The following is a 129,279-nucleotide window of genomic DNA, read 5'->3' as shown; positions in this document are numbered from 1 at the left end:
GATAAAGGTTCAAGCGTTACGATACATGCTTTGTGTTGTTGACACCTTCCAGACATTGCATCCACATTAGTACGAAAAGGAATCTGCTCAATTTTGGTTACGCAATAAATCACACAATTCTAAGGGCTGCAGATTTAACTAAATACATAGGTGTTACAGTTACAAATAACTGAAATCGAAACAACCACATAGGTAACGTGCAAACTAAAGACTGTGATTTATTGGTAACACTTAGAAAATGCAGTAAGTATACTCAAGATACTGCTTACATTATGCTTGTCTACCTTCTTCTGGAGTATCGCTGTGCAGCGTGAGATCTGCATCAGATAGGAGTGACAGTGGGTATTCAAATCGTTCAGAGAAAGGCACCTCATTTTGTGTCAATACGAAATATGGGAGTGTGCCATGGATATGATATGCGAATTGGAATGGCAATCATTAAAACAAAAGCTTTCTTGTTGCGGAAGGATCTTCTCATGAAATTCCAATCACCAACTTTCTGTTCAGTGTGTGAAAATATTTTGTTGGCACCCACCTACATAGGGAGAAATAATAATCATGAAACAGAGCTCACATGGAAAGGTTAAAGTGTTCGTTTCTCCAGTGCATTGTTCAAGAGTGGAATGGTAGAGAAATAGCTTGAAGGTTTGATGAACCCTGCCAGTCACTTAATTTGGAGTTGCTAAGTAATGATGTAGATGAATAATTTGAAATAACTCAACACTGCATACAGATTCTACAATGTGCTGCTGTGTGGTAAAAATCACTTTCAGAATAGTCCTATTAATAACTCACCTTATGAGTGAAAAGGCATACCAATTAGGTTCATTTCTGTGGAAACCTCCATCCATGCAGTTCTTTGATGGTCACAGCAGTGATAGTTTCCATCATTTTCGTCCCATAATGGTCTGCACTCATAAATTAAACTAAAAGTTTTTCAATGTCCATTCTAAATTCCAGCATAATGAGATTTGATTGCCAGTTGCATGTATACACACACAGATGTACTACTGATTTGCTTGCAGTGTGTTGCTTCCACTATTATGCTCACGTTGGCACTGTTGACGCAATGCTATGCAACTCAGTGGCATCAGACGACTTTGCTTCCAATTTGCACCCTAATTACCTGATCATCACTCACAAGTAAATCTGCCCAAAGGATATATTTAGATTTTAATCAGCTCTTAATATGTTGTAGTGCAGAACAAAATAAGACACAGATGTCTTTTTATATGCGCCTATGTGGTCCTTAAGTGGGTGAAACATCCCCTTGAAAAAAAATAAGTTTAATATTTCTGAATGAATACTGTTGAAATGGGAACAGATATAAAAAATTAACTTAAAATAAAAGTTCCTTGGTTTTAATGTGTTTTGCAACAGTGGTCCCAGATATCTTTTTCTTTCTTTTTTAATCCCATCCCCCCTACACAATTTTTTTTTTCTACTTTTGACTAATAGCTAAATATATAGCATTGTTAATACCATGTCCAATCATACATGATGAAGTAGAAAGTCTTTCCCAGATAAATATATTCTAAATGTATATTCTGCATATATTCTTTTATTTTTGTGGAATATAAAATATTTGTGTTTTCTTTTTACATTTGGTGTTTTTTTTTTGTTTTTGTTTTTAATATGTTGTAATTGTTCAGATTTCATTATATTAATTTGAAATTGATTGTAGGTTATTGTTGGAACATTATTGTAAATGTGAACAATAATAAGGTAGTGTAGAATTGCTCGGGTCAAAAAATACTGAATGCACTTTGATATTGTGCACCAAGTACATTGGAAAGTTGCAAACTTGTGACAGTTGTCACAAACACAATGACAGTTTTTAAACCAAAAACGAACAGGTGTGTCACATTTATGTGATTTCTGTTCAGTGTAACCACTCTTGTACCATGCATACTTTAAAAGGTTGACGTATCTGGCAGAAGAAAATTGATTGTGAATGATAGACTGAATTTTTATAACATCACTTCTTAAATGCAATTTAACATAGTAATTATATAATATAATTACACACCAAAAGTGTTTCCATGGCCAATATGTATACACATCTAACGGTTGAATCATGTTGGTCGTTCCAGCGGGAATCATTAAAATATTCACCTCTACATTATGTTTATCAATGGCGTTAAATATTTTTTTCATTTTGCCTGTTCCACCAATCTAAACACGACAGATTTTTCATTCGTATTAGGTATATAAACCTGTTCAGACCATTTCCTTATGAGCTTCAATGTCAGTTTACCAAACGTATAGATGAACACAAGGATATTGTCTATTTTGTATAAATCTTTTTCAAATTTTGGTCTGAACTCTCCATTTTCTTTCAAAACTGTGAGCAAGGAGCGCATTAAATTTCTGCTTGCACATATAATGGGCTATATTCCTAAGCTTTTGCACTCGATTCTTCTTTATTTGCTATTTGTGCTTGAACGGTGAATTTATTGATTTTCCTTGAAACAACTCTATCTTACTTTAAAATTATGAATCTGTTTTAAGAAAGCCTTGAACAAATGATGTGATAAATTAGAATCATCCCTTACTTGTAAAGCCCACCTCGTTACTTCCAGATCAAGTATCGGTAGTAATTTGCCCAGGGCAATTTGAAATTTCTTTAATACGTACTTGGAAATTTCTAATAAATTTCATTTCTTGCTCCGCTTTCAGCAATTAGTGCTACCATTTATATAGATCTTCTTTCTTTGACTAAATTTGGTGTTAACAATGCTATATGTTTTGCTATTAGTCAAATGTCAAAATGAGAAACAAAATAGTGTGTGTGTGTGTGTGTGTGTGTGTGTGTGTGTGTGTGTGTGTGTGTGTGTGTTGGGGGAGGGGGGGGGGGGGATGAGATTTTGAAAAGAATGACTTTTTCAACAGATCTAGGAGTACTGTTGTAAAGCACTTTATTAACCAAAGAACTTTTATTTGAAGTTTTCTTTTATATATTTACTGTTTCAATAGTATTCATTCAATCAGAGATATAAAAGTCATTTTTTTTTTTCAAGGGGTTGTGTCACCCCCTTAACAGCTGTATGGGCACATACATCTGGTCTACACTACAACATATTAATAGCCAGTCAAACAGCTAAGTGTGTTCCTTACGTTGGTCTACATGTTAGTCAATGATATATTGTAATTAATTATAATTATAAATTTGGAGACAATTTTATTTCTGTTGATTTTCTAATTTGTTAGGTGGCAACTTTCATGTAAGTAAATTTTAGTCAATGAAGTAGATGATGTCATAAAAAAACATCATTATGTGAACAAACGTTGTTATAAAAGTTGGTAGTCACTTCTCAAAATTTGCTAGTTAGTTACTTTTCCTGAATTTTTTTTAACTATTTCCAACTCTCATTGCTGTTTAAAAAAAGCTTTCTTTCTTTTCTTATGGATCATTAAGATGTCATGATTAAATGCACCATGATGGAATATACTCCTACAGTGTAACTAAACTGATGTGAGGGTAGTCCCATCAGCTGTTACTATATCAGAAGCAACACGGGCCTGGAGACATAAAGAGCTACAGCAGAACCTCGCTTAATGAGCACCTCCCACAATGTGCAATTCGAATAATGAGCAAAACAAATTGTAAAAAATTACTTGCTTAGCAAGCAATGTTGCGCATAATGAGTGGCAATGATTTAATGTGACGTCACCAGCCATTCGTGCTCAGAGGGGGAAACATTCAACAATATGGACACTTTTCAATGTCGGCATTGGCATTTTAACAATGTCTATAGTATGTACTGCAGTCTGGGTTTAGCACTCTTTCTGCTACCATCTTAGTGCAGCTTGTGATTGCACATTTTTCTTAACTCATATACACATAGTGTTTTTGTGTGTGCAACTTTTAATAACCTTCACAGATATCTCCCTGAAGATAAAGCCTCAAGAAGAAGACCATAAGAGAAAGAAAATGTCTTAGAAATGAAACATCAAATTATTGAAAAATATGAACTTGGTGTGACCATTGCTGATTTAGCAAGCACATATAATTGATCTACATCAACTATTTGCAATGTCCTCAAGAACAAGGACAAGATTAAGGGCATAGATCCTTCAAAGGGAGTGACAAGAATATCTAAACAATGGTTGCATATTCTGGATGATGACTAAAGGTTGCTCCTTACATGGATAAATGAAAAGCATTTGCAAGGTGACATTAGTAATGAGCACATCATTTGTGAGAAGGCGAGAATGATTTTTGCCAACCTCATGAAGATGACATCAGGATCATAAGCGGCTGAAGAATTGTGTAAGGGAAGCCGTGAGTGGTTTGAGAAGTTTAAGAGGAGAACTGGCATCCACAATGTTGTAAGGCATGGTGAAACAGCCAGCTCCTACACAAAGACAGTAGAGAACTTCATCAGCAGCTTCACGATGCTCATTCTGAGGGTTATCTGCCGCAGCAGCTTTTTAATTGCAATGAGACCGTCTATTCTGGAAAAAGATGCCAAAGAGCACCTTTATCACAGCAGAGGAGAATGCATTGCAATGAAAGACCATCTCACACTGCTATTCGGTGCCAGTGAAAGTGGAGATTTGAAAATTAAACTGTTACTTGTTTGCCATTCAGAAACTCCACAGGCTTTCAAGAAATGTAAGGTCCAGAAGAGCAGGTTAAATGTGATATGGAGGTCCAACAACAAGGCTTGGATGACACATGATCTTTTTTGCGATTAGATCAATGAAGTGTTTGGTCCCTCGGTGAAAAAATATTTGCCCAAGATGAATCTGCTATTCCATGTCTAGCTTGTTATGGACAATGATCCTGGCCATTCTTCAGGCCTACAAGGCCTCCTCCCCAAATTTCAATTCATCAAGATCCAATTTCTGCTTCCCAACACCCCTTTTACCCCAGCTGATGGGCCAGTAGATTATTTCTAACTTTAAAGAAGCTCTACACTACAGCACTCTTCAAGCATTGCTTTGAGTTGGCTAAAGCTACCAACCTCACTCTCAGAGAGTTTTAGGAATAACACTTCAACATTGTTGCCTGCGTCAGATGACTGAAACGGTGTGAGAAGGGGTTACCAAGAGAACTCTCGCTGCTGCTTGGAAGAAACCTTTCACTGGAGTGTATTGTTGAATATGACTGAGGCATTTGAGACAGTACCTGTTGTGCCTGTAGTCGACGAGATTGTGTCTTTGGCCAAGAGCACGGGACTAGAGACGGATAACAATGATATCGATGAGCTTGTGGAATATCACAGCCAAGAAATGACTACCGAAGAGCTTATGGATTTGCTGTGTATTCCACTGCAAGAAGTTGGGCAGAGGAATTTAGAGGAGGAAGAGGAGGAGGAGGTGGAAGCGGTACAGCAAAGCAGCAATCTTCTGGCACAATAATAGAAGTTTTGAAAGCATGGGAATTGGTTGCGCTGTTCATTGAAAATCACCACCCCAATAAAGCTAGGCGCACTACAAATTTATTTGACGATAATGCTGTGTCTCATTTTTGCCAAGTGTTGAAGTATCGGCAGAAACAAATGGATATAGATAACTTCCTAGTAAAAACGAATTATGTATCGTGACTAATAAAATACATAATACTGTATGTATAATTTTCTTTGAATAAATGGCATGAGTAAGATAAAACTTTTAGTACTTTTTTCTGCATGGAATGCATTCTTGTATTTTAAATTTATTTATATGGGTTAAATTGTTTCACTTAACAAGTATTTTGTACTATGAGTGCGAGTCTGGAACGAATTATGCTCGATATGCAAGGACCCACTGTACTACTCACCCAACCATCCCCTCCCCCCACCACCACCACCTCATTCAACCACAGCCTTCCTACTCTGACCAGTAAAAGTGAGCATAATCTCCAATCTGCGGAACTATAACAGGAATACAAAACTGATGCTTTACTTATATTCCATTGAAATTAATAATATTGTTCTGTTTTGTTTACTGTACCGCATTTAGATGTGTACATGATTTTGCAGAAATCATTATTTGGATTTCTGAAACATTCAGTCTGTAGTTATAAAGATTTCATTACTAACTTAGAGATTATATAAAAATACATTAAGGACGCAGAACATTTCATTGAGAAGCTGAAGGAACTGAAACTTGCACCAAACGACATACTGGTCAGCTTTGATGTTGTTTCGTTATTTACGAAAGTGCCACTCAGTGACGCTCTGGAGCACATCGGTTCCATGTTCCCGCAAGACATCAAAAAGCTCTTCCATGCATGTCTCACCACGAGCTATTTCACGTGGAATGGTGATTTCTACGAACAGCTGGAAGGCGTCGCCATGGGTAGTCCTCTCAGTCCAGTGGTGGCCAACTTCTTCATGGAACAATTCGAAGCACAGGCACTGGACTCGGCTGAAACTTGCACCAAACGACATACTGGTCAGCTTTGATGTTGTTTCGTTATTTACGAAAGTGCCACTCAGTGACGCTCTGGAGCACATCGGTTCCATGTTCCCGCAAGACATCAACAAGCTCTTCCACGCATGTCTCACCAGGAGCTATTTCACGTGGAATGGTGATTTCTATGAACAGCTGGAAGGCGTCGCCATGGGTAGTCCTCTCAGTCCAGTGGTGGCCAACTTCTTCATGGAACAATTCGAAGCACAGGCACTGGACTCGGCGACTTGCAAACCTAAGGTGTGGTACAGGGGCGTCGATGATACTTTCGTGGTGTGCAGCCATGGTGAAGAACAGCTCGGTGACTTCCTAAGGCACTTGAACAGCCTCCATGCCAACATAACATTTACCATGGAAGTAGAAAAAGACAAGAAACTGCTATTTCTAGATGTGCTGGTCACAAGGGACGGCGAAAATCTGGGACACAGCGTGTATCGAAAACCGACACACACGGACCGATACCTGCACAAACTGTCAAACCACCACCCGAGCCAGAAAAGAGGCATGATTAGTACGCTCATAACGAGAGCAGGACGAATATGTGAGTCGCAACACCTCAAACGAGAAATGCAACACCTGGAAACTGTTCTGAGGAGCAATGGGTACTCCACAAATTACATTAGAAGTGTAACAGAGCCAAACACTCGGCGAAGTAAGGAACCAGAAGAAGAAATGTCGGGTACGGCCTTTCTGCCATACATTCCCAGAATGACGGACAGAATCGGCCGTATATTGCGCAAACATGGCGTAAAGACGATTTTCAAACCGACAAGGAAGATCAAAGAGTGTCTTAGATCGGCGAAGGAGAAAAGAGACCCACTTGCAATGTCGGGAATATACCGTATACCTTGCACATGCGGAAAAGTTTATGTCGGAATGACTGGACGATCCATTAACACCAGGATCAAAGAGCATAAGCGTCATTGCAGGTTGGGGCAGGTGGAGAAATCGGCCGTGGCAGAGCACGCACTGAATGAGACCGACCACGTAATAAAATTCGCCGACACGGAAGTTCTGGCTGTAGAGAAGCACTATCACACGCACTTGTTTAGAGAAACTGTAGAAATACAAAAACACGCAAACAGTTTCAACAAGAAAGAGGAAAGCCTTAAGGTAAACGGATCCTGGCTTCCTGTGCTGCAGCGAACGACCGTCGCAAGTAGCAAGAGGAGAACCGCGCCGGAAATGACCGCGGAGAAGCCCTCGGACGTTGGCGCGCCAGGTACATATAGTCTGCGGCTGCGAGCTCGGCTCCAGTTCACCACCAGCAATGGAGGGTGAAGCTTTGACAATGCCAGCCACTCGTGCTGGCGAAACGTCAGAAAAATCATTAGATGAACGTCGGTCAAAGAACCCGAGACAGAAGCCAATAGGCAGTTTGTCAACAAGTGGCCACGAAAGCCTTAACAATTTTGTACTTTTATAATTCCTTCAAATCAACTTCAATAACATAAAATAAATATTCCAACAAACAGTATTTTCTAGTGTTATATATTTGTACATTTTATGGCACTTGTACAAACATAAGAACTGCAAACACGACTGTGATTAGTTAACACTTGTTTCACCTTATTTTAGAATCGATTATGCTTTTGTAACATGATCAAATAAATTTATCCAACAAAAAATTACAAATAATTTCATTACTACACAGTAATAGCTGTAAACAATTTAATATTTCACTTATTCATTATTTTTCTGAACTAATTTATTTTTCAAAATCACCATCAAAATAACACTTTTCAGCTTCAGTTTAAAAATCTGTATTCACAAGGGCTTATAATGATAAAACAATATTTTCTTAAAGAAGTTTAAAAGCCAGTGTCAATCACTCACAGCTCAAATACGGATATTTGTGTGTGTGTGTGTGTGTGTGGGGGGGGGGGCTGAGTGCTGTATGTTGTTCTTTTTTGGTGGAGAGGGAGAGGAATTCTAATGCGGATGTTGTTCTTTTTTGGAGGTGGAGATGTATTCTTCGATGCAGCAGCCAATTGTGGAAACTGTGGACACCTTCAGCTACACTCAAATTTTAGTACTTCCCATTTGTGTTCCCAGTCGCGCAGCACAAGGGAACAGTTGTTATGGAATTTTTGTGCCTTTTACCTTCTGATGGTTCAATGACAACATTTGGGGTGAGGATGACGTTTTACCTTTTACACCAGATGATGGTACTTCAAGCGTTCCAAAACCGGTCATGTACATAATAAAAGATTGTGGATCAAGCAACTGTCCTACAGTTTCTTCACTTTTCAAAATTAGAACAAAGGAAACAGTAATAAAACCACTCTCTCCCAGTGGGTATCAAAAGTAATTTATTCCAAAGTCTTTTTGAATAAGAATATGTTAAAATTTCTCTGGATTATGCAAAGGGCACTGGACCATTATTAATGGCCGGCCGGGGTGGCCGAGCAGTTCTAGGCGCTACAGTCTGGAACCGCGCGACCGCTACGGTCGCAGGTTCAAATCCTGCCTCGGGGCATGGATGTGTGTGATGTCCTTAGGTTAGTTAGGTTTAAGTAGTTCTAAGTTCTAGGGGACTGATGACCACAGCAGTTAAGTCCCATAGTGCTCAGATCCATTTGAACCATTACCAATGTCTTAAACTCAAGGTATTCAGATGTCAGTTTCAAAATACTGATGTATTCTTATGGCAGTGACAACCTGAAGGCAATAATAGCTACCACTGGCTGGGTTACATGCTGTCACTTATAAGATGTACTCAAAGTGTGCCAGAATACAAAAATGATCAAAATATTTTTAAAAATGAGTATCAATCTACTTTGTATGTGCATCATTAGTATTGCATAGTCCAACTGTAAAATTACGTTGTTCATGTCTATTTTTGAAAATTAATACTGAAAGGGTATTGAAGCTGTGTGTTGAGGAACAGAAACCAGCACATATTTTAATTTCTTTTCCTGTTCATAAAAAACGTGGAAGCAAATGGAACTCCGCGTAATATAGATAAATGCAATACGTAAACACCACAAAGACTATCACAAAATTTTTCTTACTTGATTCACATCTTTAAGATCCAGCAGAGGAACTCAATAAGAAGATAGACAGACGGAGTTCAAGGAACTCAAAACAAACATGCTCCTTGAAACATCTGTGTGAAAAACACTCTTCATGACGACAAAAAAATACTTATACTAACAGCTATCGCCCAAAAACACACACACACACACACACACACTCACACACTCACACACACAGAGAGAGAGAGAGAGAGAGAGACTACACAACTAAAGTTTGCCGCTTCCCCCAAAAATTCTTGTTATTTGTCTTTCATAGTAATGTTTGTTGTATTACATGAATCAAGATTGGGCTACATTTATTATGAAAGACATCTAATTACCTCTTTATCCCACACCTGTTTTACTCTTCAAGCTACCAACAACAATTAAGTTGACAAGGTATCTGAATATTAGTCGCAACTTTCAAGCACTACTGTTGGCCAGACCAGTGTTCAAATCTTTGGGGAATATGATGTTACATGTGCATCTAAAGGGGAAGATGTAATTTCAAGTGCAAGTTCAGTACAATGTCGGGATAGTTCCTCATGTTCGGCCTATGATAACATGTAATACACTTAGCAAATTGGGTTTTTCACAACCAAACAGTTTACCATCTGCGCCACTCTATGTAACAGTCTCAATGAAATTAATTCCAAATCCATTTAATATTGCCTTTCACTAATCAATTGGATAACTTCACATTAATGTTTTGTCAAATTTAAATCACAATTCACTTATCACAGAAATTCTTGAAAGGGTATTGGAGTGAAATGAATATTATAAGCCCTGTTTTCCATTTTATCAATTAGTTACATACTGCAGTCTCTTAAGCCAATTTAGCAACTATTTTCAAAATTGCATAACAATAAAAAATATTGATACTTCATCATTACGTATTTTCCTTTGAATGACCATCTACCTTACACTTTCTCCTCCCCGATTTCTTTCTCCTTCGAAAGCAATTTCAAACACTTCCATATTATAGACATTTGACCAACATTCTATTTTGATTAAACAATATCATGTGTATTCAACAATTTTCAGCAAACTACTTACATGAGGTTGTCCAGAAATGCAAAAATGATTTTACAGAACACTAATGTGTAAACACTGAGTTTCAGGAACATTTGTAATAAATATAGGAGTGCCAGATTGTGTACTAAGAGAATGATGGTACATGTCTTTCCTGCAGTTTTCAGTATGCTTACATTTATCTGTTTTAAATGCATACTATTTTAGTAAAACACTGAAAAATTCTATGGGAGAATTCTTCAAGTCAGAATAAAAAACTAATATTCATACACAATAACTTCAAGTATTCTTTCAACTTACACATTAAAATAAGTAGGAGCAAAACAAATAAAGTGTGCACAGAAACTATAACATCCTCTATGAAGACATACACATAAATGTTCCACCACTAAGGTATAAAGTATCACCCACAACTCCACTTCACAATGGAAACAGAAAAAAACAATGCACTAAATTTCTTGGATCTTACAATCACAAGAAACAACCACCAGCATGAATTCTCCATCTACAGAAAACCTACATCCACAAGTACTGTTATGCACAGTTCATCCAACCACCCGACAGTGCATAAATATGCCAGATTTATACAAATGCTCCACAGGATAAACAGAACACCTCTTAAACCAGAAAACTACGCAGAGGAACTAAATCTAATCAAACAAATTGCTGTTGAAAATGGCTACAAAACAGACATCATAAAGAAATTCAACAACAAGGTAAAAATGAAACATAAAAATAGCGGCAGCCACTCAAGAGCACAATCAAAGGACCTGAAAACCCAGAGGCAGTACACACAGGCAACACATACACCACACCAGGAAAAAGAGACAGATGGTACACACTAAAATACAATTAAAAAATTGGATACATCTTGAAAAACCAAGGAGTCCCAATAACAATCAGAACAAACAACGCAGTTCAGAAAAGGCTATGACCAGACAAAAAAACCTCACACAAATTCAGCAACGCTGGAAATATATCAACACGCACGCAACTCCTTTCAGGCCCAATACATAGGACAAATAAGAAAAATTTCTAGGTACACACAGCACATGAGAGCTCTAAAAGAGTGACAGCACACATTCAACTGTCGCAGAACACCTTATGAACAAAAACGATAAACCCCTCTAATATTGAAAACGATCAATACATTCTGAAACACAACAGTCTACACCAACAACTAACAAACAGAAGAAAATTACTACATACAAAAGCCTATAGTGAAAGGGAAAAATGTAATAAATGAAAATACACTTTGCAACAATACGCTCTTTACCACTCTGAGAGAACTGGCCAAGGACGCAGAACAGAAAGCACGCACACCCGAAAGAACCCCTTCCCCATCGCACACAGAGATAAATGAGGAAGATAAGTTGTAGCTGCTGCTACAGTCTTCAAAGTCTTCTCGCAACATGCGATACACCTCTCATAACGCGCGCGGAACAAGATGGCATAATGTTCTTGATCATAAACAAAGTGTGAAAGTTTTGTTTTTCTGTGTATAGAATAAATAACAGATCAATACACACCAAAACTGTATTCCACAACACTACCACAACCCCAAGTGTATAATGCTGACATACTAAGTTCACTTTTTAGTATTTTTTTACTAACAGCTGCTCATACAGTTGCAGATGACATGATGTATGCTGAGAAAAAACAGAAACAGAAAAAAGCACATGCCATAACATGCAATAAATAAGGCAGTATGAAAATATCCATAGAAAACTATATTTCAAAAAATGAACAGTAAAAATGTAATAATGTGTTTGTATAACTATGCTATTTTCTGCCTGTTTTAGAGTAAAAGAACCCAAAAAATGGTGGTGATATTTTCTGCCAAAACTAGTTTGGGAAATAAATACGTAAATAAATAACAATGTGTTTTGCATCAAGGCAGATTCATAATTCTGATATTGTAGTTTTTCTACGCAAACATGGAACTGATGGAAGATTTCCAAGATATAGTTATAAAGTATCATACCAAATTAAAATAAATGAATAAAAAAACTTGCTCTTAAAAACAGAAACTCATTTAAAACCAAAAAATAAGAACCAACCTACTACTGTTTCATCTTGGTGTTTAGGAAACAATATCCAAAAGGATACTATTCATACCGTTGGAGGCTGCATAAAACACACACAAAATTAATTACTGGCCTAACATTTTCAAAAAAAAGTAAAGGAAAAGGAAACCACAGTAATGACCTTGCTGCAGCAAAGCATATACCTTACACATTTCATGTGCATGTACATTCACGTGTGCAAGTGTGGGACATTAATGTAGAACATGACAGTGTAAACCACTGTGTGAAGAGCTACACAACTTTGTCCACACAATATTTGGTACATCACAATTATCAATCATAGTCAGAACACCACTTCTGAAATAAAGTGACTCTTGTGTTTACATACACATCACAACCTCTGACTGAACTTGTCTAATCACTGGAATACAAACTGTTCTACGATACATAATTTAATGTATGGAAATTTTTGATATTTGGCTTTAGTAATTTAGACATTTCATGTAATCAGTGCTTGCAACAAATAAATAAATAAATAAATGGCATTGTTTCCCCATTCCTTTGTTCACAATGGAGCTGAATGTAACTGTTACCACAAATTGGTTAATTGTGACCGTTGCACAACTGGAACAATTGTATGTACATTACTGTGCAAACATGAGAATTTGCAATAAAATGTAAAACTAAAATTAACTTTTTAAAATGTAATTTAATTTGCAAATTAGCACCAAGTTACAGTGAAGACAAGTCTCTCTCCAGCCACAATAAAATACAACACTTGCTCTATCTATGAACACACTAGTTACTCAAATGCATATGTCGTACATTCAATACACTTACAAAACTGCTTCATACAGCAAATTATTTGATACATTTTCTGCCACAAACATGTTTTTTACTGTAATTGGAGTTACTCACATATGAGTACACTTTACAATAATGTTTACCTTTTGTGTTTTGATTCCTCTGTAGTGAGAACATTAAGCTCTCTTCCAACTTCCATGAAATTGGCTTTTATGGTATCGACAGAGAAAATGAAAACCTATACCCTCAAGCCAATGACAATTTATTGTTTTAAATTCAAAAATTAAACTCTTCCAAAATATATACATAGTTGGCCTCTTGTTCAGTCATCTGTATTTACAAATTTACATGTATTATCTATGTACAGTGATATCTTAAAGGTACAGCTCTGCTCACATAATAGTTATGACAGTTTCACTTGGAAAAATAATAATAATCTTTACACACATTTCTGCCGCCACAACAATACAAAATGTTGCATTGTGGTCCAAATGTCCTTTAAACTGGCACGCAGAGAGAGAGAGAGAGAGAGAGAGAGAGAGAGAGAGAGACCCTCACAACTCAAAAATATAAGTTTTACATTTACAAAAGCTGACAAGACATTTATTATATCTATAATTATCACTACCAGGAAGTGTCATAACTGTATTAACTCTAAAAGCCACATAAAGTCTATGACATCACTTACTGTATTTTAATTTCATATTTGCATACAATATATCTTATTAACACAGCCAACAGTTTGTTCACAAAATTCACATTCCCCCAACCAAGAAAAGTTTAATGATTTGCTGTAAACTTTGCTTGAGAGCTATGCTTTACAATTATCAGTAACATTATAATAAACATATCACGTTAGGCCATTAATATGTAGTCTGCATTGCAAGAAACATTTACTGACCTAATAAAACTTTTTTAGCGTCAGGCCTTTGTGTTGTGCAGGTTTCAATTTACTCCCTGTCTATAAAATAATGTGTTCGTTTAATATGAAATACGCTTTCATGACACTAACATTGTACTTTGAGAACGAAGTTTCTCATATCTTTCTTGTATAAAATATTCTTAGTATTCTAGCTGCGTCAAATTAAAATTGAGGCAACAGGAGTATCAAGCATATTTCATACAACACAGCACTTGTTTCCTAAAGCTACCTCCTCAGCTTAAACCCATTTTCTATGTACAATCACATCATTTTATTACAGCACAATTACAACAGGTCAGTAAACCAGTCATTGTAACACAAGATTTTCAAAGCCTCATGGTCACTTCACCAAAAAGTTCAGAAGTGAGGGCAGGAAACAAATAAAAACAATAATAACATCTGTACTGCACAGGTTTCTAAGAAGAGCGACAGTAAATTACGAGGCAACTTTGGACTTATAATTTGCAGTCAACAGAATCACTTGAAAACAAATGACAATTATGTAAAAATATCATAAAATACTAATAAAAAATACAGAATGTTACCGTTGTCATTGGTCAAGTTTCCACCACCACACCACAAAACGTAAAAAAGAAATAAAGCAACTACAAAGTAAAAATTCACAAGTTATGATTTCTCTGGAAATGACAGAATGTGTTGTAGTACATGAGTACTACAGCATGTAAAGATATAAAGATAATATCCATAATGAGAAGAAGGTAACAATTTTGTATCAAGAAAAACACACGAATAATGTGGGAAAAAGAATTAAAACATTCAATAACGTATAGCATATTTTAAACAAGAAAATAATATGATACCTGTACTGTGCAACATTTTATAATTATGGCAGTGTAATTTCTCTGTTACAAGACTGTATTAGTTCTTAAAGCTTCTGAAATTTCAGAACAAACTGTTACATTATTATTATTTTCCATTGTACTGAAGCAAATAAGGTGGCAACTAAATGTGTCCTGTGAAGAATTGTTAATCAGACCGATTACTGTAAGAGGCTCTCTGATGTAGCAGTATAGCTTTTGACACGTGAAAACCAGAATGGTGGATAACGGCTTCCTTGCACACTGAACGAAGTAGTTGTTTCATTGCCATTACGAAACCTCGTGAATATGGAATAGCATTCCCACACAAGCTGCACGTGAACCTTCTCTTTGTAGTTCTTTATCTGCAATTTCTATCACAGAGAAAGGAAAACAGTGTTAATATCACATTATATGAGAAAAAAATAACAAGTAGCAAAAAGTGAACTGGTTAGATCATTCATTATAACAAGCTTGGTAATCCTAATTAGAAAATTGTTAATAGCAAATCATGCCAGAGAACAATATTGTTGCATGTTATGTGGTTGTGGTAGTAATAAATTGCAAGATTCTCTTGCCTGTACAGTCATGAAAGCATCTCTAAGTATCATCTAAATCAGTGGCGTCCAACCTTCTGGCTTACTTGGTCTACACTGGAAGACGACGAGTATTTTTGGGCCACACATCTACATCTATGTGGATACTGCATAAGCTGCTGTATGATGCATGGTGGAGGGTACCCTGCGCCACTACTTGTCATTTCCCCCCTGTTCCACTCGCAAATAGAGTGAGGAAAAAAAATGACTATCTGTATGTCTCAATATGAGCCATAATTTCTCAATCTAATATTTGTGGTCCTTACATCTGTTGTATGTTGGCAGCAGTAGAATCATTCGTTCACATTTCAAATTTTCTCAATAGTGTTTCTCGAAAACAACTACGCCTTCCCTTCAGGGATTCCGATTTGAGTTCCTGAAGTATCTCTGTAACACTTATGCACTATTTGAAACCACCGGTAACAAATCTAGCTGCTGGACTCTGAACTGCTTCGTTATCTCACTTCAATCCGAACTGGTACAGATGCCAAACACTCCAGCAGTACTCAAGAATAGATCAAACCAGTGTCCTGTATGCGATCTCTTTTACAAGCGAACCACTGTTTCCTAAAATTCTCCCAATAAACTGAAGTTGTCCATTTGCCTTCCTTAGCACAGTTTTCACATGCTCGTTTCACCTCATATCGCTCTGCAATGTTATGCCCAGATATTTAAATGACAGACCGTGTCATGCATATTGTAACCAAACATTACAGGTTTGTTCTTCCAACTGATCTCCATTAACTTGCATTTTTACACATTTGTCTAAGTCATCTTTTATCTCCCTACAGTAACTCAACTTCAACACCTTACCATACACCTCGGCATCATCAGCAATAACTGCAGATTGCTCCTCACCCTGTCCACCAAATCATTTACATATATAGAAAACAACAGTGATCTAATCACACTTCCCTGGGGCACTCTTGACGATACCCTTTTCTCTTATGAACACTCACCATTGAGGACAGCATACTGTGTTCTATTATTTAAGAAGTCTTTGAGCCACTCACATATCTGCAAACTTATTCCACATGCTCATACTTTTGTTAACAACCTGCAATGGGGCACAGTGTCAAACGCTTTCCGGAGACCTAGAAATATGGAATCTGTCTGTTGCCATCCATCCATAATTCTCAGTAGATCATGTGAGAAAAGGGGAAGCTGAGTTTTGCACGAGCAAAGCTTTCTAAAACCACGTTGAATTGTGGACATAAGCTTCTTAATCTCAAGAAAGTTAATTATATTCAAGCTGAGAATATGTTCAAGCATTCTGCAGTGAACATAAGTTAGGGATATTGGTCTGTAATTTCACGGGTCCATTCTTTTACCTTATACTGGAGTCACTTGCACTTTTTTCCTGTTGCTTGGGACTTTGTGCTGGGCGAAAGATTCATGATAAATACACACATAATCTACTTAACACTACCATGCTGAGAAAAAGGAGGGTGAGAGAGGGGACTGGAGGGAGGGGGGAGAGAGGGGAGTGGGGGGAGGGGGAGGGAGGGACAAAGGGAGGGAGAAGGGTGGGGAAGGGGGAGTGTGAGGGCAGAGGGGCAGGGGGAAGGGCGGAGAGGGGGACAGATTGAAAACATTCATTTTATCATAACTTTGATAGAAGTTCAATTCTTGGATCGCACTGTTACTTACTGTTGGCCTCAAGAGGCCTGCGGGTTTAATATCCATGTTCTAAAATCTAAATCTTCAACAGGACCAGATGTGAACTGGGTTCCTTCTGAGAAACACACTGCCATTAATACCCAATTCCTACTTCAAGCCCTCCCCTCTTTCATCCTGTTTCACATGCCCCTAAATCTCTCATCATTCCTAATTGTGAAATTCTTATTTAACATCTTGATTACCCATCATGGTTCTGAATTTTCTTTAGTTTCTCTTTTTTCTTACTATATTATGAATTATTCATGCCTCACTTTCTTCATTATTCCTTTTCCTATAACCAAGTTGTTCTTGCCCTTACTCACTCTATAAAACTCCAAAGGGAAATCTCTCACGTATAATATTTATGATACTCTGAATAATGGAACAAGTAAAGATAATAACTCTTCATGTAGCTGGGGCTGTACACGTGCACATATGAGTACTTTGTTAATTTTGAAGAAGGATTCAACTGAAAGCTCAGTGATGTTCTTAGTCTTTTTTATGTGACTATCAACAACTGAACACCTCAGATATATGGTATATTGTACGTTTACTACTTCCATCATTTATATTCCATCTAGAATATCCATTACCATCCTTTTATGATAATTTGGTTAGGCAACAGTTCAATTGCCTTAACCCAAATTCCACTCAGTATTTTGAGAGGCTTATGTAGGGAGAAAATGTTAATTTTGTAAAGGATAAGTTATATGTTAGGTTTTTCATTCATGCAACGCATGTGTTTTTCATCTAAGCATCAGTATGATGATGGTCATTGGAGAAAACTATTTTTGAGATTTATAACTCATTTTCAAGGAAATGAAAATTATGACAGTTTGGTCAGAAGAGAGTAGCATGTACACATAACATGAACATATAAACAAAAGTGAGCCAAAAATCATGTCGGAACTGTTGGTACCCCATTATTGGCAGATCCTGAGCATGGGTGGCAGTTGTTTTCTGTATAACTACTTTTATCAGCACACATAGCCCATTCACTGAATAAATACCTCACTATTCTTAAAACTGTTCCTACCACTTCATTTTACAATTTTTGATTTATTTTTGTTATTGCAAAGAGACTATTCATTGCATATTATCTTACTATTCCAAAAACTGTTCACACACTCACAGTTTTCATTTTAATCCTTCTCCAATTTTTTATCCCCTACAAGTTTCTGTTCATTATTTTTTATTTAAGGTATTTCTAGAATCAAATAGAAAAATCAGTACTGATATAATCCATAACATGTGAAGATGTGTTTGGTGTCACATGTCATCCAAAGATTAATGAAAATAGTCTGAAGACACTAACTTTGAAATGGACTCCAATATTACACCAAAATTTTAAAAGTAGCTGCCTTAGTCATAATGGAATGTGGAGAAACTGCTAAGCAAACCTAAGTTATGAAAGCAAGACAAAAGGTTTTTCAGTCGGTCACAGTCATAGCATTGATAATACCAGTGAAATTTTGGCACAACCACATAAGTTAATCATGAACACAATCTGCACAATCATTTTATTTCAGCAATTTTGTTGACTAATCATGTTTCATTCCATTTCAATTGATAAGCTGGGGTACGACACCATCATACAATTCTTGGTTTTGATCAGTGGAAAGTCATTCACAGTTGATACAGGTTTATAAAGAATCTCACCCTTCAGTTTCAACAGTTAAGAAATGGGTGGCTGAATTCAAACAAGGCAGTACTTATAAATTATAGAGTGCAGCAATCAGTCTTTTATTATTATTATTATTATTATTATTACGCAAATCCAGCTTTTGGCTAGAGGCTAGCCATTCTCAATGCACTATTTTCTATTCTCGACACATGTAAGTCCCTGTTGTTCAGGCATTATTCACATTCTTTGAATACTTGTGTATTAAACAATGGAAAATCTAGGATGGAATGTAACAATATTAGAGAAGGAAAGTTGAGTATTCATAGAAATGTGACTGATGCCCGAACAACAGGGACTTACATGCATCGATAATAGAAAATAAGTGCATTGAGAATGGCTAGCCACTAGCCGAAACATGGATTTGCGTAATAAAATCTAAAAAAGGATGACTGATTGCTGCACTCTATAAGTTATAAGCCACACAACAGTCACTGAGTGCACCCACTTTCTGAATGGAAGGTAACCTGAAGGCAGTACTTATCTCAGAGGTGATCGAAGTAGAACACAAAAATTGCAACCATAAATGAAAGCACCAAAAGAATCTGCATAGTGTGGTATTGAATGATCTGCGAATAAAAGTGTGTGACATAGCTGACACCACAGGCAGCTTAGGAGAAAGGAATATGACATTTTTTTATACCCAGATATAATAAAAATGCAATCATCTATCTTCATGTAAATGCAGCTTCTAACACCAGTGAAGGTAACAAAACAGGGATCTGAAGTATGATTTATTGCAATAGCCATTCTATCCATCAGGGTCTGGCACCTTCTAACTTCCAACTGATACCATTTACAAAGAAATTTTGAGCCTTAACAGATCTTCCAAAATCACATTTCATTAATAGAATTCATGCAGAAAAAAAGATAGGAGAAAGTTCATTAAGTAACACGAAAACTACAGAGAGAGGTAGTCATCAAACAAGATTTTATGACTGGCTGACTACCATGGTGAAGGGTTACAGGACTGGGGGACTTTGCCTTTGGGTGTGTAGGCAGATGGAAGTTGTAGGAGCCACAGGGTGTGAAGCATATTACAAAAATGTGCTTTCTGTTGAGAGTTTAATTTACCCTGATAGGCTCCTATGACATTCCAGTGCTACCAAACTTTAGATGAGAAACTTTGAAGTCACTGGTAGCACTATAAAGAAAAGAGGTGGTAGTGTAAACATTCTGGACTCAGGACAATACTGAGCATGTTCATGAAGCTTTAAGAAGTTTGATCCATCACATTGCTGCTCTGTCAATGGATTTGCTTGGACTCACATTTCCCGGTCATCTCATGAGCAGAAATGATGATATTCCAAAGCCTCCCCATTCAGCAAATTTATTGCCTTCAAAAGTTTTGCTTTTGGGTTATCTCAACTCCAAAGTTTTCCAGGAAAACCATCACAGAAATAGTGATTATTTGAAGGGAAGCATTTTCCAAGAAATAAACAACATTCCACTGGCAATTCTGTTAGTGGTTTTACCCTCGAACTCCGACCATGTGTGGGGGAACCAAGTATGTCATCCAAGTGATACCATATTTAAAACTTTCAAAGTAAGCTATACTGATGTCCAAAATTAAAGCAACAAACTACTATTTCCCTGTCCTATGTCTACTTCATGATATAACCATAGAAATTGTCAACATATGTCCGTACGATCGTGTTCTTCACGGAAGATGGCATTTTGGTCAACGAAAAACTACGCCAACGATGATGTCAGTGCACCTATCGAACAGAGTAGTGTTTGCCGGATAGCCCACATCTACAATTGCTATGTACACAGTCACAGAAAGTGCAGTATGGCACAGAGATGACGCCTACCAGACTCTCTGCAGTGGAAGGTCAAAGGAAGAATGGAAGCAGGGCAGTCACAAACTCACATGACCCACTTAACATGAATCGTTCTGTTGTTTCTCGCATGCGGCACCAGTTTATAGAGACTGAAACTGTATCATGAAGACCAGGGCAGGGCCAACCACGTGTGACACTAGAACGAGGGAGGACTGTTATTTGGCTGTAAGGGCATGTGGTACTGCCCTAGTACTGGGCAGCAACTGGCATCTGACCTTGCAGCATCTACTGGACATGTTGTATCGAGACAAAAAGTGTAGAGAAGGCTTTGACAGAGTGGTCTTTATTGGTGGTGACCTACTATAGGTGTGCCTGTCTGGAAAGTTGTTCTTGACGGATTCACATCTGAAGGGAATGTGGAACATGATTTCAAGACCCAAACATTGTGGAAAGAGACTGATATTGAGGAATCGGAAAGGTTTAACTACTATCAGTTATCGTGACGAGGTCTTTGGCCCTCATGTACAGTTGTCGCGAGGTGCTATGCGCCCAGACTTCAAAATGATGGACGATAATGCTCGACCTAATAGAGCACGAGTGGCTGATGTTTTCTTGGAAACAGAAGATACTGCATGGATGCATGGCATGGCCTGCCCACTCTCCTGATTTGAATCCCACAGAGCGCGTCTGGGCTGCACTAGGGAGACAGGTTGCATCACTTCAGGATCCACCAACCACTCTCCAAGACTTGCGAGCAGCTCCATGGGAAGAATGGGTGTTACTACCTCAACATGACACTGATGACATTATTCACAGCATGCTCTGTCATAGTCAGGCCTTTATTGCCGCCAGAGGTGGTCACACCCCACTGTGAGCACATTAACCAGTTGTCGGGTGCAAATCTGTTAAGTTGGAAAAAATGAAGAACATTTTCCTCTACTGTTATGAATGTTGCAGTTGTTTATGATCCATATTCTTTACATTGTTTCTACTTTGCTATCACCTGTTTACAATGTTTTGTCACAAAATAAACACAACCTTGCAAAATTTCGGTTTGATGCTTTAATTTTGGACACCAGTGTATTTCCACCCATGTACACTGGAGCCACTTCAAAAATAATATATATATTTTTTTAATTCTCAGTCTGTATGAATTTTTTTAAATCTTCCCGTTTGAATGCCTTGCCCTGTACTGTAAAAGGTAAGTGACTGTTCAACCTAAATAATAAAAGTTTTTTACTGCCTAGTCAAGAACATTTCACCTTGCCCTCATACACATATTTATTGCAAAACTAACCAAGTGGAAAGTCTGTTCTCCAGGATCATACAACTGTTCTCCACGTCGTCCCTTTGTGCGTAATTGTCGCTGAGATTGCTGCTGTTGTCGTTGAAGCACCACAGTTACACAACTGCCCGAAAGACAATAATACCCACTCAGCACCTGTCAGAAAACATGAAAGTTCCGTTACAATATTGCACTGTGTAACAAAAAAAAATAAATAAATAAATAAATAAACTTATGAGGAGATAAAATAACTTTCATAGCTACATGCAAATAACGTGTACACAATACAGAAATTATAAAGCAATCACTTATGCTCACAACATGTGAATGGCTATTAACCAACACAATACATGGTGTGAGGCAGAAACAACTGATACCTGTAATACATGTTACCATCTTTTGTTTGGTTTACCAGCAATCCTGATGCATAATGACTTTGTATCCTTTTGTGTACAGTACGAACTGGCCTCTGATGTTATCATTATACCTACTGTGTGAGAGAAGTACATCGATTGAGAATTCACAGCAAAAGCAATAACTACGATCTAACTGTGCAAGCGTCACGTAAGCTACCGATTCTTAACAGAAGCTACATATCGCCCCAAGACCTTTTGCATAACTGCAATCTAGCATATGCTTCCCAAGCTACAACTTCCATTCATTATTCCATACAATGCTTTAATTGGTGAAACAAAGGAGTTTAATTAATGTCACTGCCAAGTGTTTTATATGTGATACTGAACTCAAATTAAGAGAATTCTCTTCTTAAGTACATTACTTTAAATTTACACATTTTAAGGGAATAGCTGGCAGACACAGCATCAAAGGCTAAGGTTCCACATACCAGCATAAAATAAATGGTGACATCACAAAACAAGAGCACAGGATTCTCTCTCTCCCTCTCCCTGTCCCCCCCCCCCCCTCTCTCTCTCTCTCTCTCTCTCTCTCTCTCGTAAAAAAGGTCACATAAATATGCAAGTGGTGCTTGCAGCTTGACTGAAGCAATTTTATGTAATATGTGTATATTACACACAAGATGAAGGAATGAGCAGGTAGCAAATAACTTCAAATAAAAACTGTATCATTTATCTCAAGCCAAATGAACAATGAAGCAGATGGCAAATAACGGTGAAGATAAACTGTAATGTTGATATAAAACAAAAAAGTTTATGTTGCCAAAAAAAAAGTTAAGTGTGCTGTCCTCCTCCTTGTGGCTATATACATATGCAAAACAATGTACCATTGTTGTAAACCACAATGAGCAACTTATCTTTTGTGGAGAAATTAATGATTTTTTGGAAGATCTTCCTGGAAGAAGAGCAGACACAACAGAGAGCAAAATTACACATGTATTCAAACACGTTTCTCACTATTACGGAAAAGGTGTGAATTTTTTACTGGTGTTCTGTAAAAGAACTTGAAAAGGTATTCAGCTCTGGATCAAATGGGTCCTGAGAAAACACTTTTACATGCAAACATACATATACAGGGTGTTACAAAAAGGTACGGCCAAACTTTCAGGAAACATTCCTCACACACAAAGAAAGAAAAAATGTTATGTGGACATGTGTCCGGAAATGCTTACTTTCCATGTTAGAGCTCATTTTATTACTTCTCTTCAAATCACATTAATCATGGAATGGAAACACACAGCAACAGAACGTACCAGCGTGACTTCAAACACTTTGTTACAGGAAATGTTCAAAATGTCCTCTGTTAGCGAGGATACATGCATCCACCCTCCATCGCATGGAATCCCTGATGCGCTGATGGAGCCCTGGAGAATGGCATATTGTATCACAGCCGTCCACAATACGAGCACGAAGAGTCTCTACATTTGGTACCGGGGTTGCGTAGACAAGAGCTTTCAAATGCCCCCATTAATGAAAGTCAAGAGGGTTGAGCTCAGGAGAGCATGGAGGTCATTGAATTGGTCCGCCTCTACCAATCCATCGGTCACCGAATCTGTTGTTGAGAAGTGTATGAACACTTCGACTGAAATGTGCAGGAGCTCCATCGCACATGAACCATATGTTGTGTCGTAATTGTAAAGGCATATGTTCTAGCAGCACCGGTAGAGTATCCCGTATGAAATCATGATAACGTGCTCCGTTGAGCGTAGGTGGACGAAATTAAAATGAGCTCTAACATGGAAATTAAGCATTTCTGGACACATGTCCACATAACATCTTTTCTTTATTTGGGTGTGAGGAATGTTTCCTGAAAGTTTGGCCGTACCTTTTTGTAACACCCTGTATAAAGAATGATAGAACTAACTGAAGAAGATTATAAAAGTTACTGCTGTTACCAGATGTGACAGGAACAAATACAACAACAGACTCTGGCCTAAGCAGCCAGAAACCATGGTCGTGTGTGTGTGTGTGTGTGTGTGTGTGTGTGTGTGTGCGTGCGTGGGGGGAGGGGGGGGGGGCATGCTCGCACGTGCATATGCATGGGCGTGTGCGGGCGTAGGTCTCATCTCCACTACATGGTGAATAGCAATCTATCGTTTTCATAACATGTTTGTAGTACCTCACTAGTGAATTGATATATGCACAATAACGTTTTGACGGATAAAAGGATAATCTATATCTATGTTCTGCAAACCACTCTGAAATCCATGACAGAGGATACTTCCCACTATCCACTTATTAGGCTTCTTCCCATTCCACATGTGTACGGAGCACAGGAAGAGTGGTTACTTAAAATTCTCTGCACATGCTGTAATTAGTATTATCTTGTTTTGCAGCCTCTATGGGAGATAAGAAGTTGTAGCATATTCGGAGGAGGCTGGTTTTTGAAACATCTCAAGTAGGCCTTCATGGGATAGATTGTGTTCATCTTCAAGCATCTGCCAGTTCAGAGTTTACAGAATCTTCAAGATGGACTCCAATGGTTGTTGCATGTTGTAGCATATTCGGAGGAGGCTGGTTTTTGAAACATCTCAAGTAGGCCTTCATGGGATAGATTGTGTTCATCTTCAAGCATCTGCCAGTTCAGAGTTTACAGAATCTTCAAGATAGACTCCAATGGTCTAATGAAGTACTATACGTCCTGCTCTTCTTTGTATACATTCAGTATCCCTTTATGTCCTCGTTGGGCTGGGTCCCCCACACTTGAGCAATATCGAAAAATGTGTGACATGAGTGTTTTATAAACAATCTCGTTTGTAGACTGAATGCATTTTCCCAGTATCCTACCAATTTATCGAAGTCTGCTACCTGCTTTATGAGCGACTTACCAATGTGATAAATTTTATAGCCTTACAAAGTGTAACATTCCAGTACTTGCAAGAGCTGACTCATTCCAATTTTGGATCACTGATATTGTAGTCATAGAATGCCACTTTTTAAAATGCACAATTAAACAATAAAACAAGTTACCAATCTTTACATATTTTTTTCTATCTTATCAAGATCTGACTGAATATTTTTGCTGATGTTTTGGCCATTGTCTAATGGGTGATTAATATACAACAAAAATAACAAAGGTCCCAGTGCACATCCCTGGGACAAGCCTGAAGTTACTTTTACACTTACTGATAAATCTCCAGCCAAGATAAAATGCTGCAACCGCCCAACTCAGAAATGCTAAGTCCATACACAAATTTCATTTCATGCCCCATATCATCGTACTTTCACTGACAACTGCTGCTGTATTATAGTCTGTTGGTAAACCCATAAGCATGTGAGCCTCCACTCTGCCTAACCAGCTATGCGTTAAAACAGTGTTGATGGAGTATGAAGATACCCTCGGACAGGGTCTATTTTTAGATGAATGGGCTAACGAGTTAACACTACTGGAATACAGAAGATGATTGCCCTCTTCTGAAACATTACAGAGTAAGCTACATTAATGTAGAAACAGGGTTCATACACCTGTTACAAATACAGAACAGGATGCTTGTTCATTTGAATGAATGGCTGTCTACTACCTTCTCGTAAGAGGACTGGTATATTCGATAGGTTTTGAACACAACACTGTGCTACTATACTACAGAATTTAAGGCTCATTCTTATGTTGTTTTTCTGCTAAGAGGTAGACGTTTTCTTTGACAGGATGCATTAATATGCAACAATTCTTTCTACATGAGCACGGTCCAAAACTAATTGTGAATTTGTAATTTCACCAGTTGTATTAGTGCAATTTGCACAACTTTTTTCTCATTGTGTTGGTAAGCTTGTCTGCCATATCAGATATTTTGTCTGTTTTCAGATGTCAAAAAGGTTACTGGTGTTTTGGTAATATCAGTGATTACTGTATTTATTTTGTATAATACAGGATCAGAGCATTTGTATTAAATTTTGGTATAGGAGTGCAATAGTGCATCAAATTTGTACAGATGTTAAACATTGCTTCTGGTAAGTCTACTATCATTAAAATGTGGGTTTACAACTAGTATAAGCTTATCAAAGAAGCTGAAGACACTGGCCATGACATCCTAGCATCTACCGATGAAGAGAATGACAATGAAAGGTCACGAAATCAAAGTAAAAGGAGCCATCGGTTACGTTGGCATATCAAATGGAACATACCTGAAATTATTTTGGATGTTTTGAGTTAATTTGTTCCAAACTTCTTGAATTTTGAACAAAAACAGTGCTGAATGCATTTTGCTCAGGAGTCTCTACATGCAGTCAACAATGCTATGGGACTACTGACACAGAATGTAATAGGAGACAAAACATGAGCTGATGGACATAATGTTGAAATTAAGTCTCATTCATACCAGTGAAGTATTCTGGGTTGCCAAGATCGATAAAACTTTGCCAAGTGTGGTCAAATGTGAAGCTTATGCTGAAAGTGTTCAATTTTAACGGTACAGTGCACCATGAGTTCTTACCACAAGCAAATTCATCAATAAGGAGTTCTGTTTACAAGTTAAGCACCGTTTGCCGGAAGCAACGCAAAAAAAGTCCAGATTTGTGGTGGAACAATTAATGGTTTCTGTACCATAATAATACACCTGCTCACACTTTGTTGCTTGTCTGTGAATTTTTTGTCCAAAACAATTCTTTAATGATGTCCTAGCATCCTAGTTAGTCCCTGTAATTTTATGTTCCCCAAAATAAATGATGATGTTAAAAGGCTGTCATTTATAAGCATTCATGAGATTAAAAATGCACTGCTGAGAGGGTTAAACGCTACTCCAAAGACAGGAGATCCAGAGGTAAACTGGAAAAAGCCCTGGCATAAGTGTATAATATATAATGACATATATTTTGATGAAAATAACATTGATGTAGACTAACAAATAACCCCAGTATTGGCTCCAATATTCACTACTGTACTCTAAGATTGTTCATGATGCTATCAACACCAAGACCTAGCCAACATTTTCTAAAAGAAATGTTGTTGTCCATCCAAGTTTCACGACTATACGACGACTTTCTCTTTTGCTTTTTTATGTGCTTACTTGTATGAAGTATTTGCATCACCAGTAAATTGCATCAGTTCTCTCTACCAGAATCTTTCTTGCAGATCTACTCCAGATAAATCCCATTTCATCCAGTGTCTTGCATAAAACATCTTTCTGCCAAGGAAAATGAATCTTTCTTTTTTTTTTCCTTCCTTTTTTTTTTTTTTTTTTTTACAGATAAAAGTAATTAGCATAATGCAATTCTTAGTACCCTTTCTTGGTAATTCCAGTAAACGGTGTGATTTATTTGTGTGTTCTTTCTGGTGTGTTTCTTTATGGCAAGGCTAGTTTTTGTAAAATTTTCATCCCTTAGACTGGGACTGGCAATATTATCTGCATCTACATAAATATGCTGGAAGACACTATATGGTGCATGGCGGAGTATATGTTGTACCACTACTAGTCTTTTCCTTTCCAGTTCTCGTTGCAAATAGAGTGAGGGACAAATGACTGTCTGTATGTCCGTTTGAGGCCTAATTTCTCTTAGCTCGATCTTCGTGGTCCTTACATGATTTGTATGTCGGCAGCAGTAGAATACATCTGCAGTCAGCTTCAAATGCCAGCTCTATTTACTCAACAGTTTTCCTTGTATAGAACGTCACCTTCCCTCTAGCGTTTCCCTTTTGAGCTCTCGAAGCATCTTCACAATACTTGCATGTTGTTCGCACCTACCAGTAACAAATCTAGCTGTCTGCCTCTGAATTGCTTCAACATCTTCTGTCTATCCAACCTGGTGCGGAACCAAACATTCAAGCTGTACTCAAGAATGGGTCTCACTAGTGTCCTATTTGTGGTCTCCTGTTCAGATAAATCACACTTTCCTACATTCTCCCAAAAAACAAAAGTTGACCACTCACCTTCCCTCTAAAATCCTTACAAGTACATTCCATTTCATATCTCTTTGCAACATTACAACTAGGGGTCATTCCATATCAAGTCATCCAGGCCATGACACCCATTATCTAGTTGTGAACCGAGATTTTGTGTACTGCTTTTGAATCTAATATCATGAACTTCCGCCAATTTTTATTGCTTTATATACATTCTGTTGGTAGCAATTGCTGAAAGTTTGATGCAATGCGTTACTTCAAAGCAAACTGTACAAATTTGAAAATTGGCTGCAGTTTTCAAGCAAAAAATGGTACTACTAACCAAAAGACATTAACAACATAAGTACACATAACAATATCCAAATTGAACAAATATTGCGATATATGAATCAAAATTACACATTATAAAATATAGGGCAGCCTGTACATTACATGACATATGGACACTTTCTTACCAATTAACTCAATGTAAAAATAAATAGCATTTTTTTAATAATATTTAAGCATTTTGTCAAAAGCCAATATTGTCAACAGTGCACAAAATGCTGGTGCTGCAATCTGCATTCAAGTTGATTAGGAACTACACATGTGACGAGACGCATTGATGCTTAGATAATATTTTTTTGTATGAGAAGCACTTTTCTTCCACCAACTTTGAGGACTCTTTGCTCAGAGAATAAGTACGACCTGTTGCTGTGGTGATATCAACTTCACACAGAATATGAGATAAAGAAACATCACAAACATCATTATCAGGCCAACAGAAGAAAGAGGATGGTCGATGAGAATGCATAAACCTTCCCAAATACCAAGATGAGTCATATCGACATGCAACACAGTAGTTGGGCTGCATAGTGCATTCTGGCATTAGTGTCGGAAGTGCAGCTGAGAAATCATGCATGATACTAAAATCTGTATCACAGCTCCGCTTTTTTGCTTCAATCTTGGCGGGTGATATTGGTGCGGTACAATGTGATGCATAGATTGTATTCCATGAATTGTTTTTGCATTTGTAAAGTGCTAAGAAAAATAATGTCTGACTTGTACCATTTCATCTTTTGAAGCAAAGAGAACTGAAATGCCTTGCAGGTTCTCACGACGGAATTCAAATACCTGTGAAAAAAGCCATGTAGCCACATGGTTTGGGGGCCATGTTAAACTGTAGACCCCCCTATTGCTGACTGGGTAAGCCAGTTCAGAGGTCAGAGGAAAGCAAAGACATACCACCTATAATAGAACCACACCACATAAAGCATCATGGTGTTCCAACTAACCTGCAGCTTTATTTTATCCTTATCCTCATTCCTGGTCTCATTCTCCAAGGTCATCTTAACTGAGTCCTACTGAGCATGTTGGGCTGATGTTGCATATATATGAACTACTTCTAATCAACCTCTATAAGCTGGGGATAATGGTTGAGTGCTGATAGATCACAATGACTTCCCATCTCTTTCAACGTCCAGTGAAGTACATGTCATGATGCACCTCCATGCTCATCTTGACAAAAGAGGGTGCCGTATGGTACTGAGCAGCCATCTCTAATTCAAAAGCTTAAAATAGTATACACCAACAGCAACAGTAGCCAAAATGTAGTATAATCCCACTTTTACGCTCCTGGAATTAACATTTTCCGGCCGTTTAAGGCATTTTTTATTGGTCCCGTCAAATTTTCTATGCCCACAATGTTAATCTGCACTTGATTTGTAATTTTCCTGCGATTTACGCATTATGAAAAAATGTTTGTGGAGAAAAACTGACGCTGGTACGATGCTGGCCATCCAGTAGTGTTTACAAACATTACGTGGTTAAGTTTCTTGACACCAGGGAATTCTACTCAGTAGATTTGAACCAGTAAACATGTAAACGTTGGAACAATTCATGCTGTATCTCCTGCCGTTGCCAAGCTCTACGTGCCGTTGTGGTTGATGGGAGTAACTAGGTTCATTCGAATGAAGATATCATGACCAATCACAACCACTTCCAAACTGTCTCTATTGTGCAAACACAGTTTCATTATTGTTGTGATCACCGTGACGCCTTTGTTGAACACTATTTAGCATATGGCCACTTGGAGCGCTAGCTGACACCGTCATTCACTTTGTGTTGCTCAAATGTTTTTAGTTTAAACACAGCGCTGGTTACAAATTTTATTCGTGCTGAGCAAAACGTGTTTTGAGAATTTATGTTCATTGTCAAGTGCAATATTTACACATGTATTTTTTGTGATGTTACACAAACAAACGATGTGAGTGATTGTGTGTGTGTGTGTGGGGGGGGGGGGGGGGGGGGGATTCTACATAACTGATGAGGCACAGTACCTGATAACCTCAAAAAGATGACTACAGTGCAAGAGATGCAGAATAACACATATCCAAACACCATACAAAATACTTATTTACATATTAGCACTTGACAACGAGAAAAAATTCTCAAAGCGCATCATGCTGAGCATGAAAAAATTCATAACTAGTTCAGTATTTCATTATATAAATAATGAATGACAGTTGCAGGCTTTCAAAAACATTGATTATGACATATGAAATTGAGTCAAATGTTCGTACTTCCCAGACAGTTATCAGTTCCAGTTACTTCAATTATTAGATAATAAACCTTCATTAGATAATAAAGAAGTTCCTGACAAGTCTTTTGATGCCTGTTATGTACATATATCCTACATACAGTGCAAGGGGGTATCCTATATTAAATTTTTACAGCTTAAAATATTATTTCCCACATTTTACATTTTCCCGTGTTTTAAACTTTTAAGTCCCTTGAAAAGTGTAAAAGCGGGGTTTCACTTTAGTTAAATAAAGTAATTAGGTTTCCAAGTACAAAATAAGACAACTGCTTTCGTTCACAGGGTTGAAAATCAAATACTGTTCAATGATCACTTTCAAAAAAACATCAGGACAATGTATACTACCAGAAAGTTTGTTTACAAATCATTATCATTATGATCGAAGTGTAATATGAACTACATATAAAACCAAATTTTCATTAGATTTACCCATGCAAATACAGGGTGTACACGGACAAGGAAAAAAAAATCCCGGATTTTTCTCGGATTTCGCAGTTACAAATACGCTTTCTCCCGAGTGAAAACACAACTTTTTCCATGTTAAGTGACAGTATATTTTTCCTCGTAACTGCAAAACTTATCAATCCTTTGAACGGTTATAGTTTTATACATGGGCGTAGAATTTCCCGGCACTTTAGAAAACGAAACTCAGGGGGAAAAAAAACACCTTTTGGAAATATCTTTGATGTGCAGCAACATTACACTGGGTATTTTTGAATTATGAAAGTATACATTGGAATTCCACCAAACACCGCATGTTACTTTCCGAATCACTGAAATCGAGATTGCGATGCACTTTTGTAATCGTCATAGCTCATGTCACATGATCTCGCCAGCCTATGACAGCAGATATTCAGAGCATTGGACCACCCAAAAGCAACATCACTGTTAAATAACACGAACACACAAACTGGGAAAGTTAATAGTTTAAATTAATATACATAGTGTTGCTACAAGAAAAGCAAAGTTTTCACATATGATATTGGTCTCCAAGGTTAATAAAGCTAAGCTTTCGCACATAACTTTGATCTTTTTTGTGTGTGTTACACTTTGAGATATATCACACAAATGTGCCAGTAAAATTTTTAATAATGACAGAAATGTCTGATCTTCAGGGTTCGAAATTCTTCTAAATGGCTCATCATCCAAAAGTTGATTTTGAGAGGCAAACACTCTGTCATTTAAGAAATTCATGGTACATTCTCGCACGTAGTTCAAATTACGTAAAAGGATATTTACTTTCAAAGGAAAGCTTTTCAAACCACCATTCGCAATATTTTCCCATGCCCTGTCAGAAATAGGTTCGTTTCAGCAGCTGCCAGAAAGCCCAGATAACAGGTGACACCGCACTTGCGCAGCTACCATGACATAGGGAGCCTGTATGTACATACATGTAAAACATTGAAAGATCATACATCATGTCATAAAAGAAACAAGACATCAGACGATAACAAAGAGCATTGGAATTTCGTGAATGTCCAGATTCCCAATGAAGTAGACCTCAACCTGATATTAAGCTTTTCAGTGTGGTTTTTGGGATATAAATTTTCTTGGAGCACCAGTACTGTATTATATCATGTTTGGTTCTTTAATATGGCATAATGCCATACATGCTAGAAGATGAAAACATGCACCTGAAATGCAGTGAACAGCTGAAACCAGCCAGTACTGTGGAAGTAAACATTTTGTTTCAAATACATTGACTGCCTCTGTGGAAAAGCTTAATAAAAGTCAAATTTCTTTAGCAAACAGACTAAAATAACTTCATTGTTCTGCAAGGCAATTAATGCTTGACGGTCAGAAAGGTGGAAATAAAATAAAATCTGAAACTAATAACATATTTTAGCCTTCCGTAATTATGTGAATGTATTTTAATTCACTTGATAGGTCCTGGCCACATATATCCATTTTGTTTTCATTTGACATGAGAGTAAACGAAGGGGAACCAGCAAAATCACTAAATGTAAACACGGGTCATGTGGAGACTACCCACCATAACTCTGCACATCAGCCCCAGATCTATGATATTTGCTAACCGGTTCAATACTAAAAAAAAAATCGAACTTTCAAAAATATGTTCATCTTGTAGTGCACACCTTTCTGAAAAGTCTGAAACGTAAAATATATGTGTTCGAGGAAATTTAAGACATGTTACTTGGTCTTAAATGTGCCAAAGTGCAGTGCCATGCCTCTTCACACAGCATTCTTCGGCCGGTTTGACAGCCTGCCCCCCCCCCCCCCCCCTTAAAAAATGCGCAGTTAATAGCGGATGGGATTATTTATAATCAGGAGAACAAAAACTTTTCAGAAAATTTGCACTATTTATAGCCTATTAGTTAATAACTTGCTGTTTTGTGTGACATAAAATTAAATATAGGATACATAAAACCAATAAAGACAAGAGACAAGCAAGAAAGTACACATTTCTTCAATCCTTAGCTTCTAGCATTTTTTCTCTCTAACCTTGCTATAGCTTTACATGGCGTGCTTTCCTTTCTGCAAAAGAATCTATTACCTCATCAAAGTTCATCAAACATTTTGCTACATGAAAAACTGAAATGTCATTATCTAATACTGAAAAAGCTGTTAATACAAATAATACCCAAGACTGGTGTGATTTCTCGATCTGATTACGTCTATTTTGTCACTGTCTGCTAGATAAAATAAAATAGGCCTTTCTAATACTGCAGCAATTTTGTAACACACATCAAATAAACGAGACTGTTTTGGCACAAATGGTCATTTTTATAACACGACAGAATATAATTCATGAAGTACCAATATCAAATGCCTATTAGGCCTACTACAAGCAAAAAGCTTTATGTTAGGAAATAGTTTCTCATTTCATTCATACGCACCAGTTTCTCAAGCACGAGATCGAAAAATAGTATTACAAAATTTTTATATAAATTTGGAATCGTCTAATTCTTCAATAATTTGTGTGACATCCCTGTTTCTTCTCCTTCGTCGTTCTAACAAACAATCTTGTCATCACCAATTCTGTAGCTATTCCTGCCACTGTCAAAATTTGTTCACCAATTAACTCCACTGAATCACAGGTTTAGTTGCCCCGCGATTATTTTCCGGTTAGGCGTTGTTACATGTTCGTACAACATGTTTTCCGTATTACTTCCAGAATAGAACTCAAAAGTGGCTGCTAGCCAGGGACTGTTCAACTGGTCCTTACTAGTGTAGCAATCTGGCCAAAAATTTTCTGTCAAAATTTCATTTTCTTGGATACACCAAGAAGATAATACGTAATCTTCTCACCTGTTATTCCTGTTAGTCATTTATTTCTATTCTGGTAGTCTGAATCTATGGATTTCGCTAGTAATTATAACAATGCTGATCATTCGCAAAGCCAATCAACCACATAATCAGACAGCGATTGGCATTCATCCGTTCGGCTTTACTCCGCTCAGCTCGTATAGCCCAGTCCCCTTTTGTCTGCAAAATGTTTATTTCTAGATGTGACGAGGATTCTCCTGATAGAGACATCACGTGCACTATGCACACATTCAAAAATCAACTTATGATTCATTCATAAATCAACTTAAAATGTGTTCAAAAACCAACAGGGATGTGTTTCAAAATCATATGAATAATCTATATCTAACAACAAATATGATGTGACTTACCAAACAAAAGCGCTGGCACGTCGATAGACACACAAACAAACACAAACATACACACAAAATTCAAGCTTTCGCAACAAACTGTTGCCTCATCAGGAAAGAGGGAAGGAGAGGGAAAGACGAAAGGATGTGGGTTTTAAGGGAGAGGGTAAGGAGTCATTCCAATCCCGGGAGCGGAAAGACTTACCTTAGGGGGAAAAAAGGACGGGTATACACTTTCACACACACACATATCCATCCACACATATACAGACACAAGCAGACATATTTAAAGACAAAGAGTTTGGGCAGAGATGTCAGTCGAGGCAGAAGTGCAGAGGCAAAGATGTTGTTGAATGACAGGTGAGGTATGAGTGGCGGCAACTTGAAATTAGCGGAGATTGAGGCCTGGTGGATAACGGGAAGAGAGGATATATTGAAGAGCAAGTTCCCATCTCCGGAGTTCGGATAGGTTGGCGTTGGTGGGAAGTATCCAGATAACCCGGACGGTGTAACACAGCGCCAAGATGTGCTGGCCGTGCACCAAGGCATGTTTAGCCACAGGGTGATCCTCATTACCAACAAACACTGTCTGCCTGTGTCCATTCATGCGAATGGACAGTTTGTTGCTGGTCATTCCCACATAGAATGCATCACAGTGTAGGCAGGTCAGTTGGTAGATCACGTGGGTGCTTTCACACGTGGCTCTGCCTTTGATCGTGTACACCTTCCGGGTTACAGGACTGGAGTAGGTGGTGGTTGGAGGGTGCATGGGACAGGTTTTACACCGGGGGCGGTTACAAGGGTAGGAGCCAGAGGGTAGGGAAGGTGGTTTGGGGATTTCATAGGGATGAACTAAGAGGTTACGAAGGTTAGGTGGATGGCGGAAAGACACTCTTGGTGGAGTGGGGAGGATTTCATGAAGGATGGATCTCATTTCAGGGCAGGATTTGAGGAAGTCGTATCCCTGCTGGAGAGCCACATTCAGAATCTGATCCAGTCCCGGAAAGTATCCTGTCACAAGTGGGGCACTTTTGTGGTTCTTCTGTGGGAGGTTCTGGGTTTGAGAGGATGAGGAAGTGGCTCTGGTTATTTGCTTCTGTACCAGGTCGGGAGGGTAGTTGCAGGATGCGAAAGCTGTTGTCAGGTTGTTGGTGTAATGCTTCAGGGATTCCAGACTGGAGCAGATTCGTTTGCCACGAAGACCTAGACTGTAGGGAAGGGACCGTTTGATGTGGAATGGGTGGCAGCTGTCGTAATGGAGGTACTGTTGCTTGTTGGTGGGTTTGATGTGGACGGCCGTGTGAAGCTGGCCATTGGACAGGTGGAGGTCAACATCAAGGAAAGTGGCATGGGATTTGGAGTAGGACCAGGTGAATCTGATGGAACCAAAGGAGTTGAGGTTGGAGATGAAATTCTGGAGTTCTTCTTCACTGTGAGTCCAGATCATGAAGATGTCATCAATAAATCTGTACCAAACTTTGGGTTGGCAGGCTTGGGTAACCAAGAAGGCTTCCTCTAAGCGACCCATGAATAGGTTGGCGTATGAGGGGGCCATCCTGGTACCCATGGCTGTTCCCTTTAATTGTTGGTATGTCTGGCCTTCAAAAGTGAAGAAGTTGTGGGTCAGGATGAAGCTGGCTAAGGTAATGAGGAAAGAGGTTTTAGGTAGGGTGGCAGGTGATCGGCGTGAAAGGAAGTGCTCCATCGCAGCGAGGCCCTGGACGTGCGGGATATTTGTGTACAAGGAAGTGGCATCAATGGTTACAAGGATGGTTTCCGGGGGTAACGGATTGGGTAAGGATTCCAGGCGTTCGAGGAAGTGGTTGGTGTCTTTGATGAAGGATGGGAGACTGCATGTAATGGGTTGAAGGTGTTGATCTACGTAGGCGGAGATACGTTCAGTGGGGGCTTGGTAACCAGCTACAATGGGGCGGCCGGGATGATTGGGTTTGTGAATTTTAGGAAGAAGGTAGAAGGTAGGGGTGCGGGGTGTCTGTGGGGTCAGGAGGTTGATGGAGTCAGGTGAAAGGTTTTGTAGGGGGCCTAAGGTTCTGAGGATTCCTTGAAGCTCTGCCTGGACATCAGGAATGGGATTACCTTGGCAAACTTTGTATGTGGTGTTGTCTGAAAGCTGACGCAGTCCCTCAGCCACATACTCCTGTCGATCAAGTACCACGGTCGTGGAACCCTTGTCCGCCGGAAGGATGACGATGGACCGGTCAGCCTTCAGATCACGGATAGCCTGGGCTTCAGCAGTGGTGATGTTGGGAGTAGGATTAAGGTTTTTTAAGAAGGATTGAGAGGCAAGGTTGGAAGTCAGAAATTCCTGGAAGGTTTGGAGAGGGTGATTTTGAGGAAGAGGAGGTGGGTCCCGCTGCGACGGAGGACGGAACTGTTCCAGGCAGGGTTCAATTTGGATAGTGTCTTGGGGAGTTGGATCATTAGGAGTAGGATTAGGATCATTTTTCTTCGTGGCAAAGTGATACTTCCAGCAGAGAGTACGAGTGTAGGACAGTAAATCTTTGACGAGGGCTGTTTGGTTGAATCTGGGAGTGGGGCTGAAGGTGAGGCCTTTTGATAGGACAGAGGTTTCGGATTGGGAGAGAGGTTTGGAGGAAAGGTTAACTACCGAATTAGGGTGTTGTGGTTCCAGATTGTGTTGATTGGAATTTTGAGGTTTTGGAGGGAGTGGAGCTGGAAGTGGGAGGTTGAGTAGATGGGAGAGACTGGGTTTGTGTGCAATGAGAGGAGGTTGAGGTTTGCTGGAAAGGTTGTGAAGGGTGAGTGAGTTGCCTTTCCGGAGGTGGGAAACCAGGAGATTGGATAGTTTTTTGAGGTGAAGGGTGGCATGTTGTTCTAATTTGCGGTTGGCCTGTAGGAGGATGCTCTGAACAGCCGGTGTGGAAGTGGGAGAGGAAAGATTGAGGACTTTTATTAAGGATAGGATTTGACGGGTGTGTTCATTGGCTGAGTTGATGTGTAGGTGAAGGATTAGGTGGGTGAGGGCAATGGATTGTTCAGTTTGGAACTGGTATAGGGACTGATGGAAAGAAGGGTTGCAGCCAGAGATGGGAACTTTAAGTGTGATGCCTTTGGGGGTAATGCCAAATGTCAGACAAGCCTCAGAAAATAAAATATGCGAGCGTAATCTGGCTAGGGTGAAGGCATGTTTGCGGAGGGAATGTAAATAAAACTTAATGGGGTCGTTGTGGGGGTGTTGTGAGGGTGCCATGGTATTAGAAGGTGGAAAGTGTAAGAGATGAAAATGAAAATAACTGGAGAAAGTAACTGGAGATCTGTTGTGGAAAAAAGGCGAAAAAGTGTTGGTTAAAGTTGGGCTATGTTGATCCTGTGGTGAACTTGGGTTGGTAGAGAACGATGTGCACATAGGTTAGGTGGTTGTGTTGTCGCCAAAACTCGTTAAAGGATGGAGAGATTCGGGAAAATTTCGAAAAAACGGCATGTAAATGTGTTAAAAAGAGTGGTTTTGTGGTGGCAGATTATGAAAATGAGGCTAACAATAGTCTGGCAAAGAAATAATGACGTTAAAACCTATGGGAAGCGGCTAAAAATTATCAGTGATGTGGGAAGAACGGAAATGGAAATAAAGCGAAAGTTATCAGAACTAGACGAAAAGGTTGTTTAATAGCTTTAATAGCTTTAATAGGGCCTCGCTGCGATGGAGCACTTCCTTTCACGCCGATCACCTGCCACCCTACCTAAAACCTCTTTCCTCATTACCTTAGCCAGCTTCATCCTGACCCACAACTTCTTCACTTTTGAAGGCCAGACATACAAACAATTAAAGGGAACAGCCATGGGTACCAGGATGGCCCCTCATACGCCAACCTATTCATGGGTCGCTTAGAGGAAGCCTTCTTGGTTACCCAAGCCTGCCAACCCAAAGTTTGGTACAGATTTATTGATGACATCTTCATGATCTGGACTCACAGTGAAGAAGAACTCCAGAATTTCATCTCCAACCTCAACTCCTTTGGTTCCATCAGATTCACCTGGTCCTACTCCAAATCTCATGCCACTTTCCTTGATGTTGACCTCCACCTGTCCAATGGCCAGCTTCACACGGCCGTCCACATCAAACCCACCAACAAGCAACAGTACCTCCATTACGACAGCTGCCACCCATTCCACATCAAACGGTCCCTTCCCTACAGTCTAGGTCTTCGTGGCAAACGAATCTGCTCCAGTCTGGAATCCCTGAAGCATTACACCAACAACCTGACAACAGCTTTCGCATCCCGCAACTACCCTCCCGACCTGGTACAGAAGCAAATAACCAGAGCCACTTCCTCATCCTCTCAAACCCAGAACCTCCCACAGAAGAACCACAAAAGTGCCCCACTTGTGACAGGATACTTTCCGGGACTGGATCAGATTCTGAATGTGGCTCTCCAGCAGGGATACGACTTCCTCAAATCCTGCCCTGAAATGAGATCCATCCTTCATGAAATCCTCCCCACTCCACCAAGAGTGTCTTTCCGCCATCCACCTAACCTTCGTAACCTCTTAGTTCATCCCTATGAAACCCCAAACCACCTTCCCTACCCTCTGGCTCCTACCCTTGTAACCGCCCCCGGTGTAAAACCTGTCCCATGCACCCTCCAACCACCACCTACTCCAGTCCTGTAACCCGGAAGGTGTACACGATCAAAGGCAGAGCCACATGTGAAAGCACCCACGTGATCTACCAACTGACCTGCCTACACTGTGATGCATTCTATGTGGGAATGACCAGCAACAAACTGTCCATTCGCATGAATGGACACAGGCAGACAGTGTTTGTTGGTAATGAGGATCACCCTGTGGCTAAACATGCCTTGGTGCACGGCCAGCACATCTTGGCGCAGTGTTACACCGTCCGGGTTATCTGGATACTTCCCACCAACGCCAACCTATCCGAACTCCGGAGATGGGAACTTGCTCTTCAATATATCCTCTTTTCCCGTTATCCACCAGGCCTCAATCTCCGCTAATTTCAAGTTGCTGTCACTCATACCTCACCTGTCATTCAACAACATCTTTGCCTCTGCACTTCTGCCTCGACTGACATCTCTGCCCAAACTCTTTGTCTTTAAATATGTCTGCTTGTGTCTGTATATGTGTGGATGGATATGTGTGTGTGTGCGAGTGTATACCCGTCCTTTTTTCCCCCTAAGGTAAGTCTTTCCGCTCCCGGGATTGGAATGACTCCTTGCCCTCTCCCTTAAAACCCACATCCTTTCGTCTTTCCCTCTCCTTCCCTCTTTCCTGATGAGGCAACAGTTTGTTGCGAAAGCTTGAATTTTGTGTGTATGTTTGTGTTTGTTTGTGTGTCTATCGACGTGCCAGCGCTTTCGTTTGGTAAGTCACATCATCTTTGTTTTTAGATATATTTTTCCCACGTGGAATTTTTCCGTCTATTAATTCATATGAATAATCGATAGACCAAAGTGTGCTGGATGCTAGGCTCTTTGTGAAACAAGGTTTTTTTTTTTCCTCAAGAATGTGAATTTAGTGCCCCGTTTTCCCGGTAGCATCTAGCTGCTTGCTGCGACTGCTTTCACAGCCAACAGCCACATTCCTGTAGCCAGAAGCAGGAGAATCTACTACTCAAACGAGACTCAACTGCACATGCGCATGAACCCGCTCGTAACTGCTAAAATGAATCTAATGTAAACATTTGTGATTTCATGTTCATCAGACACCCTTTGCTGTTGGCAGCCGCTTGCATGAGCACTGTGTGTCGTTGTTGTATATGGCGCATTTCCTTTGCAATTTATGTTATTTTCATTTTTTTCTCTTGTTTATGATTTATTGTTGCAGTATTATTCTGCAGTAGCGAGATACAATAATATCCTTTGTTAGAGTATTGGTTCTTACCAGTCAAAATTACAAAAATTTAACAGAAAATTAAAACAATGTCAAATTCCCGGAATTCTAAAAAATTCCCGGAATTCTAAAAAATTCCCAGGCTTTTCCCCATTTTCTCCCGGATCTCCCAGTTGTCCCGGGTCGTATACACCCTGAAATAGTATTTGTTTCCAAAGCCAATGATAGTACTTTGAGCTTTGTAAGCACTGTAGAAACAGAAAAAAGAATGAGATAAAAGCAGTGTCACCAAAAATAGACCAATGATATCCAGGCAGATCAAATGAAGTATTTTTAAAACAAAAAAACAAAAAATAAAAAAAGATACATTAATCAATTTGTAAGTTTTCACATAGATAGTATTCCAGCAGAGCAGAAAATAACTTCCTCGAATGTCAACACGAAATTCATTTACCAGAATGATTTACAATATCTTAATGTCCACCTTACTTCTTTTCAATCACTGTGTCTTATCACAGTTGACAAAGATATTTAAGGGACAAACATAAATATAGCACAAAAAGCTTTTCTCTTTTGCTCTATATGCTCACATCAAGCAAAAATTACTGGTTCTAGTACTGCTAGAATCCTTTCTGTGATGTGTCACAAATTCTTCATTAAGTTTCAACTTATTTTCACTGTTTCTAAACATACTCTCATATGAATTCCTATCTATCTTTTAAAGAATTTAATTTGCAATGTGATCCAATGTAGTTTCTAGATCATATGTTTACATCCTTCGTCTAACTTCATTTCCAATTGTGGCCTAAAATACTCACTTGTGGGTGTCGCGGTGTGCGGTAGGTCAGCTGGCCAACACAGCCAGGAGGCTCATCAGCTGTTGTCAACATTAGGACAGTCCCTCCTGGGAAGAACCTGGCAGCCAAAGATGCAGAATTTAAACATATTATTCAACACATGAATAAAACCGTACTTACAAAACTTGAATATGTGAATGCAAGTCGTCAGATGTGGCTATACCTTTGTAACATATTTAAATGTTTCACATAAAAATGCTGAATTTTTTATTATTACTGTAACATGGTATTAACAGCTTTGTGGACAGTATCTGAGTTCAATATGTAGACTGACATAATGTTACTATTTAAGGAAAGTAATCATAACAATAGAGAATGTTTCAATAAATTTCCATGGTATGATTCTGGAATCCAAAAAGTTAAGCTGTACATCTGTACAATTACTTTCTATCATCTCCATATGAATTTGTTAAGTACGCTTACCTGAGGTATCTGAAGTAGGCAACAAGATGGACGGGACTGTAAAACTGATCCTGAAAACTATTTTCACCGTATCTAATGTACGATGTCTTGCTAATATAGCACCCATGGAAATTGAGGCGTGGTCGCTTTATGTACATTTCACGCCAAGATTGGTATGGATCAAAGTCTGCACAAGTGATGCCCCACACTCTACAAAAAGAAACATCAGTGAGTGTCCCAATTGTACACTACTGACAAACTTCTACCAGTTAAACATGATTTTCACATAAATATTCCTTCCAAACCTTCTTGTAACTCTTGTGTTAATTTTACAACTGCCTACCCAGGCCACCACAAAATTTGTTTTTGCATCATTCATTGTTTCTGAAGAAAATTATTGCTTAGATATAATGACCAATTACAGATCTATCATGGGTCAGCATGTAGGCATACACACTTCTCTTCAGAAGTGCACAGAACTTTTGTTCATATACTTTTGTTCAGCTTGTGGTGCCCAAGCTGAGTGAAATTCGAGCAGGGACTATCTCAGAATGATTTTTCACTCTGCAGCAGCGTGTGCACTGACTGAAACTATCTCGGAGAATAATACTGTTTGTCAGACTGGGATCTGAGACCTCTGCTAGTGTTGGCAAATGCTCTACTGACAAGCTATCCAAGCATGACACACAACCACCCCTCACAGCTTTATTTCCCCCAGTACCTCCTCTTATACCTCCCACACTTCACAGAAGTTCTCCTGCATACCTCGTGGAACTAACACTCCTGGAAGAAAGGACAGTGTGAGAAATGGCTTAGCCATAGCCTGCAGGATAATTTCCAGAATGAATTTTGCAGGGTGAAAATTCACTAAACACACACACACAAAAGATGGCCACTGCTGTGACAGCAGTGAAGTGAGACAAGTGAGGGGCGATGTCAGATGGATTGAACAAGGGGCAGGGAAGTGGAGGGATAGCCGAGTAGGAGTGGGGGAAGATACTTTATAGTGTTGCGAGTGAGAATATGCAGGGGCATGGTGGTGACAGGAATGGCCTGCCACGTACAGCATTGGGAGATATGTTTGGGGGTCTGGGTGGTGGAGGGGGAGCAGAGAAGTGGAAATGACTATGCAAGTCCACTGTCGGGACAAAGTTCTTATAAGGCTGCAGTGGGAGCATGAAACAGCACGACAGGGAGTAACAAAGGTAGAGACACATGGGGTTATAGGAACGAAGGGTATTTGGCAGGGAGAGTTCCCACCTGTGCAGTTCAAAAAGGCTGTTTTGGTAGGAAGAATCCAGATGCTACAAGCTGTGAAGCAGTCACTAAAGTCAAGCACGCTGTGTTGTGTGGTAACTACATGATCCAGCTGTCTCTTGGGCACAGTTGGGAGGTGGCCATTTATGGGGACAGACAGCTTGTTAATGATCATGCCCACATAGAATACAGCACAGTGATTGCAGCTAAGCTGCTAAACTACATGGCTGCTTTTTCACACATGGTCTTGATTTTGACGGGGTTCGAAATGATGGTAACAGACAGTATTAGGTGGCAGAGGGAGGATGTGTGGGAGAGATATTGTATCTAGGCCTTTAGAGTGATATGGGCGATAGGAGAAGAGGTTAGGAGCAGGTGTGGAACACAGATGGGCAAGGATACGGTGAAACCAGGGTTTCAGCTACCTCTCTCCATGCCCTGAAATAAGAAATATCCTTTCTGTCATTCCCCCAGTGGTATTCTGCTGTCCACTTAACCTACACAATATCCTTGTCTGTCATTATTCCACTCCTGCTCTTAAAGCCATGCCCCATGGCTCAAATCCCTGTAAGACACTTTGAAGCAAGATCTATCCAATACTTCCTCCTACTATCACCTACTCCAGTCCTGTCACAGACATTTCCTACCCATCAAAATCAGGGCTGCCCTTGTGCAAGTTGTGAATGTACAAATCTCTCTCTCTCTCTCTCTCTCTCTCTCTCTCTCTCTGTGTGTGTGTGTGTGTGTGTGTGTGTGTGTGTGTGTACGTGTGTGTGAGCGCGTGCGCGCGTGTGCAGACCCACATGCATGTTTCTAAACCTATAGAAAGACTATGTCCAACAGCCTAGCCTATTTTAAATGTGCCTCTCCTTCAAACATTACCTGTTCTGTGTGGTAAGTAGCAATCTATCCTAATTCATATTGTCTATGAATAAATAGGGTTTCTAAATTATGTTCTTACTGTTTCTGAATCTCTCAGTCACCTGTTGTGTGCTCAATACGCTGATGATATATGAATGATCTTTGCAGAAATCATCTTCATCTTTACCCAAGAGAAGTTTTTCAGTTCTTCTGATTTGCCTTGTTATTATGGCAATGGTGTAGTGCTATGTTTAGTACTCTTTCCCCAGAGCTGCTTGAGTCTATTCCATTCCCTTTGTAAAACACCTACACAACCTTTCTTTAGCATCCATTTTTAGGCACACAACCTTTCTTTAGCATCCATTTTTAGGCACTATCTTTTGCTTCCAGTATGAAATGTTAGCAGTTTCAGCCGTGTATCTCCATGCAGTGAAACCCTACTTCTAAACTTTTCAAGGGACTAAAAAGTGGTGTAAAATACACAAAAATGTAAAATGTGGAAAATAATTTTTTAATTCGTAAAAGTTATGTATAGCAACCACCATGCATTTATGTATAGAATCCCCCTTGCATTTTCATACTTATGGGTTGGGTTATTTGGGGAAGGAGACCAGACAGCGAGGTCATCGGTCTCATTGGATTAGGGAAGGATGGGGAAGGAAGTCGGCCGTGCCCTTTCATTTGAACCATCCCGGCATTTGCCTGGAGTGATTTAGGGAAATCACGGAAAACCTAAATCAGGATGGCCGGACGCGGGATTGAACCGTCGTCCTCCCGAATGCGAGTCCATTTCATATTTATGTACGAAATATGTATGCAACAGGCATCAAAACACTATTAGGGGCTTGTTCATTATCCAAAAAAGGGTATCAAAATTCCATACTGTATTTAGCTGCCGACGTAACTAGAAATGGTGACTGACTTGGAAGTGGAAACCTTCGACATAATTCTGTTCATCAAAACTGATGTTTTTGGAAATCCAGAAATTGTGAGATTCATTATTTAAATAATGAAACACTGCACCAGTTACATATTTTTTCATCCTTAGTGCAATGCTTTTCAAAAATTTAATCTCGCTACTGAGCACAAATATTTACAGAAGTATTGTGCAATATCCACATATGACATGCTGTCCTGCATCTCTTGCACTCTAGTTGTCTTTTTTGAGTTTATGAAGTACTGTGCCTCCTCAATTATGCAGACCCCCCCCCCCCCCCACACACACACACACACAAACCATACTCACATTGTCTTTGTGTGAAACATCACAGAAAACATTTACGTAAATATTTGCACTTGACAACAAGAATAAAGTCTTGAAAACATATACTGCATGAAAAAATACATAACCGGTGCAGCATTTCATTAAATAAACCAAAAACATTTGAGCGACACAAGTAGTGCAAAGGTGTCAATCAACGCCATAAATTACAAAATAACAAAAATTGTGAAACGTGCGTTCCAGGTGTCATGATGATCGCAACAATCACAAAGGTGCACATGTGCAGCAGAGACAGTTTGAAAACTATCTGGATTGGTCATTATTCAAATGAATCTAGTTTCTCCCACCAGACACCATGACTAATAGAGCTTGGCTGTGGAAGCAGATAAAGGACCAATTTTTCCCGACTTGACCAATTCAGATCTGCTGAGTAGAGCGCCCTGGTGTCAAGCAACTTAACCGTGTAATGTCTGTAACCAGTACTTGGAGGAGAACGCCAAGCCAGCGTCATTTTATGTTAATAATGTCAGTTTTTTACCCACAAACATTGTTTCATAAAGTGTAAATTATAGGAAAATTATAAATATGTTAACAAGAGATTGGGTGTATATTAACATTGTGAAGATAAGAAATCTGATGGGAGCAATTGAAAATGTCATAAATGGCAAACAAAATATTAATTCCGGGAATGTAAAAGTGGGTTATACTGTATTTCAAAATTTCAGTTAATTTTATCTGGGCTAGTGATTTTTCTATTTTTTAAATTTTTAATCTTGCAACCATGGAATAATTTATACATTCAAACATTACTAATCTCGACATACATTCAAGCAGATGCTTCATTTAAATAAGAAAATGATGCTTTGCTGGCATCATTTCTGTCATTTTAAAAATATACATAATATTACATCTTTTGTAGAAAACTGTGTGTCACAACACTAAATCTGGCCCAAATAATCTCTGACGTCTTTACTATCAAAGTCATCCTCTACACTACTATCAAAGTCATTCTCTACACTGAATACACACACTGTTGCACGAGATGAGATACTGCAAGTAGGATGGAAAATATTTTTGCGACATGAATCTACAAGATACCTAAGAAGTCCTTAATGCACATAACCATGAACTGCCAAACAATTACGTTTCAGGCAAGAAGAAAGCTAAGCAACCTGACATTGTGTAGTTCTTAAAGAGGAGCAAAAGAAAGAGAAAAGAATTAATTACATATATAATTTTGTAATATAATATCATAAACACAAATATGATTTCATGTTTGTGTGAGATTATTGATATACATACTCTCACATACCAGGTCAATGGTGCAAGAACAGACCATCATCAAACTAGGAATTAAGTGACAAGTAGTAGACTATGTTACAAAATTGCAGAGATGTCTACTTAGTTATGAAATTTTTCTTCTTATCCAGCACTGCTAAGTGCATTGAAATCTTAGCAGATATCTCCCCTCTTTTGTTCTGCCCATACATTACTCAGCACTAGGTATCAAGACTAGTGTTAATGTGACAAAGCTCATTTCGTGTTTTTGTTATTTCAATTATGGTACAGTTCATACAAAATACCATACTTGAGAAACAGTTATTCAGTATTTTCATGCATCTGAAAAAAAAACTCTTACAATATCTGCCTAAAAAAATACATATAAAAACATTTTGTAGTAATGCACAATGCAAATGATATTCTGAAAGTTTTGAGATTATCATTTTAACTGGCATATTTAAAAACACACATCTTTACAACTGTTTGAAGTTCTGTCCCGGATGTTCTACGCACAGCTGAATCCAATCAAACCGATTGGTGAAGGCATCTCATTACACTTCTTTTGGAAAGTATTTAGGTATGAATCTTACATGCCGAAGACTGGTTTTGAATACTCAAATCAACATGACTATAGACAATTCCATATGCTTTTTAAGAATAGGAAGAAGAAACAGGGGTTGGACAAAAATATGGAAACACTGAACAAAATGCATACCTGGGACACAAATGTAGTTCCCTGCAGGTTGCACTGTTGTATTTGATCACGAACATCACCCGTGCAAGCGCCTCAATACTTTGCAACTGTCCCTCGGAGTCAGAACAGTGTTCCGTGCAGTTATGAGTGCATTATGTCACAGTCAAGTGAACTCGTATGTGGACAAATTATTGGTGATTGTATGGTGGCTGCTTCCGTAACTTATGTACTCTAAGTGTTTGGTATTTCATGAGACGGTGTACTGAAGTTTTGTACTGCACAGAGGGAATGCGGAAAACATCATCTGCGAAGTCACAATGCAGACAAAAGTGTGTGTTGAGTGATTGTGATGGATTGTCATTGAAGAGGACAACAGCAGCAAAAGCTACTGCAGAACTAAATGTTGCACTCACAAACAGTCAGTAACAAAACAACAAAATGGGGCTCCATAAACTGGTAATTGAAGGGCAAGCTGAAATTTCAAAACCACGGGACAACAAGGTGCTGAAGCCATAAATGTGGATGATGGAACAATGGAAGACTCTCATTTGGATGGATGAGTCTTTATTTCACACTATTTCCAACTTTTGGCCAAGTTTACGTCCCAAGAGTGAAACGGCAGGGATTCGGTAATGATCTAGGCAGCCTTATCACAGTATCCCATGGTTACTCTGCAATGTTGCATTATTGCCCCCGATTATGTGATGATTTTGGTTGATTAAGTCCAATCTAAAGTTACAGTTTTGCTTTTATCTACAAAAATGGTGCCACTGTAACCCACCTGTTCTAAAGAATCTGCACGCAATTCTTTTTTCCTTTCACTTTAGTGGATGGTTACCTTCCAGGAAGATAGAAATACATGATTACCACCTCATTTCAGTGTACAGCTGGTACAGCCTAAATTCTTCATTTGTAACATTAAATACTGCTCTTACCTTACACATGCAAAATTAATGTTTTTAGTATCTGATGGCCGAATTCAATGTATAAAGTTTTTTGTACAGAGGTTAATAAGTGTGATATCCAGATGTTTTAACCACAGTTCTTCATGCAGGATTTTATAAACTTTTGCTGATCCAATCCCAAAAACAGCACTCAGTTTCTTGACAGGTGCAAAGGAAATCCTCTTCAATCATAGCCCTAACTCATAACTAGTTTTTTTCAGTAGTGGATGTCACCAGAAGCCATGACAAAATTTAATTTCAAGACAGTTTCTCTCATGGTTGAACTCATTAAATCAGCTGAGGACTGTTGCAATGGAAACTGAAGAAATGCTAAAAACCTGCTACAAATTTTACAAACAGTGATTTGCAGTCAATCATATTTTAAAATCACAAAAAAAGTCATCATCCAAAAATACTCTCATTTCAACTCCATTGCTGCCTCAGTACAACAGACAAGTATAGGAAAACAAATAAAGTACTACCACACAGCAGGTCGAGCAAGAGGAATCTTACACAACTTAGTAACAACATGACTGAAGTGGCATGTGAAAATTCGTACGAAGGTCAGGAATCTGTACAAGACCAGTTAAGAAATTGTGTCATTTCATTAAGAAATTGTGTCATTTCATTTGAATTACTAACAGCAGATGCCACTGTTTACTGTCTTTCTTGGTTTTTAAACAACCAGCAGCAACAGATAAGAGTTTTAAAACTTTCAATATGACTCTGCACACTGACTTGTTTCTAAATATCGTAATGTAACTCCATCTTATTATTTTTAGTAGTCAAATATGACCTAGTCTACTCTAGTTTCTCACCTGGTACATGCTAGCCTCCAAATCTTTGGATCCCGACAACACAGGTAGAAGCCACGGCAAACACGTGAGCACATTTCCAGTGATCGAATGTCTAACTCTGAGGACACCACCCACCGCATTATATACAGCATTATCTCCAATGGCAGTGCTGATATGTGTGTTGTCTGTCAACATCAACAATCATCAGTGCTGGGATATACAACATGGGTAATAGATACAAATAAGCTCTAACATATTGAAACTTGTGATTTTAACTTTCTTTCCATGTAAACACTTTATGTACTCTAGCATATTTCTCTATAGTTTGATAGCAGTGAATGTAAAGTTTTGATCAAGCCTTTAAATTTCTAAGCCTACTGATTCTATCCCAGTGTATTTTACTTTCAGATTCGTGCTGTTGCTCCTCTAGATTAAGAGTATCATTGATTAGGAGGTTATTTAGTATGTTCTGGGTCAACCACCAATACAAGCAAAAAAATGGAAATTGATTTAGTCTGCCATAAGTGCCACTTCCAAACACTTTTTTAGTAACACATATCAGATGGCAGAATAGTTAATCTCTTGAAAAGAATTTGCAACTTCTTTAACAGAAGGCAACTTAGATTGCTTCAGATAGGCTCATCACCTACAAAGAGATGTTATGTTTAACCTTTTCAGTACTATGGAATAATGCTTTGCATCACTGGATGATGCTGTCATCCATACATACTATACTGTTGAAATTACATAAACGAACTAATTTCTGTAAGTATTAAGTGGGTTGAGGGGTTCATAAAATTTACAGGCTACGATAATAATGTAAGTAAGTTTATTGGTATACAAATAAAATGCTGTATGACTATTCCATAAGAAAAATACTTTCTGTAAATGCATTTAGCTTTGTCTGGAAAATCATTGGATTACTAGATTCACACAGATATTATTTACATTTCTAATAAGTCTTCTCTCAAATAAGATTTGTGAAAAACATAACACTTGCGCAAAGGTTGAACAGAAATAGCAAAGACTATGTTCTTTCAATTACATATCATTCAACTGCAGATTATACAATTACGTACACTTTTAAGTAAGTTATGAAGTGCAATAATTGCATAGTAATGTTCTACGTCTGTATGGACATACATACCTTCTGTGGGTACTCTGGTAAACAAATACAGTGAGTTTTGTTAAACACCTTTTGGGCTCGATCCAACACATCAACCTCATCCATTGAGTCACTAGAATCTTCTTCATTTCCATCTGTAATTATTAAATAAATATCTGGTAAAACTGAAGAATAGAATTTAAATATGCAGGTGCATTTACACACAGCAAACAGCATCACTAAAAGTGCTTTTCAAGCAATACAATATTTTTCAATATCTAATGATAATGTGTTGATGTCACAAACCATCACTGTAAACCATTAACAGATTACATAAATATGAGGTCACAAAAATCACTACAGTGCATACAGCAAGAGAGTTTGCACAATTGAAGCAGGCTTGGCACATATGCATCTCACATTGGCCACAAACCAACATGTAACATAATTTTGTTAATGTTTCTACGGCAATGTCTCAGTGTTGTCGCAGCTCTACGCAACTAGGGCTTTCAGCCAGGGCTGCGGCAGCCTTTCGCTCTTGGTGATTGAAAGCTGGCAACAATGTCCCAAGCTGTCAGAGAGCTTCTTTCAGTGAGCGGCATATAGCATAAGACTTATATGGTGACTTCAATGGTAACTTTATGAGTTTTTCTGCAAATAAGGAAGAAGAGCACCATCTTTATTCATTAAATTTACTGTCAATAAGTGATACTAGAAATGGCAATACAGATAAATGGCAACACAACAATAAACAATATGTTCCCTGAGGGCTGATTAATGAATGAGTTTAATTTGGACATTGTTTCTAAAGGATTATCAAACTATGAGACACTTTTTTACTGTTGGAATGTATCAAGAAGGAAATAATGAGTAGACAGATATCTAAGAAATTTAGTCACTAAGACGCTTGTAGTATAATTATTTATTCCACTATTTAACAACCATCATCGGTAAGAAATGCCGAACTGAGTGGAAATATAGGTATCCGTAAGGGTGGTAGGGGCATGGTGGGGGCGGGGGATGAGAGGATTGGAGACAAGGGGGGGACTTGCTCCTTATGGATTCTGCATAAACATTTTTTATTCATTACAGAATACTCTTGAATTTCCAGCATTAATTGTCTATGATGCTACTAAACTATAGATTAACACTGCCTTTCACGATGGGAAATACTGTGACTAGCTTTTTTTTCCCCCCAGTTTTCAGGCCCTTAACGAGAGATTATGCCAATTAAATGGCACGATGACAGTTGCAGCACTATTCTTCAGTCAAGATGGATATGAATTGCACCAGGAAAGTACTTAAATAGTGTACTCTGCCTTTTCTCTGTATTTTCCCCATACAGCCCTTTCCGAGCTATTGGATGGGATGGTCTAATACTCCAATGTGCAAATTCTTAGTACAACATAAACATGGTGCAAGATTCCCTCGATTCTAAACTGATATTGTTATTCCTCAGCTTAGCCGCGAGTCCGTAGAGGGTGGTATTTGTGACATACAGTATGACTGGTCAGCTTTTCCACCCGGAATTTGCGAGTGTAAGTCGGACCTTCTTGATCCGCCTTGGTGGGTCGTGTCGTCGGATTTCCTCCTACCTGTGCGTGGTGCAGCTCTCGTAAATGCTGTCCCGTGCAGATTCTTCATTGTTGCATTGGATGTCTCTGTCAGTGGAAGCTAACTATCTGAAATTGCTGGCAATCAACTTTGGGGTATCTATTTACTTAAAATTAACATTTAGAATGCCGTAATATCACTTTTGTTCCTATTAGATCAATAATGAAACACTCATGTCACAAACTACTCATATCCAAGAGCATGGCTACCATCGAACAAGACGGGAAGAGCTCTTAATGCTGGCTGCCGACTTTGGCGACCAGTCTGTATCTCTTGTTACAGTTTGTGGATTTCCGATCAAGTTTTTACTTACTAAGATGTGCATTTGTTAATGAATGGGTGTGAATTCTAACAAGGCAAAATTATGATAAATAGCTTTAAACATCCAGAGGCTGCTCCTAGTAATCATGTTATCATAAATGACTTTAATTATTAAATATAAATAAACAAAATCTGTGACTTTGGCGCCAAGATGGCAGTACTTCCCATCATGTATATTTCCCAGAGCCAGCCAGCGTGGGAAATGCTCTCTGACTCATGGCCGGCTACGGACTACAGCACTTCCTAACTATCATGAATACATCAATAAGAGACAATAATTTATTAAAATTGGTAAAAATGTCTTCATCACGTAAGATGGCCCTTACACACAGGCACCCATAGTCTGTCCCAAACTTCCTCAAAAATGCCCCATGCCATTGCTGAACAATGGAATCTCGATAGCCTGTTAAAAAAAGAAGACCTGAGATGGCTTGTAAAATTCACTTTTAGTTTTATACAGCAGAACTATTGCAGCAGACCCTTCAGAACACAGCTTACTGTACTTAACCTTGAGCACAAATGCTTGACAAAATCAAAAAGACACCCTCCCCAGAAACTGGAACCTTCTCGACTCTATGATGTGTAATACAGCATCACATGCTGTACAAACTCAGCAGTTGAGTTGGTATGGCTGCAGAATAAATTGATAAACTGTCGTTGAGATGAGTATTGACTTGGTTCAGTCCTAGGCTGTAAAAAGTTGTTGTCATGCCCACCTAGGATACAGCATAGTGGTTGCAGCTTAGCTTGTAGACCAAATGACCAAATTCACAGGTAGCCCGCCTTTGTTGGGATAAGTGACACTTGTGACCTGACTGGGCTAGCTGGTGGTGGGAGGATGTGTGGGACATGTCATGCATGTAGGTCTATTACAGGTATATGAGCCATGAGGCAAGGGGTTGGGAGCAGGGGTTGAGCAGGGATGGAGAAAGGTATTGTGTAGGTTCAGTGGGCAGCGGAATACCACTGTTGGAAGGGTGGGAAGGATAGTGGGCAGGACAGTCCTCACGTAAGGGTACGAGGACAGGTGAGTAGCAACTACCATTTTCATAATATTGTCATATAACTTCTTTATATACCTTAGTTATAATTTTATATCCTTTTATATATGTTCCACGCTGCTAGCACAACAGCTTGACACAGACATACGATTTAGTTACCGTAAATTATCAATATGTATTTACAATAATTAATGAAATATGTGCATTTTTGGACATATCATGGCATTATCCTTCTATGAAGAACACACTGATACCTGATAAACCAATACCAAGTACGTTTTTGTAATATATTTCTTATACCTCCTGTAAAGGCCAAAAATTTATTGTATCCTGAATTTTGCAAGCTTCTGAAGATGTCAAATTAATTTCTCAAAACTGGTGAAGTGAAATAAAAATATCTAAGAGCTGACGACTGAAATTTATTCTGAAGTATATACTACAGTCACTGAATATTACAGCCACGAATAAAATAATAACTGGATAACTATCAGTCATTTGAGGTACACAAAGTTTTGCGTAGTTCTCAACAGATTTAGTTATTTGAGCCAAGACAGATTTTCAAACTTATGAAATAAGTTACATAAAAAATTGCAATTTCAGAATTTTGCCCCTCTTGGAAAAATTTCTACATATGCCCATGCTTAACACAATCACACAGGTTTTAAGTACATTTTGTATAACTACATTTTACTAAGATAAATAAAGCACAATCACACCAGTAACAACCAACCAGTGTGGATAAAATGAGGCATCAGAATCTATGAGGGTAAGTCAATTATTACCCGCAAAGTAGTTATAAAATTTTATTGTAATCAAATAGGAAACTTACAAGAACATTATTTTTCGACATAGTCTCCTCGTGTTTCAACGCACTTGGTCCATCATTGTACAAGCTTCCTGATGGCCTCATAAAAGAAGGTTCTCATAAAAGAAGGTTCTTGGTTGAACTGTGAGCCAGGAATGCACCACTTCTTTCACTGCTTTGTCCGAGGAAAATCAACGGCCCCTTAATGCCCAAACAAGTGATTGTCAGAAGGGGGCAAGATCGAGACTATATGGAGGATGATCCAGTACTTCAAATTTTAGTTTCTGGAGCATTTCAGCAATGCGGGTAGCAGTATGCGAACGGGCATTATCGAGCAACAACACAACACCTTTTGACAGCAATCCTTGGCATTTGCTTCGAATTGCAGGCTTTATCCTGGCAGCAATCATCTCACTGTAATGTATACTGTTTATTGTTGTGCCACTTTCCCCATAAAGTTCCAGTGCTGGACCTTGTGCGTCCCAAAAAACCGTAAGCATCAGTTTTCCTGTGGACGGTTGGGTCTTGAACTTTTTCTTGCACGGCGAATTTGGATGTTTCCAGTCCATACTCTGCCATTTACTCTCCAGCTCGTAATGATGGATCCATGTTTCGTCAACAGTAATGATCCTGTCTAAGAAGTTGTCCCCGTCGTTACCATAGCAATCCAAATGTTTTTTGCAGATGTCCAAGCGTGTTTGTTTATGCAACTGTGTGAGCTGTTTTGGGACCCACCTTGCACAAACTTTATGAAACTTAAGTTTGTTGTGGATGTTTTCGCAGGCAGAACCGTGACTAATTTGCAGACGATGTGCACTTCGCCAATAGTTAATCATCTGCCTAAGAGAATCATTTCATGTGAGTGCTCAATGGTTTCTTCATATGTGACAGTAAACAGACATCCGGCTACTTCATCTTGCATAAGACTTGTGCGACCGTTTCGTAATCTTTCAATCCATTCATAGACACTCTGTTGTGGCAAAACACTATTTCCGTACTGTACTGAAAGTCTTTGATGAATTTCGGCCCCTGATACGCCTTCCGACCACAAAAAAATGGACCACTGAACGTTGTTCTTCTTTGGTGCAAAAAGACAACGGAGCATGGCAGCGAAAACAAAACTAAGCCAGCAGCTTCAGAATTGCAAAGATATAACAACAAATAAACAAAGCATGAGTCACAAACGAAAAATGACAGTACTACCAAAATATAACTAAATTGCGGATAATAATTGATTTACCCTCCTAGTATAAAGGACGGTATTAGTTGTGTCAATGTGTCATCTGATTTGATTAGTCCCTCATTTTGCCATGATTTTTCACACTGTATAAGAACAATATCAAGGATTTGTCCTTTTAGTAACAAAGAAAGAAAACCGAAATAAAAAAGCAGCAAAAAATAAAATTATTATACTTGTATCATCTTCCTCATCCTCTTCTTTCTGGTTCTGCATCTTCGACGAATAAAGACGAAATTCAATATCTGGCACTAACTGAACAGCTCTTCGGTAAAACCTAATAGCATCATATAATTTGCCGTCCTGTTCATACTCCATTCCTTTCAGAAAGAAGTTCTTTGCCTGAAAGAGAAGAATGGAATTTGATTTCATTTACTTGAAATAAAAAGAGTATTAACATATGCATATGAGCAATAAAATGCATATTCAACTATCAGAAAAAACTGAGCAACCGGAGTAAAAAGCAATGGTTAAAATTGTAAGTCTCAAAGCTCCCCTCATTATATTAGGAGAAAAAACTGCTGTCACTGCTGTTGTTACTGCACTGGGACACTCAATCACACTGTTTTCATCACTTAGAAGAGAAGTGACCACAAAAGATTAGAAAAAACACATGTATAGAAATGAAAGGAAACATCTTTCAGAAATCTGGGACACAGCAGGTTTGTTTACACAAGGCAAAAGTTTCAGGATATGCTTATCTGTCCATAGCATAAGCTACAAGAGATGGACTATGTATCATTGAAAGGGCTATAGTTGAAATTTTAAGAATGTCTGCTACAAGAAGAGTCAACATATTATTTCCTCCCACAAATATCCCTTGAAATAATTGCAACAAAAATAAGAGCACAAAGGTTTCTCGGGCACCATGCTCAAATAAATGGAAATGGAGGGGTAAAATAGGGATTTGAAGGGAAGTGGAGGGGAGGGGATTGCTATGACAGTGGTGTGCGCTGTGCATCCTCTGCTACATATTCTAAGGTGGGTTGTAGTGCAACTTACTGTAAGGTGTGTTATATTGCATGAGAAGACAGTAGCAATGAAATGTAATGGTAGAGACTCTAATTTTCTAATTTATTGGAAGAAAAACAGGCCAATTAAAGGAGAATGAGAAACAGGGAAGAATCTAGTTAGAGTACATTGTATAGAACAAGAAAAAATGCAGACGAGAAAAAATGAATGAAAAAGAGGCACAGGGGTCCCAATATGGAAAAGGAAAGATGGAAGCACAATCCAAATATAAAGGAGAGAAAAAGCTTATCAAATAAGAAGAAGGAGTGAAAGATTAAAGTTTATGCTTTTAGGAATTTGTTAACAGGACACAATCTATAAAAGGATACTGTTCACTGTCAGTGAAGGCCATCTGTATATCAGTTTACATCATTTACTGTTGATCAAATTCATTTTGTCTGTTTGAATGCTCCCTCCACATTTAACCTATTGTCTGCCCCCAGTAGTTGAGTGGTCAGCACGACAGAATGTCAATCCTAAGGGCCCGGGTTCAATTCCTGGCTGGGCCGGAGATTTTCTCTGCTCAGGGACTGGGTGTTGCTGCTCAGGGACTGGGTGTTGTGTTGTCCTAATCATCATCATTTCATCCCCATCGACGCGCAAGTCGCCGAAGTGGCGTCAAATCGAAAGACTTGCACCAGGCAAACGGTCTACCCGTTGGGAGACCCTAGTCACACGACATTTATTATTTAATCTGTTTCCTATAATGTTTCATCATTTCTCCAGTTACATTTTATCTTATTCTTTTGTTCATGGTTCTTTCAATTCAGCAATGTCATCTGATATGGTGTATTTTATGTTGTTTCATTCTGTGGATGTTTCTGTTGCTAAGTATCAACCAACCATCAATCAACTTCTGAAGGCTATACCTTTATTGTCACATCCATTCTCCTTTACTGAGTGCTGCCTTCCGTTGTTGTTGTAGTCTTTAGTCGAAAGACTGGTTTGATGCAGCTCTCCCAGCTACTCTATTCTGTGCAAGCCTCTTCATCTCTAAATAACTACAGCTAGCTACATCTTTCTGGATCAGATTACTTCATTCATCTCTTGGTCTCCCTCTACAATTTTTACCCCCCCCCCCCCCACACTTCCCCCCAATACTAATGTCTGAAAATGTACCCTATCAACAACCCCTTCTTTTAGTCATGTTGTGCCACAAATTTCTTGCCTCGTTAATTCTTTTCAGTACACCCTCATTAGTTATGTGATTTACTTACATAATCTTCAGCATTTTTCTGTAGCATCACATTTCAAAAACTTCTATTCTCTTCTTGTCTAAGCTGTTTATCGTCAATGTTTCATTTCCATACATGGCTACGCTCCAGACAAGTACCTTCAGAAAAGACTTCATAATACTTACATCTGTATTCAGTGTTAATAAATTTCTCTTCATCAGAAATACTTTCCTTGCCATTGTCAGTCTGCATTTTATGTCCTCTCTACTTCAGCCATCATCAGTTATTTTATGAACCTCATCTACTACTTTGAGTGTTTTGTTTCCTAATCTAATTCCCTCAGCAGAGCCTGATTTACTTTGACAACATTCCATTACCCTTGTTATGTTTTTGTTGATGTTCATTTCATATCCTCCTTCCAAGCCACTGTCCATTCCATTCAACCGCTCTTCTAAGTCCTTTGCTGTCTCCAACAGAATTGCAATGTCACTGCCAAACCTTTAAGTTTTTTTTATTTTTTTCTACCTGAACTTTAATACCTACTCCAAATTCTTCTTTGGTTTCCTTTACCGCTTACTCAATGTACATATTGAATAATATGAGATACAGTACAACACTGCATCATTTTCATTTCAATTACTGCTTCCCTTTCATGCCCCTTGACTCTTGTAAATGCTGTCTGGTTTCTGTACAAGTTGTGAATAGACTTTTCCTCTCTGTAGTTTATCCCTGCTACCTACAGACACTCAAAGAGAGTATCCCAGTCAACATTGTCAAAAGTTTTCTATAAGTCTATAAATACTATAAACATATGTTTGCCTTTCCTTAATCTATGTTCTAAGAGGAGTCATAGGGTTAGTATTGCCTCGCGTGTTCCGACATTTCTGCAGAATCCACACTGATCTTCACTGACATTGGCTTCTACCAGTTGTTTCATTATTCCGTAAACAGTTTGTGTTAGTATTTTGCAACCATGAATCATTAAACTGACAGTTTGGAAATATTCACACTTCTCAGCACCTGCTTACTTTGGAATTGGGACTAATAGATTCTTCTTGAAGTCTGAGGGTATTTAACCTACCTCACACATCCTGCACACCAAATGGAATAGTTTTGTCATGGCTGTCCCTCCCAAGGCAAGCAGCAGTTCTGACAGAATATCATCTACTCCAGGGGCCTTGTTTTGACTTAGGTCTTTCAGTGCTCTGTCAAATTCTTCTTATTGTATCGTATCTTCATCTTCATATACACCTACATCCTTTTCATTCAAGTGCAACTCCCTTGTGTAGAGCCTCTATGTACAGTATATCTCATTTTAATCTATACTGGCCGACACCTCTGGAGCAGCACAATTCCATGAAAAAAGTCTCTAGTAAAAGTCCTAAGGTTTGAAGGAGGTCATGGAGTGGTTACCTCGAAATGACCTTGAACCCTGTTTTCAAGGTCAAACCAAGGTCAAGGTCATTTTTGCAAATGGTAACCCTTATTTTTTATTCCATATTCGTATTCTATGGGAAAAAATATGCATTGTTTGTAGGGAACATTTTTTTTGAAACCCAATGGTTTGTCATCAGGGGGCACTTCATTGTAACTTTGCCAGGTTACCAGTATCTCGAGAACAAAGAGAGACTGGGAAAAATTTTCAATGAAAATCTTGTTTGATTTCTGAACTCTGTCAACTGGTGAAATTTTTGTGAACTTGAAATGGTCTTGAAATTCTTCAGTAGGGATTAGCCTGAAAGCAAATACTATCGGCATTAGCGGGACCTTATGTATACCACTTTGAGGGTGTTGAATCAGCAGTTTGTGCTGGCACAATCAGAGAAGAGAAGGGTGGAGCTTTGAGGCTAACTAATAAGCATCATTGTTGATGAATTTGAAATCATGACTGGTGGTTCAGAGAAATTTTACCTTTGGAGACTGAAAATTTCTTGGCTGTGTTCACTTAGAATGATTCTTGACTGGTGTGACTCTCAAAAATTATTCTTACGGGCTTAGGAAAAATATGTGTTAAGGGATTTAGAAAAATTCCACCTCCTTGATTTCTGATAAATTTCACCTCATGGGATTCAGAACAATTTTGTCTCGTGAGGCTCTAATGAATTCCAGCAAAGCAAAATTTTTCCAAATCCATACAAGCAAAATTATTCTCAACACAAATGTTTGGAGTCCATATGATAAAAATTTATCTGAGTAACTTTGTCTCGTATTTGACTTTCTCAGACCCGTCTTTCATTTCTGCATTGAAAAGGATGAATTACTATGGAGTATTTCCTTACTTTATTAGTTATGTCAATATCAAGATATGTAAAAGTGCTCTCTAGAAAGACACACAGCTGTTACACACCTCAGTAATATTCTGAAAGAGAGCACTTGAACACTGTATGTTTCGGCTTCACATTGAGGCGTAAAAAACAGCAAGCATGTGCAAAAAACGGGTGGCATACACTGTAATAAGTCAGTTGTCCTTCAACACGCTTGCTGGATGTTTCGCTTAAGGAAAATTCTAAGAAAACCAATAATAGTAAAAGTGATTAGTACAATTTATTTTTCGACTCTAATCTGTCCAAAATGGCTGGTTACACACCTTTAGAAATAGTGAGAATGATAAAAACTGTTAAGGGGTGTCACAATAATTATGCAGCTGCGCAAAGATTGTATGCAAAAAGCTATCACGATGCCCATCACACCACGAAGGTTACAGTTAGGTCTCTGGTAAGGCAAGCTGAAAGAGGGACCTCGAAAAGGCAGAGACGAAAGACGGGCCTGAGAGAGTTGACTGTGCTGGGAGTTCGTGCTATCACTGAAGATCCACACCTTTCGACTCATCAGATTCAGCGAATGCATGGTGTGCCTCAATCAACGGTATCTGGTGTTTTAAGAACTTTTAAGTCCTACCCGTATCATTTATATATCACCCAAGCAATTGAGCCTGGGTATCCTGAGAGATGTCCAGCATTTTGTTGATGTGCCGATACGCTAATACATTGTGATACCTTTTTCTTCGCATGCACTCTCTTTACAGACGAGGCAAATTTTGACAACATGGTAGGAGTCATCTCCGTAACGCACACTATTGGGCAGAAGCAAACCCTCGCATGCAACGAGATAACCAAACACAGATACGTTGGTCAATCAATGCCTGGATGGGCATAATTGGAGATTACGTAATTGGTGCCTTTTTTTTCCTGGCAAGATGTCGAATGGCTTGCACTATCTTCATATTCTCCAGAATCTGGTGCTTCCTTTACTAGAAAATATCCCCCTAGACACACGAGGACATCTGTGGTTTTAACGTGACAGTGCCCCTGCACATCAGGACTTGCCTGTCAGAAGGTACCTTAATGCAAGTTACCTGAATCGATGGATTGGTATTGGTAGTGCAATTCGTGAATTCCCGCCAAGATCGCCAAACTTACCACATTGGACTTCTTATGGGGAGATGGGGAGCTGTGAAGCAGAAGGTGTACTCCACTCCCCTGACGACACCACAAGATATGAGAGAAAGAATTGTGGTGGCATTCCTGGCAATTACCCATCAGACACTGAATGATGTCGACCAGTTTCCAACAGAGAGTGCAAATGTGCATTAGGTAAAATGGGCAGTTGATAATCTGATATCCTAAATTTCCAGTGAGAACCATGTTAATCAGCCCTCTCCAGGGCAAATGTTGTGCGAAGTCCACTGGGCAACCTCCATGTGGTGCACTTTGGGTTCCACTAATGCCGACAGTATTTGCTTTCAGGTTAATCCCTACTGATGAATTACAAGGCCATTTCAAGTTCACAAAAATTTCAGCAGTGGACTGAATTAAGAAACAAGATTTTCATCGAAAATTTTTCCTGATCTCACTTCGTTCTCAAGATACTGGTAACCTGGTGAAGTTACAATGAAGTGCCCCCTGGCGACAAACCATTGTTTTGAAAAAAAATTTCCCTACTAACAATGCAAATTTTTTCCCGTAGAATACAAATACAGAATTAAAAAAATAGCAGTTAAAATTTGCTAAAATGAACTTGACTTCGGTTTGACCTTGAAAACAGGGTTCAAGGTCATTTCAAGGTAACCAATCCATGACCACCTTCAAAACTTACAACTTTTACTAGAGACTTTTTTTTTTTTTTTTTTTTTTTTTTGCAGAATTGTGCTGCTCCAGGGATATTGGTCGGTATAGATTAAAATGGGACATTCTGCATACTCCTTCCACCTTTCTACTTTCCCTTCTTCGCTTAGTACCCGTCTGAGCTCTTGATATTCCTACAGTTGCTTCTCTTTTTCGCAAATGTCTCTTTAATTTTCCTGTAGTTGATAACTATCTTTCACTAGGGAAATATGCTCTAAATCCTAATATTTGTCCTCTACCCATCCCTGCTTAGCAATTTTGCACTTCCTGTCAATCTAATTTTTAGACATTTGTATTCTCTTTCACTTGCATCAATTGCTGCATTTTTCTATTTTCTCCTATAATCTATTAAATACAATAACTCCTAAGATATTGTGGCGCAGTGGTTAGACACTGGACTCGCATTCGGGAGGACGACGGTTCAATCCCGCGTCCGGCCATCCTGATTTAGGTTTTCCGTGATTTCCCTAAATCGCTCCAGGCAAATGCCGGGATGGTTCCTTTCAAAGGGCACGGCCGACTTCCTTCCCCGTCCTTCCCTAATCCGATGAGACCGATGACCTCGCTGTCTGGTCTCCTTCCCCAAACCAACCAACCAACCTAAGATATTGACAGATTTCTACTAGGCCTTGTCTTTTTGATTATCTGATACTCTGCTGCCTTCACTATTTCATCTCTCACTGGCTACACATTTGTCTTTTACTATATGCCCTTCCCCTGTTCTAGTCAACCATTGCCTAATGCTCCCTCTTAATCTCTCATTCTTCACTTAAAACTTCCGGGCTGATAGGCCGTGGTCGAAGTATAAAACTGTCTCCTGACATTTCGTCTCCGACTGCAGGAGACATCCTCGGAGGTAAAGCGGCGAACTGCGCAGTTTGCCGCTTTACCTTCGAGGATGTCTCCCGCAGTCGGAGACGAAATGTCACTTCGACCACAGCCTATCAGCCCGGAAGTTTTAAGTGAAGACAATACCTCGCCGTGAAAGTTTACATTGTAATCTCTCATTCTTTCAACTTATGCAGGTCCCACCTCCTTCATTTCCTACGTTTTCTCAATTCCTTCTGTTTTAATCTACAGTTCATAACCAATAAAGTGTGGTCAGAGGCCATATCTATTCTTAAACAAAGCGTTTGCAATGATTAAATTATGCTCTGTGCAAAGTTCTACCAGATAGCTTCTTCTTTCTTTCCTTTCCACCAGTCCATATTCACCTACTACTTTCCCTTCTCTTCCTTTTCCTGCTATCAAATTCTAGTCCCCATTACAATTAAATTTTCATCTCCCTTAACTATCTGAATAATTTCTTTTATTTCATCATACATTTCTTCAATCTCTTCATCATCTACAGGGTAGTTGGAATATAAAGCTGTACTACTGTGGTGGACATGGGCTCAGTATCTACTTGGCTACGATACTGCATTCACAATATTGTTCACAGTAGCTTACTCACATTCCTAACTCCTTTTTCCATTATTAAACACACTACTGCATTATCCCAATTTGACTTTGTATTTATAGCCACATATTCACCTTACTACAAGTCTTGTTCCTCCTGCCAAAGAACCTGACTAATTCCAATTATATCTCACTTCAACCACCCCCCTTTCCTTTTAAAATTTCCCAAGATACCTACCAAATTAAGGGATCTAACATTCCACGCTCTGATCTGTAGAACACCATTTTTTTTTTTCTCCTGATGATGACATCCTCCTCAGTAGTCCCCACCCAATGATCCAAATGGGGACTATTTTACCTCCAGAATATTTTACCCAAGAGAATCCCATCATCATTTAACCAAACAGTAGAACTACCTGCCCTTCGGAAAAATTATGGCTTACTTTCAACTGTTCAGATTACCAGCACAGCAAGGCCATTTTGCTTGTTGCCCCTGTAACTACTGAATAGGTTTTGCCCCTGTTCAAGAATCACATGTTTGTCTGGCACCTCCACAGATACACCTCCACTGGGGTTGCACCTATGGTACAGCTATCTGTACTGCTGAGACATGCAAACTGTCTCATCAATGGCAAGGTACATGGATCATGGGGGGTGGGGGCCTTGTCTTCTGTATTTCTTGATGATTTTTTACATTTTGTTACCTCCAATACATAATCATTTATGTTCTATCTTGGCTCCTGCTTGCTTTTCCTTCCCATCATTTCTCCTTTCTACATATTTGTTAAAAACTTACTGTGTCTGAATAAATATCAAAGTCTTTTTTTCCTGCTTTGAATAGTTGCTATGAAATTTCTTTGCTCACTGTTCCCCCTTCAAAACCCTTCATTAAGCCAAATCACCATCACTTCTCAGCACTTTCTGTCATAAACAGTGTCCAGATTTCATGGACATACAGGATCCCACGGAGATGAACATATTTGACACACATGTGTTTCTTTTCTATACTAACCAATTTACTGACAAATAGTTATCTTTTTCCACTGTAAGCATGTTTTGCTGTTCCAATTTTTTTCTGACTCTCTAGCAGCACATTTTCTTCAGTAATTAGTTATCAATTATTCTTTATAATTAATTATCTTTTTCCATTATAGTCTTTCAATTTTGATGTCATATGTTCTCATCTTTGATTTTAAACTACCATAATTTTTTCCTGCTACTACTACCACTACTACTACTTACTATTACTATTTATTACCTCCCCCTCTGGAGGTCATGTTTTACCTGTCACAAGCCAGGATAAAGGAAGAGTGATGGAAGCAATTACTTCCATAAAATATCCAGGAGTATGCGTATGGAGCAATCTGAAATGGAGATACCACTAAAAACTAATCAAGATTAAGGTAGGTGCCCGACTGAGATTCACTGGAAGCATCCTCAGGAAATGTACTCCATTAACAAAGGCAGTAGCTTACAAAAGACCCATTCAATCAGTATTTAAATGTTACTCATCAGTAAGGGAGGGCTGGTAGAGGAAGTACTGACGATCCAAAGAAGTTTACACAGTTTTGTTACAGGTTCGTTTAGTATGCACAAAAGCATCACAAAATAATAAACAAACTCCAGTGGCAGACACCCTAAGACAGGTGTTCTGCATCACAGTGTGATCTATTATTCCAAGAGCATTCATTCCTAGAATAAACAACAAACATATTCATTCCTCCTACATATATCTTGCAAAAAGCCCACGAAGATGAAACCAGAGAGGTTAGAGCCTACATATAGATAGAGATTTAGATGTAGACAAACAACTCATCATTTGGCTCCCGTCCTTTGACCCTTTACCCTCATACGTTTTAACCATATCAGTTTTCACTACTAACTGCAATCTGCAGTGTACACAAATCTTACACTTGGGTGTCTCCCTCAGTCTGACGCCCCAAATGGTGGCTAGTGTCACTTGGGACTTAAGCTGGTCATGCCCATATACTTGAGCAATATTCTGGGATGGGTCACACAACTGTTTTGTAAGTAATTTTCTTTGTAGACTAACTGTGTTTTCATAATAACCTACCAGTGAACCATAGTTTGCTATATGCTTTACCTATAACTGAAACTATATGATCGGTTTCATATCCCTACAGATCTACTTGTGGAAGAGCAACCACCAACTACCTGGATGGAAACAGAAAATATTCTGAAACAAATGAAAAGAGAGGAAGTGCTACCTGCAGATATAAGACTTAATAGAATACAACAGTTGCTCTGAATCCTGGAAGCAGTATAGAGAAAATAATGACTGGAATAAGGGAATTATAACACAGACATTTAAAAAAAGAAAGTAGGAAAATGTATTCCAATCACAGAAGAATAAAGAGGTTGAATGTTATCCTACAACTTCAATTTGAAGAAGATAGCATGAATTTAAGACTAACAGAGGAACTACTGACATTTTCTTCATTCAGACAAATAATGGCAAAGGATAAGACATAATGGTACTCTTATTTGCCGAGGGAAGATGACAGTGCAGTGAAATATGAAATACGGGACTGCAGTATGATGACTGTGAGATATAACCCCTCTTTTAATTGAGAACAATATTATCAGGCTTATTCTCATATAGGGTAGAGGTGTTGATAATACCAGAAATAATTAATAGCATTGAAAAAATTTTAATTAAAATTATCAATATATAATCTCCCATCAGAATAACACCCACAGCAAAGTAGCACCTCAGGAAAATCAGAGAGGGTTCAATGCGGCTACTTTTGTTTCTAAATTCTACTATATAAACCATGCGCGGCTAGTTTTAGTTCTCGTCTTGTTTTTCTGCACTCTGGATAAGTCTATGTAGCTGCGGCGGGCGATATAGCTGGCACTGCCGTGTGGTATGCTACAGAAGGGATCAGGGAATTTCTGTTAACTGCAAGACATGTGACTGTAGTTAATTTATACGGGACAGACTTTGCAGCAAAGGTCAGAGACTAAGAATATCTGAGGAATTGTGTGCATGAGAGAAAGCAGCACTCAGTATTAAACTCTATTACTTGCCAAATAACCAATAATAGGAAGTGTGGACTATACAAAGGGACATTAAATTGAATATAAGAATGGAATTGGACACAGCTTTGTGAAAGTAAAAGTGTACGAAGTTGGAATGACTGTATCGAAGTATAGTAATGGGCCATACTCCTTGCAATAATATCTTTGAACGATGAACTATAAAAATCATGGACATTTTAGCTGCCGTAATTGCTGAGAGTAATTGTAGGATCAACCCTCGTTTTCTCTATATACAAAACTCAATCATTCATGATCATTTAATAATTATTAAATGTTGTTAGTAAAAAAGTTAAAGTGATTTTCACAATAGCATGTGTATTAGGTAATGATAATCATAGGCAAGTGGCAAACTGTATCTCTGGATGACAGAAGGTTTGATTATGAAATAATATGAAGTGTAAATTGTGACTTAAAAGCTATTTAACATTTCATTTCCAACTGGAGAGAAATAATACAAAATCAGAAACAGTGCGGGCAAATGGTAAAGTTGGAAATAGGAAGTTGCAATAACAACTAACCTCCAAAGACGTTATAAACTATCTTGTCTTTGGTAACGCAGCAACGTATGAATGGTAATGGACTGTGCAAAAAGTCAACAGTAAATATTACTATAAAAACCCAAAATATAGTCGCCATTACAGTGAAGATATTTGTGGCTGCTCCATCTGATGTATAGATACAACAAAAATTTGGGCTGTACAGTACATGACAACAGCAATGTCTTACATTAGAGAAGTCGATGACAGCAGATCGAAGGAGGGCAACTACAGAAAACAACATTGAAATAGGAGATGGAAGGTCAGAGTGGTTTACAACAAAGAGAGGATGGATACACGTAACAATAAAGGGTGTGAAGGATAGGAAAAAAGATGATCTACAATTCTTTTGTATTTGCAGATGATGATGCCATTTCAGTTAGGCATCCATGAAGGAGGTGGCTGGCCCAGATCAAGAAATGCTTGAAAGTAAAGGAGAAACACAGGTTGCTGTGGACAGGGAGAAAATCTATCAAAACAGAAAAAGATGAAGACAAATCATTTGAAAACATCATACTAGGCTTGTTGGAAGAACTCCTTGGTGATGATAAAAGCTTTAAAAGTTAAGGAATGCAAGAGTTGTTGAAATGCTAACACTGAGAGTGATCGCAAGCTAGTACTAATGGCAGGCCTGTTGAAATGCTAGAAATTATACGAGAAAATAGATGAAACATCTGAATTCAGCCAAGCTGAAAAAAATAAAAACTCAGATTGCATTGGAACTATATGTGGCCACAGAAATAATGGAAGTTCAAGAGTAACTGATGGGGAAAAAACAGTGTAATGACATAAGACGTAAATCGAGCAGAGAATGTCTCCAACATCAGTCTTCCCTTCTCATCCCATACAGCAAGTCACAACTGACCCAGGGTTCCGGATGACTTTTCCGAATTCTACTGCTTTTCCTAAGCCTCACCAGTCCTTTTCCTTCACCCATCTTCCTTCTCTTTAGCCCTTCTGCCAGAGGAAAGAGCCACAGGCAAACTGTAATATCTTTTATATGTGTGTTCTCCTGCGCAGCTTGGTGAATAGATTTTTGTGTGTCCAATTACACTATATGTAGAGAAAGTACCAAGACTGAAAAGGGTAGAAAAGAAGCAGTCACAGATAACTGATGAGAAACTCAAACAAACAAGATAAAAGTATAAAAAGGTTGAAAGTGAACAGCTTCAGTGTAGTACAGTCACAAGCGACATACCTGGACACGCAGAAAAGCTAACAAAGAACGATTGGCGGAAAGATGTATGTAGATGCAAAAATTGGAACAGTATAATGTAGAGATATATGTATGTGTGTGTGTGTGTGTGTGTGGACACGGGGTGTGTGACACACACACACACACACACACACACACACACACACACACACACATATTTATTTGCAGGAGTGCAGAACAAAGAGATAAGAGATAGAAAAGAGAACTGGCCAATGGAGGCAGAAAATAAAATGAAAAGTGAGTTAATAGCTGGCCAAAAGAAATTAGACTGACTGAAAATGAGGGCATGAGGTAAGATGATGATATGAGTGACTGAACACTTACTTTTAAATCTGAAAAGACTTTACAAGAAGTCAGGCCAAAGAACCAAGGAAAAATCGAGCCAAGGAAAAATCAGGTAAGTTTGTGGATGAAATTCATGAGAGTGGGAAAGTACTACCAGATTTTGAAAACAATTTAATTATTACTTACCAAGAATGTAGTAAAATTATTTCATGATCAGTACAGTATCACATTATCAAAAGTATTCAACAAGAGTACATTATCAAAGAAAGGAAGAAACAATTTAACGCAGATAAAAAGAGGGCCAGTTTAGTTGTTTTTGGGACAAGTAATCATATTTGAGAAATAATTTTAATACTGTGATTAATAATGGGGGCACAAAGGCCCTGTGGGTGCATTTCCTGCTGCTGGAAATGTTCTAACAAAACACAGGAAATGCTATATATCGCTACCATGTCCAATGCAGATTTGATGCAATACATCTGTCCAATCTAATCGATGCTGGAAGTCGTAGGGGTGCTAACGTTGATTATGACTGTTACCTTATAGTAGTAACAATCACAAGTCGCATATCTAGTGTAAGGAAGATATGTGGATCTCATGCACAAAAACTCTTTATTGATAAGCTCAATGAGCCCAAGTCTACTCAAAGATTCTCTGACCACCACAAGGAAGACCTGGCACACTTCCCCGACAATAAGAGCATCAAGGAACTATGCAATAACCTAAAAGACACCCTTACAAAAGCTGTGACAAAGGTCCAGGAAGAGTACAATGGGCCACACAAAAAGGCTGGTTTGATGAAGATTGTACACTAGTAACAGCAATTAAAAATGAAGTCAGCAAGAGTATGCATAAGAAGGTCTGTAGAAGATTACAGAACAGCAAGAAGGGAAGAAAAGAGGCTGCACAAAAAGAAAAGGAGAGAGCATGAAAGGACGGAGCTGGAAGAAATGGAACAGCTGAAAAGGAGGAATGAAATTAGAGCTTTTTATCAGAAGTTAAATAATAACTGAAAGGATTTCCAGCCAAGGGCAAATTTATGTTGAAATACAGAGGGTTCAATATTTTGATGGACTTTCGAATGATGGTACAGCTGAGAACCAAGGAATCTTAACCTCTGTAAATACAAGGAACTCAGAAACAGAGGAACAAGTACAAACTGCTGAAAAAGAGGAAGCAGCCAGCAAGAAGGTGAACAATAGTAAGGCCCAAAGAATGGATCTAAAACACAAAGAACTCTTTAAAAATGCTGGAAATGAATTTGTCAAACAATTCAACATGCCTGCAATTAAGATTTGGATAGATGAAAGTATACCTGATGACTGGAATATAGGTGTCACATGCCCAATACATAAGAAAGGCAAGATTATGGCTAGCTCTAACTACAGGGGAATTTGCCTATTACCTGCAGTACATAAAATATTCCCCAACATCCTTTTTAATAGGCTTACACCCTACGTTGAAAACTCTGTTGGTGACTATCAATGTGGGTTGGTCAGATCTTCATGATATGGCAAATACTAGAAAAATGCAAAGAATTTGGGATTGATACCCATCACCTGTTTATAGATTTCAGATCAGCCTATGACAATAGTGACAGAAGGGAATTCCATATAGCAATGGAAGAGTCAAGACGTTCCTAATAAATTGTTGCCTTATTGAAAGCTACTATGGAAAACACCCTAGTCAAATTAAAATACAGAATATGTTATCAAGAGCTGAGAGCCCAAAAAAGGAGTAAGACAGGGAGGTGCATTACCCTGACTTCGGTTTAATACAGCCTTGGAAAAGGTGATAAGAGCTGCAGACATCAATACAGGTGCTGGCGTATGCAGATGATATTATTACAATTGCAAGAACACCAAGAGCAGTGAAAGAAGCCTTTACACGTCTCGAAAGAGCTGCTAGAAAGATGAACCTACAAATAAATGAAGGGAAACTAAGTATATGCTGAATGAACCCCCATTCATACAACTGGTTCATTTGAGTCTTATGTGTGTATTTCACTTACCCTTGATTAGAAGTAAGCCGTAAGGATAATGTCAGCTCTGAAATCCAGAAATGCTACCATGGCCTTAGAAAACATTTGAAATCTAAGTTGCTAGAAAAACTAAAGATATGATGTATAAAGTTTTAGTAAGGCTGGTGCCAACAGGTTGTGATCTTCAGTCCAAATACCGGTTTGATGCACCTCTCCATGTTACTCTATCCTGTGAGAACCTCTTCATCTCCGAATAACTACTGCAATCTACTTCTTTCTGAATCTGTTAACTGTATTCATCTCTCTGTCTCCCTCTTTGATTTTTACCCTCCAAACTTCCCTCCAACGCTAAATTAATGATCCCTTGATGTGTCAGAATGTGTCCTATCAACTGAAGCCTTCTTCCAGTAAAGTTGTGAAAAAAATTTCTTGTCTCACCAATTCTATTCAGCACTTCCTCATCAGTTATGTGATCGACCCATCTAATCTTCAGCATTCTTCTGAGCACCACATTTCAAAAGCTTGTATTCTCTTTTTGTCTAAACTGTTTATAGTCCTTGTTTCACTTCCATACATGGCTACAATCCAGACAAATACTTTCAGAAAAGACTTCCTAACACTTTAATCGATATTCGATGTTAACAGATTTCTCTTCTTTAGAAATGTTTTCCTTGCCACTGCCAGTCTGCATTTTGTGTCATCTCTACTTCAGCCAAAGTCAGTAATTTTGCTGCCCAAATAGCAAAACTTACCTAGTTCTTTAAGTATCTCATATCCTAATCTGATTCCCTTAGCATTACCTGATTTAATTTGACTACATTCCATTATACTTGTTTTGCTTTTGTAGATGTTCATCTTATATCCTCCTTCAAAACAATGTGCACTCTATTCACCTGCTCTTCCAAGTCCTTTGCTGTCTCTGACAGAATTACAAAGTCATCAGCAAACTACCTCACTGTTTTTATTTCTCGGCCCTAAACTTTATAATTCCTACTCCAAATTTTTCTTTGGTTTCCCTTACTGCTTTTTCAATGTACAGACTGAATAACATCAGGGATAGGCTGCAACCCTGTCTCACTCCCTTCTCAAACACTGCTTCCCTTTCACACCCCTCAACTCTTGTTACCGCCCTCTGGTTTTGTGTACAAGCTGCCGATAGTCTTTTGCTCCTTGATTTTACCCCTGCTACCTTCAGAATTTCAAAGAGAAAATTCCAGTAATCATTGTCAAAAGCTTTCTTCAAGTCTACAAATACTATAAACTAAGGTGACCATATTTTCTAGACTCAAATTCGGGACATTAGCATATTTCCTAGGCCCAAATCTGGGACACATTAAAAGTTTTGCAAAAAGGCTATATTTATTTATTTATTTATTTATGTATTATATGAGAAGAAGGTTTCAATTAAATGTAATAAATACAAAATATCAATTAAATTTGTTACAAAGAAAAGCACATTTACATTTTATTAATACCTTCTAAGATGAATGAGTGTGATCAGGGCAACTGTATTTATCAGTGCTGTGAATTTTCTTTATCAAGTCTGTATTTTTCAACAACATATGAAAAAACTCGACTCAAGTTTCTCATCATAATTCATTCTACTTACTAAAATTGCTTTCATGGTTTTCTACAGCCAACTGTGTTTTGTCACTTGTCCATATATTGTTCATGTGGGAAAATACCCTTTTAGTAGAAGCATTAGTGCCAGGAAGGCAGAAAAGAAACTCCACTAGCTTGAGTACATTTGAGAATGGCACATGATTCTGGCTGAAATGAGAAATCATCTCAACCCATCTTTGACCTGGAACAGTGTTGTTAGGAGCCCATTCAACGATTTTCTCAGTGGTTACAAAATGTTTGACACTGACATACTCATCACACATTGCATTTTCTGCAAAATGAACATATGGCACTGTTTCGCTAACTAGAGAAGAAGTTCTTTCAATATTATCCCATACAGGTATTTGATTCAAGCTAACCCAATTGTAGCAGTCCAAGTTCTGGAAACTTTTTTCAGTCCACTTTTTTAAGCAGGATAGAGCAGTTTCATAGAAAAATAATACAGCACCATGAAAACTCTTTACCTCTGCTGGAAGCAGACCTACCTCTGTTTCAAGAATTGTTTTAACCCTTGAGGGAAGGAACTGGTCTTCAATTTTGGAATGCAATGTAGTTTTCAACTTACTAATACAATCAGCCACTTCAAATATAGTGACTGTCTGTCCTTCAACTTTTTTAACTGCTTCATGAAATGATGAAGCCTGACTGTGAACAAAGTATAGCCATACCTCAGACAAAGTGTTTTGAAAGAAGTTTTGAAGTAACAATGGACACTTTTTTTCAGATTCAAAGTATGATTTTAGTGGTTTAGACATTTTGATGACTCGCTCAACAGCAGGCAACAGTGCTAACCATCTTATTTGAGCATAATCCAAAATGACAGATGACAAATGGTAGTATTCTAGAGACCAGCATACACTGCATTGGCGACACCAAAGTCAACGAGAGCATATATTACTGTCCGTCTGTTCGAGTTACTTTGTATTTCGTCTGCATGTTTGCCATAAAACCTCCTCTGCATCTTCCATGGCTATCAGAAAATATGCATATTTCTTCCTCCTCCTGTTCGAGTTATGGTTAGAACCGTTTCGACCGCACGAATGCTTTCGAGTGCGACATTTTCCCAGCTGTCGTGGTCTCTTGACTGCCCATTAGCTGTTCAAGCTGCGGCCAACATGTGTTTGCACAGTAGAAACAGTTTGATAACGGTTTCAACAATTTGTCGTACCCTCTTGTCAAACAGTTTCCCATCATAACTAAAACTAATAATAAAATATACCGATACAGGTGAAATGAATGTCTAATTCGAGACAAATTGGGTCATGATTGTTAATTTCGGGAAAAACAAGTGTCCCGAATTGCCTTTGAAAAAATTTGGTACAGACACACAAAAATCGGGACTATCACGGGGGGAGGGGGGGGGGGGACAGATGGTCACCTTATATAAACATCGGTTTGCCTTTCCTTAACCTATCTTCTAACATAAGTCATAGGGTCAGTATTGCCTGAAATGTTTCTATATTTCTCCAGAATTCAAACTGATCATCCCCGAGGTCTGCTCCTACCAGTTTTTCCATTCTTCTGTAAATAACTGCATTAGAATAGTGCAACTATGACTTATTAAACTAAAAGTTCAGTAATTTTCACAACTGCCACGGTAATTTTCACAACAGTCAGCAACTGCTTTCTTTGGAATTGAAATTACCACATTCTTATTGAAGCCTGAGGGTATTTCACCTGTCTCATACATCTTGTACATCAGATGGGAGAGTTTTGTCATGGCTAGCTCTCCCAAGGCTATCAGTAGTTCTGACAGAATGTCTTCTACTCCCAGGGCATTGTATAGACTTAGGTCTTTCACAGCTTTTTCGAATTCTTCTCACAGGATCATATCTCCCCTCTCATCTTCATGTATGTCCACTTCCCTTTCTGTTATATTGCTTTCAAGTTCATTTCCCTTATACTCCTTCCACCTTTCCCTTCTTTGCTTAGGACGGATTTACCATCTGAGCTCTTGACGTTCATGCAGCAGCTTCTCTTTTCCCCAAAAGGCCTCTTTAATTTTCCTGTAGGCAGTATCTATCCTTTCTCCAGCAAAATATGCTTCTAAATTCTTAAATTGTCCTCTAGCCATTCCAGCTTAGCAACTTTCCACTTCCTGCAATCTCATTTTCTGTGTGTTTGTATTCCCTTTCACCTGCTTCATTTGATCATTTGCTGCATTTTTAAATTTTCTATTTTCATCAATTAAATTCAATATATCTTGTGTTACTAAAGAACTGCTGCTAGGCCTTTTCTTTTTACCTATTTGATCCTCTACTGCCTTTACTATTTCATCTCTTCAAGCTACACGTTCATCAGCTACTGCATTCCTTTCTCCTGTTTTAGTCAACCATTGCCTGGTGCTTCCTGGGAAGCTCTCACCAACCTCTGGTTCTTTCAACTGATCCAAGGTCCCACCTTCTTATTTTCCTACATTTTTCCAATTTCTTCAGTTTTAATCTACAGTTCATAAACAACAAATTGTGGCCAGAGTCCACAACTGCCCCTGAAAATGTCTTCCAATTTAAAATCTGGTTCCTAGATCTCTGTCTAACTATTACATAATCAATCTGAAACTTCCGGTGACTCCAGATTTCTTCCATACGCTAACATACAGTGCTGAAAAATGGACATTAAAAATTTTTTATGAGAAGCAACTGGGAATATTTGAAAGAAAGATCTCGAGACAAATTATTGGGCCAGTAAAAGAACTTGATACCTGGAGGAGGAGATCCAACTATAAATTATATAATTCGTGTAATGAACCACACTTGTCATCTACACACATCACACATCAAACAAAGTTTTGCATCACTTCGGTACCGAGAGATCTGGGACCTGTACAGAAAATTGGAATAGAGATCAACATAAACATCATTTCCGCCCTTTTTATTCCTCATGAAAACCACACATTGCATGTTGTGCATCCATACAGCAAGACCTTCAGAGGTGGTGGTCCAGACTGCTGTACACACTGGTACCTTTAATACCCAGTAGCAAGTCCTCTTGCATTGATGCATGCCTATATTCATTTGCGCATATTATCCAAAAGTCCGTCAAGGCACTGTTGGTCCAGATTGACCCAGTCCTCAACGGAGATGCGGCATAGATCCCTCAGAATGGTTGGTGGGTCACGTCGTCCATAAACAGCCGATTTCAGCCTATCCTGGTGTGTTTGATAGGGTTCATGTCTGGAGACCATGCTGGCATTCTAGTCGAGTGATGTCGTTATCCTGAAGGAAGTCATTCACAAGAGGTGCATGATGGGGATGCAAATTGTCGCCCACGAAGACGAATGCCTCACCAATATGCTGCCAATATGGTTGCACTATTGGTCGGAGGATGGCATCCACGTATCGTACAGCCATTACGGCACTTTCCATGATCACCTCACCAATATGCTGCCAATATGGTTGCACTATTGGTCGGAGGATGGCATCCACGTATCGTACAGCCATTACGGCACTTTCCATGATCACCAGTGGCATACGTCAGCCCCACATAATGCCACCCCAAAATAGCGGGGAACCCCCACCTTACTGCAATCGCTGGTCAGTGTGTCTGAGGCGTTCAGCCTGACTGGGTTGCCTCCAAACATGTCTCCGACAACCGTCAGGTTGAAGACATATGCGACAGTCATCGGTGAAGAGAATGTGATGCCAATCCTGAGCGGTCCATTTGGCATGTTGTCAGACCCATCTGTACCGTGCTGCATGGTGTCATGGTTGCAGAGATGGACCCCGCCATGGACGTCAGGAATGAAGCTGCACATCATGCAGCCTATTGTGCACAGTTAGAGTCGTAACACGACATCCTGAGGCTGCACAAAAAGCTTTATTCAACACGGTGGTGTTGTTGTCAGGGTTCCTCTGAGCCAAAATCGATAGGTAGCGGTCATCCACTGCAGTAGTAGCCCTTGGGTGGCCTGAGCGAGGCATGTCATCGATAGTTCCTGTCTCTCTCTGTATCTCCTCCATGTCCGAACATCGCTTTGGTCCACTCAAAGGTGCCTGGACACTTCCCTTGTTGAGAGCCTTTCCTGGCACAAAGTAACAATGTGGACACAATTAAACCGCGGTATTGACCGTCAAGGCATGGTGGAACTACAGACAACATGAACCGTGTACCTCCTTCCTGGTGGAACGACTGGAACTGATCAGCTGTCGGACCCCCTTCGCCTAATAGGCACTGCTCATGCATGGTTGTTTACATCTTTGGGTGGGTCTAGTGACATCTCTGAACAAAGGGACTGTGTCTATGATACAAGATCCACAGTCAACGACTATCTTCAGGATTCTGGGAACCAGGGAGATGCAAAACATTTTTTGATGTGTGTACATCAAGATTAAAAGGCTGAAATGGCCAGGGCACATACTGAGAGCAAACAACAGAATGATTAAGAAGGTATTCAGTGCAGTGCCTGAAGGAATCAGGAGAGTCGTACAATCAAAGCTAAGGTGGGAGGAAGGTATCAGATAGGATATAAGGAAAATTGGAATTCAGAACTGGAGGAGTTTGACACTAAGCAGGGAAGAATGGAATAATCTTCTACAGAAGGCCAAGGCTCACAAAGGCCTGTTGTGCTAACGATGATGATAATGATTAATAATAGTGGGCAGATCTAGGAAAAATAAGGAAACGTACACTGCATTTATAGAATGGGGAAAGGCTTTCTACAATGTAGAATAGTATAAAATGTTTTCGAGTCTTAAGTAGAGTTGCGTGGAAGGATAATTCACCTTTGTACACAGCAGGGAAAGGGGGATACAACAGAGAAAGAGGGAGATTGTGGAGAGGGTGGGGATGCAGGATATCTTTGGACATTCTATTTTGAATGTTTCTCCAGTCAGCTGCCAGTTGATGATTGGAGTGTGTGTGTGTTTGAGGTTTACGGGCGCTAAACAGCGGGGTCATCAGCGCCCAAACGCATAAAAACAGGAACACATGCAGTGAAGGGACTAAGATGAACAACGAACAAGGGGAACAGCTAAAAGACACAGATCTGACGCAGTTTCAAATCCTCACATACAGAGGCAAAACAAGGGGAGAAGGAACACACTAAAAAGGAAGGGAAACAAGGAAAAGAGAACAGAAACCGAAGGGAAACAAGGAGGTATTCGTGACTGGCTGACCTCTTACCTAAAACCTGGGTGAGCCAGTCACCCAGCAGCAAATGAAAACCCTCTCCCTAAAATCCGAGGCAACAAATTGGACAGGACACAAAACCGTAAGACCTTAACTACAGTCGTTGCGTCATCTTGTAAAATAGAGGGCAAATCCGGTGGCAAGGAAACCACCGCCCTCTGGTCAGAGAATAAAAGACAGTCAAGTAAAATGTGGCGGACAGTAATCTGGACGCCACAAGCACTGCAGATTGGGGGGTCCTCCCGCCGGAGTAAAAAACCATGCGTCAAGGGACTGTGCCCGATGCGGAGGCGAGTGAGGAGAACCTCATCCCGCCTGCATGACTGGTAGGACGTACGCCATGGCCGCGTGGTGGCCTTGACCAGACGCAGCTTATTCTCACCGACTGCCAGCCACTCCTCTTCCCACTGACGCAGAACGCGAAAACGCAGGAGGGAGGTAACAGCATGGAGGGGGACGGCACATGCAACAACGTGAGGGAGGGAACACGCATCTTTGGCAGCCACATCTGCCAGTTCGTTTCCCCTAATACCCACGTGCCCCGGCACCCAGCAGAAGGAAACCTCCTTCCCCTGCCGTTGCAGGTGGAGTAGGGCATCATGGATGTTCTGGACGACCGTATCCGCTGGGTACAAGTGTTGCATGGTCTGAAGGGCACTCAGGGAGTCAGAACAGATGAGGAACTTACGACTGGGAACACATCTCATCTGCTCCAATGCCCGCAAGATCGCAAACAATTCGGCATCAAAGATGGTAAACGCTGCAGGAAGCCGTAACTTGACGACTCGATCAGGGAAAACAACAGCACAACCAACAGAGTCCCCCTGTTTAGAGCCATCCGTAAAGACTGGTACATGGTCGGGATGCTGGTTTAAAATATCATAAAATAAGGAGGTAAAAACAAACGCAGGAGTGCAGCTCCGCCGGTACTCCGACAAGTCTAAAAGGACGCTGGGCCTCTGGAGCAACCAGGGAGGCAGGCGAGTAAAACCTAGTCGTTGGGGGGGCACACGCTCCACACCAATGGACTCAAGCAAATGTTTGGCACGAATCCCAAATGGTCTCGTTGCCCTGGGACGACAGGAAAAGAGACGTTCCAGAGGCGGTCGGGCAACGGTAGGGTACGCAGGGGAGGTAGGACTGGCAAGGAATTGACACACCCGTCGCACCATGAGGAGTTTCCGCCGGATGGCGAGCGGCGGTTCCCCTGCCTCAGCACACAGGCTGGGGATGGGACTGGTACGGAAGGCACCAGTGGCCAGCCTGATACCCTCATGGTGTACTGCGTCAAGAATCTTCAGATACGAAGGCCTTGCTGACCCATACACGGTGCAACCATAGTCAAGACGCGATCGGACGAAAGCCCTATAAAACTGCAGCAGACGCGCCCGATCTGCTCCCCAGGACCGATGGCTCAGGCACTTCAAAATATTCAGTGCCTTCAGGGCCCGCACCTTGAGGTCTTTAAGGTGAGGCAACCACGACAACTTGGAATCAAAAATGAGGCCCAGGAACCGCACAGTGTCGCTAAAAGGAAGAATGGTGTCCCTCAGACGCAGTTCAGGGGAGGTAAAAAGACGTCGAGAACGATTAAAATGAACACACACACATTTGTCTGCAGAAAAGGTAAAACCCGTCTTCGCAGTCCATGCCTCCAATCGCTGTATCGTAAGCTGCAACTGCCGACTAGCAGTGACAAGACTGGAGGAAGAACAGAAAACAGCAAAATCGTCCACAAACAAGGAGCATTGGGCAGGACTCCGGATAGTGGACGTGAGACTGTTAATGGCGACGGCAAAGAGGGTGACACTTAAAACGCTTCCCTGAGGAACACCATTCTCCTGCACATACAAATCAGATAGCACATTACCAACCCTATATCGAAAGAGGCGGTGGGAAAGAAAGGACCGAATGAAGATCGGGAGACGGCCACGAAAACCCCACTCGTGGAGTTGATTGAGGATATGGCGGCGCCAAGTAGTGTCATACGCCTTATGAATGTCAAAGAAGACACCGAGACAATGCTGGTTACGTAGGAAGGCCTGCTGTATGGCCGCCTCAAGCAGGGTCAAGTTGTCTATAGTTGAACGATATCTCCGAAAGCCACACTGCGAGGGGCTAAGGAGCTGCCTGGTTTCGAGCAGCCAAACCAGGCGACGGTTGACCATGCGTTCTAACGTCTTCCCGACACAGCTCGTCAAGGCAATACTCCGATAACTACTGGGATGCGTTCGGTCCTTCCCCGGTTTCAGGAGGGGGATCAAAATCGCCTCTCTCCACGAGTCAGGGTACGTGCCAGATAACCAAATCATATTAAAAAAATTCAGGAGAATTTCCTTGGAAGGCAGTAACAAGTGCTGCAGCATGCTGTACCGGATTTGATCATGGCCAGGCGCTGTATCATGAGCCTCAGACAGCGCCGAATCCAGTTCCCACATTGTGAAGGGGCAGTTGTAGGGCTCAGAATTTGGAGACCGGAAGTCCAAGTGAGCCCTCTCGATGGCAGTGCGGTAGCGGCAGAAATCTGGATCACAGTTAATAGTGGCGGTAGATGCCGCAAAATGCATGGCCAGTGTCTGGGCAATGTCTCTCGGCGCCGTGAGAAGACTTCCCTGATGCAGCAATGCCGTGACAGGTAGTTGGCTGCGTTTCCCGGAAATCCTCCTGATGGCTTCCCATACTTTTGTAGAACTAGTGGAACGGGAGATGGAGTTCAGGAACGATTGCCATGACCGTCGTTTGCTCTCTTTAATCACTCGCCGCACCTTGGCCCTTGCCACCCGAAAGGCCGCAAGATTGTCAGCGGAGGGACGGCACTTGAAGCGGCGCAAAGCTGCACGGCGGGCTCGGATAGCTGAGCGGCACTCAGTGGTCCACCAAGGGACAGGACGCCTCTTGGGATGACCGGATGACCGTGGGATTGATAATTCAGCAGCATGGGAGATCACGGCTGTAACATGGTCTACCCATTCGTGGACGCTGGCACGGTGTTCCAAAACAGCCAGTTGGCTGAAAAGTGTCCAGTCAGCTCTGCAGAGGTGCCACCTGGGCGGCACTGGTAATACCACAGCCTCATCCAGGAGGCGAATCCAAAGGGGGAAGTGGTCACTAGAATGGAGGTCTGCAGCAACCTCCCACAGAGCAGAATCGGCGAGTGCTGGAGAGCAAAAGGAAAGGTCAATAGCTGATGACGACCCAGAAGCAGTACAGAAATGAGTGGGAGCACCAGAGTTCAGGATGCACAGTTCTTCAGACAGCATGAGGTTTTCCAGAAGGCGACCCCTGGGGCAAGTAGTCGAAGAGCCCCATAAGACATTATGAGCATTGAAGTCCCCCAGAAGAAGAAATGGGCGGGGGAGTTGGCTAATAAGGTCTGTGAGAGCCTCAGAGTCTATCGCAACCTGAGGTGGTAAATAAAGGGAACAGACTGTGAGCCTCCGACCCACAAGAAGGTCAACTGCAACTGCTTGCAAGTCTGTAACGAGAGGGAGCTCAGATGAGGGGTGCATGTCACGGACAAAAACCGCAACACCACCTTTCGCCCTTTCCCCCGTCAGATCATCTTTCCGATATACGGTATAGCCCCGTAAAGAAGGAGCATCAGTGGCCCGAAAATGTGTCTCTTGGAGACATAAGCACAAAGGGCACTCTCGTACAAGGAGTTGTAATTCGGCCACATGCGTCCTGAACCCATTCAGGTTCCACTGTAATATGGGAGCCAGTGATCAGGGTGGTTGAACTTTCACCCTGCCTCTGTGTTTTGGAGGAGAGCCCGTACTGGCCGGAGATTTATTCCTGGGGCGAGAAGATCGCCCCCGGTCGACATCAATGTCCATCAGCTCCGATGACGACCCACGGGAGATGTCAGACAGTACGATGGCCTCGTCATCGGACCGACCCTGACCAGTCTCCGCAGGTGGCAAAACCTTCACCTTCGGCGTCTTTGTCTTGGGGGGCTGAGAAGGCAGAGCCTTGGCAGCAGGTGGAGCTGTACCCGCCTTGGCAGAAGGCGCCATATGGGAAGAGGCAGGAAGTACCCCGATGTCAGCAACCACAGCCTTGTCCGACGTTGCGGGGAGAGCCGCAGGTTGCAAAACAACCGCAGCAGCACAAGTGCACTGGCAAACGCAGGTATTAGTGCTAACACTAGCAACCTCCGTTTGCGTAGCAACAGTGGCCATTTGTACCGGTTTTTTCAGAGCGGAAGCGAAAGAGGTCGTAAACACAGGAGGTTGCATGGCCTTAAAGAGCTTCTTAGCCTCACCATAGGGGATGCGCTTAGATGTTTTGATCTGCTGGATCTTACGTTCGTCTAGGTAGATGGGGCAGACCCGGCTCCAGACAGGGTGACTCCCAGAGCAATTCACGCACTTCACAGGCGATGAACAATCGGCTCCTTCATGGGCAGGCTGACCACATTTACCACAAGTGGCTATCCCATTGCACCCCAACGTAGTATGCCCAAAGCGCTGACATTTAAAACAGCGCATTGGGTTGGGGAAATATGGCCGTACTGGCAAACGTAAGAAACCCGCTTTAACATGCTCCGGGAGTCTCGGGCAATTGAACGTGAGAATAAACGAGTCGGATTTGACTAGGTCACCATCGACTCGTTTCATAATATGCTGCACATCGACAATACCTTCTTCAGCCCACTCAGATTTCAACTCGTCCTTGGGGATATCCACCAAGTCCCTACATGTCACAACACCCTTACTATAGTTCAAAGTGGAGTGGAGCTCGGTCTCGATAGCGTACTCTCCGAGACAGGTTGCTTTCCTAAGAGAAGTGACTTGACGGGAACTAGAAGTTTCAACTAACAGAGTCCCATTGCGCAGATGCTTCACAGATTTCAGTGTTCCTGCAATTCCCTCAAGACCCTTGTGGATGTAAAAGGGTGAAACTCTCTCAAAGCTACCTTCCTTCCGTTTGACAATCAAAAACACATTCTGGATATCAGCATGTGCTCTGTTACGACAGTCTGATAAATCTCTAGTAACACCAGGCGCTGGAGGACTCGCAGCACGAAGTCGCTTTTTCGATTGGGTGTGTTTTCCTACCAGTGGCCCACCCAAGCCACTGGTAGGGGGAAATGTAAAGGCCGAAGGGTCCATTGCGGTCCCACGAGCAGCTAGGGAACTAAAGGTCCGCTCAGACAGAGCCCCGCGTGCCTGAGTAAGCCGTATACAACTGGGGTGTGGCAGGTGCCCCAGAGGTTGCCCGCTTGCGACTGTTCCACCTCAACAGCCATGCATCTCATAGGCGCGGAGCACACCGGAAGATTGAGGGGTTTTTATAGAGGTTGGCCTTCCTCGCAATCCAGGCGGTCAAGCCAAGATTACCATTCCCCGCAGCACACAACATTCCACCGCCGCGCCATATGGTGGTCGCTGAAGCATGTCCGGGGGTTACGGGGACAGGAGACTGGCGGCGCTGACCAGTCCCCAGCTCAGGACCCCGGGGTCGCCAAGCCCGTACCCAGCAAATGAATGCTGAGCCCCTGGGGGCGATGATTGGAGACATGACTTCATTGTTACAGGTATTGTAGACTGTGAAAACCAGTTGATAGATGTTGGCCAATCGCAAATCGTGTATACAAATGGAGTTAATGTCCTCAGCATTAGTTAGTCCTGAAGATGGTGTACTAGAGCACCGAAACTGATAGCCATATAATAAATAACATAGTAAGGATGGCTTTACGTGTTTCATTTTATTACATAAGTGAATGGCTGAATTCCCTCAAACCTCCTATCACAAGGAGGACATACAAGAAGTAAAGTTAGGGTCATGGGACAAGAGTGGAGGTGGGTGTTTGACTCAGGCCAGCGGAGTTGAGGACACATGCACCACATGTGAATGAAATGGGAAAAACTCTTAATAACTACTACAATGGGGCATCCCCTCTGCCAAGCACTTTGTCATGGTTTGCAGAGAATGGATGTAGATTTAAATGCACTGGTTATTAGGGCTTTTTCTCATTCCATTCACATATGGAGCATGGGAAAAACTGTTTGAATGCTTCTGTGCATGCTGTAATTAATCTCACCTTATCCTCAAGACCCTTATGGGAGTGATATGTAGGGGGCTGAAGTATATTCCTGCGGTCATCATTTAAAGCTGGTTCTTGAGACTTTGTTAGTAGACTTTCTTGGGACGGTTTCCATCTATCTTCAAGAGTTTGCCAGTGCAGTTCTTTCAACATCTCAGTGACTCTCCCCCGCAGGTCAAACAAACCTGTGACCATTCATGCTGCCCTTCTCTGTATACATTCAGTATCCCCGGCCAGTCCTATTTGATACAGGTCCCACACAGTTGACCATTGTTCTAGGATGGGTCACAGAACTGATTTATGATCCTACACATGTTATTGGTCCTCCAAGTAGTTGCTGTTGTGCTGCTGGTTTCGGTGTAAGATCAAATGTATCTACATTCTTGTACACTGGTAATCTCATTCTCCGTCTGTATCTTCTGCTGCTGCTGCAGTAAGGCATGGCTGTGGGTACTGTGCGGCTGCCTCGAGTAGAATGAGCATACTGTTGCCTCACGAGCGAGACTGGGCCGCCAGCGGATGTAGCTGCTGATAAGAGCACCCCAGTAGCCAATCAGCGCACACAGGAAGGGCGTTGCCGCACCGGAAATTCTTTTTAGCAGCAGATCGCGCTAAGTTAAAACTGTAGCGCGATCCTCCCAGCCCTAGCGGCAGCCAGTGGAACTCGCTTCAAGGTTACCTGCCTTGCGTAGCATTACGTATCAAACACAGCCATGCGTGAATACCCACCCACCTCCCGAGGAGTCGGAACTCCCGCACCCTTTAGAAGATACAGATGCTTCAGTAGCTGATAATTTTTTTTGGGGGGGGAATTAAGGTTCTTTATTAAGCATGATAATATACAATAACATCTCCTTGTACATCAATTACACCTTCCAACTCTCTTCCAGGAAAATCATCCAGAGGGCACCAGAAATAATTCCAGAGTGACTCAGAGACAATGCAAGAGTGACCCAAAGAGCATCCCAGAGTCGCCCAGAGACATCCCAGAGTAACCCAGAGAACATCACAGAGTCACCCAGAGAGCATCCCAGAGTGCCCCAGGAAGCTACAACACTAAGAAGAATCGCTTCTCGGCTTTTGGCAAGATCAATGTGTGTAGATTATTATAAAATATATCTCTCATTCCCCTTCGTATAAAATATATCTCTCATTCCCGTTCTTATAAAATGTATCTCTCATTCCCCTTCTTATAAAATATATCTCTCATTCTCCTTCTGTATCTTCTGCTGCTGCTGCAGTAAGGCATGGCTGTGTGTACTGTGCAGCTGCCTCGAATAGAATGAGCATGCTGTTGCCTCACGAGCGAGACTGGGGCCCCAGCGGATGTAGCTGCTGATAAGAGCGCCCCAGTAGCCAATCAGCGCACACAGGAAGGGCGTTGCCGCACCGGAAGTTCTTTTCAGCAGCGGATCGCGCTAAGTTAAAACTGTAGCGCGATCCTCCCAGCCCTAGCGGCAGCCAGTGGAACTCGCTTCAAGGTCACCCGCCTTGCGTAGCGTTACGTATCAAACACAGCCATGCGTGAATACCCACCCACCTCCCCAGGAGTCAGAACTCCCGCACCCTTTAGAAGATACAGATGATTCAGTAGCTGATAGTTTTTTTTTTTTTTGGGATTAAGGTTCTTTATTAAGCATGAACATATACACTAACATCTCCTAATAAACCACTTATTTTGTAAACCGACTGCACTCCCACAGTAATTTACCAATAAAGCAAAGTCTGCTGCCTGCTTTAATCCATGACTGAGCCTCTGTGATCATTACACTTCATGTACCAACTAAGTGCTGCACCCAAGTGTACGAGTTTACCAATTCCAATTGTGACTCACTAGTATTATATTCATGGGATACTATTTTTTTAAATGCACAGTTTTATATTTTTGAACATTTAAGGCAAACTGCCAATCACTGCACTGCTTTGAAATCTTATCAAGGTCTGACTGAATATTTATACAGATTCATTCAGATCGTTTTTCATTTTAGATAACTGCATCATCTGCAGAAAGTCTGAGATTGCTATTAATATTGTCCACAAGATCATTAACAAACAACATGAACAGCAAGGGACCCAATATCTTCCCTATGGTACACCCGAAATTACTTCTACATCTGTCGATGTCTCTCCATCCGAGATAACATGCTGTGTCCTCCCTACCACGAAAGCCTCATTCCAGTCACATATTTCATATGGATACCCCAATATTAGCATACTTTTGATAAAAAACATTGGTGTGGTGCTGGGTCAAATGCTTTTCAGAAATTGAGAATTACAATGAAAGAAACAGAAGACATTATATTATCACTAAAAAATAAAAATTCGGTGGGTTGGGATGGGATACCTGCGAAAGTAATTAAACCAATGTACAAAATAGTAAGTCCTCCACTAGCTGAATTAATCAACAAATCATTTGAAGAAGGTTGTTTTCCAGAATCATTAAAATACGCAGAAATAAAACCACTTTTTAAGAAAGGGTCAAGAGAAGATATGGGGAATTATCGTCCTATCTCCCTCCTTCCAACACTGTCAAAATTTTCGAGAAAGTAGCTGCTATCCAAATCCAAAACTTTATTGTATCACAGGGGATTATTTTGTGCAATCAGTTTGGTTTCCAGCAAGGGAAAAATACAACAGATGCCATAAATAATTTCATAGAAAAAATTAGCACAGCTCTAGATAAAAACAGTAAAGTAGCTGGAATTTTCTGCGACCTGACAAAGGCTTTTGATTCTGTAAATCATTCCTTGCTAATCCACAAACTAGAAAAATATGGGATTAAGGGTGCAGTATTTCAATGGCTTACTTCTTACTTATCTAATAGAGAACAAAGAACAATCATCTCTTCAAATGGTGTAAACTACCATTCAGTCTGGAAAACAATAGCACAGGATGTCCCACAAGGTTTGATCCTCGGTCCAATTCTCTTTCTATTGTATGTCAACGACTTACCATTAAACATAAATTCACCATCCGTTCTGTTTGCTGATGACACATCTGTCTTGATAGAAAGCGAAGAAACAGATAGAGTCACTGGCACATTAGACAGGCTAGAGCCATGGTTCCAGTTAAATGGTCTGAAGCTTAACATATCAAAAACAAACTTGATTCAATTCAGAACCAAACAGTCAAAAGACCAGGAAATTAGTATAAATCATAAAAGTGAAGAATTAACAGACATGCATTCTGCCAAATTTCTAGGTCTACACCTCAATAAGAATTTAAACTGGAACACACATATTGAGTACCTGTGCAGCAAACTGGGTAGCTTTGCATATGCCATGCATATGTTATGCACGTCCACTCGCAAAGTAGCTTATCTAAGTTACTTTGAATCAGTGATAAGATATGGCATTATTTTCTGGGGGAGCTCCAATAATATATCTTGTATACTGAAGCTCCAGATGAAAATTATCAGAAATATGTGCACTGAACAGCAAAGAGAATCATGTCGTCCATTATTACAGAAACTAAAAATTTTGACTGTCCCCTCCCTAGCCATATACGAGCTAATGATATTTTTACACAACAAAGCGGAATTGTTCATTAAAAACCAATTTGATCATCCATACAGTACAAGGAATAAAGATAATTTTATGCTTCCTGTCCATAGATTGAAATTATATGCTCAGACCCCACAATATATGGGCATTAAAGTCTACAACAAACTTAGGGAAAGGCAAAAACATTCTAAACATGAAACTAGGGATACTAAAAAAGAAGTTACATGAAATTCTTATACACAAATGTTATTACTCATTAGAAGAGTTCATGGAAGATGAACTGATAGTTTGAGCAGAATCCAACTGCAAATTAGCATTATATTGTGGGGAAAAAAAAAATTGTCCATTATCAAGAAAGATATTTACCTACGCTGGAAAATAAGAAAATATAGATACTGCTACATAGACTAAATATAGTTTTAAAAATTAATATTAGATTCTAGTTTGTGATTTTTGACGTGTCTCCTGTACCATAATCATGTGATTTGTAAGTGTATGTTATGAGACTAATAAATCACAATTCACAATAGCTACCCGACTGCCTTGATCTATTTCTTTCAGAATGTCATGTGAGAAAAATGCGAGTTGGGTTTTTCATTTTAGATAACTGCATCATCTGCAAAAAGTCTGAGGTTACTATTAATATTGTCCACAAGATCATTAACAAACAACATGAACAGTAAGGGACCCAATCTCTTCCCTGTGGTACACCCAAAATTACTTCTACATCTGTTGATGTCTCTCCATCCGAGATAACATGCTGTGTCCTCCCTACCACAAAATCCTTGTTCCAGTCACATATATTGTATGGATACCCCAATATTATCATGCTTTTGATAAAAAATGTTGGTGTGGTGCTGAGTCAAATGCTTTTCAGAAAATGTGAAATACTGCATCTACCTCACTGCCATGATCTATGGCTTTCAGAATTTCATGTGAGAAAAATGGGAGTTGGGTTTCACATGATCTATGTTTTCAAAATCTATGGTGACTGGCAAGGACAAGGTTGTTCTGTTTGAGATACCTCATTACGTCAGAGCGCAGAATACGTTCTAAGATTCTACAATAAATTGATGTCAAGGATACTGGAAGGTAGGTTTGTGCATCACTTCTGCTCCCCTTCTTGCAGACAAATGTGACCTTTGCTTTCTTCCAATTACTGTGCACAGTTTCTTATTTGAGGGATCTATGATAGATTATAGTTAACAGAGGGGATAAGTCAGCTGTGAATTGTAGCTTTCTGCTTAGATGTGGAATATGTTGTATTTACCATCACTGGTTTAATATTTTGCATTAATTTCATTGTATATGGAGCTTGGAAGTCATATTTCTACTGTAACTTTTAGAATTTCACGATTTATTTTATATATATATATATATATATATATATATATATATATATATATATATATATATAAAAAGAAAGATGATGGGACTTACCAAACAAAAGCGCTGGCAGGTCGATAGACACACAAAAAAACACAAATATACACACAAAATTCTAGCTTTCGCAACCAACGGTTGCTTCGTCAGGAAAGAGGGAAGGAGAGGGAAAGATGAAAGGATGTGGGTTTTAAGGGAGAGGGTAAGGAGTCATTCCAATCCCGGGAGCGGAAAGACTTACCTTAGGGGGAAAAAAGGACAGGTATACACTCGCACACACACACATATCCATCCACACATACAGACACAAGCAGACATATTTAAAGACAAAGAGTTTGGGCAGAGATGTCAGTCGAGGTGGAAGAGTAGAGGCAAAGAAGTTGTTGAGAGACAGGTGAGGTATGAGTGGCGGCAACTTGAAATTAGCGGAGATTGAGGCCTGGCGGATAACGAGAAGAGAGGATATACTGAAGGGCAAGTTCCCATCTCCGGAGTTCGGATAGGTTGGTGTTGGTGGGAAGTATCCAGATAACCCGGACGGTGTAACACTGTGCCAAGATGTGCTGGCTGTGCACCAAGGCATGTTTAGCCACAGGGTGATCCTCATTACCAACAAACACTGTCTGCCTGTGTCCATTCATGCGAATAGACAGTTTGTTGCTGGTCATTCCCACATAGAATGCATCACAGTGTAGGCAGGTCAGTTGGTAAATCACGTGGGTGCTTTCACACGTGGCTCTGCCTTTGATCGTGTACACCTTCCGGGTTACAGGACTGGAGTAGGTGGTGGTGGGAGGGTGCATGGGACAGGTTTTGCACCGGGGGCGGTTACAAGGATAGGAGCCAGAGGGTAGGGAAGGTGGTTTGGGGATTTCATAGGGATGAACTAACAGGTTACGAAGGTTAGGTGGACGGCGGAAAGACACTCTTGGCGGAGTGGGGAGGATTTCATGAAGGATGGATCTCATTTCAGGGCAGGATTTGAGGAAGTCGTATCCCTGCTGGAGAGCCACATTCAGAGTCTGGTCCAGTCCCGGAAAGTATCCTGTCACAAGTGGGGCACTTTTGTGGTGGTTCTGTGGGGGATTCTGGGTTTGACAGAAGCAAATAACCAGAGCCACTTCCTCATCCCCTCAAACCCAGAATCCCCCACAGAACCACCACAAAAGTGCCCCACTTGTGACAGGATACTTTCCGGGACTGGACCAGACTCTGAATGTGGCTCTCCAGCAGGGATACGACTTCCTCAAATCCTGCCCTGAAATGAGATCCATCCTTCATGAAATCCTCCCCACTCCGCCAAGAGTGTCTTTCCGCCGTCCACCTAACCTTCGTAACCTGTTAGTTCATCCCTATGAAATCCCCAAACCACCTTCCCTACCCTCTGGCTCCTATCCTTGTAACCGCCCCCGGTGCAAAACCTGTCCCATGCACCCTCCCACCACCACCTACTCCAGTCCTGTAACCCGGAAGGTGTACACGATCAAAGGCAGAGCCACGTGTGAAAGCACCCACGTGATTTACCAACTGACCTGCCTACACTGTGATGCATTCTATGTGGGAATGACCAGCAACAAACTGTCCATTCGCATGAATGGACACAGGCAGACAGTGTTTGTTGGTAATGAGGATCACCCTGTGGCTAAACATGCCTTGGTGCACAGCCAGCACATCTTGGCACAGTGTTACACCGTCCGGGTTATCTGGATACTTCCCACCAACACCAACCTATCCGAACTCCGGAGATGGGAACTTGCCCTTCAGTATATCCTCTCTTCTCGTTATCCGCCAGGCCTCAATCTCCGCTAATTTCAAGTTGCCGCCACTCATACCTCACCTGTCTCTCAACAACTTCTTTGCCTCTACTCTTCCACCTCGACTGACATCTCTGCCCAAACTCTTTGTCTTTAAATATGTCTGCTTGTGTCTGTATGTGTGGATGGATATGTGTGTGTGTGCGAGTGTATACCTGTCCTTTTTTCCCCCTAAGGTAAGTCTTTCCGCTCCCGGGATTGGAATGACTCCTTACCCTCTCCCTTAAAACCCACATCCTTTCATCTTTCCCTCTCCTTCCCTCTTTCCTGACGAAGCAACCGTTGGTTGCGAAAGCTAGAATTTTGTGTGTATATTTGTGTTTTTTTGTGTGTCTATCGACCTGCCAGCGCTTTTGTTTGGTAAGTCCCATCATCTTTCTTTTTAGATATATTTTTTCCACGTGGAATGTTTCCCTCTGTTATATTCATATATATATATATATATATATATATATATATATATATATATATATATATATATATCCTGCTTGCTTGTTAATACAGGTATAATGATAATGGTAGCAGAACAGTATCATGAGGGCTCAGAGATTTTATCTTTTGTAAAGCAGTTAATATCCTATATTGAAATTATATGAGGGCAGCTAACACAAATATGATGTGAGTACAAGAGTGATGAGCCAAGTAATTAAGGACAACAGAAAGCTATCTTGGCTCATAATTGTGTTTCAGAACTTGCACAAAGAATTGAAACTTCCGTAATATTCATAAAAAAAAGAAAAGAAAAAAAAAGGAGTCAAGTAAGACTGACAGATGAATCGTAATTATAGTTTGTGCATCTGTAAGAAGAGATGTGAAAGAAAACTATAATTATTTATAGCTACGTTCATGCAGATGATGGTCCAGAAGATTCTAACCCTATCTCCAACTAATCAACATACAGTCAAACTCCCTAAATTGCACAATTAAATTGATTTTTTTTAGAGAGGAAGACCATTCTATGCTACTATCTTATCACAAACATATGAAATCTCAAAGGGGATGATATGATCAAAGTTTCAGTGTTGGGAAAGATGAAACCTAAAACAAAAAAGTCACCAGGATTTTAAGATGTTCCCACTCACTTTGGCCCAGCTTATATTTCTTTTGCTTAGAGTAAAATCCCAAACAATTGGTTAGATAGTGAGTTTTGAAAAGGGTGCCACAACTGAGAGTTCAGGTTTAACAATATTTGTGTTTGGCTACAAATCTCTCCAAATTTGTTTGTGCTTCTTTTGGCTGTAAGGATCCAATCAGAGTTAATAAGACGTTAGGAGAGAAACTATAATTTGACCAAGGAAAACTCTGCCTTCTTGATAGCAAAAACTAATCCATTTAAAGCATATTGATGGCATGACAGATACTATGTCCACTAGTATACTGATTTACAGATATGTGTGCTACCTGGTACTGAAGGATCAGTGCAAACACAGCTAGTACAAAATTCTGTAACACCAAACAAGGGCATCTCACAGGGAGCTTCTCTGATTTTTTTTCATACTCACTGAACTTGAAGGTCACTGCCCAAACATCAATTTCCTAAGGGAGTACTATGCACTCCTCAAAAACAATATAGAAATCTATTTTGAAGTTTCCTGAGCGTTGTTATGTAAAAAGAATTTCCAACATTTTAAAAAAGAATGTAAATACATAAAACTGCAACCAGTCACTTTTTTGAATATTTATTTATTATTCTATGAACCAGTTTTTGAACCTTTTCAGGTTCATCTTCAGTTGGTTTTCTGGAGGTTACATTACTATTTCTAGCATAATACTGGGTGCTGGCTTGTAACAGTATCGGCGGCTTTTTTTCATTAGCCAGCACCCAACATTATGCTAGAAAAAGTGATGTAACCTCCAGGAAACCAACTGAATATGAACTTGAAAAGATTCGAAAACTGGTTCATGGAATAATAAATAAATGCTCAAAAAAGTCACTGGTTCCAGTTTTCAGTATTTAGATTCAATCAACAGTCATTGTTTCTAAAATATCCATAATGCATAAGCTTAATCTTTTAACAAAGATGCAGGCAGCCTCCTAGAATTGAAGTCACAGATTTAAATCTCATTAGTAGCAACATTTTTCCTGTACTTTTCTTTGACTTGTGCATTTGTTATCAAATAGAAATTTTAATTAGCAAATGTTGAATCATAATTTTAATAACGATAACATCCTTTTAATTGTTTATCACATGAAAATGAGAGTACTTGAATAAAATTAAAATGTTTGTACAAAAATGTGAATCATCAAATAGAAAACAAAATAATTTGTTTTATTTCTGGAGACTACAGAGTGTTATTGATACATGTAATTTTTTTATTTGACAATCAGACATTCTGCATTTTACACCATACTGAAATTTATTAGAATGCTCATATTTTCACATGACTATTAATTAAAAATTAAAATTTTATTTTTTGTTTAAAAAACTATGATTCAATACTTGTTAATTAATATTTCAATTCGATAATAAATTTAGAATTCAAATGATATTTTTAAAAAGTTGCTACTAGGGAGAAAAGAACCAGCAACTTTGTGATCAAGCATCTAAAATGCTTTCAATGTCTCATTATTTTATACTAAACAGCATTAAGAAATCTTCAGTCATTCTTTTTTAATATTTTTGGGCGGTGTCTCATACTGCTTTGGGAAATTTGTGTGTGAGAGCTGACCTTCAAATCCTACAAGCACAATAAATCAAAGGGGGTCAGTCTGTAAGGCCCCTTCTCATCAAGTCTGTACAAGGCAATGCAGCTACCGTTCCTTATTTCTTCTCCTCTTTCCTTTCTTAGTTTGCTTAAGCTGACTGCAGACGCAGGTTTATTGGGCAGGGATTCAGTTAATAAACCAACCAGCTACAGGTGAAGGGTGAGAGGTACTACACAGGGTGAACACACCTTATTCTCAACACTCCCAGGATCATCTATCTCAGACTCCAGTGCTGGTGTTTGCTGCTGTAACGAAGATGGTGTCTGCTGTATGTCAGACACTCTTAACTGTGGCTGTTGCTGCTGCCTGATTTGTCCCACGACTCTCTGAGGAGACTTTTCAATTTCTCGCTGCCACTGCTCACGGAAGCTTGCCAACAGGTCTTCCATTCTCTGTAAAGAATAAGGCAACTTTAGAAAACAGCAATGTAAATAATACAGTATTAGGTATTATTCTACATATACAAGAGAACTTTAATAGAAGAAGAATGGAAAATAAAATTGAAAGTGGATTAAAAGAAGACCAATGTGGTTTTAGAAGCAGGGGCACTTGAGGAACGATTTTAGCACTGTGGGTAAGAGCACAGCTTTAAGGAAACTGATGAAAAACATACTGATTTCTCAGATTTGAAAAAGGCTCGATAATATGGAGTGGAATAACATGTTTTCCTTTCTTAAGCAGGGTGATATTAACAACAACTGAATTAGTCAGCAGTGACATAATGGAACAAGAGAGCAAATATCACGTAAGGTGAAAGGCAGGATTGCTCAATGTCACCACTGCTATTTTATTTGTGCACTGAAGAGAATTGGAGGAAAGTAAACAATCATCTCAATGTGAGAGTTGCTTGTTACATGTTGAAAATCAGCACAATATTGTTCACTGATGACAGCAGTGGTCATCAACAGTAATAATGAGCGAATGACATTGATGGCAGTATGATAGCAGTGGTTGTCAAAAGTAAACAGGAACTTAAGTCTGGTGCTTAGTGAAATGGAACATTTGCTAGCAGAAGCCTAATGCACATAATTAAAAAGAAAATGAAAGCAATGACACAGTAAATGGACATGCTGCACATCTTAAATGTTCAAAATAGAGATGCCTGGAGATCTGGACTAATTTTGCTGTCTAAGGAGTATAATAAATAAAGACAGATGAAGCAAGAATGAGGTAAGTTAGTAGCAATTATTGCAATGGTAAAAGGATTTTATACAAAGAGAAACATCTGCTAGCATCTGCCGAATTAGAAGAACATTTTAATTAAAAACAGAATCAGAAAAAGATTATTTAAAAACTATGTTTTTACTATCTGTGTATTGCAACTGATGGGAAAATTACAAAATAGGACACTAACTACATCTAGGAACATCTGTTTACAAAAGGGTAGCACTGATGCTCCAGCTCTTAGCAACCAGAGAGTTACACTAATATGTTTCACTTCTCACCCCTTCCAAGCTTGTACCTTTTTCACTCTGTTCCCACCTGAAGAAAACAAATAATGACTTATCTTCAACATCACTTTCCCAAATATTGAGTGCTTCAGCAATTTTCTGCTAGTCATTTAGCAACAAAGATAAAGATATCAACTTTGTTTTTTGAATGACACTGTGCTGTGCTATTCTTTATTGTCACAATATCAGATCTTGATGAAACAAATTCAGTAACATAGCTCTTCTGCAGAACTAACAAGAAATCATGAGGTACAAATTCATTTTTGTCTTGCTGTTAAGGCCTGTTGAATGGTGTGCTACACTGAATTTTATGGCACTCTCCAAGAAAACTTCACCTGCTTAACCAACAGGCAGGTGATGTTTATGAAACCTGTATTGTCAACACAAAAGATATGTCACCTTCTATGCATTTAAAGTCTTGACTGCAACATAATGGAACAACAACTGGCTAATTAACTGTTTCAGTTGATTAGCAACCATCTTAGATCTAAAGATGCTTACTAAATGACTGATACATCTTATCATCTTGTTGTACAATACCGTTTGTGGAAATTGCAACACCAAGAAGGAAACGCACAAACTCAATTAATGTAATACTCCTGGTTAGGTACATGACAAGGGACAACTGATTACCTTTTCAAATCGGTACATGTCCTTTGAGCCCTAAAGTACATCATGTGGCCATCATGCACTGCAATTAGAGCTGTTATACGCCGTGGCATTGAATCAATAAGGTTTTGAATATGTTCCTGAGAGATTTCCCTCCACGCAATTAGTATCCAAGCTCACAAATCTGTGACACCAGTTACTGGAGGACCGTGACACACCAGGTGCCAACCAACCATATCCTAGACATGTTCAATGGGCGACATGTTTGGCGAACGTGCAGGCCAGGGAAGCAATGGTACCCATCGCTCTTCGAAGAAGGCCTGTACATTCCTCGCAATATGTGGCCAGGCATTCTTCTGTTGAAATATGGCCTGTCGAGATGCCTGAAGCAGGGGAAGTACTTCAGGCTCCACAACCTCCGTTAGGTACCGGTTGCTGCTCAATGTGCCCGCAATACGTACGAGGTGAAATCGGTTGTTGTAACCAAAGGTGCCCCAAACCATCACACCTGATGTTTGTCCACTATGCCGCTCCACAATGCAGCCCTCCAGGTTGCACTAACCACAGTAACGCTGGACACATATGTGGCCATCACTGTAGGACACGTTGAAGAGGGACTCATCCAAAAAGATTACATGTTGCCACTCAGCACTCCAGTGATGGTGTGCACGTGCCTGTTGCAGTCAGAGGAGCTTGTAGTTTCTGGACAATGTAAGCCGACGTAATGGCATGCGTGCAACCAGTCCAACTTGCAGCAGACAGTGACGAACAGTCGATGCAGGCAAGTTCACACCTGTTGCAGTGCTCCAGCGACATGCCAACACTGTAGATGACGCTGTACGGTCCGTAATGGCCATGCAGACAAGATGACGGTCATCCCGTGCTGTGGTCATGTTCCATGGTCCAGTTCCTGCTAGTCGCTGCATACGACTTTCCTCTATACACTGCTTCCACACACGCATCACTGTCGTAGCAGCATGCCCTATGCGAGCCAAAATGTCATGATATGACAACCCCGTTTCCCGAAAACCGATCATTCTGCCCCATTCGACTCGCTCACATGCCGGTATGTCTCCCTCACATGCCAGTATGTCTCCCTTTGACGTCCATGAGGCATACTGGCACTTACTGTATTGTTTCCACCTTGTGTGACAGCTCTGCACCGACTGCACTAGGCGCAACACCAACCCTGTTGGACTGACACGAGAGGGCTCTGCTCGGCCTACGTGTACCCCACCTGGCTGCAAAATGTATCACTTATTGCTTGCACACCCATCGCCACTTCCACCAAGTGTGGCGCTATTCAGGTAATTCCTTTTCGGTGTTGGACTTTTCACAAATGGCATTATTGTGATAAAGCCATTTGATATATATGACATGATTTGATTTCAATAAGACGACAAAACAACTGTGTTCCAAGCACCCTGTTCCCCACACCAAAACTAAGTTTATTGTGCAGTATCTCTCCCTGTCATTCTAGAAAAGCCAACCAGTACCCTTAAAGGGTCGTAGGAGTCTCTTTACTAGATGCCTGTTAGTCACAATTTATTAATTAATGACCCAAATAATTTGTACCTTTTGGCCACCAGTTTCCACATTGTAAGAACAGATGTGGTGCAGTTTCATCCCCCCCAGATCAATTCCATTAAAACCTTTATTATATACATTACTGTATTTTATGGACTGTAATACACACTTTTTCCTTCGAAAAACTGCCTCGAAAATTCAAGTGTGTCTTATACTCGAAATTAATATAAAGATGTCCAGAGTTTGATTTAAAATTCCTGCAATGGGCCATTAAAAATGGCCATATATTCAATGCCGTGGGAAACCTCTCTCTATCTGGCAACATTTGATTCAACTGGTAGCAGCAGTGCACCTATGCAACGAACATGAGTTAAGGGATTCACAAGCTTGCTAACACTGTCTCCCTTCTAACCTACCATCACAAACCCAGAACACTGTCCAGCCTCTGATGCATCACTGCAGTCTATAATGCCAATGAACTTGAATTGAAAGTGATTTGTGATATCAGTAACAGCAAAATATTTGTGTCTGTAGTTAGTTTCATAATTGAAAAAATAGAAGTTTTTCATATGATGTGAGCTATAAATTGAGAGTAATACCTTATGCAGGAGAACATACAAACAGAGCAGGTGAGTGGAATTTTGGCCCTCCACCAACAGAAAAAGCATTCACAATTGACGGATAGGAGAGGAGAACTGAAAAAATGAGGAAGATTAAACGTGCAAATACAGGACTGAATGCAGAATGGCCAAAACTGGACAACGATGTCAGAAATGGATCTAAGGACACTACCAAAATGGCATTGGAATTAACACAAAAATGATTCAAGTATAAGCTCGTAAGCTAGCACTACAGTGTATTTTAAGGGTGGAATTGGTTGGTGGTACAGGTTTATGAAGTGTCATTGAAACAGCATGTGAACCAAATATCACAAGAGTAAGAAGAGAAAATACTATCTTTTCCTCACTTATCACTTTATTATTCAACATTGAATGAAAGCCAGTGTGGGACTAAGCCAAATAGTGAATATGGATGAAACTCCTCTAACATTTGATCTTCCAAGTAAAAGAACTGTTGCCATGGAAGGCGCTAAAATTGTAACTATAAAAACAAGTGGACATAAAAAATGCACTACACTGTTGTCCTTTCATGTTATGCTGATGATACTAAATTTAATCCAATGGTCATTTTCAAGTGCAAAACAATACCAAAACCTTCTGAAATACCACCACATGGTGGTGTTCACATATATGACAAGGGTTGGATGGACAAGGCTGTTATGAAGTTATGGATTAACAGAGTGTGGGAGACAAGGAAAGGTGCTTTGCTGAAGAAGAGTTCTGTTCTTGTATTACATCAGTTTAGTAGTCATTTGAAAAATTCTGTGAAAAAGAAATTGATACAGGAAAATACAGAGATTGCTGTTATTCTGGGAGGACTTACTTCACAAATTGCAACGTCTTGATATCGTGATAAATAAACTATTTAAAATGTATATGAGAGAGGAATGGAAGAAATGGATGATGGATAAAATTCAATAATCAAACAAGTGTGTCTGTGGATAAAACAGTTGTGATCTAGAGTGAGAGAAGACATTATTATTGAATCATCCAAGAAGTGTGACATAAGTAATGCTCTCTATGGCAGTGAAGACCATCTTCTATGTGAAGAGGACAACAATGATGAAGAGGAGGAGGAGGAGGAGGAGGAGGAGGAAGAGGAAGAAGAAGAAGAAGAAGAAGAAAGTTCAGATGATGATTTTCGGCAATTTTAAAGGTCAGTTCGGTTTTGTACACTAACATTATTTTTTTAGTAGGCCTGTACAGTCTAACAATAAAAATTGTAAAAATGTCATCTTTTTAAAAAAAAATTCCTTAAAAATTAGAGAGCATCTTTAAATCCGTAGTGACTTATAGTTCATAAATTATTATACAAGATTGCTGTCCCTCTCTCAACTGACAATGTCAGGTCTCAAAAGCAATTATTAGCTGGATGATTAGGAGTGACCCAACAAGGTGGCAGAAACTAAGGGAGAAACAACACCTACAGAACACTCCAGTTGATGGGAAAGGAAAAGAGGCAAATAAAGAGGCAAAAGGAACTTCGGTGTGGCAGGAAGAGTAAAGAATAAGAGGGGAGAGGAAGGAGGAAGGGAGTGAGGGACAAGAGCAGGGGGCACCTCAGAGGCGCTAGGCTCAACAGGGCACTGGCACCACCTCCGACCCATCCCATTCCCCACACTATACCATGATCATGACACAAGAGGGACACCAGAAAGAACACAAGAAAAGGGGAAACAAATTGCCACAAAAGACCGGACAAAACTTAAGGAAAAGGGGAGGGGGGGGGGGGGGCAGAGAGAACATGGCTGGTGTGCACGCAAGGCCGAAGACCTCCCAAACCAACACCAATGCTAACTGGGGGTAGGCTAAGGGGAGTGGCAACCAGAGGAGAGGGAGTGGGAACTTGCAGGGGACAGGAAGAGGAGAAGGGGGCATACACAAAGTGAAGACAGCCATTTTCCTGAGGACCCTCAGTGTAGGATAAAGTATCAAAGGACTTATTCACACCTGTATCTTTTTATACATTGGGCAAACTGGCAATTACCATATGCAGGCAGCCAAACACAGGAATTCCCCAAATGGAGTGGGCATTCACTTTCACCCCATAGTGTGTCTGCAGTACAGCAGGAAGCCATGCCCAAACTGCAAACACCAAAAACACCTCATGGGTGACGGGACGTACAGCTTCACATCACACTGATAAACTGTAACCTTGACCTTCTCTTTGAGGGTATCTCCTCAAATGCTAGAATAAAGATGCCAGTACCATCACCTCGTCGGTCCAGATTGGACACACTGGAGGATGAACCCAAACCACACTCAAAAACTGATGAGGAGTAATGGATACCAGGATGTGACCAAGATGGTAACAAGCATGGAGGGCCACAGATTTGGTGGAAGAAGTGGAATTCAAACCCCAAAGGGGGACAAAAAAAAAACACCAGGGGAACAAAACTGCATGGGACAGCAGGAATTGGAGGATAACCAGGCTGATGAAAGCAAGGACACAGAGAATGGGAAGGAGGCAGCACGGGAGCAGTAGAGAGTACAGGGAGGCACGGGGAAGGGAATGCAGCCTGGGATGGAAGAAAGGGTTGCAGCAGCTCGGAGCCCTGTGTGCGCCACGCACATATTCAGGAAAGAGCTGTGAGCCCCCTGGTGGTTGTGGGGTGAGGTCTTGCAAATAACAGATATGTCATCAGTTGTATATTGCCCTTTAGATGCGTTAACAGAAGTGCAGTAGAACCACTGCCTACACAGATCAGGTTTGTTATGAGGAATGCTTCTTTCTCATGTTCTTTTTAGTCAAATTCATGACATTTTCAAGATAACACACAAAACTTCGCGGCAAATGAGTAAAAAATCAGGACACAGCAGAATTAGCTTCAACATAGGCTTAATAAAAATTTATTTTCACATAGCACATCACTGATGAGGTTAACAGCAGTATAGCATATATACAGCTTGGATGTAAATATAAACAAAAATTTCACACATTTTGCACTGAAGAGGTGGTACAGACTTGCTGGTACTTAAGCTGTTAATTTTTGGTGGTGCAAATTTGCTCTGGACACTTGTTTTCATTAATTAAGAAGCACATACAAGAGAGGCTAACAGATGTGGTTTTTATCATTGACAGAGCTTTTACCGGTTCTAACTTGAATCTGGTTTCTCTGTCCATCCACAGAGATTTAATTATAGAAAACACCCTTTCGATACATGCATTAGAATCTCAAACAGCTAGTGAAAACCAAACAAAGCTTCTAATATGTATCAGACCAGGGCTTCCCAACCTTTTCAGCTGGCAGACCCCTTCTTCAGTCGAAAATCCATGGCGGACCCCTAGTCAGTCAAGAGCACAGTAAATTTAAATTTCAGAGTGAAATCAATGGGAGCTGAAAGCTTCTTAATGCAAGTGCCACGTTCCCAATGCCCCCCCCCCCCCCCCCCCCCACCCCACGGAAGTACCAATAGTCTTTGGCTTTGGTTTAGAGATGAATGAAAACAACTTGAAATTAATGATCCAATTTGAATTCCCACTGTATCCAGACACATACTAGTGGATTTACTCCCTTTGTTCAACACACTATAGCCTGATTAAAATTATTTGGTAATTGACATTTCACATGTTGGAGCTGCCTTCCTCCAAGAGCAATCAACGTCACATCCAAACTGTTCACTGTTGACAAGCTGCCACTTGTGGTGCGTTCACTTTCACTGTTTGGCTACTGTTGTGTAAGGAGCATGCATATTTCGTAACAGTTTTGTGTGTGTGTGTGTGTGTGTGGTTTTTCGTGAAATCTGAAGAAAAATGTTCAAATGTATGTAAAGTCTATGGGACTTAACTGCTGAGGTCATCAGTCGCTAGTCTTACACATTATTAACCCAAGTTTAACTTCCGCAAAGGACAACACACACACACACACACACACACACACACACACACACGATGGAGGACTCGAACCTCCGGTGGGAGCGGCCGCGCAATCCACGACAACATGGCACCTTAGACTGCACAGCCATTCTGCACGGCTGTGAAGAAAAGAGGCAGACCCATGATTCGGGATACAAACACATCACGAAAGAAAAGAGGCCAAGGAATTGCCTTTGAAGGACTATTGTGACATCTGTTGAGCAAGGTGTGGGAATACATTCACCCAGTTTACATGTGTTTCCAAAACCGAATTTTGTAAGCCGCTGTCCCACTTCCGCTTTTGGTTGGTCAGGTAAACACTTCAAAATCGATTCTGGAAATCTGCTTTTATAAAGCCGTTTTCCAGTTCCACAATCGATTTTCATGCCTATGTAATATATTATAAAGAAAAGAAATTAGCTTTAGAGATCATTTTAATTTTCGTAACAAAAATATCAATGTAAATAGAATTCAATTAATAATTATTTCGTAAATGATAGAAGACAGAAACAAAATTCCTACTGAGTTATAGTTTAGGTACATTCACTGAGCATCTACGAACAAAAATGCTTTTGTTCTTTACTATAGATGACTCTGTAAGAATAATAATGGAATCCTAATGTGATGGTTGAAGGTGCTTCTGCTGACACAGTTTTGAAAAGATGGGTCAAATTCTTGGCAACTGGAGACAATGTCTGGTTCTACATCTAGAGAGCTTCGGTATTTAGTTTTGTGGGCAGCATAGATCGAGAATCCAGATTCACACATGTATGTTGTGGCAAACAGAAGTAGTACACGTTTTGCCTTTTCAACAAGGGGGTAGTATTTCTTGTTATCCAAATGGATCCAAAAGTGTGAGTAACCGTCAATGTCAAAACTTGATTTCAAGGTAGGGTCTGCGGCAATTTCTATCAAGAACTCATATTCATTTGATGATAGCATGTTTGGCTTTCTGGATACAGTGAATGGGTTGACCACCCATTCGTACTTCTGCAGCTTCTCATCTTCAGCTGTTGGGAAATAATGCTCCAACAATGACATCAAGCTTCGGAGATGTTCCAGGATTTGATGAAACAAATTCTTCCCGAGTGCCAATGTTTTGTTTTTCAAAAACTCCTTGAGAAGAGGAAAACACTCGACCTCCCCCTCCTTGACACTCTCTGCCCAAAAATTGATTTTCCTCTTGAATGCTCGAACTTTGTCGATAGCAGTGACCTTTCTTTCACTTTGCCCTTGCAGTGAAATATTCATTTCGTTCATTTTGGAGAAAATATCTGACAAATAAGCAAGTACATACTGCCAATTTTCGTCATAATAAGGTCTGCTAATTTGGTGTTATGCTCCAAAAGCAAAGCTAAGACTTCCAATCTTAATCCGTACAACCGAGAGAGTGCATTCCCACGTGAGAGCCACCTCACTTCTGTGTGGAGAAGCAGGGAACGATGAAGGCTTCCCATATCTTCACACAGTATTGTGAAAAGTCTTGACTTCAACGGCCTTGATTTTATGTAGTTAATGATTTGAATGGATTCGTCTAAAACTTTCTTGAACGAAACATTTGTTTTGTAGCTAAAGCATATCTGTGGAGAGTTCTGATGCAATCCTTGACGTTTTCTCTTATTTTCGTTATTGCTCCGACTGTGGGACCCGTCATAGCTTTTGCACCATCTGTGCACATATCTATGCAATTAGACCAGAAACTTCATTAGTCCTTAAAAAAATCATCCAATAGACGGAATATTTCAGCACCTGTTGTGTTGGCAGGTAGTGGTCTGCACAATAAGAGGTCCTCCTCAAAACATCCAGAATATTCATAACGGACAAAAGCCAATAAAATCGCTAATCCTGCAACATCAGTGGATTCATCTATCTACAGAGAAAATGAAATGTGTTGGATGCGAGAAACAAGAGTGTCTTTCACATCATTTGACATGGCAACAATGCGTCTCTTGACAGTATTGTTTGATAATGGCACCGAAGATACAAGCTTTACTGCCTTGCGGTTCTAGGCACTTCAGCCTGGAACCGCGTGACCGCTACGGTCGCAGGTTCAAATCCTGCCTCGGGCATGGATGTGTGTGATGTCCTTAGGTTAGTTACGTTTAATTAGTTCTAAGTTCTAGGCGACTGATGACCTCAGAAGTTAAGTCGCATAGTGCTCAGAGCCATTTGAGCCATTTACTGCCTTTTTGTCTAGCATGCAAGGAAAAATATCATTAACACAGGGCTTTATGAGATTTTCTGCAATGGTATGAGCTTTGCCTGTTTTTGCCACTCGATAACTACCCAAGAATGAAGCTTTTAATGAATTTTCATTAATTGTTTTTGCATGAGTTTTCATGTAATGCTGAGGAGCAGCTAGTTCAGCACTCTTCCTTTTGAAAAAATCGATGTCTTTAGCCTGGAAATTCGGGTGAGTACCTTCAAAATGACGGTGCAATTTAACTGGAACCATTGCACTGTTCGGAAGGACTCGCGCACAAATTACACACTGAGCTTTACCCTCCTTTGTCTCCATAAAGCCCATTTCTAAATAGCTTTCGTTGTACTTACACTTCTTGGTTATTCCCCTTCCACAGGATATTGCAACCAATGGAGTACTTGCAGTGTTTTCACATAATAAATCTGGCTGTGAAGCTTCTTGCAATTGTTCTTCCTTAGGTCGTCCTCCCTCCTCATTCATATCAACTGGAAACTTCCCTTGTTGTGAAGGTGATGGGGAAACTGCACCCTTCTTCAATGATCCTGACTTCAGTCACCAATCCATGTTAGAAGTAATAAACTGGTCAAAAATGAACTTATGGAATAGGTAGTGCACTGACAAAGCAAGTTTAACATTTATTGATGTCTGGGGCCGCATACGTGCCAGCGAGTGCTGTGATTGGTCGACAAAGCTCACTCCGCGCATGCGTAAAAGGTTTCAGCGCATCTAGCGCCATGAGCTGGCGCACAAACGACCTCCGTATTGTTGCGAAACAGTCGATCAGAGAAGCCGCATTCTCCAGCAGTAAACTGTGTATGCGTTCTCACTCAGGAACCGCAAAGGCTGCTTGGGAATACGACCTGAAGTAAAAGTACACGTTTTTCACACGGAAAAAAAAAGTGATGAATTTGATTTTCACATTTTTATTCAATAATTTTACTCATTATTTTACACGATTTGGTGAAAGGTGGCTGTGGACCCCCTAGAAAGGGCCGGCGGACCCCTAAGAGCTCCATGGACCACACGTTGGGAAGCCCTGTTTTAGACAAACTTACTCATTGTGAAAATGAACAAAAATTTCCTGTCATCATTCACTAACACTACTAAGATTAAGTTCATGACACTATATTTTGCCTAACTATACAATTCCTGAACACTAATCCAGCTTATGGTTTGATTTAGGGCTATCCACTCCATTGGCTGAAGAGGTTCCAGAAATTGTTCACACCATTCACAAATATATCCAATGCAGGTTGTGGTGATATTGTTTAACCGATCAAGTGTAACACGCTCTTTACTTCCCAGCTCACAAAACTGCTGGTTTATGTATATGTCAAAAATCTTTCAGATTTTCCAGCTCCTTATTTGTAAGGCAACACATTTATTTTGCCTGAAACTTCAATTGTAGTTAAATTTTCTTTTCCAGTGCACTGAATACTGTTGGAGATACACTTAACAAGATTCAAAGAACTGAAGTGTGATGAAGTACAGCAGAGTTTCAAAATAGTTCTTCGCTGTGATAACACACTTCACAAGGAATGGAAGCTAGGATTTTAATGCTTGGATAGCATTAATGACTTTTTCCAACAGTTTGTAGAAGAGATAAGCACCTAGCTGTACTATGATCTTGAAGTTCCTACTATACTCCTTCAGCGAACTCACAGAATGATTTTAGTTTTTCAATATGAACAGCAAAAATATGGAGCTGTATAGTAATGGGTAAGCCATTTGTACCAGTCTGAATAGTGTTTTGTATAATATGAGCAGGGCAGTCAACACCTAAAAATGCAACTTACATGAAAACAGTTTTTCCTCTCCTTTTCTTTTCTTCATAACCAGTGTGTATGTTGCCACATGAAATTGCTATAACCTTTTTCTTAAGCTCCAACCTTTTCAATACCTCTATGACATATGAAGTCAAATGCTCTGTGCTTTCAACACCAAAGTTCACCAACTCCAACACTTTATGATCTATAATACTATCCAGATGGAAAAATCTAAAATAAACTATTAACAGTGAAATAAACTGTGCAATCATGTTTGTGATAATTGATTTGGTTTTTGTCTGCATGTATGACAACTTCCTGTTGGACAGTGATTTAATTATGACAGCTGTGCAGTCTATTGACTTGAAATGCTGGTTTTGCACCACTGTGTGACATGCAAGTGTGACTCATTGTGCCGAAAGTTGCTTATCAATATCTGAAACTATCTTTATCGATAATTAATTATCAATTTTTGATCCTTAAATTGACGGACTTCATGTGAGTTACATCACAAACTCTACACTCAATATTCTCACCATGTCCATTAAAAACCAGAATTCTACCAGTGTCCTACTATTTAGTTTGCACTTGCATTTTCTCATGATGAACACAGAAAATATTTTAAAGTTTATCAAAGCCACTGCCATACGTACTGCAAATGTTAAAGCTACTGTACAACAGCACAACACACTGAAGTTAGACCATGCGCAACTGCTTACAAGAACTCTGTACCATTGAGTTTCTCAAAGAATCATTATATTATATTGAACTTAACAATCAACACAGTTTAGTTTTTTCTTCTGGATGGAGCACAATGCCTAAATTCCGTTTTGAGATGCCGGGACATTTTGCCAAAAACTGGAACAAAAGGGAACCATAGGAATGCTGAATTCATTTACAGTGGGTTACTCATAAAACATCAACAATGTCGGATCATTAGTAATGCAGATACCATTTCAGAAAGGCTACAGTATCATGTAAAATGAAGAATTCATTGATGTGCTCTTATTTTTGGGCAAACGTCACCAAAAGGCATCAACTGCATTCAAACAGTAGGCAGAACAGTGTCAAGTATACACTGTCAGATTCATCCAACCCTCATTAATACCATAAAATCATTTCCTGAGACTGGACACTTTGCACTAAAAACTGTCAACAGCTCATGATCTAGCAGTTAGTGTTGCTGATTCTTGATCATAGGGCCCAGTGTTCGATTTCCAGCCGAGTCAGGGATTTTTTCCACTCAGGACTGGGTGCATGTAGTGTCATCATCATCATTTCATCATTTCATTACCACTGACACGTAAGTTGCCGAAGTGGCATCCAACAAAAAGACTTACACCTGCTGGCCAAACTCTCCAGAAGGGGATGCCAGTCAAACATGGCAATGCTAGTCAAATATGGCATACACACTTTTCATTTTTCACACCATAAAATATATGGTAGTGAATTTCAACAGTGTTTGGAATGCTGTCATTTGGTTCTCCAGTAAGACAATAATTTTGTAGAAAAAGTATTGTTTCTGGGTTGACATAAGTTTCCCTAAGTGAAATTCTCTGATACTTCCCTGATTTCCAGACAAGTTTTAGCATTTTTCACTAATGAATTTTGAGATCTCATGGATAAGTGAAGACATAAGTTGACAAAAAATGTAAGGACTTCTGTATTTCTCCCCCCTGTGAGCAAAAATCTTAAGTACTAACATCAATATCCTTTGTAATTAACTGTTTTTAGATGGGGAAAGCAAGCCACACGGTATATGTGTTTCATTAATAACAATGTTGTTATTTTATTTCAATAAAACAAAACACATTCGGTGACAAAAACATGCATTTCATTGGAGTCACAAGAAAGATTTATAATACCTTCAATGATTTCAAAAATAACCTCTGAAAAATGTAGGTGCCTGGAAATAAGTGTATGAGGCACAGGACAGTTGTGAAAACCAACACTATTGGTGACCACAAATAAAATGCTGATTCTACTATGTTCATTATTGTTGGATATTACCCACTGTATTATGACTATAATTTATGACTATGATTTTTCTTTTGAGAAATGTATGAGTACACTGCATACAAACCGCCAGAGACTGGCACACATTTCTTTTCCTTATCGTCCATAATTTCATATATATAAACTACTTTTGAGGTGCCAAAATGTTCTTGAATAAATAAAATGTTGCATTGTACAATGTACTTGCTAGCCTCTGGCATGCCGAGGAGCACTGCAGTCCTAAGTCCATGGATAAACCACAAAAACCTGCCACATTATGCCATCACACACAAAGAGACTTTGGATGGCTCTGAGCGCTAACAAAGAGACTTTGGACTGGGGTAGATTAGTGAGATTGGATCCGACAGGCACGCCCTGCACATTCATGAGAAGCAGTGGGCTTCAGATCAGCAGGCCCGATCCATTAGAGATACCCACGCAAATGGCCTGCGGTTTTGGCCCATCGTGGAAGTCCACTCATGTTGTTGTTCTTGTTGTTCTTGTTGTCGTCTTCAGTCCTGAGACTGGTTTGATGCAGCTCTCCATGCTACTCTATCTTGTGCAAGCTTCTTCATCTCCCAGTACCTACTGCAGCCTACATCCTTCTGAATCTGCTTAGTGTATTCATCTCTTGGTCTCCCTCTGCGATTTTTACCCTCCACGCTGCCCTCCAATACTAAATTTGTGATCCCTTGATGCCTCAGAACATGTCCTACCAACCGATCCCTTCTTCTGGTCAAGTTGTGCCACAAACTCCTCTTCTCCCCAATTCTATTCAATACCTCCTCATTAGTTATGTGATCTACCCATCTAATCTTCAGCATTCTTCTGTAGCACCACATTTCGAAAGCTTCTATTCTCTTCTTGTCCAAAATATTTATCGTCCATGTTTCACTTCCATACATGGCTACACTCCATACAAATACGTTCAGAAACGACTTCCTGACACTTAAATCTATACTCGATGTTAACAAATTTCTCTTCTTCAGAAACGCTTTTCTTGCTGTTGCCAGTCTACATTTTATATCCTCTCTACTTCGACCATCATCAGTTATTTTGCTCCCCAAATAGCAAAACTCCTTTACTGCTGTAAGTGTCTCATTTCCTAATCTAATTCCCTCAGTATCACCCCACTTAATTCGACTACATTCCATTATCCTCATTTGCTTTTGTTGATGTTCATCTTATATCCTCCTTTCAAGACACTATCCATTCCGTTCAACTGCTCTGCCAAGTCCTTTGCTGTCTCTGACAGAATTACAATGTCATCGGCGAACCTCAACGTTTTTATTTCTTCTCCATGGATTTTAATACCTACTCCGAACTTTTCTCTTGTTTCCTTTACTGCTTGCTCAATATACAGATTGAATAACATCGGGGAGAGCCTACAACCCTGTCTCACTCCCTTCCCAACCACTGCTTCCCTTTCATGTCCCTCGGCTCTTATAACTGCAATCTGGTTTCTGTACAAATTGTAAATAGCCTTTCGCTCCCTGTATTTTACTCCTGCCACCTTCAGAATTTGAAAGAGAGCATTCCAGTCAACACTGTCAAAAGCTTTCTCTAAGTCGACAGTGTTCCAACATTTATATGGAATCCAAACTGATCTTCCCTGAGGTCGGCTTCTACAAGTTTTTCCATTCGTCTGTAAAAAATTCGCGTTAGTATATTGCAGCTGTGACTTATTAAACTGATAGTTCGGTAATTTTCACATCTGTCAACACCTGCTTTCTTTCGGATTGGAATTATTATATTCTTCTTGAAGTCTGAGGGTATTTCGCCTGTGTCATACATTTTGCTCACCAGATGGTAGAGTTTTGTCAGGACTGGCTCTCCCAAAGCCATCAGTAGTTCTAATGGAATGTTGTCTACTCCTGGGGCCTTGTTTCTACTCAGGTCTTTCAGTGCTCTGTCAAACTCTTCACGCAATATCGTATCTCCCATTTCATCTTCATCTACATCCTCTTCCATTTCCATAATATTGTCCTCAAGAACATTGCCACTGTATAGACCCTTCCACCTTTCTGCTTTCCCTTCTTTGCTTAGAATTGGGTTTCCATCTGAGCTCTTGATATTCATACAAGTGGCTCTCTTTCCTCCAAAGGTCTCTTTAATTTTCCTGTAGGCAGTATCTATCTTACCCCTAGTGAGATAAGCCTCTACATCCTTACATTTGTCCTCTAGCCATCCCTGCTCGGCCATTTTGCACTCCCTTTCGATCTCATTTTTGAGACGTTTGTATTCCTTTTTGCCTGCTTCATTTAATGCATTTTTATATTTCCTCCTTTCATCAATTAAATTCAGTATTTCTTCTGTCACCCAAGGATTTCTACTTGCCCTCGTCTTTTTACCTACTTGATCCTCTGCTGCCTTCACTATTTAATCCGTCAAAGCTACCCATTCTTCTTCTACCGTATTTCTTTCCCCCATTCCTGTCAATTGTTCCCTTATGCCCTCCCTGAAATTCTGTACAACCTCTGGTTCTTTCAGTTTATCCAGGTCCCATCTCCTTAAATTCCCACCGTTTTGCAGTTTCTTCAGTTTTAATCTTCAGTTCATAACCAATAGATTGTGGTCTGAGTCCACATCTGCCCCTGGAAATGTCTTACAATTTAAAACCTGGTTCCTAAATCTCTGTCTTACCATTATATAATCTATCTGAAACCTTTTAGTATCTCCAGGGTTCTTCCATTCATGTGGGCCGCTATTCACATGTCACAGACACCATGTTGATGAAATGAGATTGCAGTGATCAAACCATGCAAGAGATAATTTGCACAAATACTCTTGAGAATCAGTACTAATGAGGATAGGTATCTGTAATAACTTCAAGTTGAAGAAATATATTTCAAGGAAGATGCAATATGTGAAAGTCCCAGATCAAGTAAACAGACTAAGACGAGTGTACACTTTAACAGTCAAATCATAACTGAGTCCAAGTCTAGCGGCCGCCGGCTGTCTGGCTGGTTAGGTGGCACTGCTGCTGTGTGGCTGGCAGTCAGCACCGCATGTAGAGGACGCGCGTAACTGGGCGGTGGCACTTTGAAAGATCGGCGAGCCACAACGCTTTTCCCACCTTTGAATTTTTTGCACAGGTCTTGATGGAGGTGGCCTGTAGATTGCTAACGTCCATAGGTGTTGTTTGACTGGCCATAAAGTCTCGAGGAGGAGGCTTCCCGTACGGATGGAAGTGTCCCTGATGATAACGGGTCGAGACGACAGGAGACGTGGGAGTCGATCTGCTGGGACCCCGTGCACCAATCTGACCGTTGCGGCAAGTCCAGTTGTTATAACAGGAGACATGGGCGATGTGTCCACATCCGTAGGAGAAGGAGGCGAGTAGAGTAGCTCCGACAGATGATAGTCATCTGGTTCCTGCATGGGCACGTCTTCTGGTGGCGTCACTTCTTGTGCTGGCACCGATATGATGGTGAGAGGACTGCATTGTGAGTAATGAGAGATTCCAGTATCCTGAGCATCAGGTAGAGCCGAAGGTGGTGTATCGGCATTCGGAACATGCGTTGCCGGCACACGAGGCCGAAGCTGGTCCGAATGACGCACTGCAACATCCGTGTCCATCTGAAGTAGCGCGCGGGGCTGTCAGCCATGTAAGAGCTCAGCCGGGCTGTGGTCGCCCATGGGGGTGAAACGGTAAGAAGCCAGATATTGGAGAAGCGCATCATCAACAGAAGAAGTCAGGAGTTTCCTCATCTGAGCCTTAAATGTGCAGACCAGTCGTTCAGCCTCACCGTTCGACTGTGGATGGAACGGAGGGGCCGTGACATGCACGACGCCGTGACAGGCACAAAAATCCACAAAATCGGAAGAGGCAAACATGCCTACCATTATCAGTAACAAAAGTAGAGGGAAGGCCTTCCAAAGAGAAAATGCGAGCTAGAGCATTGTTGGTTGCCACGGTGGTAGGCGACGTGCAATGGACAATGAAAGGAAAGTTAGAGTAGGCGTCAATAACGAGATGCCAATAAGTACCTAAAAAAGGTCCCGTGAAGTCAGCATGAATATGCTCCCAGGGCTTCTCAGGCGAAGGCCACGGTGACAAAGATGACTTCGGGGCGGCAGCCTGTGACGCACAAGGGCCGCAGAGTCGATGGCAGGCCAGTACACATGACAGCGCACCAGAGATTTTGCGCGAGAGACACCCCAGTGCCGTTGGTGAAGGAGGCGCAAGACCGAAGCACGCAAAGACACAGGTACCACAACACGCGGCAAAGCATTTTCGGTGGAAAGGAGGATAACACCATGCCTAGCCGTGAGGCAGTAACGCAAAGCGTAGTAGTTCCGCAACGGATCAGAAGTCTTAGCAGACGGACGATCTGGCCAACCATTCTGAATACAGCGTAAAACCCGGGAGAGGGTAGGGTCAGAACCCGTAGCAGCCGCCAGCCAGTCCCCGGTGATGGGGAACCCGTCCACAACCCACTGCTCAGCAACATCCAGGTGGAAACACAAAAGTTCGTCCCTATCGAATGCCAGATCAGGACCCATGGGAAGGCGAGACAGTGCATCAGCATTCGCATGTTGAGCCGTCGGCCGGAAATGAAGCTCATAATTGAAACGAGACAAGTAAAGGGCCCAACGCTGGAGACGGTGTGCAGCCTTGTCGGGAAGTGACGTTGATGGATGAAACAAGGAAAAAAGTGGTTTGTGACCCGTAACAAGATAAATTTTGGATCCATAGAGAAAAACACCAAACTTATGAAGAGCATAAATAATGGCCAAAGCTTCTTTTTCAATTTGAGAATACTTTTGTTGGGCATCCGTGAGCATTTTGGAGGCATAAGCAATGGGTTGTTCAGAACCGTCTGAAAAACGGTGCGCAAGGACTGCACCGACCCCGTACTGAGAGGCGTCCGTGGCAAGAACAAGATGTTGGCCGGGTCGATAAGTAGCCAGGCATGGGGCCTGTTTCAGCATAGTCTTCAATTTCTGGAAAGCCGCATCGCATGACATGGACCAGTGCTCAGTGCTGTCAACATATCTAGAGTAATCATGTCCGTTTTTATGCAGCAGGCGATGCAACGGCTGAGCCACCGAAGCAGCAGACGGTAAAAACTTGTGATAGTATGCTATTTTCCCTAAGAAGGCCTGCAGTTCCTTAACAGATGTAGGGCGAGGAAGGGCATTGAACGCAGCGACAGTTTGCCGAAGTGGACGAATACCCTCCCGAAAGAGTTGAAACCCCAAGTATGTGATAGATGCCTGAAAAAATTTTGATTTCTGAAGATTACACTTAAGAAGATTTTGAAGATGTTTGTCAGTGGTGGAACCAGTGACAACAATGTCGTCCAGGTAATTTATGCACCCAGGGACAGTGAGCAATAATTGTTCCAAGAATCGCTGAAAGAGAGCAGGGGCGCTGGCAACCCCGAATGGCAATCGTTGGTACTGATAGAGGCCGAAAGGTGTGTTAAGGACCAGAAACTGCCGGGAAGCAGCGTCGAGAGGAAGTTGATGATAAGCTTCTGACGGGTCAAGTTTAGAAAAATAATGGCCTCCAGCAAGTTTAGTGAACAATTCTTCAGGTCGAGGCATAGGGTAAGTGTCGATAAGGCATTGAGCATTTACAGTGGCTTTGAAATCGCCACAGAGACGAATATCACCATTTGGCTTAGAAATGACAACGACAGGAGACGACCACTCACTGGAAGTGACAGGAAGCAAGACCCCTGAAGCAGTGAGACGATCCAGCTCCCGTTTGACCTGATCACGAAGGGCCACAGGAATGGGCTGAGCCTGAAAAACTTAGGCCGAGCAGTGGGTTTGAGCACAATATGAGCTTCAAAGTCGTTTGCACGGCCTAACCCAGGAGAAAAAAGGGACAAAAATGTCATCGACAAGGAATCCAATTGAGCATAAGAAATAGCATCAGAGACGATACTAACAGAGTCATCTATGGAGAACCCAAAAACGCGAAAGGCATCGAAACCAAAAATATTATCCGTGTTACTATGGTCAACCACAAATATGGGAACAGTGCGAATGACAGATTTGTAAGATACCTCAGCATCAAATTGTCCCAAGAGAGAAATCTTCTCTTTATTGTAAGTCCGTAATTGCCTAGTGACAGGTGACAGGATTAGAGAACCCAACTGAAGATACGTCTGAGAATTGATGATAGTGGCAGCAGAACCAGTATCCACCTGAATGCGAACATCTCGACCAAGTATTTGGCAGTGAGGAATAACTTCCCTGAAAGGGAAGAAGTACAAATGACAGACAACACAGAATCAGAATCAGCATCATGTTCATGAACATCATGTATGCGGTCGGATTTGCAAACGGATGACACATGACCCCTTTTTTTTTGCATTTGTGACACAGAGCCCAATGTTGTGGACATTATTCTCGTGAATGTTTCGTAAAACACCGTGGACATGAAGGAAGTTGCCGTGGGTTTTGCTGCAGTTTCTTAGAGGTTTGTTTACGGTTAGGCTGAGGCTGTGCTTGGGAGCGTACTGTGGCCACGTTGGCCGGCGGGGACACGCCACACACTTCGTCAACATCGCACAGAGGTTGTATTTCCCCGATGTCGCCCCACACCTCTATTTGCGCTCCAGCAGCGCGAGAAATTTCAAAAGACTGAGCGATGGATAGGACTTCATCTAGAGTCGGATTTGCCAACTGAAGGGCACGTTGCCCAACTTCTTTGTCGGGCACCGATCGGATAATAGCATCCCGTACCATGGAATCGGCGTAGGATTCTTTGTGAACTTCAGTAACAAATTGACACTTTCTACTGAGGCCGTGAAGTTCAGCACCCCAAGCGCGAAATGATTGATTTGGTTGTTTTTGACAATGATAAAAGGCAACACAAGAGGCTACCACACGTGCTTGCTTTTGAAAATAGACGGACAGAAGCGAGCACATTTCAGCAAAGGACAAAGACGCAGGATCTTTCAAAGGAGCCAACTGCGATAACAACCGATACACTTGAGGTGAAATCCATGAAAGGAACAGAGGCTTACATGTTAGTTCGTCCGCGACATGAAATGCCATGAAGTGCTGTCGGAGATGTTTTTCGTAATCAGACCAGTCTTCCGCTGTCTCATCGTAAGGAGGAAAAGTAGGTAGAGACAACAACGAGAGACGCCCCGCATTTGATGCCGCGACGAAATCACGAATCGCATTTGTGAGAAGCGTTTGCTGTTCTATGAGACCTTGCAATAGTTGCTCTAAAGTAGCCATGGAAACATGTGGGTCAACGATGGAAAAGAAAAATCCCATCCTCGTTGCCAATTGTTATAACTTCAAGTTGAACAAATATATTTCAAGGAAGATGCAATATGTGAAAGTCACAGATCGAGTAAACAGAGTAAGACGTGTGTACACTTTAACAGTCAAATCATAACTGAGTCCAAGTCTAGCGGCCGCTGGCCGGCTGGCCGCTCAGATGGCGCTGCTGCTGCATGGCTGGCAGACAGCGCCGCACGTAGAGGACGCGTGTAACGGCGCGGCGGCACTTTGAAAGATCGGCGAGTCACAACAGTATCAGCTCACAGTGAAGATGATCGCTGAGCCACAGGCAGGTGTGTAGAAAAGACAAACACACTCTCACAAGTAAATTTTTGGCTACAGCCTTTGTCAGAAATCACACATTCACACAATCACTCAGACACAGCTTGTGCATATGACCGCCATCTCTGGCCGCTGTATCAATAGTCTCTTGAGAATCATCCAAACAACATGCATCCCTGCCTCTCATTGACAGCTGTTAGGCTAGTGGCAAGAAGTGGCAGCACTGACTGCAAGTTGAGGGGAGTGGTAGGAAGGGGAGAAGCAGTAAGAAGGAGGGAGTAGGGAAGCAGCACCCAGCCAGTAAGGATGCAAGACATCTCAGTAAACAAACCATTTCATCCACTGAGACAAAAATGAGACTTTTCCAGTGTCTTTATATATATTTTTCCCCTGACACGCTTGAAATTCCCTGATTTCCAGAACTTGTGGCAACCCTGTGTTTACTAATGGTGGTGGTTGTTGGGATGTTTAAGGGGGACTAAACAGCGAAGGTCATCAGTCCCCCATTCCAAAAACAGGCGAGCCGGAAATTTGCGGAGGAGGTAAAAACCAAAGGGGGGAGGAGACTCCCACCCCAGGCACTAAAAGAACACAAATGCAGCAACAAACACTACAAACAAGAAGAGTACAGATGAACACCAGACAGAAAGAAACAGAAGAAAAGAAGATGGCCGGAGACCGGTTGACCGACCACGAGAACAAAAAAAAGGGAAAGAGTCAACCATCCGACGACACACCAAAACAGCAACAAATGTTGAGAGACGCGAGGACAAAAGACACAGAAAGGGAAAGGTGCAAGACCTCCCTAAATAGAACCATAAAAAGGACCACCACGGATAAAATTTAAAACGTCATCAGCCATGGAGGTATCGTCACATAAAACCAAAGGCAAAGTGCCCGGGAGATTAAAAGATTGCCGGAGGGTGCGCAGTCGGGGACACTCCAACAAAATGTGGGCGACCGTCAGCCGGGACCCACACCGACACAGGAGGGGGGGGGGGGGGGGGGGGGGGGATCCTCCTGACGCAAAAGATGGCCGTGCGTCAGGTAGGTATGGCCGATGCGCAGCCGACACAGGATGACAGAGTCCCTGCGAGAAGCCCGCAGGGAGGAGCGCCACACATCGGTCGTCTCCTTGACAGCCCGCAGTTTATTCGGGGCTGTCATGCCATGCCACTCAGCAGACCACATCCCAAGCACCTTACGGCGCAACACCAGCCGCTGATCTCGAGCTGGGAGGCCGATCTCCAAAGCTGGGGCGTCGATCGCCCCTTTGGCCAGCCTGTCGACACGTTCGTTCCCCGGGATGCCAACGTGACCTGGCGTCCAAACAAAGACCACTGAACGACCAGAATAGAGGACACCAGAGGAGAAGAGGGATAGCAGCGGTCGATGGCCTGGAGGCTGCTCAGGGAGTCACTGCAGATGACGATGGATGTACCTGAGCAGGAACGCATATGCTCAAGAGAGCGCAATATGGCCACCAGCTCTGCAGTAAAAATACTGCAGCCAGCTGGCAAGGAGCGCTGTTCAACATGGGCAGCGTGAGCAAAAGCGTAGGCAGTGCGACCATCAACCAGGGAACCATCAGTGTAGACAGTCTCACAGCCCGAAAATGAGGCGAGGAGCGCAAGAAAACGGCGACGGAGGGCCACAGGCGGAACCGAGTCCTTGGGTCCCTGTGCCAAGTCCAGACGGACGGACGGCCGGCCGGGGCAAACACCAGGGAGGCGTAGGTGCACGGACCCGGAAGGGAGGCAGAAGAGGGAATGACCCCAGTTCCGACAGCAGGGACTGGACGCGGACAGCTATGGAAAGCCCAGACCGAGGTCGCCGTTCTGGCAGATGGAGGACCATGGCAGGGAAAAGCAGGCGAAGATTGGGATGGCCCGGCAAGCAATGCACGTGGACAGCATAGTCGGCAAGCAGTCGATGGCGGCGAATCCGCAGCGGGGGAACCCCGGCCTCCACCAGTAGACTATCCACAGGGCTCGTACGGAAAGTGCCAGTTGTGCAAGCCGAATCCCACAGTGGTGTATGGGGTCTAACATCGTCAACACTGAAGGTGATGCAGACCCATAGGCCAGGCTCCCATAATCAAGCCGGGACTGCTCAAGAGCCCTGTATAATCGCAACAGCGTGCAGCGATCTTGCACCCCAAGATGTGTGGCTCAGGCAGCGGAGGGCGTTGAGGTGCCGCCAGCATTGTTGCTTCAGCTGAGTAATATGAGGAACCCATGTGAGCCGGGCATCAAACACGAGTCCTAAGAAGCGGCAAGTGTCCACCACTTCAAGCAAGTGGCCGTCGAGGTAAAGTTCAGGATGAGGGTGGACCGTCCGACGCCTGCAGAAGTGCATAACTCGAGACTTGGCTGCAGAGAACTGAAAACCATGAGTCAGAGCCCATGATGCTGCCTTGCGAACGGCTACTTGCAGCCTGCGTTCGGCGACTCCCGTAGTCATGGAGCTAAAGGAGATGCAGAAGTCGTCGGCATACAAAGAAGAAGACACCGACGACCCCACGGCTGCAGCCAGACCATTAATGGCCACTAGAAATAAGGAGACGCTCAACACCGAGCCCTGCGGGACCCCATTCTCCTGTGTATAAGATGAACTAGAGGTGGCACCGACTTGCACCCGGAAAGAGCGGTGCAATAAAAAGGTTTGAAGAAAAGCCGGGAGCCGACCACGAAGACCCCACTCATGCAACGTAGCAACGATGTGATGCCTCCATGTGATGTCATATGCCTTCCGCAGATCAAAAAAGACAGCAACGAGATGCTGACGTCGGGCAAAAGCCGTACGGATAGCAGATTCCAGCCGCACCAAATTGTCCGCTGCAGACCGGCCCCGACGGAAGCCACCTTGGGATGGAGCAAGGAGACCGCGCGACTCAAGGACCCAACACAAACGCCGCCCCACCATACGTTCGAGCAATTTGCACAAAACGTTGGTGAGGGTAATGGGACAACAGCTGTCCACCGCCAGTGGGTTCGCACCGGGCTTCAAGATGGGGACAATAACACCCTCTCGTCATTGCGACGGGAACATGCCCTCGCTCCAAATGCGGTTAAAGATGGTGAGGATGTGTCGCTGGCAGTCCCTGGAGAGATGCTTCAGCATCTGCGCGTGGATGCAGTCCGGTCCTGGTGCTGTGTCAGGGCAATCGGCGAGGGCAGCGAGGAATTCCCTCTCGCGGAAAGGAGCATTGTATTTTTCAGAATGACGCGTGTGGAATGATAACGGCGTCTGCTCGGCTCGCTCCGTTAGAGAGCGAAAGGCGGGGGGGTAAGTGGCAGTCGCAGAGCTCTTAGCAAAGTGCACGGCAAGGTGTTCAGCAATGGCGGCAGCGTCCGTGCAGACAGCGCCGTCCAAGGAGATCCCAGGGACACCCATAGGGGTCTGGTATCCATAAATCCGCCGGATCCGGGACCACACGAGCGAGGGAGAGACACGGGAGCCCAAGGATGAGACATACCTCTCCCAGCACTCCTGCTTACGCCGTGCAATAAGACGACGGGCCAAGGCACAGCGCCTCTTAAAGGCGATGAGGGTCTCTAGAGACGGGTGCCGCTTATGACGCTGGAGGGCCCGCCTACTGTCGCGAATAGCCTCAGCAATCTCCGGCGACCACCAGGGTACAGCCTTCCTCCGAGGGAGTCCAGAAGAGCGGGCGATGGCAGCCTTGGCCGCTGAAATGATTGATGTGGTTAAGACACGGACTACCTCGTCAATGTCACCCTGTGGGGGAGACTTGATGGTTACAGGGGAAGTAAAAGCCGGCCAGTCAGCCCTGCGGAGAGCCCAGCGGGGCAGGCGCCCAGAAGAATGACACTGGGGCAGTGACAAATAGATGGGAAAATGGTCACTACCACACAGGTCAAAATGCACTCTCCAGTGGAGGGATGGGACAAGTCCGGGGCTGCAAAGAGAGAGATCGATGGCTGAGAACGAGCCATGGGCCACACTGAAATGCGTGGGAGCACCGGTATTCAAGAGGCTAAGGTCGAGCTGAGCCAACACATGCTCCACGGCCCGACCGCGGTCATCGGAGACAGTCCCACCCCGTAGAGGGTTGTGGGCATTGAAATCGCCCAGAAGCAGCAATGGTGGCGGGAGCTGAGCCAGCAGCGCAGTCAAGACATGTCGGTGGAGCTCCCCATCCAGAGGAATGTAAACAGAGCAAACAGTAATAGCTGGCGAGAGCTCAACCCTGGCAGCGACTGCCTCTAAAGGCGTCAGACGGGGTACTGGCGAGCTACAGACAGAGTGGTGAACAAAGAGGCAAACCCCACCTGACGCTCGTTGACAGGCAGCACGGTTCTTATAGTATCCCCGATAACCCCGAAGGGCGGGGGTCCGCATTGCTGGAAACCAAGTTTCCTGCAGAGCAATGCAGAGAACAGGGGAAACACTCAGAAGCATCCGGAGCTCAGGCAGGTGGCGGAAATAACCGCCGCAGTTCCACTGGAGAATGGAAGCAGGAAGGGACTGGGAGGGCGTGAATGCGACTAAGAGGCAGACGGCGCCTCAGAGCCAACTGCCGCCACCGGGGGAGAGTCAGCTGTGTCCATAGGAAAGGCCCCCGAGGGTTCCGTAAGGGCGAGATCCGCGGCAGAGGCGAGGATCTCCACCTCATCCCCAGAGCCAGGACTATGTACAGCAGGCGGTACTGAAACCGCCGGAACATCCTTCTTCTTGGACACATTCCGTTCCTTCTTCTCACGTCGGCCCTTAGGGTGAGAGGGCTGGGAGAGCTTCTCTGAAGGAGCGTCGGAGGCTGACGACGACGCAGAAGCCCTACGACCAGCAGGTGGCGGAACCTTCAGCCACTGGCTGACATCCGGCTGGGTAGGAGAAGAAATGGAGGAAGGGAGAGCCCCGAGGGACCCCTTCCGCGAGAGAGGAAACGGCAGAGGCAACGCCGGCGGAGAAGGAGGGGGAGGGATGGAGCCCCCCGGTCTTGGAGGAGATGTCACTCCCGAAGTAAGCGTGGGGGGAGCGACAGAAGAGGGTTTGCCCCCAACTGCTAAGGGGGCAGCAGAGGAAGGCTTGCCCCCAGACACGAGGGGGGCAGACAGAGATGCACGGCCCCGAGGGCCCACTGAAGGCGGCACAGATGAGGCGACAACCATCGCTCGCGTGGGCGACGATAACGTGGCTGCAGCATAAGATGTTTGAATGGAAGCAGGATACAACCTTTCATATTTCAGTTTTGCCTCTCGATAAGTAAGCCGGTCCAGGGTCTTAAATTCCATTATCTTCCGCTCCTTGTGAAGAACGGGGCAATCCGGCGAGCATGGAGAGTGGTGCTCCCCACAGTTGACACATACAGGCGGAGGCGCACATGGAGAAGCGGGAAAGCGGGATGAGAGGGGCGTCTGCAATGTAGCGCTGGATGGGCAACGGGAGGACATATGCCCAACTTCCAGCACTGGAAGCACCGCATCAGGGGAGGGACGTATGGCTTGACGTCGCAACGGTAAACCATTACCTTGACCTTCTCGGGCAAGACATCACCCTCGAAGGCCAAGATAAAGGCACCGGTGGCCACCCTGTTAGTCTTGGGTCCTCTATGTACACGACGGACAAAATGTACACCACGTCGGTCCAAGTCGGCTCTCAGCTCGTCATCGGATTGTAACAAGAGGTCACGATGGTAAATAATCCCCTGGACCATATTTAAGCTACTGTGGGGAGTGACGGTAACAGGGATGTCACCCAGCTTATCACACAAGAGCAACGCTCGTGACTGGGCTGGGGAGGACGTCTTGAGGAGGATGGACCCATTCCTCATTTTAGACAACCCCGCCACTTCCCCAAACTTATCCCCCAGGTGTTCCACAAAAAACAGAGGCTTCGTCGTAAGAAAGGAGTCACCATCAGTCCTGCTGCAGACAAGGTTTTGCGGTACATAAGGCTCCCGCTTGGCACTAGATCGGCGTCCCTCCCATGGCGCAGCCAACGAGGGGAACGACTGAGGGTCATATTGCGCAGCATCAAACTCAACTCTGCCTCGCTTAGAGATGCTGGTGGCCGTGCGACCACCAGCTTGGTGTGATTTATTGCGCTTCATTGCACCACATCCGCCCAGATGCCACCTACTCCGAACAAGGGCTCTCCCCAAGGGCGCCACCCAGCCAAAGCAACGGGTACCTGGCCAATATCCCATTGCCCGGAGTCCCCGTGCCCCAGACAAGATGGGCACATACTCCTTGGCATGCATGGGGAGGAAACAGCTCTGGCATCTGTAGTGCGATCCCTGCGTGGTCAGGGGGCTACCACCAAGAGGGTACATGACGACCCCACCACAACGGACTGGCTACCGTGCTGGATTTTAGGTGTTGAAAGGGTCCACAGTTGTCGTGGGTGCTAAGAAGAGGATTGCGCACAAGACGAGAAGGAGACAACCCAGAAGATGTTGGGTGTAATCCCCCCCACACGACAATAGGTAACATGCAATATGGTGGTGCATGATGGACCAATAGAAAAACACCACGTAAGGCGTCCTTCCCCAAATGGCACGCACTAACAACAGAAATTTGGAAAAAAGGAGGTCAAACCCAAGAGGGGACCATCACAGAAGGCCGAAACGTTTGAGACTCCTTTTAGTCGCCTCTTACGACAGGCAGGAATACCGCGGGCCTATTCTTACCCCCGAACCCGCAGGGGGGGGGGGGGGTTTACTAATGACATCACATTATAAATAAAGGGCGAGTAAATTTCAGAAATGTGCACTACTTATCAACAGTAGAGTGCAGTGTGCCATAATCAGATAGCACGTGATCTGCCCTTATTTATTGATGATATGTTACATGGGCAAAAGTACACATATCTTCTGATAAACACTTTACTCTTCTTACTAGAAAATGTGCCCTTGAAAACTTGCTGAATGACGTGGCTCAACAAGATGAATGTCCTGCCTACAGTTCTTTGTTAATAAGAGATACATTAAACTGCCTATTCCCAAACTGGTGGGTAGGAAGGGTAGTCCTATTCAGAGGTGTCCAGCATGATCATCTGACTCATGCCCTCAGACTTTTTACTTTGGGGTCATGTAAAGCAACAAGAGGGCCCAATGACTGTAGAGGACGTGAGATAATGAATGAGTGCTGCTTGTGACATGATTACTCTAGATATGTTGACAGCACTGAGCTCATCAGTGATGCAGTGTGTACATGAGTAATGCCATGCAAATGGCTCTCACTTTGAACATACTCATTAAAAAATTCTAAATGTGATGGCACATAATAATGTCTTCACTGTTTTTCATACACAGTATTTAGTTTCATTTATCTTATGCATTTTTTAATATATGGTTTTTTACCAGGGTGCAAATGGTATAGTATATGTAAAACAAAAAGAAGAAATAGTGGATCCTACGTGCACGGACTCTGAAGGTGAGTTCTCTTTAGGCTGTTCCCACTGAGACAAATACCAAAGGGAAACACTGTAAGAATTCACTGAAAGGTAAGCAGCAGAACACGAGGGACACCATGTGAATGTGAACAAACATGACCAAGTGCTGTTCACTCGATATTGTTTACCATTTACATCCACAAGAATTCTCTGCCTGCTTGTGTTCACTTTAGTGTTAACCAGGCTACATAATCACTGCTAACAAGATACGTTACTTTCATCTCACAGTACATGTTTTTGTTATTGTTGTTGTGGTCTTCAGTGCGAAGACTGTTTTGATGCAGCTCTTTACACTACTCTATCTTGTGGGAGCCTCTTCCACCCCGAATAACTACTGCAACCTATATCTTTCTGAATTTGCTTACCACATTCATTTCTTGGTCTCCCTCTACGATTTTTACACCCCACTCCTTCCTCCAATACTAAACTAGTGATTCCTTGATATCTCAGAATGTACCCAATAAACCGATCCCTTCTTTTAGTCAAGTTGTGCCTGAAGTTCCTTGTCTTCCCAATTCTATTCAATATATCCTCATTAGGTACGTGATGATCCATCTAATCTTCAGCATCTTCTGTAGCACCACATTATGAAAGTTTCTATTCTCTTTTTCTCTAAGCTGTTTATCGTCCATGTTTCACTTCCATACATGGCTACACTCTGGACAAATACTTTCAGTAAAGACTTCCTCATACTTTAATCTGTAATCAATGTTAATAATTTGCTTTTCTTGTCACAGTCAGTCTACATTTTATATCCTCTCTACTTTGGCCATCATCAGTAATTTTGCTGCCCAAATAGCAAACCTCGTATATAACCTTATATGTCTCATTTCCTAATTTAATTCCTCTGATTTGATTTGACTATTTTCTATTATCCTTGTCTTGCTTTTATTAATGTTCATCTCATATCCTACTTTCAAGACATTGTTTATTCCTTTCAACTGCTCTTCCAAGTCATTTGCTCTCTCTGTCAGAATTACAATGTCATCGGCAAACATCAAAGTTTTTATTTCTTCTCCCTAAACTTTAATTCCTAATCTAAATTTTTCTTTTGTTTCCTTTACTGCTTGTTTGATCTACATATTGAAGAACATCGGGGTCAGGCTACAACCTTGTCTCACTTGCTTTTCAACTAGTGCCTCCCTTTCATGCCCTTTGACTCAATTAACTGCCATCTGGTTTCTGTACAAGTTGTAAATAGCCTTTTGCTCCTTGGTTTTACCCCTGCTAACTTCAGAATTTCAAAGAGAGTATTCCAGTCAACATTGTCAAAAGCTCTCTCAGTGTCCAAAAATGCTATAAATGTAGGTTTGCCTTTCCGTAACCTATCTTCCAAGGTAAGTCATAAGATCAGTATTGCCTCACATTTTACTACATTTCTCTGGAATGTAAACTGATCTTCCCTGAGGTCTACTTCTACTAGGTTTTCCATTCTTCTGTAAAGGATTTGTGTTAGCATTGTGCAACCATGACTCAGTAAACTCATAGTCAGGAATTTTCACAATTGTCAGCAACTGCTTTCTTTGGAATTGGAATTACTACATCCTCCTTGAAGACTGAGGACGTATCATCTGTCTCACACAGCTTGCACACCAGATGGAAGAGTTTTGCCTTGGCTGGCTCTCCCAAGGCTATAGGTATTTCTGACAGAATATTTTCTACTCCCAGGGCCTTGTTTCATCTTAAGATCTTCTGAGTGTTGTCATATTCTTCTCACAGTATCATATCTCCATCTTATCTTCATCTACATCCACTTCCCTTCCTATAATGTTGCTTTCAAGCTCATCTCCCTTGTATAGACCCTCTATATACTCCACCCACCTTTCAGCTTCCCCTTCTTTGCTTAGATCTGTTTTACCATCTGAGCTCTTGATATTCATACACCTACTTTTATTTTCCCCAAAGGCCTCTCTAATATTCCTGTAGATGGCATTTATCTTTCCCCTAGTGAAACATGCTTCTATATTCTTAGATTTGCCCTTTAGCCATTCCTGCTGAGTAATTTTGCACTTCTGTCAATTTCATTTTTAAATATTTGTATTCCCTTTCGCCTGCTTCATTTGCTGCATTTTTAAATTTTCTCCTCTGCTTCCTTCAGTATTTCATCTCTTAAAGTGACCCCTTCACTTCCTACTGTATTCCTATAGCCTGTTCTAGTCAGCCATTCTATAATGCTCCCTCTGTAGCTCTCAACAACCTCTGGTCCTGTCTCCTTAATTTCCTATCTTTTTCCAATTTCTTCAGTTTTAATCTACAGTCCATAATCAATAAATTGGGGTCCGAGACCACACCTGCCGCTGTAAATGTGTTACAATTTAAAATATGGCTCCAAAATCTCTGTCTTACAATTATACAATCAATTTGAAACCTTCCATAGCCTACAAGTCTCTCTCATGTATACAACCATCTTTCATGAGTCTTAAACCAAGTGTTAGTTATGATTAAATTATGCTCTGTGCAAAATTCTATCAGGTGACTCCCTCTTTTATTCCTTTCCCTTAGTCCATATTCACCTACTATTTTTTCTTCTCTTCCTTTTCCTATTAATGAATTCCAGTTCCCCACCATAATTAAATTTTAATCTCCTTTAATTATCTGAATAATTTCTTTTATCTCATCATACATTTCTTCAATCTCTTCATCATATGCATAGTAGTTGGCATAACCTACACTTCCATTATCCCTATTTGATTTTATATTTATAGCCCCGTGTTCACCTGACCAGAATACCTGTTCCTCCTACCACTGAAATTCACTAATTCCCATTATATCTAACTTCAACCTATCTCCCATTTTAAATGTTCTAACCTACTGCCCGATTAAGGGATCTAACATTTCACACTCCAATCTGTAGAATGCCAGTTTTGTTTCTCCCCAATAATGACACCCACCTGAGTAGTCCCCACCAGGAGATCCAACTGGGGGACTATTTTATGTTTGGAATATTTCACCCACGAGGATTCCATCATCATTTAACCATAAAGTAGAACTGCATGTTCTTGGGAAATGTTATGGCTGCACTTTCCCCTTGCTTTTAGTTGTTCACATTACCAGCACAGCAAGGCCGTTTTGGCTGAAGTTACAAGGCCACATCAGTCAATCATCCAGACTTCTACCCTTGCAACTACTAAAAAGAATGCTGCGTCTCTTCAGGAACCATACATCTGTCTGGCCTCTCAACAGATAACCCTCCATTGTGGTGGTACCTACAAAATGGCTATCTTTATTGTCGAGGCCCGCGAGCCATCCCACCAATGGTAAGGTCCATGCTTCACATGCGGCGTAGTACATAAGCTAAGTAAAGTTTATTGCCTTATTCTGATCACAACAAAGCCTCTTTTCTATTAAACACATTTCTTTCTTCTGGAATAGTGCATAAATGAAGCTTTTGGCACTAGGAAGCGGAGGGGGTGGGGTGGCATTTCAGCACACACTACACACTGGCATGTGGATATATATGTCAAAGTGGTTAACAGCTAGTTTTTAATAGGACAGCTAACACACCAACAATCAATCAAATTGCTCGTTTGTACTTTCTGTTCCATTCACAAGTGCTGTGTCACTCAGAACCGCAGGAAGCAATTATCATTGTCAGATGCTGGGAGCCAATAATGTAACTACTGCACATTAATTTTTTTGTGTGATTTGCTCCTGTATATGGCAACCTCATGTTATTAAGCAGACTTGAACAAGTTAACAACAAGTGCGGAAGAATTATAAGATTCTTACAATCATACAAATGAAACTCAATACTTCATGTTACGAAGAAGGGTTTCAATGTATCAGTTGCTGTTACCACGGCCACGCTGTGAGTAAATGTGACACACACACACACTCTCTCCACACAGTCTGCCTCCATAGTGCAACAAACTAAATATGTTTCTGCTCCCCTATATCTTTGTGGAAGCATTTAATCTTTTACCCTCCTGTAAACGTGTACTTTGCCTTTATACGCAGAAAGGTGGCAGCAACATTAAAGTGCTACATGTAAAAGTAGGCAACATACATGAAATTATCTTCAGGTTAATAAAACATGAAATGTAGAAACAATTTACATGCTGCATATCTGTGTGACTCATTATGTATTTGTAATACATTTTCAAGTTTCCACGTATCGACAAATGCGCTATGAGAGTTGTACTAAATTCTCACTAACCTGGTGGAACCATCATCTATTATACGAAATCACTTCATATTGTCTTCATAATCATAAATACTGTAAATTAGGAACAGATCATATGTGACATGAAAATAAGTACCTCATCATTATTGTTCGTGAGGCTAGAAGAAGAAGGTTCTTCCTGCTCCTCACTCTCCTCGCTGGCACCACCCTGTCCTGCTCCTGATGGGTTACTCCCCCCTGCAGAAGCTGTCGACCCGGTAGTACTTCCTGAAGATGATCTCTCATTGCGGTGAGCGTCTGACTGAAAGAAATAATTTCTGTCACTCGCATACATATGTCATTTACGGAACACAACGGGCGACACTTTTTTTTTTTTTAATATTGTACTGTTTACTAACAATATTCACTGCGTAATTACATGTTTAGCTTCTTCACAGCAATTATTTCAAACGAATACTCGCTTGTATCTCACCATTCTGCTTGGTTTTTGTACAGACGTCAATTCAGGGCACAGATTCTCGGTCAGAAAATCTTATAACAGATTCAAAATATTTTCTTGCCATAAACACAGCAGCCATGCTTGCTAGCAAAGCACAACTTCAGCAGACGCTTCACGAAGACAATACAATCAAAGAATTCAAGGAAAATATGTGGAATACGCAGCCATGATCGTGTTACGACGTGTACTACCATCTATTTTTTCCCTCTAGTGTACGAAACTCGTAATTAACAATAAATTCGTTCATTAAAATTCGTCTATATTTAAAATATCAGAAAATGATAAGATTGTAGATATATCAGTCCCTTTTTATTGAAGAGTGACCATCCATAGTCGTTGTAGCCTTTGGCACATAATTTTACAAAACACTTCAGCAAACAACAACGAAGGACTGTATTAACTGCATACATAATAAATAACTTTTTCGGTTTATATTTCCACCTAACTCTTTTAGAATATCTGAGCGTCCTGCGCAACTACAAATATGACCAACCAGAAGTGGTATTGGGGAATCGGTTTACGAAATCCTGTTTTGGGAGTTCCGTATAAAAATATCCTTTTTAACGTGAAATCCGAAACACGTATCGTTTCTGAAGAAACGTCACATCATTTGACATATGAATCAGGGTTAAAATGGCATATGTCCGCAGTACGAACGGAATTCGATCCAGCGACCTCTCTGTTTTCCAGTAACACTCTTTAACAATAGAGGCCACTAAAAATAAGGGCAGTTAATTATTTAACACTCTTTAACAATAGAGGCCACTAAAAATATGGGCAGTTAATTATTTTTCTTTATTCAAGTTATTAACGCAGTATACCGGACTCTCCAGCTGTAGCATTAAGCTGCAATTGTTAGGTGACTAGCGACAATGCCATGTAAGGCTGGGTCCACACATTGGGGCCAACATTGGCGTCACAGTGTTGATCCAATAAGGGGGTCGTTTCGACAATGTTGGTAAGACTCCGTTGCTTGTCGGTATTTCGACCAAACATCGAAGGACTTTGGGCCAATATCGATAAGCCGGCCACACATTGGCGCCAGTGATGTTTTCTGTCTTCGTCGTCTGAGTTTTTGTTCTCTCGTTCTTCGTCTCTAAAACACATAACTGTCGTTCACTTGTTCTTTGTCGTATTTTTTTTAATGTGTCAATGGGAGCAATAGAGTGATCCTCAAGTTCTGGAGATTTTGGAACAATATCATTAACATAATCATTTACGGAATATAGCGTCAAGCTACAATTAAAACATAAATGTCAGTGCTGATACATTGATTACTTCGTCGATGACGTGAAAAGAAAAAAAATCCTTAAAGTCGACGTATCGTCTGTATAAAAAAAGACGAAACAGTTAATCAGTTCAGGGGCATCGGAAGATGAAGTTTACAAAAGCATATAGTTCTCATGGGAAGTAATGGACAGTTTTCTTGGCACAGTTTATACCAACACAATAAGTAAAGAGGTAGGTGAACTGAAACGAAGCTGTTTTACATTAGATCCTCTTTTATTCTCATGTGAGCTCTTGTATATATTTTCATATAGTGCATCCGCAAAGTCTCTGCAGTGGCGAGCTTCGCGCGTTTCATCTTGAGGGGCGCTTAACATCGGCAGCACATTCATCTCGCTATACAGGGTGGTCCATTGATAGTGACCGGGCCAAATATCTCACGAAATAAGCATCAAACGTTAGAACCATGAAGAACGAAACTCGTCTAGCTTGAGGGGGCAAACCAGTTGGCGCTATGGTTGGCCCGCAAGATGGCGCTGCCATAGGTCAAACGGAGATCAACTGCGTTTTTTTAAATAGGAACTCCCATTTTTATTACATATTCGTGTAGTACGTAAAGAAATATGAATGTTTTAGTTGGACTACTTTTTTCGCTTTGTGATAGATGGCGCTGCAATAGTCACAAACGTATAAGTACGTGGTATCACGTAACTTTCCGCCAGTTCCGACGGTATTTGCTTCGTGATACATCACCCGTGTTAAAATGGACCGTTTACCAATTGTGGAAAAGGTCGATATCCTGTTGATGTATGGCTATTGTGATCAAAATGCCCAACGGGTGTGTGTTGTGTATGCTGCTCGGTATCCTGGACGACATCATCCAAGTGTCCGGACCGTTCGCCGGATAGTTACGTTATTTAAGGAAACAGGAAGCGTTCAGCCACATGTGAAACGTCAACCACGACCTGCAACAAATGATGATGCCCAAGTAGGTGTTTTAGCTGCTGTCGCGGTTAATCCGCACATCAGTAGCAGACAAATTGCGTGAGAATCGGGAATCTCAAAAACGTTGGTGTTGAGAGTGCTACATCAACATCGATTGCACCTGTACCATATTTCTGTGCACCAGGAATTGCATGGCGACGACTTTGAACGTCGTGTACAGTTCTGGCACTGGGCACAAGAGAAATTACGGGACGATCACAGATTTTTTGCATGCGTTGTATTTAGCGATGAAGCGTCATTCACCAACAGCGGTAACGTAAACCGGTATAATATGCACTATTGGGCAACGGAAAATACACGATGGCTGCGACAAGTGGAACATCAGCGACCTTGGCGGGTTAATGTATGGTGCGGCATTATGGGAGGAAGGATAATTGGGCCCCATTTTATCGATGGCAATGTAAATGGTGCAATGTATGCCGATTTCCTACCTGATGTTCTACCAATGTTACTACAAGATGTTTCACTGCATGATAGAATAGCGATGTACTTCCAACATGATGGATGTCTGGCACATAGCTCACGTGTGCTTGAAGCGGTACTGAATAGCATATTTCATGACAGGTGGATTGGTCATCCAAGCATGATACCATGGCCCGCATGTTCACCGGAGACGTCCCCAGATTTCTTTCTGTGGGGAAAGTTGAAGGATATTTCCTATCATGATCCACCGACAACGCCTGACAACATGCATCAGCACATTGTCAATGCATGTGCGAAAAATTACGGAAGGCGAACTACTTGCTGTTGAGAGGAATGTCATTACATGTATTGCCAAATGCATTGAGGTTGACGGATATCATTTTGAGCATTTATTGCAGTAATGTGGTATTTACAGGTAATCACACTGTAACAGCATGCGTCTTCAGAAAGGATAAGTTCACAAAGGTACATGTATCACATTGGAACAACTGAAATAAAATGTTCAAACGTACCGACGTTCTGTATTTTAATTTTAAAAAACCTACCTGTTACCAACTGTTCGTCTAAAACTGTGAGCCATATGTTTGTGACTATTACAGCGCCATCTATCACAAAGCGAAAAAAGTGTTCCAACTAAAACATTCATATATCTTTATGTACTACACGAATATGTAATAAAAATGGAGGTTCCTGTTTTAAAAAACGCAGTTGATATCCGTTTGACCTATGGCAGCGACATCTAGCGGGCCAACCATAGCGCCATTTGGTTTTCCCCTGCAAGCTAGACAAGTTTCGTTTTTTGTAGTTTTTTCGTTTGACGCTTATTTCGTGAGATATTTGGCCCGGTCACGATCAATGGACCATCCTGTATAAGACAGGGGCTGTGATTCACTACTAGTGGCTGCATTTATTTTGGGAAATGGGATTCAACATTATTATACTTTAAACAATGAAATTAATTAATTACAATTAAATACAGAGTACTCACAAATATCATAGTAGGTGCTGGAAATTATTTCCTCCTTCTTGAAGGCACAGTTCAACACATTTACATTTGGATGGAAACACCTTTACCAAGATTTCACATGTAATTGAATGCAGATAATCAATTATTGCTGCCTCAGTTCATCTGTCGTCTATGGGTTGTTTTGATTCAATAATGCTTTAGCCGCAGCGCAAACGAAATAGTTGGGCTGAGACAGATCCAATGAGCTCAGAGACAAAGATTTTTCATAATTGCTCTATCTCCAAAGATTTCATCTGATACTTGTAAGGACTGATGTATCATATGATCAGTAGCCTTGTCTTGTTGTAAAAGTGAAATATT

At 41.1% G+C, this 129,279-nt stretch overlaps 1 protein-coding gene across 1 annotated transcript; it reads right to left on the bottom strand.

The window, feature by feature from the left end:
• Positions 1-13,167: 13,167 nt before the first annotated feature.
• Positions 13,168-125,406, bottom strand: LOC126196150 (F-box only protein 9). Its single transcript, XM_049934545.1, has 10 exons — positions 125,271-125,406; positions 124,935-125,099; positions 91,882-92,085; positions 54,875-55,040; positions 49,763-49,875; positions 48,637-48,800; positions 41,581-41,769; positions 41,119-41,215; positions 22,040-22,183; positions 13,168-15,396 (listed from the first exon to the last, which is right to left on the bottom strand). Exons 1-10 carry the CDS (start codon positions 125,271-125,273, stop codon positions 15,205-15,207), a joined length of 1,437 nt encoding a protein of 478 aa, XP_049790502.1. The 5' UTR covers positions 125,274-125,406; the 3' UTR covers positions 13,168-15,204.
• Between the last annotated feature and the right edge of the window lie 3,873 nt (positions 125,407-129,279).

This window comes from Schistocerca nitens, chromosome 1 (assembly GCF_023898315.1).
Source record: "Schistocerca nitens isolate TAMUIC-IGC-003100 chromosome 1, iqSchNite1.1, whole genome shotgun sequence".
Lineage (NCBI taxonomy): Eukaryota > Metazoa > Arthropoda > Insecta > Orthoptera > Acrididae > Schistocerca > Schistocerca nitens.
This window is presented reverse-complemented; position numbering and strand designations above follow the sequence as displayed.

What these genes read in the sequence shown, in the direction of transcription:
- LOC126196150 (XM_049934545.1), bottom strand. An exon ending in TGGAGGCTAGCATGTACCAG is followed by an intron (nt 41,770 to 48,636) that starts GTGAGAAACTAG and finishes TTCTTTTTGTAG; the next exon opens with AGTGTGGGGCATCACTTGTG. An exon ending in GCACACCGCGACACCCACAA is followed by an intron (nt 22,184 to 41,118) that starts GTGAGTATTTTA and finishes GTTTTCTGACAG; the next exon opens with GTGCTGAGTGGGTATTATTG.